General features: G+C 47.7%; 2 protein-coding genes across 2 annotated transcripts in view; both read right to left on the bottom strand.

Moving 5' to 3' along the window:
- The window catches only part of LOC119163227 (putative serine carboxypeptidase CPVL), a 7,017-nt gene extending 2,713 nt beyond the window's left edge, over positions 1 to 4,304 (bottom strand). The window contains exons 1-3 of the mRNA XM_037415182.2: positions 4,066 to 4,304; positions 942 to 1,131; positions 1 to 230 (exon numbers count right to left, since the gene is read on the bottom strand). The exon at positions 1 to 230 is cut by the window's left edge and continues 98 nt beyond it. Coding sequence (XP_037271079.2) covers positions 1 to 230; positions 942 to 1,131; positions 4,066 to 4,211 — 566 coding nt within the window. The 5' untranslated portion in view covers positions 4,212 to 4,304. The remainder of the gene's footprint in view (positions 231 to 941; positions 1,132 to 4,065) is intronic.
- An 18,026-nt stretch (positions 4,305 to 22,330) lies between these two features.
- On the bottom strand, positions 22,331 to 85,826 carry LOC119164757 (venom serine carboxypeptidase). Its single transcript, XM_075874497.1, has 3 exons — positions 85,614 to 85,826; positions 47,502 to 47,829; positions 22,331 to 23,775 (listed from the first exon to the last, which is right to left on the bottom strand). Exons 1-3 carry the CDS (start codon positions 85,824 to 85,826, stop codon positions 22,973 to 22,975), a joined length of 1,344 nt encoding a protein of 447 aa, XP_075730612.1. The 3' UTR covers positions 22,331 to 22,972.
- Between the last annotated feature and the right edge of the window lie 58,199 nt (positions 85,827 to 144,025).

Raw genomic sequence — 144,025 nt, 5'->3', positions numbered from 1 at the left:
TCGCCAAGTGTTGTTGGGTACACTTCACGCTTGTCGAAGCTGAACCCCGAACCCACTGGCTGATCCAAATAGATGACGTGAAACTGTTCGACCAGCGTGTGATGCCGGTAATAAAGTGCTCCGGAGGCGTTGATACCGAGTGGCCCATTCTCAAGGAACTGGCCGAAGAGTGACGATTTTCCTGGCCCACCTTGCAACCACAGCAATAAAGGTTTTGTCCGTGGTTCTTGCTGCAAACACAGGATAAAAATCACACTATCAATAAAAAATTAATATCGTAATGCTTAACATTCTGACAACCTGATGATACTTAATTTACACGGCATCTAAATACATGAGCGGCTTTGGGGACGTCAACGTGCAACTACACATATCATTTCATACACAATATTTCTGAGCTGGAAATTAAAAAAAATGATGGACTGGCTAACCAGAGCAAGCCAGTTAAGTTCCCCGGATTCCACAGGGACAACGCTTCGTGAGCTTAATTTCGCCCCCGGGCCATTATTTAAAACTCGAGATACGTATACAACAGCAACCAATTATCGGCTCATGACACTCAACATACATACAAGGCAAGGACGAGTCTCCTGCTTGCATGGCTTGTGGTGGCTTCCCCGATGAATCTCGCGTTCTGCGGGATTGTTCGGGTGGTCTTGCGGCCATGGGCAAGAGCTTCAAGCACGTACCTACAAACCTAGAATCTGCGACCTTAGAGGAGGGTCTGGTGGACTCCTCTCCGGACATCATGAAGGCACGACTCGAAAGTTTGAAACTTGAAGGCCTGTCTGATGACTAGGCCTTGCTTCTTCTTTATTGGTGGAAGCGGAGTGGGGTTTGTTACTTGTCTCTATGTCAAAAAACTATGTTGCACCATACGCCTATAGTTTGATGTATGCAGAGAAAAACGAATTCAAGTGTGAATGGTAGGAAATCCATACCGTGGCTTTGATGAGCAAGAAGAACAAATACGAAGACCGGTCTTCATCGACAGGAATAAAACCAGAATACGCTTTCAAGTGGCCACACGGCTCTGGCAAGCACACACGACTCGCCATTCTCATTTCAAGGAGTTCTTGTGGGGATATCCGGTTATTGGTTGGATGAAGCAGGAGGTCCTCAAATGGTGCTCTGAAAAATAGCGGCAAAAATAATTGTTAATGAAGCTGCACGCAACAAACCACGCAGAATTTTTGACTGGCCAAGCTCCTTTATATAGGCTTGAATGTCCTATTCGATTGGCTAAACGCCGGAAACACGTGCCCGATATAAATATTCAGCTGCTCCCATTGAGAACGTATTTGGCGCATGAACGCTGTTCTATGCCACCTCATCTTCTAGGCACACGCTGCTTGAAGCTTAGAGTTACTCCGAGGAATCTCAACATACTACGATAAGGATCTCCTCGCTACTTGGAGAGATTTAAGCTATAGCACAGATTTGATTACGTTTGTTATTAGAATATGACGGGTTTCTGTACTGGTTGTATTTCTTTGTCGATGTGGATAGAAGCTTTTAATGTCTGTGCTATATTTGAATTATGACGACATCCTGCACTGCGTTGTTGCTATCCTTCTATGCGATACAATATTTCATAGCAGTTTTTGCCTAGCATAACAGAATTTCATAATCCATGCATGATTCTCGCAAAACCACGCGCACGGTAGGAGTTTGCAACTGATGAGCCTTTGCAAAGATTCGTTATACTACTATATATATATATATATATATATATATATATATATATATATATATATATATATATATATATATATATATATATATATATATATATATATATATATATATATATATTTATTTATTTATTTATTAGGCGAGTGTCTTCCGTGAATTTAGTCATAAATAAAATTTGGCTTGAGCAGACGAGCGAGCGAGAATTTTTTATTAGTGCCTACGTTTCAGCCGGGGTCCTGCCTTCGTCAGGTATTACATTGCAAACGTGAATGTACTGCTTGCTTATATACATTGGGAGCCCCCAACAAGTGTCTATTTAGTACCTAATATCGCACATATATTACCGTGGCACACAAACCTACAGGTGCAACAGCGCGATGTGATATCCGCAGGACTATATCACAAAATGATAACGTACAGCGAAGTCTGCGCGGCAACGAAGGGCATTCTTTCGCAGTCACAGTAAGGTACAACGTGATAACATGGCTGATTATTATACAGCGAAGACACTCAGCAACAGTGCGTCAAAACGAAACGATCAACTAACAATAAACGTAAGTAAACAAGCAGAAACAATGCACTAAAAGAACTAACTAGAAACAGGTGTAAAGCAAGTAAAGAAGCTAGAACAGCAGTATAAAGAAAGCATAAGCGAATCATTTGGCAATAGTGATAATGAAACATAGAATCGAAGCTAATACCTCAGTAAAACTGTACTACATGGCACTCGTGAGAAATGAATAAAAAAAAAGAAACTTTGGTAACAGGCTGAGAACTGATGAAAGTGGCAGACGTGTGATGCGGAATTCAGCCTTGTCCGTGACATAGTGATCTCGTTGCTTAACTTGTGCCAAGGAACGTAGACTTTCCTGAGATTTCGTTAATGCTGGATGTTAATGTCTTAAATTTCTAGATGATTATTGATTGGCGCGCTTTCCATTCGTGGTGAGATTGAAGAGTGGATTCTAATATGCTTGCTGATAGGTCCTCGAGTGAGTGCCCTGTCGCACTCAAGTGATTAGATTAGGGCAAGCCAGGAAAAGTTGTGACATGCGTCTTGTGATTATCGAACCGCAGTCTTAATGATGCCGCTTTCTGGCCCAGGTACTGAAGCTTAGAGGCTGAGTATACTCAAGTATATGCACGCACAGTTACTTGTATACCAATCATATTCACTGTTACTTTAATTCTGAAATAGACAAGAGGGGTCAATACACATGAAGTCAGCATACTGCGCAATATTCTCGGCCGACAATACACTGCATGGAATGATTCCGAAATTATGCTATGAGACGGTCGCTATATATGAGAAGGCTGTGGTGCCTTCTTGGCATATCATTCACATTCGGTGTTGATGCCGAATGACTCAATATTAGGTTTGTAGATGGTCACTGGGCAGCACGCTCGTTGCAGTGAAGCAGCTCATTCCTGTGCATTGCACTAGCACGTTTGATGGCATCGTCAGTTATCTGAGGTGGGTACTTTTGTTTTATTAGAACATCACTGAGTTTCTCACAATTATGTCTGAAGTCATATTATGCGGAGCACAACCTTTTAAATCGGAGTGCCTGACTGTACGGTATGTATGTCTTATTGTGCCTTACGTGACTAAAAACTTTCAAATGCCTGTCAGTCGGTTTTCTCTACAGCTTTGTGGTCAGTTTATCACCTGATATGCATACCGTGACGCCCAGAAAGTTCATCTTTGATGCCGAGTAGGCGGATAAACTCAGTGATGCGCTAATAAGACAAAAGTACCCGCCTCGCATAATTGACGATGCCATTAAACGTGCCAGTGCAATGGACAGGTGTGAGATCTTTTAGTCCAACGAGTGGGCTTCTCAGCGACCATCTACAAACCTGATATTAACGCATTCTGCAGCAGCACCAAATGTTAACCACATGCTACGAAGGCACCGCAACATTCTCATGCAGAGCAACCGTCCCAAGTCGACACGTGTGGTGTATCGTCGGTCGAGAATCTTGCACAATGCGCTGACTTCATCTGTATTTATCCCTCTCGTCTATTCAGGTTGCCATAAGTTGTTGCAAACCACTCTGCAAGGTGTGCGCACACACGATCACCTCTATTTCTTCGAATGGTGAAAGCGCCCTGTGAATCTATTTTGAATAGAGTGTATAAGCCTTCGTAACGGCTACCGGAAACGTCGAAAAAAGGTTGGCTTGCGAGCCTTCTATGCCCGGAAAACTGTTTCTGTTTAGACTTGCTGAATATTTTGGCCCGCTCATCATAATTGTACGCCCTACGTTCGGCCGCACACACTTATGTAATTAGCTAAACTGTTGACCGATTGGCCCCAACGACGCTATGCCACCAATTATTTTCCAATATTCAGAGAGCTTACTTACGCCCGGTTGAGATCTGCACAGGGTGAACTCGTACTCTCGGAATCTGCAAAGAGGCTTTCATAATTTTGCTCGTCAGTGTCGCCTTTACACGCCGAGAAAACAACGAATGTAATAAGAAATCCTTCCAGGAACTGAATCAACGTCATTGTAACCAGCGATTAAACAGGCCGCCGAAAAATTGTGCACAGAACTCGTCTTGTTCTCTCAAGTTCCGTGCGAGTGGTTCCCTCCATTTCGCAACTGGCAGTTATAAAGAGCCGCACATTCGGTGTAATATTTACGCCAAAGCATTCACGCGATGGAACGAAAATGAATGGGAGCCTTCAATCGTTGAAAAGGACGGGTCTTGGCAAATGCCCAGTGAGTGATTAGATTCCCCCACCCGTGCTTGGCACGCTTGGCATGGCATTACAAAAAATATTTTTTTTGTTTATGTTCGCACTTACGTGGTTGCAATAGGCGGATAGGTAAACACACTACGGATGTTACAGCTGGTCATTATCATTCGTGATGCCCTCTCAATGAGGAACGCAAAGTATCGAAATTACATACATATATACATACATACATACATACATACATACATACATACATACATACATACATACATACATACATACATACATACATACATACATACATACATACATACATACATACATTTAGGGAGTTTAATGCCCCAAAACCACCATATGATTATGAGAGACGCCGTAGTGGAGGGCTCCGGAAATTTTGACCACCTGGGGTTCTTTAACGTGCACCCAAATCTGATGATGATGATGTGTGGCGCTTTGTGGCGCAAGGGCCAATTGATGGCCAAAGAGCGCCATTTCGATGAGTAGAGATGAGACAATGATATGTTGCGTGGCTGTATAGGGGCCTTAAAATTCCTCGCGATAATGCGGGTAAAAACATAAGTATTAAGGTCATGACAGAGGCGTGACATGCATATTAAAAGGGGTGACAAAGGTTTTGATAATAAAAACATGTACAAATAATTGGCACTAGCACACGTGCCTCATCAGCGCCCTTGTGTCCAAAGGCTGCGAGGCAAGTGCTTTTAAATGTAATCACTGCAGCAGCAACCTCTCTTGAGAGGTCACGCTACGCAATGCCTGGGTATACTACATAGTAAAAATTGACATCTCTTAAAAAAGCTAACAATGATTTATGGGTGAAAAGTGGTTCCCTACCGACAAGCATTGCGGGGTGTAATGGTATATGTTGTCGGTAGGGTAATGGAAAGTGTTGTCTTCTTAGAGTGTCTAATTGTTTACATTGGATTAAAACGTGAAGAACTGTCAATGCCTCACCACATTTGTCACACAATGGTGGATCGCCACCGGACAAAAGATGTGTGTGTGTCGTGTATGTGTGTCCTATCCTGAGTCTTGTTATTGTTACCTCTGTTAGACGTGATTTTGATACTGGTGGCCAAGGTGTGGCTTGATAACGTGTAGGTTGTTTTGTGTGTGTCTATCCCACTTGCTCTGCCAGTAGTCCCTGAGCTTTCGTTTGAGAGACGGCTTAAGATCAAGGGGTGGGATCGATATGGGTGTAGTGGCACTGATTTCGTGGACGGATGCAGCAAGCTGATCCGCCATCACGTTGCCTTGAATCTCACGGTGCCCTGGCACCCAGCACACTACAACATGTTGGTTGAGTGTGTAGAGTGTGCATAAAATGAAGTAAAGTGAGACGAGGACTGGGTTTTTTTTTTGTTTTTTAAGACTGTGCAGAGCCGTTACCACACTGAGGGAGTCTGTATAAATTACTGCTTTTTGTACTTGTAATTCTTTGATGTGTTTAGCTGCCACAAGTATCGCGTAAGCTTCGGCTGTGAAGATACTTGTGCCTGAATGTAGAGGGCCAGCATCCGAAAATGAAGGGCCAACAGCAGCGTAGGACACAGAGGAGTTGGACTTAGAGGCATCTGTAAAGAACTCAGGACGTGTGTACTTGTGTTGAAGTTCCAGGAAGTATGTTTGGATATGGGCAATAGGCGCATGTTTTGTAACTTCTAGAAAAGACACATCGCAATCTATAGTCTGCCACTGCCACGGTGGCGGTGTGCTACAGGAGCCATTAAACTGTGTTCTAGTGACACTCCAGGGTCCTCAGCTAGACCCTTCAGGCGAACTAAAAAGGGCTGATTCATCGAAGGCCTGTTTTGAAACAGAATGGAGCTCGACAAATCAATAATAGTAGAGTATGAGGGGTGCTTCTTGTCTGCTTTCACCTTAAGAAAATAAACAAAGGACATGTAAGTTCTTTGCAGATGAAGCGACCACTCATTTGACTCAACGTAAAGGCTTTCTATGGGGCTGGTGCGAAAAGCACCCGTAGAAAGGCAAATGCCCAAATGGTGCACGGGGTCCAGCATCTTCAAAGCACTTTGAGTCGCAGACTGATAGACAACGGCCCCATAATCTAAGCGGGTGCAAATGAGGCTTCTATACAAATTCATGAGACATTGCCTGTCACTACCCCAAGTAGTACGTGACAACACTGTTAAAACATTCATGGCTTTTAAACATTTTGTTTTTAAATACTTGATGTGCGGTACGAAGGTCAACTTGTTGTCCAAGATTAATTCTAAGAATTTTTGCTCCGTATTAACAGACAGACGTTGACCGTTAAGTTCAATGTCGGGGTTTGAGTGCATGCCTCTCTTTCGGGAGAACAAGACACACGTGCTTTTTTGTGGGTTCAGTCGGAATCCGTTTTCCTCTGCCCATTCGGAGACCTTGTTTAAACCTAACTGAACCTGCCACTCACACATTGCCAAGTTGCATGACTTGAAGCCAAGCTGAACGTCGTCGACATATGTACAATAGAACATATTGCGGGGGATGGACAGGTGCAAGGAATTCCTTTTGATAATAAAAAGTGTACAACTAAGTACACCACCTTGCGGAACGCCTGTTTCCTGGACAAACGTTTGGGAGAGAACACTGCCCACATGGACACGGAATGTCCGGTTTGACAGGTAACTTTCGATTATATGAAACATTCTTCCGCGCACACCAAGGTGGGACAGATCTCTTAGAATTCCGAAACGCCATGTTGTATCATGAGCCATTTCGATATCGAGAAACACAGAGAGAAAATATTGTTTATGGACGAAAGCGTCTCTGATCTGTGCCTCGATACAAACAAGGTGGTCTGTGGTGGATCTACTCTCTCGAAACCCGCACTAAAATGGGTCTAGCAAATTGTTTGTTTGAAGGAAATGTACAAGTGGGCAGTTTATCATTTTTTCGAAGACTTTGCAGAAGCAGCTTGTAAGTGCAATAGGCCTATAACTCGAAGCTAAAGAAGGGTCCTTGCCCTCTTTCAAAATGGGAATAATAATCACCTCTTTCCAGAAGGTAGGGATAGTGCCAGAAAACCAGATAGCATTATACAAACAAAGTAAGGTTTTTCGAGTTTCGGCTGGTAGGTTTTTTAACATTTCATACACCACACGGTCAGAACCTGGGGCAGAAGTACTGCAGGAGTTTAGAGATGTTCGGAGCTCAGCTAGACTGAAAGCTTGGTTATATGCCTCGTTTCTAGTGCACTTGTGTTCGAGTTTCTGCTTTTCTATTCTTGTTCTGTATTTTTGGAAAGTGTTAGTGTAGTGGGACGGGCTGGACACCCATTCGAAGTGTGCACCGAGAAAGTTTGCCTGATCTTCCAAGGTATCACCCTGAGTGTTTACGAGTGGAAGTGTGTGTACTTGTTTTCCTGCTATCCTGCCAACCATGTTCCAGACTTTAGCCTCCTGTGTGTATGAATTGATCCCTGACAAAAACTTTTGCCAGCTTTCTCTTCTGGCCTGCCGACGCGTTCTCCTGCCTTGAGACTTTATTTTCTTGAAGGTGTCAAGATTTTCGGCTGTCGGTGAGTTCCGAAGCAACCTCCATGCCTTATCCTGCTCCTTTCGCGCATTACGACACTCAGTGTTCCACCATGGGACGTGTCGCTTGCCGGGCTGTCCAGATGTTTGTGGAATGCATTTGGCTGCTGCGTTGATAAGGAGAGCTGTGAAGTACTGCACAGCTTCATCTATGCTTAGCCCACATATGTCAGTCCAAGATAACTGAGCTTTGTTATGAAACTATTCCCAGTCGGCTTTGTGTATAAGCCATTTGGGAACTCGTGGAGGACATTCGTATGATGTTTGTGTACTCAAAACGACAGGAAAATGGTCACTTCCGTAGGGATTATTTAGAACTTTTCATTGGAGTAATGGTACAAGTGAAGGAGATGCGATGCTGAGATCTATGGAAGAGTAGGTTTTGTTGGCAAGGTTATAATATGTTGCCTCTTTCCTATTCAACAGACAGGCACCGGAGGAAAAAAGGAACTGTTCAATGAGACGACCTCGTGCGTCGCAGCGAGAATCACCCCATAGACTGCTATGAGCATTCAGGTCACCAAGGACCAGATAAGGTTCGGGTAGTTGATCTATTAAGGACTTTAATTCTCGTTTTGCAAGACGGTGGTGTGGGGGTATGTACAGAGAGCAGATGGTGACGAGCTTGTTGAAAAGAACAGCTCGAACAGCCACTGCCTATAGTGTTGTTTGCAGTGGTAAATGTGTGCATACTACTTTTTGATTAACAATAATGGCTACTCCGCCGGATGATGCCGCATCATCATCTCTGTTCTTTCGGAAGAGAACATACCGACGCAAAAAATTCATGTTTTTAGATTTTACATGAGTTTCCTGTACACACAACATTTTCGGCAAATGTTTGCAAAAGAGCTCTTGAACATCATCGAGGTTTCTAAGCAGTCCTCTGACGTTCCAATGTATTATTTGTGTTGCCATATTGGAGGTAACGTAGTGCTGTGTGTAAGGAAAAAATGGGTGTGTCTGCTTCTTAAGCTAAATGTTAATACTCAAAGAACAGGGCCGTCGCCAGGCCCCGTTATTGGCTTTTTATTTTTTTTGGCGCGCTCCAGGGAGCTACGCCGATCTTTTGGCACCAGGGGTACCATGGTGCCAAAAGATCGCCGTCCATGTCCATTGCCTCCTCAGAGGCACTGCGTGCCCGCGTTTGCGAGCTTATGTTTTGGGCTTGGGGCCTCGCCTTGTGAGACGAGGCCTTCATATCGGCCGACCCTGTGGTCTCCTTCACCTCGGGGGGCGAAACCTTCGGTCCTCTGGGGCTAGAGGTCGAAGGGGCCTCCTTTGCTGCTGGGATACCCTGGCTGCTGCAAGAGCTTGCAGCGGCCGTGGGTGTCGCCGTGTTGACGAGTGGCGGGGCAGCCTTGGCTGTTCCCACCGTGGGTGGGGGCATTGGCAACCGCCTGGGCACACTGTGCCTGGCATGGGCAGTTGCCGCAGGCCGTTGTAATGCTGCCCCCTGTTGCACTACATCGGCGAACGATGGTTTGTTTGTGGAAAGACCAGATACTTGTTGACGGGCTTCTCGAAAAGTAATGTTTTGTGTGATTTTGATTGTAACAATTTCTTTTACCTTTTTCCATGTTGGACAGGTTCGGGAGTATGCAGGATGGGCACTATCGCTGTTTGCGCAGTGGCCTCGTCTGTGGCGTGTCCTGTGGTGGCACAGTTTCCGCAGGTGAGTTGGCCGCGGCAACTCTGAGAGCCGTGACCAAAACGCTGGCGTTTGAAACAACGTCGTGGGTTGGGAATGTAGGGTCTCACATTCAACTTCAAGTATCCTGTTTCGAGATGTTCAGGCAAGGTACTGGTGCAAAATGTCACAATTATGTGTTTTGTTGGGATTTCCTTCGTAGCACACCTAATTTTGATTCTTTTTACTTGTGTCACCTGCTGGTCCTTCCAGCCCTCAAGAAGCTCACCTTCAGTCAGGCCAAGCAAGTCTTGATCAGATACAACGCCTCGTGAAGTGTTGAGTGAGCGGTGTGGTGTAATTGAGATAGGATTGTTTCCAAACGATTCTAGTTTTGAGAGATTTTCATACTGGTTCTGACTTTTTACCTCGAGGAGGAGATCCCCACTGGCCATTCTTGTAGCCTGGTGACCTGGTCCGAGTGTAGTGGTGAGGCATTTGGAAACAACGAAAGGCGAAATAGTTCTGTCGTTCTTTTCAGCAGTTTCACAGTGGATTAATGGTAGTGGGGAAAGGTTTCTTTCGGTTTGCTGAAATAATTGCAAAAGTTTTCGGTGCGCCCTCTATTCGTAAGAGGACGATCGTGCAATGAAGGAAGAGCAGAAAAAGCCATAAACTAAAAATGAGTTTGGCAGCCATGCCAGCCGCCCACCATGGAGCCCAACACGGGGACGTGACAAGTCCTAAATTTATATAAGGCATGTCAGCGTCAGCTGTACACAGCCGCTATAACCAAATATATTGTGCCCAAGACAGAGCACATACACAAGGTTAACCCTTGCCGCCAGGAAAAATTGGAAGTAAATGGAAGAGAGAAGAAGGCAGGGTAGATTTAAAGATGAGAAAAGACTAAGATGTAGGAAGAGAGAGATAGGAAAAGGCGACTGCCGATTTCCCCTGGGTGGGTCAGCCCAGGGGTGCCGTCTACGTGAAGCCGGGGCCAAAGGGGTGTGTTACCTCTGCCGGGGGGCCTTAAAGGTCCAATCACCCAGCATTGGCTCAACCCCCAGGATTCCCTTTTTCCCGGACACGGCAAAGCCACGCACGGCTAGGCGTGGGAGGGAGCCGAAACTCCCCCGTTAGCTCGGGTCCGTGGTGTCGCTGCACACCAAACGCCTACTGGCGCAGGTGCCCCTGCGGGGCCCAAATCTGAGTACACGGGCCTACAACATATCCGCCTCCATTGGAAATGCAGCCGCCGCAGCCGTGATTTGAACCCGCGACCTGCGGGTCAGCAGCCGAGTACCTAAAAGTATCGAAATCGAAGAGCAGGGACGGAACAGCGGTCGTTAAAAGGCAAAGCATTTCTTCCTGGTTTTCGGGTGTTTCAGTAGCGCCTACTACCTGGTGCAATAATATGTTATGAATGGGCACATCTAACGAAAACGCTATGGCAAAGTAAACAGCGTGGCCTCTTAGGATCACTTATGTGTTTTTTTTTAATTGAGAGCGTAGTTATTCTTTTTTTCAAGTGAGAGAGAGAGAGAGAGCATTGCATGTTCGTCAGCGCACCTGTTTGCTGACGGCATATTGTGACCCCTTGTGGATACCCTACTTTGAGTCGGCATTGTACGTGTCACTTCGTGTGTGTTTCATGCATGGCTTGCATAAATGTAAAAGTGACGTTTTATTGAAAGAAAAAATGGGAAAATGTTTGAGAACATTGTCATAAAAATAATCAGTTTCCCGTGAATTGTGCGACACGGGCGGCGCGTACGTATGCATCGTTACGTCATATCCCTGTTTTGATATTGGATCCACCTCCTACTGCATCCGCTTAATTTTTGCAGCAGTTTATGCTATCGAGTTCAACTTGTCTGGAGAAGGGAAGCAGTGGCCAAATCGTTTTAGGATGTTGACAGGGTTCGTAATTTGAAAAGGCATATATGTTTTCGTAAGCTACAAAAGGGACGCCCCCATAGGGAGGCACAGGGAACAGCGAAGACACGGATCATAGTGCGATACAAGCTTGACCCGACGAGGACGGACTCAGGGATAATAATATCATCCAGTAGCTCATAGGACATTAACAAAAAGCGCAGATCAAGCTATTACAGCTTCGTTCGCAACGCTCAAGTGCTGGAAACACTCAAGGAGTACTACGGAGAAGTCACCGAAAATCTGGTCACTCCTATAACTTTCACGAAGCTTTACACAGCCACGCAAACATTGCATACGGACGTGACACTAAAGTACCAGTCTACGCTAGCAATTCGATTCTGCGCAATTGCAGTCAGGTGGCCATTGAACACATAGCTGTTCAATTAAACAATCAGGTCTGCAGGAAGCACAGTGGGCTGTCAGCGCCGTCGAAGTTCGGCAGCTGCGGCTTGTTTCACTAATGTCGATTATAAATGCGCGATCTTACTTTAAACATTTTAGTGCACCCACAGGGATAATCACTTCAGCGTCAAAACTTTCGTCCGAACATAATGTTCGGCTTTCACGGGGAACCTCTGCACATTTCTTTCTGCTGCTAAAAGACATGCCTAGAGAGAATCATAGCCGCACTATATGCGCTAAAGAGTTTTTACCCCATAAATCACTCAGAGAGACTAAGACACATTTAAATCATGAGGTTAACGAAAACAATATACCCTTATTTTTAGTACTTCTTGTGCGACCACAGAACCAAAATTTCGGTCGGAGCCTCACGTTTACTATCACTATCAATTACCTGGCGCCGCATGTCACATGTTGCAATATTTGCCCTACTCCTATTCGACACTGAAATGGGCAAACCAACCCGTGTTGCGACCGGCTTTTGCAGGCAACGAAGATCCGGGAGGAACATGCATGGGCAGCATGAAGAGAAGGCAGAGAAAGTTTACACAGGTGTGTACATGGCAAGCATTTCGCTACATGGCGAACATCTTGTGATACCAGATGAAAAATTCGCTTCATGATCATGATCTCGTCCCGTCTGAGCCCGCGGAGGTTGAATATAGTCTTTTCCCCAGATACGTAGATGTGGTGGGAGAGGGAGACATCTCCGAATCGCGCTGTCCAATCACAAGGCAGACACAATTTTCAAGGGTGCCACCACCTGCCAACCAGATCCAGGTCCTTAAATGGGACATGGGCACCGCACACTAAACCTGTGGCACCAAAGTGGTCCTTCCTTGACATGTGATTGGTGCAGGGTGATGGGTCCCACACTTTTACAGCCCAGCGCATCAAAAAGTCCACTACATTGAAGTACCTCACTGCTCATTTAGTGAGGCATATTGACATGAGAGATTTCGCCGCTGTCTCTTCACGGATGATGCCACGACTGGAAATCATTGTGGTCGTCTTGTCTACATGACGCCTCACTTCCCGGCTCGGAAGGACAATACGCGAATATCAGTCAGTCAGTAGCCCTTCTGTGACTTGTTCAAAGAGCAGAGGACAACGCTTCGGTTTTGGCGCAAGTCACGATCATAACAGCCGGCATATACCTAAAGATCGAACCTTGGCACACCAATCTGCAGTAATAAAATTGCGCTAGGGGCCACAGCAGGCTTATTAGGGTATAGAGAGCACAGTATTCAACAATCATCCACTGTTGAATCATACAAAAACATGCCGAAATGAAGTCCGAACTCCAAAATGTTGAACCTTCAATAAATCAAAGCAATAAAGCTCTCCTCACATTCTCTCCTTGGCAAGAAAGCGAGCACTTGCGAACGCCCGAAATGCATGAGCAGATACGGAAAGGCATCTTCTTGTCCAAACTGCGCGCTTCTAGGGCCGTGAACTCACAAATCAAGAAGACGCTTCCTCACTGCATGCAGAATACCTGCTGCGCATCGCATAAACACACAAAGTGTCATGCCTTCAGAGCTCGTCTATATGTCGTCATTAAAGATAGAGAAAGGGATAATAATGAAAACTGGCAGTTAGAAACTTGTGCACGCTCTCATTGTAAGCAGAATCATTTACACTGTTCTTTTCTAAGCCATTCAGAAAAGTGAAGTTGACCAAGAAAGTTGGCTAATCCTGGTTACCTGCTGGCAACAGCCAGTTTGGCCCCACACACGAGCACAAAGAACCTCAACGCTCGGAAATTATGAATACACTGCGTTCAGATTTATGGTCGGGTGCGAAATGGCTGTTTAATATGCCTCTGCCGTGATTGCAGCGATAAAAAATAGACCGACTCAGTCTGTTCACAACCTAATGATAGCGCAATTATAACAGTTTCGTTTTATATTGTCTGCGAATGGTCTGCAGTTCTCCCTCTGTGACTGGCGTTGCGTGCGAGCTTGGATTTGAAATTTCTTTGTGATAAGCACTGCATAGTTTTTCAAACCTAATGTAAAACCTGTCCGATGTAATATCGTTAAGTATTCGTGATAATGACGTACGATTCAGCACAGTGCTCCCGGAAAGAAGTGCGACGAAGCACACACACAGACAAACTCAGAAGAAGCTAGCCCTACTGACGTATGCACTTACAAAATGCTCCTGTCATGAAAAATGTGGAAGCGTTGATGATGTGGTAGTTTTCTAGATCGTAGCTACCACCGTTAAAGTGCTTAAAAATATGGTATCTCTATCAACACACATGGCATGAAGGCAATAGGCTTCCGCGAATGCTGATAGCAGTAGTGAAGTAGAAGGAAGAAACTTTTGAGAATTCGGTGGCCCCGGTGGTGCGTATTCTATGCCTAAGTGTCAACCAGGAGCTCTTGGGTCCCGGCAGCGTCCTTGGCCCGTCGAATCGCCTAGAGCTGTTCGTCTGGGTCCGAGCTGGGCAGCACGGTGTTCCGGGTCCCTGCTCATCAGTATCAATTGTGTGACCCTGTCGGAGCGCCCTTGGAAGGCCAACAGGATGTGAGGTTTTTCCGCCCTTTCCTTACATACTTCGCACCAATCGGTGTATTGACTTGGGTTATCGTTGCTATTGGCCACTGGGTTTGGGTGTTTGTTTGAAGGAGGCGCCAGGCCACCGCTTGCTGCTTGCCTCCACCCAATGTCTTCCGCACGATGAGTGACGTCACTGTTGTCCTTAGCTCTAATGCAATAAACATTATGTTTGAAAGTGCGGTTAAAAGTTTATTCACGTGTCTGTTAACGCAAAAAAAAACCATTCCATGAAAATGCCACTAGCATTGATCTTTTGGATCTAACGTGCGGATTACAATGAACTTGTTATTGCACGTCGTAGGTCGTTGCTATACGAAACAAAAAACAGGTGGATTTCTCAACGGTCTTTACGTCTTGATGGATACACATGTTATAGAATTTTCGAAACACGCTTTGTCAAAGAACAACGTAGATTGTGTAATTGATAGCTGCATGCGAAGTAATGTGAAAACATCTCAAAAGGTCTAGTGTAGTTTTACATTGATATTGAGCACATTTGTCATTTGAAAGCTTCCATTAAGATCTTTAGGAATATAAGATCATACTTTCATTTATCACTCATTGTGTTCAATAAAACTTAAACGCTATAATGTCAGAGAAAAAAAAAAGACTGATACCCAGTGAACTCGAGCAATGAAGTTCTCGAAGCTACATTTTAAGAACTCTCGAATTTGGTCATCAAAACAAACAAAAAAAAAACATTCACACGTTCCACAAAGTCACACACAAAAATATTGCACCAAAATTTTTACTTTGTGGATGTAATGCTGTCACTGCTATAGCTCAGCCATGACTCACTGTATGTCTCACAATTTATTTCACAAGGGATGATCACGTCTTTCGTAGTAGCCCACATTGTGCCCCTAAATGTGGTTTACATTTTACTGTCTTCCTCCTTTTGAACAAAATGAGGGCATTGTGTGGATGATACTGCCACAGTTAGCGTTGGGAGGAATGTCAGCCCTGTGCGTAATGAAAAGCCAAGTAAAATTATACAAAATTATGGCTTCAATTCAGGCAGAGAAGGTTGTAAGACAGCAAAGCTTTAAACGACACCCAGAATGGTCACCCATTGCGACGTCACTTGAATTATCATTTAAATCGTGCAAGACCTAGAATGGAGTCTAACCTTCACTAAAATCGATGGCCATAAAATGCGTCTGATTTCGCGCAATCATATGACTCGACGCACTGATAGCCATGAAGCCTTGCTTCGGGTCATCCAAGCACTCGGCATCCATCAGCCTGTCGACTTCGTTTCTTACTTTTTGTTTGGAGACGTTAAAGAGTGTGCGGGTTGAAGCGAGTGCTGTTCAAATTGTCGATAGAGTGGACTCTAGAGAATAAGTGTCTAATAAATTTACATTATTCACTCTCGAAACGGATCATAGCATCGTACCTGCGTTGTTTACACTGCGTGCATATGAGGAGAGGCACTGAGAACTGCTAATACATTTTAAGAGCGAAGCTCTTTTAGTCTAACTTTGTCCTGCGTAAGGCGTAACTGAGAGAACAAGAGACGAGAAAAAAGAAGGAAGGCAGTATCTCCCGAACAGTATAACAGACAGCGCTGACTCATAGAATTACATACAGACTGCAGTTGAGTGAGGATATTCTAGATGGCACTGTACCGCTACTCTCCGATAGGCTGCTGCGTGGATTGTGCCTGGGCAGACCTGGGTGCGTGAGGAAGGAGTGCCTCTCTCAGTCTCCTGGATCATCACCGTACGTGGCGAATCGTTGGTGCAACATGGGCGGCGGCTCGTGCTCGTCGCCTCGTTGGTGGGACATGGACGAAGTGAAGTAGAGGAGACGGACGGACGTATAGATGCAAGCACGGACGGACGGGCACATGGACGGATGGATGTATGCACGCACGGATGGACCGAGAGACACACAAACACTCAGACAGACAGACGCATGGACGGACGGACGGACGGACGGACAGACAGACAGACAGACAGACAGACAGACAGACAGACAGACAGACAGACAGACAGACAGACAGACAGACAGACAGACAGACAGACAGACAGACGGATGGACGGTCGGACGCTTCGCCCCACTCACCATCCTTCACTCCGTGAATATGCTGTGACTTTTTTTTTAATCAGCACCCTTTAAATCGAGCATCAAAGCTTGACTATTTAGGAATGAAGCTCCTTATGCACTCACAATGACCGTCGTCGTCGTAGATCCCCGGTGTGCACACAGGTTTTGCGCAAATAAATATAGACAGTATACAGGGAAGCCGGTGACGTCATAAATATGGAAAAGAGCCAGTACTCGCATGATATTCTCTACCGAGTTTGTCCGATATGCTTGTAAGTTTGTACAACAACTAACCGACCACGGTCCAGGACAAGTGCACTGAGGCAGTGTTCGCTAACTTTCAAATAGACAGGATCAAAACACCATTGTCCTTTCAATTCTGTGATCATAAAGCAGTAATGTTCAAAGCCAAACGCAAACCCCAATTTTCTGTATATAAAGACACACTTTTAAACTCGTAAACATTTCCATAGCCATTTAACAAACATTTCGTAATTTTCCAAAGAGCGTCGTTCCCTCATCAGTATTCGCTTCGTGGGTCCACCGCCATCTTCTTTTTGAAGTGTTTATTGCCCATGCAGACGAACTCTTGTGAAATACATGTATACAACTTTGCCTCAAAGCAATAACTTGCTCGTCATAAGGAATGTGCACAGTGCCTTCTTTGCAGATCACTGTGAAAAGAATGTGTGCCCACGCTCGGATGACAAGGCCTAACTGTGTGTCCTGAGAAAAGTTTCCTTCCTGCTCCTAGGTGGTGAGCTCACTTCATACCTTTAATGCTTGTCTCATCACACTGCTATTCAGGTAACCCCCAGCACAGGGCGATCAAAAGATGGCTAAGGGGTGTTCTTTTATTCACTTGGTAAAGTTGATGAGAATAAGCGATTAATAAGAAATCACGAGCCCGTGGGCAAGTCTCGCGATGTCGGACTACTTGTTTAAAAACATAAATAATGTTAGATTAGAATGTCATTTCAATATACTTTGCGGATGTGGGCTAATTAGAAAGAATATCATGTGGCTGCGATTTTAAAGAGAAATCGTGTTTATTGATATGTACGCATACATATTGGCTTTTAACGCCATTATTCTGTGCGCGTCGGGACTGTTTTTGCTTCACTACCAAATGTTGGGTTAGGCAGGCATGAATGAAATAATTAATGAATGACTGGATTTCTTTAGGGGCGAAGCTTTTTATAGCTGCATTGGTTTGTCCCTCGTAGCCGTTGTAGTAGTGTGTAACAAGTATAACATTTTGACCTCCAAGGGTGTGCTGGTGAGACATTTCTTCTGTGCGTTGTTGAACAATAAAAGATAGTCCTCAATGTACATATCAATGGCTGCATAGGGGGAATGAGAGACAGGAGCATCCGGCTTTTAGTTAACGTGCACGCTGCGATCCCCATTAACAGCCATTGGCATGCACATTGAGCACTATCTGACAAGAAAGGGTTTATCCGTTATACCCGCTGGGTGTAACCTCCTTGGTTTTAGAAAAGTTTAGCGAGCGTTGGGCCGCAGTGCCATGAATACAGTGAACTATTATATACCATGAACTCGAGGTGGTTAAAGGTGGGAAGTAGACACGAAGCGCAACCCGTAAGAATATGTGCGTGTGCTTCCTCTCGTTCAGTCCTTGGAATGTCGGCTGGATGGCGGTGTTTCTATATGGGGAATATATGATGAAAAGGATGAAAAGATGCGAGATGGTTGTACTTGGAGTGTTGAATAGATGGACGAACGGACACACAGGCAGATGCATAGATGGACGCATGAACGGACGCAGGGGCGGATGCATGGACGAAAGGAAGCAAGAACGAATGAACGGACGAATGCTTGGCCCAACTCTCCATCATTCACTCCATGGATATGCTGCCTTTTTTTAATTATTATTGCGATAGCAATTATATGGACACTCTCGGCTGAATTTTGCTGCCGGCGTTGACGGCGGCATCACGGTTATTAACCGTATATGTATACGTATCTATATACATGAAAATGCAAGAAAGAAAAAAAACCTGAAAAATACTCCGGCACGAAATCAAACGTGGGACCTCTGCGTCGTGAAAGCGAGGCTTTAACCACTGATCCACCTCCGAGCATGTCGTTTACGGTTCAAACGGCAAGGTATTGATATTTACCACTTAACGCTGCTCACGGGTATCTGAGGTGGAATTGTGTTTTCAGCATTACCCGCAAGATTGCGCAATAAGCGCACGTCGCCTAAAGTCCCTATAGATCAAACGAGTTTCCAAGGTAGCGTCACTCATTGTTCTCGGCGTGTCATCATGTCGCCTAACCCTCCTTTTTTTTCGACATCCGCGTCTGCAATTGGTGCATTTCTTGCACGTGATCTTGCAAATGGCTGGTAGTGTTATTTATTATTATGCAAAAGGTTCAAAACGAGTACGCGTGCGCATATGGCTGCATCCGGATTCTCGCCGTGACCAAAGACGAAATCGTAGCCAGGACATAAACTGAAGAGGAGGAGCGTTTCAGTTGGCGCCAAGTCGGTCAAGATTGTTTCGCCATGCTTGTCGTTCGATTCAACATGCGAGTTTTTCAACAATGCTGGTTTGGAATAAACCAACAGAAAACGGTTTCGCTCTCTTCAACTTACCTCGCGTAATCTGAAATGAAGCATGCCATGAAGTGCATGGCTATGAAACATTTTACGTGAATGATACCGTGCAACTCTGTCGACGTACGTCGACGCGGATCTGCAAAGCGAGTTTATTTGTCGATTTTTATTGAAACGCCAGGAGCGCGTGTAATGCGCGTCTAGCGCATGCCGGTTGTTACAAATATTTGTGCGTATGCACGTATACAAAGCTGCTGGAGCGTGTAATCAACGCACCATCAGGAACATGTCGTTTGACAAGTTAACCATCGCGACAAAAAGGAGCCCAAACGCGCTGCTTCGGGACACCTCACCAGTAGAACTCTCAATTTTTAGGAAGACCCGCACATCGCACCAGAATCACCTGGCATAACGATTGTCGAAAAGGGCACATTAAAAAAAGTAATCGCAGTGCTGCTAATTAAGCGTTCGTACCAGTCTGGCCATGGTTTTTTCTTGAGTGTGCACAAGCCGGCAGCAACCACTCGTCACAACGTCACGCCCTGTGGCCAGCAAGAAGCGCGTTCACTGTGTCACAGTTGAACAAAACACAGTCGGAGAACTGGACTAGTTATAACTGGACTAACTACGATGTACGACGTGAGAGAGACCACAGAACATCTACCACTTGGGCAAGACACCATGACTAGTGGTGTAAAATCAACGTCTACTAAAAACATTATGCCTGGAACTTGAGCCACAAACGCGCTGCTCTACCCTCTAATTTTACCCTCCTCCTTCGGTACGAAGGTGAGCGTCTACGACGGCCGCCCCTTGCGAACACAGCAATGCTCTTACAGGCTGTGTGTTCCAATACTTACCGTAGACGGCTAACCAAACAGCTAAATGGACGGCGGCCATCTTAAGTCCTATTCGTAATCTCACGTAGCCGGCAAAATAGACAGCTCCGAGAAGACCGCATCGTAGACAAATACGATGCAGGCTACTTCGCTGTCTAAACAAGATGACGGCTCATTGAATCGCTCAGATAGATTGAAAATCATCGGAATGGTCGTCTGCACACAAGTTGACACTTTCTCAGACGCTAAATGTGAGTAACGTTTATTTGTTTTTATTTCAACACGAAATAAGCCAGAAAATACAACTGTTACGTTTGTTTATTTTAGCTTTTTCTTCTCGACGCGAGGTGGCGCATTGTCGCGTCAAAGCAGTCTAAATGTGCTCTGTTTCTCGGACACGTTTCCATGGGCTCGAAGCTGTCTTCTTAGCAGTCTTCGTAGACTGTCTACGTGCTGTCTAAGAATTGGAACACAGCCACAGTTGCCCCCGAGCAGCCGTGATTTCACGTGACAGAGCGGTACGGTTATGCCACGTGACTGAGCGGTACGGAGGTGAGCGGTCTCATGCGGCGGCCGGTCGCAACACAAGGCATGAGGCATGGCCTCCGAGATTGCGTGCTGGCGGAATTCTCCCAATTGAAAAGAGAGCGACGTTCCAGGCATAGTTTTTCTAGGATGCGTTGGTAAAATATAGAACTGCACAACGTTGCTAGTTTTGAAATGCATATCCCGCTTGCTCTTGTGTTTGTACCGTTTATGTTCATGAAGGTAACCGTTTATTCTACGAATCATTTTGTTACATTTTGTTTCATTTACATCTATTCCACGTAGCAACTGAACCCCAACATTCGCTTTTTGATGAAAGTTCTGAACTTTCTAGGGGGTGCTCCTGAACATAGACGAGTAGGGAAGGGAAAGGTGTCGTGACCTTGGAAACTTGTTTCATCTAGGGACCTAAACGTCGCTTGGCAGCGCCTGCTCTAATTTACTACGTACTACGCGTACTACGTTTACTACGTAATTTACGCGTACTTTTCCCGGCTTAGAGAAAGGGAGCGACGCTCCCTCACGCGTCCTTATCTCGTGGTGGCGATGAGGGGGGATCGTACGTTTGACTGCCCTCGGGCTTTCCCTAGAACAATTCTGCTGTAGTAACCGGGTACACAAAGGTCACTGCAATCATTTTAGTCTCCGTTGGCAAAAAGCGCGTGCTTTTCAGACGCAGCGAAGTAACAAATGAGACGCTTATTCGCGTGCATCCGCACCTGTGAGTACGTTTTGTGTGTCATTTGTGCGTGAGAAACGGGGGGCACGTTTTGATCTGCTTTCCATTCTGCGCGTGACCTTTAAATTTGTTGCTATCACGTTCATTGCTTCGCCTTTGCGCCGAAGCTGTGACTTTTTTTATTTGTTTTAAAATTTATTGAGAATATAGCATTTATATTTGTTGTGGTGGGAAATCACGTAAAAAGGTGGCAGATTTCGTAATCTACTTCCGAAAAAATATACCGCTTTCTTCGTTTCAGGGTGGCTTCAAATAATTCTAGATTGGAAACATCCGCGACTTATTAGCTGCAGAGCTAAAGCCAGTATTTGCCTTTACATTTTTTCAAGTACGTAGGATTCTCCCGTGATGAGGCTTGCGAGATATCCCGATTAGACAGCAAGTGTTATAGCTCTACAAGGATAGCTCAACTAAAACATAAAACATTGCTGTAATGCGCCCATGTTAATGCCAGGGAGGTGATGTGTCATAACGCTATCCTATGGTGCGCTTTACGGAAAACCGTAACACAAAGGTGTATGTGGAGTAGTGTCAGTCTGAAACAACTTGCCGGCTCAAACAAGTACGATAAGGGAGAGAAAAACTGCATTTCCTTCGCTGTTATGAAAACTACCATAAACACCTATAGTGGCAGCGTCTTTTCCTTTCCTCAACCTTTTTTTTCTGCAGTAAGATCACGGAAGTCAAGTTATGCATTTAAGGCTTCGCTTCCTCTGAATCATTTGAGAAGCTTTGTTCTCCCAATAAGTTTTTCATTCATAACTCCCTGGTAGACCTAATGTGTTGTCACTATTCGTGCATATGAAATGGGGTTTATTAACTAAGTCTGGTAGCACTTAGACAGCCGGTGCAGCAAGAAACAGTCAAATAGGTCGGGCGTCTACAGTTCACTTCGTTCACCCCAAAAGCTGAAACGTTCTGTACTGCTTTTTTAGAATTTCTAGTTTTGATGTTGTCGACGTTGTTTTATATCGCCATATATCGTAATGCTATGCTGATCGTGCTTCTCAAGCATATTTGTGACAACAGCAAAGGTGAATACATTGAAATAAAGAGAGAAAAATACAATAGAGAATAAACATGTGTATTTGGAGAATGTAGCTTGGAAAAGGCGTCCCTGTAGTACGGAATACCTCGAGCCAAGCCTCTGCCAAGCCGATGACTCCGGTCGTAGGCCAGGAGCAGCCGATGTGTAAGTGAAGTAGAAGGGACCTCCTGGTGAAACTCTGGTCAGGCAGTCGCAAGCATGTGTAACAGCACGTACTATACAAACGCTTACCCTCCCACTGCTTCCGATGCCTGGTCTCATTCCGGCGTGATTCACAAATAAGGGGGAACTCACGTGAGCAATATCCACTTGTATTGGTGTGTTTTCACATAATTATCAATGAAGTGCTGCTTGCGTTCGCTAACAAGCAAATAAAGGAGTGCTCGGTCACTTGTCAATCACTGCATAGATATACTTTCTCTCTTCAGTTCGCTGTGCCAGTAGCCATCCGAAATTAGCGGCTAAAGCAACAAGAATATAGAGAAAACATATGAAGCCCTGTTGATGTATTTTTCCGGAGAAACGAAACAAATACGGGTTTCACAGGTGAGATGAGTATATGGAGTTACATGTGCAGCTGCGTCGTAGAAGATCTTTTTTTTAATTATAATATTTATATTTTTTGTTTCAGTTTTCGTGTTCAATATATACGGTGCCTTAACTTCTTCGACTTTTCAGAAAGCGAGAAAACATTTGGCATACGGCTTCAGATTGATCCATAGATACGTCATGACCACCGCCTAATAATTTAGTATACGTGAACGTTCCAACTTTGAACTCATAACCAAACAGTTCCAGAGATGAGTTGTCATTTCTATACCAAGGTTTTCGCCTCGCTGTTCTCAATGTTTCTTGCCAGCTCCAGGGCAGATCCTTTAAGGACTGTTCAATATTGGCTGCTGGAAAAACTGCGTCCATTTGCGCCGTGTAAAATAGGACCCGGGTGGTTTCGAAGACACGCTTGACTTTTTTTTCTATGTCTTCAAAGAAATTGCCTATTGCTAGCTGCATTGCCACCTCGCGTCTCGCTTTGTCGAGTGCCATATCAGAACCAACGTGAATAATCTTCTTGAACTCATTGCTGCTGGCGTAATCAAAGTACTTTTGAACGTGTAGTGGTTGACGAGTTCTTGCAATACTTCCGTGGTGATCGAAACCGGTAAGCCCCTGAAAGATAGTTTTCTGACCGACAGGTGGCATGTTAAAAACAGTTTTGAACAGTTCGTCAGCTGCCTTCGCTAATTCTTGTCGCTTTACAGAAGCTCTGATGATCTCAAACCAGGATGCTAAAGTCCTTCTGCCGTACTCGTCTAGAAGACCAGACGTATGAAGAAAATTAGCCGAGTCAACGATGTCCATCAATGGAAACACAAGTCCGACACCAAGCATGAGTCCCTTGAACCGGAGGGGGATATCTGTTTTCTTGTCTATGTAAGTGGCCACTGCGATCGCAGCTCTGGCTGAAAAAAATAACAAAAGCACATCTTTACAAGGAAAAAATATATGCCTTCAGACGCAAGCTCTACATCCTGTGACATATATCTTCAGTGTGACACATTTTATGAAATATTCAAATACAGAACAAGGGGATGCAGAAACAAATATTTTTTTTGAGTGACTAACGTTATGTGTCTCCAAAATAACTTTTTGGTGTGGGCGTTCATAAAAAAACGTTTATCAATTAATTATACATTGCGTATGTTTTACCAAGGCTTTTACCGCGACTTAGTAATTCGGTTGCTCTTGCGTAGGTAGACATCGATGAAGTCGACACCCCTGATAATGTTAAGGATTGTTGTACAAACTCTCACAAAACACTTACTAGGAACGAAGCTCCCTAAGACGTCACGCTGTCTGTCCTGCTTCCACCCGTCCGTGCGGTATGCACAGCCAAAACGCTAGTGCTAAAGTATCTGTGTGCAAAACTGTCTACAGAGCGCGCATGCGCTTTAAAAATTTACCTTCCATCCATTTGTCTGTTCGCCCATTCTTTACACTAGTCCCCGACTTCAACGTAGATATCATGAACCATAGGACCTAGTTTCGCTTTGTCATTAGCATCAACTTCGTGGATGTGCACGGATTTTCTTTTAGATGTGAAGCAGCTCTTTGACAAGTCTGTGTAATGCTGTCCCCCCGTGTCTCCGGACAAACGCGCCGTGCCACATTCCCACCCGCCGTATTTGTTGGAAGAATGCCAAGTAGATAAAGTCACAACTGCGCGTTGATGCCATTCTCCCTATCACCCGCAGAAGCTGCCGGATCCTCCCAGCACACCTGGTGGTGTTGCTCTTCCACCCGCTCTAGAGTTATACGATAGCGTAGGTAACAGAGTTGCGCCTCAGACAGAACTCGCCGCTCGCGCCACCATTCGCCAAGCACGCTCACGTGCGCAAAAAGCGTCCGTTTAAGGAAAAGCCAACTTCACAGCTGAGCGGGTGCTGGTGACCGCAGCGCCAGTAGCGCCACCACTGCTACCACTGCACTGTCAAGCCGTCCGTCGGCTCACGCAAGGCGGTTCGGCTCGCGCAGTGCGGATTGTTTGTCAGTGTTGCGGTGGTGTTTCCTGCTATTCGTCTTAGTGAACGTGCTTTCGTGCGACTAGCGAGCCGTTGACAAAAATAGAACGGGACAAAACGGCAAAAGAATGCGTGAGTGAATGTGTGAAAGAGGCGTTGTGCGTGAATATGAACCTTACAGATCTATCTAAACGGCATGATTCATTCCGAGCACTATGTGGCATCAAGGTTTGAAGCTTTAACGAGTGTTTAGTTTCTGCCACATCTACCTAGATAAACAAAAAAAAATTCTTTAGCTTGCCTCGATTGTAAAACACAGAGTGGTCGTTTGAACACTTATTTCGTCAAGCTATTTACAAAAATATTTTAAAGCGCTGCATCAAAAATTACGTGAAACGAATGATTATCCGAATTTAATTTGTCCAGAGTCGTGTCCGTCGAAGTTTTGTTTTCCAGAGTTCGAGATTTAAAACAAAAATATTACTCGTGTAAAGACTGCCTGTCTATCTCGGTTCATTGTCGGTCCGAGCTTTCTGTCTTTTTTTTTTCTTGTAAGGGAGAGTTATTGCGCCAGCAACGGCCCATAGGTAGTATTTTTTTTTTTGCGGGGCTAGGAGGGCGACTTGCTGAAGACATTGAAAAACACTCAATTTTGTGAATCATTTTCAGTAAAATACACGTACCCATCAAGCTTCCGGAAAGAAGGGGCTTCTACCCTGCCTCCTTCCCTTTAGCTATGGGTCAGCGTCAGCGACGTGTTATGAATGACCATACACTGAGAAAGTACACGGAGCCGCTGAGCCGCGTCGGCTCCTACATTCCAGAAGGGTGGCTTTTCTGCTTAACATAGATGCGCTGGCGAGCAAGATGGCAAACCTACTTGCAGCTCTGCTACCTACGGTAGCATATACAGTAACTTTAACTCGCTCGCAACACACTTCTTTCTCGCTTCACCCTCTCCACCACCCGCAACTCTCAACCACACGTCGAAAGGAAACACTCTTTTGGCTCGTTTATCTGCTATGAAACTCACACAAAACCCAACCCGCATCCTGTGCCTTGAGTAAACAATTACTCGAGTAAACGCTACACTGAGTTTCGCTTTAAACCGTTCTTCCAGTACCCGCGTCAACGCCCGTTTCAGCCGGGTCAACGGCGTGCGCACCACTGCTGCTTGGCATCCCATCACGGTTCCTTTCGGCGAAGTGGTCCATAATTTTTCACGTACATTTTCTAGTTACAAAAAACAAAACCATATACATTTCAAAAAGAAACATAGGTAAAAACGTCCAATTATAAATTTTGCTTATTATCGACGTGCATGGCAAACATATGCCCTGTTCAGTATTGCTTGAGCTGCGCTCTAGCTCCTTTCCTTGAGATTATGTAGCCGCAGCTGTGTCGAGGCTTGACAGCTCACGTGTTTGTCCACACACACACAAAAAAAAGGCGCATACCACGCACTTTAGGAATCGACATGTTATGCGAAATATGGGGAGTGAATGTGTCTGTGTTGTACTTTTTCTAGCTTAAGCAGCACTGGCAGAGATTCAGCACTTTTGAGCGGCTTATCGAGAGCCGTGGTGCGCATGCTCGAGGGGCAGTGACGTCAGACGGCGCACAGCTGGCGTGCCGGAGAAGGCCTGAAAGCTTCTGGAGTGACGTGCCACTAGTGGGCTGGTGGCCCCGCCGTGGTGATCTATTGGCTACGGTACTCGGCTGCTGATCCGCAGGTCGCGGGATCGAATCCCGGCTGTGGTGGCTGCATTTTCTATGGAGGCGGGAATGTTGTAAGCCCGTGTGCTCAGATTTGGGTGCACGTTAAAGAACCGCAGGTGGTCGAAATTTCCGGAGCCCTCCACTATGGCGTCTCTCATTATCATATGGTAGTTTGGGGACGTTAAACCCCACATATCAATCAATCACTAGTGGGCTGGTGCTTTACTCACGTGAGCTCACTCGCTGTCCAGCCATCCATTCATTTGTTCGTCAGCCTGTACGTCTGTTCGTCTGCCTGTCCGTCCTTAGCTCACGCTACGTATACCTTGGCTTTCGAGATAAGGCACGGCTAAATTTTTATTGGACAACACGTTACGAAAGTACGTTAAACATATGCACATATGTTGTACCTACACATATCTGTTGAACAGTTGAATATGATTTATATAACCTGTGGGTTACACTACCGTAGTGACGCCAACAACAATATGGATATTAGGAATGGCAGATGTGCTAGGCTGATATGTAGTGCTTGCGCTCGCGAGGACGGTAGCCCTGCTACATAAATGAACTGAATTAAATGGCGTTTAACTACCATTGGTGTTGCCCCAATATAAGGCTGGATAAGGAGCACATATGTAATGTATATAAATAAAATTGGAGTGCCAGCATTGAAACCGCACTTGACGCCTCCCACCTATAACGCCAGTATAGGGTCTCTCCGAGACATGGCGTGGCTGCGTAGTAAAATAATTTATTGCCACGCAGAATGGTGCGGTTACATTTCTGCTTGTCCGTAACATTTATTGAACGCGAAGAATTTCTTAGCGAAATTCGGCGACTATGAGCGTATCTATCTATCTATCTATCTATCTATCTATCTATCTATCTATCTATCTATCTATCTATCTATCTATCTATCTATCTATCTATCTATCTATCTATCTATCTATCTATCTATCTATCTATCTATCTATCTATCTATCTGTCTATCTATCTATCTATCTATCTATCTATCTATCTATCTATCTATCTATCTATCTATCTATCTATCTATCTATCTATCTATCTGTCTGTCTGTCTGTCTGTCTGTCTGTCTGTCTGTCTGTCTGTCTGTCTGTCTGTCTGTCTGTCTGTCTGTCTGTCTGTCTGTCTGTCTATCTATCTATCTATCTATCTATCTATCTATCTATCTATCTATCTGTCTATCTATCTGTCTGTCTGTCTGTCTGTCTGTCTGTCTGTCTGTCTGTCTGTCTGTCTGTCTGTCTGTCTGTCTGTCTGTCTGTCTGTCTGTCTGTCTGTCTATCTATCTATCTATCTATCTATCTATCTATCTATCTATCTATCTATCTATCTATCTATCTATCTATCTATCTATCTATCTATCTATCTATCTATCTATTTAGGCGCCTACGACATTTAGCTCTCCTGGACGTTTCCATAATGGCATCGATACCAAACTTAGTATGGAATAACATGACTGTATGAAGAACGTATTTGACTAGTCATAACATGAAAATCATGGCATGTACGTCATGAATGTCGTGATTTTCATTGCATGGTCCTGCCCCTCTTGCGGTGGTTTCGTTCACATGGCATGTTGCAAAAGTCCTATAGTATGACATGATTGCATGGCGAACACAAGCGACAGACCCTAACATGAAAATTATGACATGCGTGTCATCTAACAGCATGACTACATGCAAGTTCATGATCCGCTCGCGGCCGTTTCGCTAACGTCACATATACCCAATTTGGTATTACAGTACGTGAATGAATGACGAAGGTATGCGACTGGTGCAAACATGATAATAATAATATGCGTGTCATGTAACAACATGACTACATGCTAGGCTCATGATGCGCCGCGGCCATTTCGCTAGCTTCACATATACAAAACTCACTATTACGCTACGCGAACGGACAACATAGGTAAATGACACATCCAAACATGATGATCTAGACATGCGTGTCATATAACAACATGACTATATACCACACTGATGATGCGCTCGCGGCCGTTTCGCTAACTTCCCATATGCCGAATTTCGTACTACATGACGCCAATGGATGATGAAGGTATGTGACTGGTGCCAGCATGATAATCATGAGATGCATCTCATGTGAGATCATGACTACATGCCACAGTCAAGGCGCCATTACATTTCGACGTGACGCGGTGCGCGTGCTCGCCGGCGTTCATTTCTTCGCGTCACACTGGCGTTGCCACGCCAGGCGCTGGTCCTGCCATATACTCGCAGGCGCGCGCCACGATGCGTTTCTTTGACGCATGCGTGTCTCAGCGCATCTGGCGTCCCTCCGACGGGAAAAGAGGGAGACGCAGTGTTGTCTGGGTAACTCATCGGTGCGAAATGCAGCATGTAACATTTCACGCCGCCTGCCGCCGGGCCACGCCAACGGACGCTGGTTGCGCCTGACGTCATGATATAGAGTGCTCACGTTTTGCTAAAGTAGCGTCGCTGGGCCCAGCATGCGCACGCGTCAACGCTTATTTGAGTATATTGGGCCCTTCATGATGCACTCGTGGCCGTTTTGCTAGCTCCACAAATAGCAAATTTGGTGTTGCGTGACGTTAGTGGATGGCAAAGGCATATGACTGGTGCAAACATGATAATCATGACACGCTTGTCATGTAAGAACATGAACACATTCCACGTTTATAGCGCGCTCACGACCGTTTCGCTAGCTGGACATATACTGAATTTGGCGTCACGTGACGTCAATAGATGATGAAAGTACGGCATAATTTACCTCCACCTGGTAAGGTTGTGTTGATTTTAAAGTGACATATCAACCTTCCTCATTCGTGCTTCGAATATCATGGATTCATACTGTACGTGGGAACTGCCAATTTTTCTATCTATCTATCTATCTATCTATCTATCTATCTATCTATCTATCTATCTATCTATCTATCTATCTATCTATCTATCTATCTATCTATCTATCTATCTATCTATCTATCTATCTATCTATCTATCTATCTATCTATCTATCTGTCTGTCTGTCTGTTTATCTATCTATCTATCTATCTATCTATCTATCTATCTATCTATCTATCTATCTATCTATCTATCTATCTATCTATCTATCTATCTATCTATCTATCTATCTATCTATTTATCTGTCTGTCTGTCTGTCTGTCTGTTTATCTATCTATCTATCTATCTATCTATCTATCTATCTATCTATCTATCTATCTATCTATCTATCTATCTATCTAGCCGCCCAAGACTTTTAGCTCTCCTGGCCGTTTGGATAATGGCATTGATAACAAACTTGGAGTGGCATAAATGACTCTATGACGAGCATATTTGACTGGTCATAACATGAAAATCATGACATGTTTGTCATGATTTACATTTAATGGTCTTGATGCCCCTTGCGGTTGTTTCGTTCACGTGACATGTTGCAAAACTGGTATGGTATGACAAGATTGCATGGTGAACACAAGCGACGTACCCTAACATGAAAATTATGAGACGCGTGCTTTGTAAGAACATGACTACATGCCACGTTCATGATGCGCTCGCGGCCATTTCGCTAGTGTCACATGTACAAAATGTGGTATTATGGTGCGAGAATGGATGACGAAGGTATGCGACTGGTGAAACATGATAATAATGAGATGCGTGTCATGTAACAACATGACTACATGCCACGGTCATGATGCGCTGGCGGCCATTTCACTAGCTTCCCTTATACCATATTGGATATCATGGGACGTGAATGAATGGCGAAGGTATGAGATTGGTGGACACAGGATAAACATGGTATGCGTGTCATGTGATAACATTACTACATGCTTGTAGGCCCGTGTACTCAGATTTGGGTGCACGTAAATAACCCCAGGTGGTCAAAATTTCCGGAGCCCTCCACTACGGCGTCTCTCATAATCATACATGGTGGTTTTGGGACGTTAAAACCAACAAATCTAATCTAACATTACTACATGCTACGCTCATGATACGCTCGTTGCCGTTTCACTAGCTTGACATATGTCAAGTTTGGTATTACGTGACGTCGATGGATGACGAAGGTATGTGACTAGTGAAAACATGATAATCATGAGATGCGTGTCATGTGAGGACATGACTAGGTGCCACAGTCAAGGCGCCAATACATTTCGACGTGACATTGAGCGCGTGCGCACTGTTGTTCTTTTCGTCGCGTCATGCCAGCGTGGCCATGCCATGCGCCGGTCCTGTCATACACTCGCAGGCGCGCGCTGCGCTACTTTGACGCATGCGCATCTCAGCGCGTCCGGCATCCCTCCGTCACGAAAAGAGGCAGACACAGTGCTGCCTGGGTAACGCACAGGCGCGAAATGTCGCATTTCGCGCCGGTTGCCATCGGGCCGCGCAGATGGACGCTGGTCGCGCGTGGCGTCAGACTACAGAGTTCCGGCATTTTGCTAACGTATACACTAGATCACAGGCAGCTCAGGGATGGCTGCTAGACTGCGGAAACAACTTCATCGGGTACGTGTTATCCGACTGAAAGAAACGCGAACAGCGTTTACTGCGGCGTGCCTTGGCTGTGACAAGGCAGAATTTGTGCTGTAGCGGCCGGCGTCAACGTAGTGCTAGAATCTGGCTCTAACGTACACTCATGCGCCGCATGTGTATGAGTTGCCAGTCCTGCCGAGCACTCGGAACACACACGTGGTGCGAAAGTGCCATCCAGAACAAGATTGTGAAATGCTACGGTGACACCGGCCGAAAGCACATGTAGATCACATAGTGACAGTCAAGGCATGTCGCAGTTTGACCGAGTCGAAAGGCATGCTTTTCGCACCGTTCACATCTATTTTTATCGCGATAGCAGGCTGTTTCAGTTGTACTAAACATGCGCGGTGCGTGGATCCACGCGTGAGTCGTAATACGTATATCCTATTATTGACATGCGGCCCGCGAAAGAGTAAGGCGATAGTTTTGTGCCGCATACTTAGTAACAGGCATACTGCACGCAAATCTCTGCTGTAAAGTGGAACAGCTGGAGTCGTGTTTGAATAAAGGCAATCAGTACATTTACTCTTACACTTTACTGGGCTCGCAGTTTTTCCTGCTGATTCCGATTATATCCTATAGGGCGGCCGAGCTCAGCGTTTTTCGTTGTGGACGGCAACCTGTGCAATCGCAAAACCCCGCACCGGCACGATTCCCGCGATGCGCTGTGAGCTTCACAGGCAGTGCTCAGCAGTCTCTTCCTCTTGCGCTGGTTGTTGTCGCATCAGACGACAGCGCAGTATTGACCATATGCCATTTTATATGCGGGCGCAGCGTGAAGAGGCGCTTTTTCGCATTTTAAGCTCCGAGAGCCACTGCATGTCATGCTATACAGCGAGGCGTGCCTTGGCAGGTGCCAACAAATTATGGCGTCTCTGGGAGCGAGGGTTTACCGCCAAAGACGCCTGGGTGCGAGATAGGCCCGCTCTCGTCTATAGGGGGGCGCTGCGAGCGCTCGATGGTGACAGACGCACTCCACATCGCCTCCGTAGATTTTATGCTATTTCTGCGGACATCCACCTTGGTACCCCTGAAACTTGGATTTATCGTCACCGCCAAGTTCTCCGCTTCGCCTAGACAACACCTTCGTCCAGGTGGGTCCAGTTTTGACAACTTGAGGGACGTCCTTCACTCCCGGCTACAACGCCGCCTCGCTAAGGGCTCTCAGCCCGGCGATGGCGGCCGCTAACGTGGTTACGGGCTATGATCCTACCTCAAGCCAAATGCTGTCCATGGAGATTTCATCCTCCGAAAACACTATGCCATCAGAAGATGAATACCTCGACGACATGGTGAAACTGTGGCAACGCAAGCAAGCGAAATCGAAGTCTGCGTCTCAACAACAACGAGACGCCACGGCGGGCCACCATTCCCCAGCCTTGCAAGGAACGCCGGCGCGCCATCCCTCCGGCGGTGTGCCTACCTCTGCTCCGTCCTCGCAGCCAGCGAAGCAACGCAAGTGGCGTCCGCGTCAAACTCCTCGCCTCTCTCGCGACGACTACATCGTAGTGCTGAAACCTCACGTTCCCTGCGAGCTACGCACATTTGTCCCGGCCGATCGCGCGGGCGACGCCATCCACAGCTACCTCGGCGACCGGACCACCACGCAAATTCAAGTGTGGCCAATCTGGGAACAGAACATCTTGGTCTGTAGCACCACCATTTTGCCTATGGCAGAGCGACTCCTCGGGGACTTCCAGCTGCAAGTGGGGGATCAGCAGCTGCCCGTTCGAGGCCACGCCAAGGCACCAGGGGATACATGCAAGGGCGTCATCAATGTAAACCCTGCTGAAAGCCCGGAAAAGATAAAGTCTGAACTGTATTGGCCTCAAGGTACTATCCTTGCGGTCCGCAAACTCGGAGATTCCGCGGCGGCGGTGGTGACTTTCGAGGGCACGAAGTTACCCCGCTTCCTCTTCTACCACTGCGTGGCGACGTATATCCGCGCCTATAAGAAAACGGTCCCTGTATGCACCAAGTGCGGTACTATCGGTCATCGACCACCTCAGTGCCCTCACGCCGCTCCAACCCAGTGTGCCAAATGTGGAACCCCCGCACCTGCAGGTCTCAATGCCCACGACTGCCACCCCAAGTGCCTCCTCTGCCACGGCGCCCATGAGACTGGGACCAGTGGCTGCACGGCAAAATACCGAAAATATCGGAAACGCAAGCAGCCCTCAAGATCTCCTCGAGGGACCACCTCATGTTCGTCACAGCCAGACAGCGGCACAAACCTGCATCATTCGGCTCCACCACTCCACGCCGACTCTCAAGCATTCCCACCGCTCGAAGCACCAGCGGCGGTACCTCAGGTGAGCAGTTGGGCAGGGAAAGCTGCTTCTAAGCCTCTCTCACCCCCTTCTGTCGATCCTCCTTCTCCCGAACTTGCGGCCCTTCGCCAGCAAGTTGCGGCACTTCAAAAGCAAAATTCTCTTTTAACTAAACAACTCGAACTCTTAAATAAGCGACTTCAACCCCAACAACAGTGTACTGCAAGGCCATCCGGTATTGCCTCCTCTGTCCAGGCGGCTACGCCAGCTACGTCCAAGCTTAGTCCTTGCGCTAAGTCCACTCCCATTAAACCGCCGGTTCAAGCAGCCATGTGTCCTCCAGCACTCAAAACCGGTGCCACATCTAATCCAGAAGCTCTTGAGGCTCCTGGGGCACCTCAGGTTCTCTTGCCCGCTAACCAAACTCTCCCTAGCGAAGAGCACACCCCGCGCGTAGAGGAACGCCTCACGCGCGTCGAAGCTTCGATTAATCACCTCCTCACCAGCTTCTCGGTCCAACGCATAGTAGTAGAGGTTACCCAGGCTATCCAAGCCTGGGCAATCACCCAGTTTCAACCCAGGGCATCGCGTTCCCGCTCCTGCTCGGTGAGCAGTGAGGGTACAGCTCCACGGCGTCGTCGTAAGGTGGCTACCACCACCCCGCCGTCGGACAATCCGGCCTCCGTGCCCCTCCCTGCCTCTGAGGATTCCGAGCGGGACATGGAGGACCAAATATAAAACCTAGGACAGTCACGATGGCTACCAATCGTACGTCCCGTTCAAACATTGCGTCTAAATTCGAGATCATACAGTGGAACCCTGGAGGCTTCGGGAACAGGCGAAAGCGTTCACATCTTTCCCTTTTCCTCAGCTCACTTGGCTCTCAGCCGGCCGTCTTGGCGCACCAAGAATCTGGCCCTGCTCCATCCCTTTCTGGATACTGCTCCTATGTAGGCGGCACCACCACATGCCTCCTCGTGCATAAAGCTTACACGGCGATACAGATCGACCTCGATCTGGATCTTCCTTACGACTACTGCATGATATCAGTGCTGTCTCAGCGGAGGGGCCAACCATCAATACATATCTTAAACGTGTACTGTCCCCCTCGCCTTGCGAGGGCTTCGTTTGCGCATCTCTTCCATCGGGCACTGCGTATAGCGGCCCGACAACCACTGGTGATTGTCGGGGACTTTAATGCCCCCAGCCCTCACTGGGGTTACCACTACGAGAAGGCCCGGGACAGAGAGCTTAAGGAGCTCATTTCCTCGCTGAGCCTGACGCTTCTTACCGATCCGGCACAACCCACACGTTCCGGCAACTCGGTCACGCGAGACACATGCCCCGACCTCTCCCTCACCCGTCACATCCGCGATGCTACATGGGAAAATTTAGGCGAAATCCTAGGCAGCGATCACTTTTTACTCCGCATTTCGTTCACACCGCGGCAGAAAATGCGCCAACACTGGGGCCAAGCCCGTCTCACCGATTGGGCTCAGTTCAGAATGCAACCATTCCCCGCCGGCCTCTCCTCGACCGAATATACAGCGTGGGCATCATACGCTCTTCATATGAAACAAGTGAACACTCGCACACTTGCAACCTCTAATTTGACTCCTGCGATCGATCCACACCTCCTACATCTTTGGCACGCTCGCCGCGGGCTCATAAGGCGCTGGAAACGCAACAAACTTAATCGGAAACTTCGCGCTCGCATTGAAGCGCTCACTGCAGAGGCGGCCGCATACTCCGCACAACTTTCCGATGCTAACTGGGCAGACACCTGTTCGAAGGCTGCAAACCAGATGAGCTCTAAGAGTGCGTGGCGACTCTTTAGAAGCCTTCTCGATCCCTCCACCACCAGGGGAGAAACGCAACGCCAGCTCCACCGTGTTCTGCATGCATTTCAGGGCACTACGGATGAACTCGCGCGAGAACTTTGTGACCGCTACATCTGCCGCACAATTGATCCCGCAGGCCCAGCATATACGTATTCCGGCGCCCCTAACACCGACCTCGACGCCCCATACACGCTTTCTGATTTACGATTTGCACTCACGAAAATGCGACGGGGCACGGCCCCTGGACGCGACGGAATCACAGTATCGCTCCTGGCAAATCTTCCCGACCAAGCACACCTCTCGCTACTCCAGCTTATAAATTCGATATGGGACGGTTCTCCGCTTCCAACGGAATGGACCACATCGGTCGTGACATTCATTCCCAAATCGGCAAAGTCCATTAGTATTGAGGCACTGAGACCCATCTCACTTACGTCTTGCGCAGGCAAACTCATGGAAACCATGGTTCGCGAACGCCTTTCAGCCTACTTGGAGGCCAGGAGCACCTTTGCCGACACAATGTTTGGCTTTCGCCCGCATCTGTCGGCGCAGGACGTCCTGCTCCAGCTTCAACACGATATCATAGAGCCGACTACTATGCGCCATAACGATAAAGCCATGCTCGCTCTCGATCTCCGCGGGGCTTTCGACAACGTCAAACACAGCACTATACTCACTAACCTGTCTACCACAAACTGCGGGCAGAAGACTTTCAACTACATTCGCGCCTTTCTATCGCATCGCACCGCCTTCATTCGCCTTAATTCTACCGAACATGGCCCGTACTTATTAGGCACGCGGGGTACACCTCAAGGGGCAGTCCTGTCTCCTCTGCTTTTTAACCTGGCGATGATGAACCTCCCCTCTCTTCTAAGCGAGGTCGAGGGAATACAACACGCACTATATGCGGACGATATCACAATCTGGACCAACACCGGCTCCTTAGCGCAAATCGAAGAACGCCTGCAAAAGGCTGCCCTTCTGGTGGACACCTACGCAGGTTCATGCGGCCTGGAGTGCTCTCCAGCTAAATCGGCTCTTCTTTCAGTCTCTCCGCTACCGCCGCCTCAAATTTTTCTTCCGTCCGGGCCCGTCCCGGCAGTGCAAAATATTCGGGTACTTGGCCTTCACCTCACATCGTCCTTGGATCCAAAGGGCACAATAGCAGGCCTCAGACGCACCAGCGAACAGGTGAGCCGCATGATACGGCGAGTTTCTACTAAGCGCGGCGGCCTCCGCGGGTCTCAGTCCCTCCGATTGGCCCACGCGTTTGTGACCAGTCGCGTCCTCTACGCCTTGCCTTACCTTCGCCTGCGTCGTCGACACGAGCACCAGCTGGACGTCCTTCTTCGTTCAGTATACAAACGCGCTCTGGACCTACCTATTGCAACTTCCAACAGCCGATTCACGGCTCTGGGGGTACACAACACCTTTGCAGAGATGCGCGAAGCTCATCGCGTTAACCAAATCAATCGACTGTCGCAGACGCCTTCAGGGCGCCGTCTTCTACACAGACTTGGCCTTAACCCGATATCTGACCAAGACCCTCTGCAGCCGGTACCTAAGCTCTGGCGTCAAAAGCTATGGGTGGAACCTCTACCCCGTAATATGAACCCTGACCTCCATCCTGGCCGTAGACTAGCACGCGCCGCGGCCCTTCATACGCGACACTCCGATCGTCCTGGTGTTTTACGTGGACGTCTCGGGTCCCTCCCCCTCGGGTCACTTCACGGCTGCCGTGATTACAGAGGGCAAACACGTAGATGGCCTCTCCTTTCGAGCAGACACAGTAACGCACGCTGAAGAGGTTGCCATAGCTTTGGCCGCCTCTCACCCTGCCTCACGCACCATCCTGACGGACTCGCGCTCGGCCTGTTCTCAGTACCTTCAGGGTTCCATTGCTCCGCTGGCGGCTAGCCTACTACAGGCAGCCTCTTGGCGCTTTAACCCTCATCCCATTCGTATAGTCTGGACCCCAGGCCACTCGGGCCTGCCCGGCAACGAGGCGGCAAATGCCGCTGCCCGCGCTTCTCCTGTCCGGGCCGTTGCCCCTCCATGTCCCGAGACGGAATCTGGCAATACCAACCTGACGCGCGTTCGCGAAATTTTGGCTTATTACCGGGCTTCGCGCCGCCTCTACCCGGACCCCGCACGCGGTTTGGAGAAAGCGGACGAACGACTGCTACGCCGCCTGCAGACGAACACCTTTATCAGTCCGGCGGTCGCCAGGCACTTTTTGCCGGAAATCAATGGCACCTGCTCGACCTGTCATGTGCTTGCCGACACATATCACGTCGTAGCATCGTGCCCAGTTAATCCCGTCTCTTTCTCATCCCCTTTTCCTATCCCAACTAGAGAGGCTTGGGAGGAGCACCTGCTCGGCTGCTCTACCTTGGCTGCACAACGCTCCTTGGTGGAGCGCGCACGGGCAGCTTCCAGCTCCACTGGCGTCCCGGAATAGGGTCTTGCCACTCTAGCACGCCGATGGGCCACGTCGGCACTCTCTAGTAAACTTTTTCTGAAATAAATGTTTTTTACCACCACCATCGTCTATAGGAGTTGAAACGCACGGCGCTTCAGAGAGCATAAAAACGATGGTAGATGGATATGCCTAGTCTTCGTTTTTTTTTTCGACTCCGTTTGGCTTCGCATGGCCTATAGCCGCTTTGTCACTAAATGACATTCAGCAAATGTTCTCTAGTACCACTTTCACCACCTTAAACTTTTAATGCTATATTATAAGACACCGTATAACGGCAACGAACAGGCATTCGCAGCAAGACGAGCTATACTCCCTTGTTCCTGCCATCATTTCGTATATTAAAGTCACGTTCAAGGTGAGCTATGCGGCAGTGATCAAGCTGTTGCTACAAGGAATGCTCCTTTGAATGCACCGAAATACACACCAACTGACAACGAGGTGAGCGTAGTCACCCAGTGGAAAGACCGGCACTGCGCCTCGCTAATTGTGTGCAGCGCGTTTCAATGCGCTACTGTTTCGCACGCCAGGCTATGCAGGGCGACTGGCCCGCTGCTGACTTATCAATGACAAAAGCCGAGAGTGAATCTTGATGGCACGTTCTGCGACTGTAAGGACCTCTATTCAGAAAACAGAGTGCGAAACATGACCAAAATTTAATTCGTATGTACATAAGCAGTAAGATGTGGCAGTGAAAGTGTCAGCAATACAAAACCCCACTTACGTTTGTAGAACAAATGTAAACCAGTTAAAGTAATTAAAAGGTACACGTTAGCAAGAACCATCAACATATTCGTTTTAATAGTTAAGTCGGCAAGATGAAAATTAAGCACTAAATATTTCAGTAAATTACCCTTCACCTGTAGAACTTTTGCAGGTTCTCATAAAACAGGCGCATGATGTATACTTCAGTTCTCCATGGCATTCAACGACGGCCAACCTCTGATTTGGCTTGGTTAGCCGCCGTTGAATGCGTCAGAAATAAATCAAAAGAAAGAATCGGTCCCCAATGTTTCCGACGCTTGCCGCGAAGTTGTCAAAAGCGACGCGCGCACTTGTCGAAACTCCTCCTCCGAGCGTACTGTCGCAGTGCTGCTGCTACAGCATATTACAAATCCAACTCTCACTAAAGATAATTGCCGATAGAATTGCAATGGAACGGCTTGCGTTTTTTTTTATTTCTTTGACAGTACCGTGCAGGGTACTAAGATGCGCCTGATAAAAGTTACATATTATTGGGTTAATCTGCATCAAGTGTAAAAGGTAAACGACTGAACCAAACATAACCATGACATGGAAGTCGTGTATGGCATAAGTTACCTCCACCTCGTAACGTTGTGGTGATTTTAAAGTCACATATCAACCTTCCTCGTTCGTTATTCGCATATCATCGATTCCCACTGTAATTCGGATCTCTCATTTTTTTTTCATTAGGCTACGCAGTGCACAAAAGTTAGCGTTCGTGGACTACATGCAGAAGCATAGCAAGAAAAAAAATTGGCAGATCCCACGTACCGTGGAAATCACTCATATGCGAAGCACGAATGAGGAAGGGTGATATGTCCCTTTAAAATCCGCACAACAGTACGAGGGTGAGGGAAATTATGCTGTACATGACTTTGAAGTCATGATTATTGCGTTGGACGTGTCATTCACCTTCGTCATCTATTCACGTCAACTGATACCAAATTTGGCTTATATGCAGCTAGCGAAGCGGCCGCGAACACGCTATGAGCGTAACATATATAGAGTCATGTTTTACATGACGCGAATATCATGAATACCATGTTTACACATGTTACATACCTTCATCGTGCATTCACCTCTTGGTATACCAAACTTGGTATATGTGAAGCTAGCGAAACGGCGGCGAGTGCATGTCACGTTGACGCGTGCGCACGCTGGGCGAAGCGGTGCTACGTTAGCAAAACGCGAGCACTCTATAGTCCGACGCTAGGCGCGACCAGCGTCTGTCGGCGAAGCCTGGCAACCAGCGCGAAATGCCACATGCTGCATTTCGCGCCGACGACGATACCTGCCAGCACTGCGTTTGCTTCGCTTCGTGACCTAAAGACGCCGGGCGTGCTATATGCCAGGCAGATCGCTGCCTGGCGTGGCATCGCCGGCGTGACGTGACGAAACGAACGCCGATACGCACGCGCGCCGGGTCACGTTGAACTGTTTTGGTGCCTAGAGTGTGGCACCTAGTTATGTTCTCACATGACACGCATCTCATGATTATCATGTTTGCACCAGTTACATACTTTCGTCATCCATTCACGTACTGTAATACCGAATTCGGTATATGTGACGCTAGCGAAACGGCCGCGAGTACACCATGAGCGTGGCATTTAGTGATGTTGTTAAATGTTATGCATGTCATGTTTTTCATGTTAGCATCTGTCGCTTGTGTTCGCCATGCAATCATGCCATACCACATCAGTTTTACAACATGTCATGTGAACGAAACCACCGCAAGAGCTGCAGGGCCATGAAATGTAAATCATGACATTCATGACATAAATTTCATAATTTTCATGTTATGACTAGTTAAATTTGTTCTTAAATATGACTAGGTAAATAGTCATGTTATGAAATGCCAAGTTTGGTATCGATACTATTATCGAAACGGCCAGGAGAGTTAAAAGCCGTAGGCGGCTAGATAGATAGATAGATAGATAGATAGATAGATAGATAGATAGATAGATAGATAGATACTTCGCATTCAAAAGGGCGTGCTAGGGCTTCGTAGCCTTGGCTGTGCTGCCACAGAAGGTTGTCGCCGAGTACAATTGGAAGGTGACGCGCAGAACGGAAAGCAGATCAAAACGTTCTCTGCATTTCTAACGCACAAGTGACGCACAAAACGTACTCACAGGTACAGATGCACGCGAAAAAGCGTCTCAATAATTTCACTGTGTCTGGAAAGCGCGCGCTTTTCGGAAATGAAGACTGCAATGATTGCAGTGACCTTTGTGCACCCGGTAACTACGACATTATCATTCCAAGTAAAGCCTGAGGCCGCCCAAGACGTACCATTCTCCCCGCGAAATAAGGGCGCGCGAGTGAGTGTCGCCTCCCTGCTCTAAGCGGGGCAAAGTACGCGTGGAAGATCATGGCACGCGCTCACTGCGCCATCTTGCTGGTAATGCTGAAAACACGATAATTTTTTTCCGAGTCCCGTCAGCAGAGGTAAGTGCTAAATATAAATGGCTCGCCGTTTGAACGTTGAGGGAGCATTGAGGGTTGAACGGTGGGGGTCTGATTAAACACAAAAATTGACAGTCGCAAAGCCATAATGGACTTCTTCATCGTGCGCAACGAACGTCAAGCGATACTTGACCTGCAAGCATGTGAACATGTGAGCTCCTGGGTTGCTCACTGGTTACCGCCTCACATTCACGACGCAAAATTCCCTCGTTCGATCCCGCGCGCCAGAGTCTTTTCTCGATCGTTTAGGGGTGAAGGAATATGGTGTGGCTTGTGCATCCCGTTTGTGGGTAACCGCCCCTCGTTAATTCTTGAACCAGTCATTGAGGGCGGTACTTGCACTATACGCTGAAAAATGGAAATGGCACGACACTAGATGGCGTTACTTGTAGACAAGAAGGATGGACGTTGACCCAGTGCGCAAACAAAGCCACGTGGCACGTACTGACAGGCGCAGAGACTACAAGTGTTGTAAATGAGGGCGAACACACGAGCCGCGTAATTGCCCTGCGTTTGGAAAGGCACGCAGAAAGGGCAAAAAAAACAAAAGAACCACTTCGCAGTTTGCTGTAGGGTGAGTGCTAATGTCGACGAACTCGAAGAGTCTGAAGACGAGTTGGACGTCCTCGAGATTTCGGTTAACGAAATCAACGGGGAATTCAATTGGACTGTAGAAGCACGCGTGAACAATGCGTCAGTGCAACTCTAAGTGGACACGGTATCTGAAGCTAACTTGCTGCCTTTTGGACCTTATAAAAAATGCACCCGAAGCCACTACTTCAACCGAGCAGTGTGGTCTTGCGTTCGTACGGTGGGGTCTGATTAAACACTCGGCTGTTATCAGGGCAGAAGTGGAAATTGACAGTCGCAAAGCCATAATGGACTTCTTCATCGTGCGCAACGAACGTCAAGCGATACTTGACCTGCAAGCATGTGAACAAGCAGGACTCCTGTCCCAACAAGTTCACAGGTTATCTGAAAATAGCTCGGAGAAAGTGGTTAAAAACTTCCCACACTTGTTTTCTGGCACAAGCTGCGTCCAGCGACGCTACCGGATGGTGCTCCGCGAGGGAGCAAAACCAGTCGTCCAAACAACTCGCTGGGTGCCCCTGGCCCTACAGGAACTACTCAAGGAAGAACTACAGCTCATGGAGCAAGCCGGGACAGCCGTCAAAGTCAAGGAACCTACAGATTGGATGAGCCCACTTGTTCTTGTACGAAAGAAGGACGGCAAGCTCCGTGCTTGCATTGACCCTCGAAAGATTAACGAAATTCTAAAGCGGGAGCACTACAAAATGCCTCAACGTGAAGATATCGAAGCAGAACTCGCAGACGCCGTAGTCTCTTTACGATTAGATGCGAACTCTGGGTTTCATCAAATCCCATTAGATGACGAAACTTCGAAGATTTGCACATTCTCAACACGGTTTGAACGTTATCGGTTTTTGAGGTTGCCATTTTGCATTTTGTCGGCACCAGAGGTCTTTCAGCAGACGCTCAATGAAATTTTCGAAGCAGTCCTTGGTGTAAAAGTGTATGTTGACGACATACTAATCTGGGGTACATCAAGGAGAGAGCACGATGAGCGCCTGCGACTTGCATTACAGGCTGCAGAACGGGCGGGCTTAACGTTCAACCAAGCAAAGTGCACAGTCGGCATCGAACAGATCGAATTCCTGGGCGACGTTATCGGCCCAGCCCTTCCCTAATAAAAGGCATGATAGAAATGCCGCCACCAGCCGATAAGGTCGCAGTCCAATGAATGCTGGGTGTTGTAAACTGTTTTGCCAAGTTCGTGCCGTCGCTCACTGTGAAAACAACGCTGCTCAGAAGCTTGATCAAGAACGAAGCGGTTTTTGAATGGTCAAAAACACACGCGCACGAATCGAAACAACTATGCGATACTTTGAGCAAGCACCCACTGCTAGCCATATTCGATCCCCAAGAAGAAACTGGTGTCCTGTGACGCATAGCAAAATGGAATGGGCGCCGCGCTTCTGCAATATCTTGGCAGCCATTGGAAACCCGTGGCATATGCGTAAAGGTATTATCGGATACGCTCTGAAAAACGAAGGAAGTGTCAAAGCATTGAAGAGGAAACTTGGGATAGGCAGAAGTCGGATGTACGCACTAAGAGACAAAGAAGGCAAAATAACTACCAATATGGATAGGATAGTTAAAATAACGGAGGAGTTTTACAGAGATCTGTACAGTAGCCGAGACAACCACGACCTTAATACTATAAGAACTAGCAGTAACCCAGATTACATCCCACCAATAATCATAGAAGAAGTCAGAAAAGCTTTGGAGAGCATGCAAAGAGGCAAAGCTGCTGGTGAGGATCAGGTAACATCAGATCTGCTGAAAGATGGAGGACAGATTGTGTTAGAAAAACTAGCCACCCTGTTTACGAGGTGTCTCCTGACGGGAAGAGTACCAGAGTCTTGGAAGAACGCTAACATCATCTTAATACATAAGAAAGGAGATGACAAGGACTTGAAGAATTACAGGCCGATCAGCTTGCTCTCTGTAGTATACAAGCTATTTACAAAGGTAATTGCTAACAGAGTAAAGAAAACATTAGAATTCAATCAACCAAGGGAACAAGCAGGATTTCGAACAGGCCACTCAACAATTGACCACATTCATACTATCAATCAGGTAATAGAGAAATGCTCAGAGTATAACCAACCACTATACATAGCCTTCATAGATTACGAAAGGCGTTTGATTCAGTAGAAATATCAGCCGTCATGCAAACACTGCGGAATCAGGGCGTACATGAAGTATATATAAACATTCTGGAAGAAATCTACAGGGGATCAACTGCTACCATAGTGCTTCATAAAGAAAGCAACAGAATACCAATCCAGAAGGGTGTAAGGCAGGGGGACACAATTTCCCCAATGCTATTTACCGCGTGCTTACAGGAGGTTTTCAGAAGCCTAGAATGGGAACAGTTAGGGATAAGAGTCAATGGAGAATACCTTAGTAACCTGCGCTTCGCCGATGACATTGCATTGCTGAGTAACTCAGAGGACGAATTGCAACTCATGATTACGGAGTTAGACAAGAAGAGCAGAAAGGTGGGTCTTAAAATTAATCTGCAGAAAACGAAAGTAATGTACAACAACCTCGGCAAGGAGCAGCGCTTCAAGATAGGTAATAGTGCACTTGAAGTTGTAAAAGACTATGTCTACTTAGGGCAGGTAATAACCACAGAGCCGAACCACGAGATTGAAGTAACTAGAAGAATAAGAATGGGGTGGAGCACATTCGGCAAGCACTCTCAAATTATGACAGGTAGATTGCTACTATCCCTCAAGAGGAAGGTATATAACAGCTGTATCTTGCCGGTACTTAGCTACGGAGCAGAAACCTGGAGACTTACAAAGATGGTTCAGCTTAAATTGAGGACGACGCAGCGAGCAATGGAAAGAAAAATGGTAGGTGTAACCTTAAGAGACAAGAAGAGAGCAGAATGGATTAAGGAACAAACGGGGGTTAAGGATATCATTGCTGAAATCAAAAAGAATTAAATGGACATGGGCAGGGCATGTAGCGCGTTGACAGGATAACCGCTGGTCATTAAGGGTAACTGACTGGATTTCCAGAGAAGGGAAGCGGGTTAGGGGGAGACAGAAGATTAGGTGAGCAGATGAGATTAAGAAGTTTGCGGGTATAAATTGGCAGCAGCAAGCCCAGGACCGGGTTAACTGGCGGAACATGGGAGAGGCCTTTGTTCTGCAGTGGACGTAGTCAGGCTGATGATGATGATTATTATTATTATCGGATACGGCACAGCGGTATTCCCAAATAGAAAAAAGAGACAATGGCCAGTCTGTACAGCTGTGAACGATTTGACCACTTTGTGTACGGACGCATAGTAATAGTCGAAACTGATCATCGCCCCTTGATTGCCATCTATAAAAAAGCAATAGGCGATATCTCACCCAGGCTGCAGTGGTTTTTCCTACGGTTATTGCGTTACGGCATCGACCTATGCTTCGTTCCATGGAAGCAGCTGGTGCTCGCCGACATGTTATCAAGGGCTTCAATCAAAGACGACAGGGCTGACATTGCGAGTGACGACGCAGACGTGCATGCTGTAAGTTTAGTGTCGTCACTTGTCAGTGACTACACGTGGAACGGGCTTATAACGGAAACCAGCAAAGACCCGTATCTAAGCTTTGTTCGTAACAGCATGTTTGCCGGCCTGCCTACCAAAGGACAGCTCAAGTGATTTGCTGGCGAGCTATCTGAAGTCAAAGGCGTCCTTCCTAAAGGCAGCAAGATTATAATACCAGCAAACATGCGGAAGGAAATCTTGGAAAACATCCACCAAGGACACGTTGGCTTGAATAAGAGTAAATTAAGAGCCTGGCGTTCAGTATTTTGGTCCGGAATGAATTCTGATATAGATGAATTTGATCAGACCTGCGCAGTTTGCAAAAAGTATGCGTACTGCCAGCCACGAGAGCCACTTCAAATGCGTCCTGTGCCATACCAAGCCTCGTGTAGGGTTGGTATAGACCTCTTCCACTACGGCAGAAAATCGTACCCCTGCTCCTACGACGACTATTCAAACTCCCTCGAAGTAGATATGCTCACAGAAACGTCGTCGAGAGCGGTCATCGAATAAATCGGGGCTATCTTTGCCCGATATGGTATCCCCATGGAGTTCTGTACAGACAATGGCCCACAATTTGCAAGCGAAGAATTTGCTGCATTTTCACGAGCGTACGAGTTCCGACATGTTTCCCCCCGTCCAGGATTCCCGCAGTCCAACGGGCTAGCGGAAAAAGGGGTACAAATAATGAAGAGGATCTTAGAAAAAAGCATGGAAGCTAAACAAGATGTTTGGCTGGGGCTTCTGTCGTACAGGACTACACCGCTTGAAGCCGATGGCCGATCGCCTGCGGAGCTGCTGCAGGGTCGGATCTTGCGCTCGTCGTTGCCATGCATCCCAAGGAAGCCCGGAACCCCGGTGTTCAAGCTCCGTTAAATGGAGATCAACAAGCGCCCACTGGCTCCTCTAAGGAAAGGAGATTCGTTCGAGTGGAGATCGGGACGTGGACTACAAAAGCAAAGGTCGTAGAGCCGTTGGCTCAAACACCGTCCTACAGCGTCCTCACAGAGGGAGGTAGGCTACTGCGACGTAACTGGCCACACATTTTACCCACTCAAGAAGCCTTTCATAAAGATCCTCTAGAGCTTGTGGAATGCGATGACGAAAGTGCTTCAACACAAGCGACACCAGTGCCAATGCCCACAGCGCCTACTGTGCCCAGATCTCCAACCTCTGCGTCACCTCTTCCGGCTCTGCGGAGGTCGCTACGGCAGCGTAGACCCCCTCGCCATCTAACTTACAACAAAAACTTTGAGCAAATGCGACGAAGCAGATGTGCAACCTGTGTTAACGACGGGACTGTCGCACAGATGAACCAGCGACGTAATCTACGCAAACTGCACTTTCTTGTGTTCTTTTCCAGTTCCATGTTGTCTCCTCTCAAACAGAGGGGGATGCATCGAGTGTGTTATCTGAAGCGAGCCCTCGCTATGCGCAGATGGTGCTCCGCGCAGGCTGTCACCCTTGCCCCTCACATGTACATAAGCACACTCGATTAAAGGCATTGAGTCGTTCTCCAGCAACCCGAGGCTGGCGTCTTGCTTTATCGCATCGCGCGATACAATACCAACCGCTTCAAGACCTAACAAGAGGCGGCTACATTCACTTATGACGGGACGCACGACCAACAGAGCTTCGCCCCTAAAAGGGCATGTTGAGCGCACCTCAGCATAAAGCCTCTCTGCACTGCATCCCCAAGTTTCGGTGCCCTTCTACACTTGGAAGCCTCACAACGTATTTATTTGATACTGGGAATCCCACGAGCAGTTATGCTTTTAGAAAGTTGTGAAAAAACACCAATCCATGTTACTTTTCATGTAGAGTTCATTAAAAAATATGAGCAAAATTTTATTTGAGTCGAGCTAGGTAGGTGTTAATCAAAAATAAGTGCAACACATAAATAAATGTGTAATGCAGTATAACTTTATTATAACCTGTTAATTATGCTGTAACTACTTTTCTATGAAGCTTTGACAAAGTTACAACCTTTTTTTGCGGTAATAAAATTTATTGTATCGATTGATGTGTGGGGTTTAACGTCCCAAAACCACTATATGATTATGAGAGACGCCGTAGTGGAGGGCTCCGGAAATTTAGACCACCTGCGGTTCTTTAACGTGCACCCAAATCTGAGCACACGGGCCTACAACATTTCCGCCTCCATCAAAAATTTATTGTATCAAAGATGATAAAGTGGACTGTACAGAGTAAAACAAATAAGGCTGATTTTAAGTTGACCATAGCCACTGTCATTAAAGCATGAAGTGTGTCCATTACCTTCAATGGAATAGGGGTCACAATCCTCGCTTTCTTTTAACTATAACTTGATCCCTGGCATTCACATTGTTTACCCATCGCGCAAGACGTTAGAAACAAGCACATTGGACTTGCAAAGTGTGTAAATAGCCATAGAAAGGCTGCCAGAAGTTAACACTGCTCTTACAGACAAAAATTACCACGTTGAGTAATACAGCATAACTATCTTACCTCCATAAGACTCTCCAGCGATGTAAAAGTCACTATACCTGCACTCGGTGAATATTCTCAAGAAGCGCCTAAGAAAGCGTCCAACCTGTAGAGCCACCTCGTCGAGTGTGCCAGGGTATTCTTCTTTTTCACTGAAGCTGTATCCTGCTCCTGCCGGCTGGTCAAGGTAGATGACATTAAAATCTCGTATAAGAGAATAGGTGCGGTGGTACAGCTTTCCATCAGCATCGATTCCCAGGGGCCCATTCGCAAGAAACTGACCAAAGAGCGAGGACACACCGGGACTACCTTGCAGCCACAAAAGCAGAGGTTTTCGGGCAGGGTTTACCTGCAAGTGTTGAACATAAAGAGAAAGAAGACACTATAAGTAAAATCAACTTTTGCGGGAAATGTGTTTTAATTGCAAGGACGGTACCTTACTACATGAAGAAAGCAGATTGGTAAGACTATAGTCGTTCGCGAAATTCCGAAATGATGAGAGGGGGACGCAGGGTTTCATCACAATCCGGTCATCTACCTGGCTAATTGTTGGTCGAGTTTGAATGGCCGCCTGTGGCACATTGAATAAAAATTGGTAATGAAATAATTACGTGCCCTGCATTCAGTCCCAGGTTTTCCGGGAGTAAAGGCGGGAAGTAAGCGTATGATAGAATAGAACATGAGGGGCCTTTCTACCGTCATTTGCCAAAAACCTTAGTTGCCATAACCCTGTACATTAAACAAGTCAAGAGGAGTAACACTATGGCTTGCGCCCCTCTCCACATAAGGGATTAGTCTTTGCGTCGGCTACTCGACTTCTCCGACACACATGGTTGCCCTGAGGAAAAAAAAATCACGGCATATTCACGGAGTGAATGATGATGAGTGGGGCGAAGCTTCGGAGGGTTTATTGGTAAACCGTGAATAGCCCGTCCGTCTGTCTATCCTTTTGTCTGTCTGTCTGTCTGTCTGTCTGTCTGTCTGTCTGTGTGTCTGTCTGTCTGTACATCCTTCCGTCCGTCCGTCTGTATGTCCGTTCGTTCGTCTGTCTGTATTTCTGTCTTTCTGCATGTCTCTCTGTCCGTACGTACGTCTATCTGTACATCCGTCCGACTGCCTGTGTCTGTCCATCCGTCCCCACCTGCTAAGTGAGTCATCGAACTAAGCTGTAGCGTACGAGCTGAGGGACAAACTCACGGCCTTAGGAGCTTATCCCCTCAAAATAAAAACAAACAAACAAACATCAAGCAAGCTGAAAACACAAAAGAAACTAACGTGGGAATGAATAGCTTGGCGGTAGGAGCTTTAAGTACACGCTGAAGAACCTCGAATAATAAAAATTTCTGGTGCCCTCTAATGCAACGTCTCACATATTGATACAGTGGTTTGGGTCGTTAATTACCAACAATTAATATTAATAGTGTACAGTGCAGTGTTACGGTGACACCCAAATTCTGTCTCAGTTGTAACTAAGGTATACTGAGAAGCATATTACTTGATGGATAACGGCACTTGGTCATAATTCACAGCCACGTCTTTCTATACTCTGTTTCTGTAGTTCCATGCAGCATTGTGAAAGCTGCAGTCCTCGACCAATCATGAGCACGAGCACATCTAAAAAAAAATGAAAGCATCTGTCCGAAAGGAACCATGGTGTGATGCGCAGCAAGCATCCCAATTGTGGAGCGCGAGCAGTATATATATATATATATATATATTATGACGACTCGGTTGTAACGAGGTTTATTGGTCGTGAACTCGGGAACGAACAAGCGCAACGGACCCGAAGAAGAAGCGCACGTTCCAAGAAGATGATGATTGTCAAGCCAGAACATATGATGATGATTGACTGCTGTTCGGATGAGGATGAAGCGCACAATAGATGCCTACACTGATTCCCCCCCCCCCCATGGAAGCAGCCAGCTTGGCCGCTGCGGGCGGGTAGTCAAGGTGACGAGGAACGTCGTGTGAAAAGCTTCATGCGGGAAACGTGTACAATTTCGGTGCTGCGGCAACGGCGGTCGGTTGGCACGACAAGAGGCGTCACACGATAGTTCACAGGTGAAGTCTGCTCTAAAACAACATATGGGCCGATGAACCGAGGCTGGAACTTGTCGCAGAGACCAGGTGTGCGAGTCGGTGTCAATAGCAGCACCTCGTCACCCGGTCGGAATGATACCACACGATGAGAGGTGTCGTAGACGGCCTTCCTTGCTTGTTGCGTAGCTTCCGTGTTCATACGAGCGCGCTGGCGGCACTGGGCAAGGCGAGAAATATATTCTTCGCAAGAAGATGGTGATAGAGGGCCATTGGTGTTGAAGAAGGAAACATCGATAAAGAAAGTAGGTGAACGTCCATAAACGAGATAAAATGGTGAGTAGCCGGTTGTGCGCTGAACAGCGGTGTTGTAGGCGAAAGTGAGGAACGGTAGAAGTTTATCCCAGTTTCTGTGATTCGGTTGAATGTATACGGCGACCATGTCGGCAAGAGTTCGATGAAATCTCTCGGTCAGACCGTTTGTTTGAGGATGGTAGCTAGACGCCATCTTGTGTGTGGCACCAGAAATGTGAAGAACTTCACCTAAAAGCTGTGATAAGAACACCTTTCTAAGGTCACTTAGAAGTACACGAGGAGCACCATGACGTAGTAGTATGGCCTGAAGGACGAAGTCAGCAACTTTCGATGCTGAACCAGTAGCTACTGAAGTTGTCTCGGCGTAGCGTGTCATATGGTCTACGGCGGTGACTATTCATCCATTTCCAGCACCAGTAACAGGAAGGGGCCCATAAAGATCGACACAGACGACCTCGAAAGGTGTTGTAGGGCACGTCATTGGCTGTAACTGACCAGCCGGGGGAGATGTCGGAAGTTTGCGAAGTCGGCACGGAGAGCAGGAACCCACGTACATTGCTACGCTGGTAGAAATCCCAGGCCAATAAAAGCGGGTTCAAATGCGGTCATAGGTTTTGTGAAAGCCTCGGTGGCCAGCAGTCAAATCGTCATGAAAAGCGTTAAGTACCTGATGTTGAAGAGCGCGTGGCAGAACAGGTACCCAGCGTTGGCCGTCAGGATGATATATGAGACGATACAGCACACCGTCCTAAAGTTTGAAGTGCTCGAGTTGTCGACGAAGGCGTGCATTGGGTGGACGCGTAGTTCCTGAGAGGTGGTCTATAATGCGCCGACAATACGGGTCAGCCTGCTGGCGAGAACTGAAGGGTTGTTCATCGTCGATTGGCGGTTGGTACAGCGAGGCGATCAAGGCAACAGAAGTGGGAGTCACGTCCGCACTGGTGTCGTTGGAGGTGGCAGCTGGAGTGTCGAACGACGCCGTAGGTAGTGGGCAACGAGAAAGAGCGTCGGCGTCTTGATGTTTTTTGCGCGATTTATAAATAATCTTAAACTGATACTCCTGTAGGCGTTAAATCCAACGACACAAGCGTCCGGACAAGTTCTTCATTGTAGAAAGCCAGCATAAGGCGTGGTGGTCCGTTACGATGGTGAATTGACGGCCGTACAGATAAGGACGGAACATTTGTATGGACCAAACCACAGCGAGGCACTCTTGCTCAGTGATGGTATAGTTTTTTTCGGTAGAAGTAAGCACTCGGCTAGCATATGCGATGACTCTTTCCCGTCCAGAGTTATTGCGTTGGAGGAGAACAGCACCTATACCGCAACCGCTGGCGTCGGTATGCAGGAGTGTTGGGGCGGTGTCATCAAAATGGCAGAGTACAGGCTCTGAAGTCAAAGCTTTTTTCAATAGGTGAAACGCCGACTGACATTCCTCGGACCACACAAAGGGTGCATTAGATGCAAGTAGTTTGTGAAGTGGCGCAGCTATTGAAGCGAAATTTCGCATGAAGCGACGAAAATATGATGCGAGGCCAAAAAAACTTCGCAAATCTTTAAGTCTTGTGGGGCACGGAAAGCGAAGGACGGCAGCGATCTTTTCGGGGTCAGGGCAAATACCGTCCTTGCTGACGACATGACCGAGAACTTTGATGGATTTGGTGGCGAAACGGCACTTCTTAGTGTTGAGCTGCAGACCCGCACCGGTGAGGCATGTTAGGACGTCATCCAAGCGCCTCAGGTGCTGAGAAAACGTTGATGAAAAGATGATAATGTCATCAAGGTAGCAGAGACACGTCTTCCATTTCAGACCACGCAGGACGGTGTCGATCATGCGTTCAAACGTCGCGGGCGCATTGCAGAGCCCGAAAGGCATCACGTTAAATTCGTATAGGCCATCGGGGGTCGCAAATGCTGTTTTTTCTTTGTCGTCATCGTGCATGGGAATTTGCCAATATCCCAAACGCGAATCAAGGCTTGAAAAGTATTCGCCGCCTTGCAGTGTATCAAGGGCGTCATCGATGCGTGGCATGGGATATACGTCCTTGCGTGTGATGTTGTTAAGTGCCCGGTAATCAACGCAAAAGCGTACAGAGCCATCTTTTTTCGTACCAAAACAACAGGGGATGACCAAGGGCTAGTTGATGGACGAATTATTTCTCGTTGGAGCATGTCAGCGACGCTTTCCTCGATGATTTTTCGCTCAGCGAGAGACACGCGGTACGGGCGGCAAATTACAATAGATGTTCCCTCATCTGAATGCGATGCGCTTCAGTGGTAGTGCGGCCCAACGTTGAGGAGCAGGTGTCGAAAGAATCGGCGTGTTTCGTTAATAACGCAAGCAACTGCTGCGCCTGGATAGCTGTTAAGTCATCACTGATAAGAGCTGTGAAGGGAGAGGATGAGCCAGGCTTACTCATAGAACGGTCGTTGGTAGAGGCAGGTTTAAGTGGCGTGACGCTGACAGGCTCTGCATCCACAACACAGGCTACTGCAGTGCCCTCTGGCAGGAGAACTTTCTCTGGCGTTTCATTCGTAGCACTGACGAGCGTGGAGCCATGGTGAAAGCGTACGACACCTGATGCAAGGGCTATGCCTTTTGCGACGCAAGTCGACGAAGGGGACACCAAGACGTCACCGTGGTCGATGTCCTTAGAGATCGGGGTCACAATTCGTTCTTGATGTGGCAGTAGTTCGAGATCTTCGCGAGCGAACAGGCGTAGTGGCTTGTAGACGCCTTCGTCGATCATGGAGTCCGTATTAGTTAAGTGCAGAATCCGTTCACCACAATATATGGCGGCTGAAGAAGAAGATAGGAAGTCCCACCCTAGAATTAGCTGGTGAGAGCACCGGGTAAGCACAGTGAACTCGATGTAATGCAAAATGTCATCAATAAACACACGAGCAGTACAAAAAGCAAAAGGGCGGATAGTGTTCCCCTGGGCTTCGACTAGATTGGGTCCATTATAAGGTGTCATTACTTTTTTCAGGCGTTTGCACAAATCATACCTAATCACAGAAACTGTAGCACCGGTGTCCACCAAAGCGTCCACGAGAATTCCTTCCACCGTAACAGAAACCATGTTGAACGGGCGCGCTGGAGGAATATGAGTCCTACTGTTACATGCAGTTTCTCCTCCGAAAACTGCATCATTTAGTTTTCTGACCAGTTGTCAGTCGTAAATGAGGCTGGCCGAAGAAGAGAGGAGGAGCCGACGGAAGGGCGAAGGTGATCGGCGTCGGCTTGAACGGTAAGTGTTCCGCGTCTCAGTCGACGCGGGCGGAGATGGAGACCGCTGCTGTCCATATGAATAACGCCGAGCGTAAGAATCCCCACTGGAAAAGTCCCGTTCATGCATGTCGTACCCGTGACGCTCGTCCTGCTGGCGCTTGCGGCAGAAGCGCGATATATGGCCACGATATCCAGAGTAAAAGCATGTTGGGCGAGACGGGCGCCAAGGCGGGTAGTAGAGGGCGTTCGGCGCACCAGGAGATAGCGCACTCAAGTGGACAGACGGAGGGTCGGGTGGGATTGGCCGGAAGTGGACCAGTGGTGCAGCAGCAACCGGCGTGAATGATGGCAGCGGCGAAGTAGAGTTTACGTTGCGAGGAGGCGCGGCCGCAACTTGCGCGTACGTTGGAGGGCTAGACGGAGGTGGCCGTACGTAGGCTGGACCGGTGAATGATGTTAGTTCCTCCCTTACGATGTCACGGAGGGCCATGCTTGAAGGCTGTGTGACAGATGGAGAAGGTTGTGAGATGCCCATTGATTGAAGTTCTTCTCGTATGATCTCCCGTATCATGTCACGCAGGTCCCGGTCTGCTTGCTGTACGGTGTTCACTATTGCCCGACTGAAGGCGAACAGAATCAAGTTCATCGAGACGCTGACACGTAGAGACGACGTCAGTGACAGTAGAAGGATTCTGGGCAACAAGGACATTGTAGGCAATGCTTCCGATGCCCTTCAGGATGTGGCGCAGTTTGTCCGACTCGGACATCGAAGAATTGACGCGCCGGCAAAGCGCAAGGACATCCTCAATATAAGATGTGTATGACTCGCCGGGATGTTGTTGGCGAGTATCTAGGGCCCTCCTCGCTAGAGCGGATCGAACGGCTGGCGTGCCGAATACTTGGCGAAGCTGCTGCTTGAAGGCAGGCCAGTCGGTGAGGTCGATCTCATGGTTCAAGAACCATGTCTTGGCAACGCCCGTGAGATAAAGCGATACTCGGCGGAGCTTGTTAGAGTCGTCCCAGTGATTAGTTGCGCTTACTCGCTCATAGTTATCGAGCCAGTCCTCCACATCTTCGCCGCGGAGACCAGCGAAGATCGGAGGGTCACGCTGGTGGTTTACGATGTAAAGAGGAGGGGCTTGCGGCGCAGTGACGGCTTGCGGCGCAGTGACGGCTTGCGGCGCAGTGACGGGAGCAGAAAGGGCATCCACCCACTCACTCTGAGACATGTTGGCGGACTGAGGGTCCAAGCGGCAGCCTGAACGGAGCTCCAGCGAGTAGGCGTTGTAAGGAGAGGTACTAGGAACGTCAATCCACCTCCACCACGTATGACGACTCGGTTGTAACGAGGTTTATTGGTCGTGAACTCGGGAACGAACAAGCGCAACGGACCCGAAGAAGAAGCGCACGTTCCAAGAAGATGATGATTGTCAGCCAGAACATATGATGATGATTGACTGCTGTTCGGATGAGGATGAAGCGCATAATAGATGCCTACAATATATATATATATATATATATATATATATATATATATATATATATATATATATATATATATATATATATATATATAATGAGATATAACAGACAGTAATGCCTTGGCATTACTGTCTGTTATATCTCATTATTATTGTGTTAAAAACACGGAAAAACGAGCCCTTAGGTATACACTTCTTTCCCTTATATATATATATATATATATATATATATATATATATATATATATATATATATATATATATATATATATATATATATATATATATATATTTATATTTATCATAGCTACGGAGCCGAAACCTGGAGACTTACAAAGAGTGTTCAGCTTAAATTGAGGATGACGCAGCGAGCAATAGAAAGAAAAATGGTAGGTGTAACCTTAAGAGACAAGAAGAGAGCAGAGTGGATTAGGGGACGACGGGGTTAAGGATATCATAGTTGAAATAAAGAAGAGGAAATGGACATAGGCCGGGCATGTAGCGCGTAGACAGGATAACCGCTGGTCATTAAGGGTAACAAACTGGATTCCCAGAGAAGGGAAGCGGGTTAGGGGGAGACAGATGGTTAGGTGGGCAGATGAGATTAAGAAATTTGCGGGTATAAATTGGCAGGAGCGAGCACAGGATCCGGTTAACTGGCGGAACATGGGAGAGGCCTTTGTCCTGCAGTGGATGTAGTCAGGCTGATGATATATATATATATATATATATATATATATATATATATATATATATATATATATATATATATATATATATATATATATATATATATATTGATAGTACACCTTTAGTGGTGAGCAGAAGAGACGTTTACTTTGTGGAAAACGTAGCGGTAGAACCGACCAGCTGTCAAGCGGAGCGAGCGCGAGCAGCAACAACACTCTTCCTTCTCTTCTTCAGCTGGCGTTCCGGCCTGTGCCAAATATCAATGCTACAAATCACTCCCCCCTCAGAAAAGGAGCCATCCTGGCGACCTATGGAACGGGTACGACGGGTGGGTCGTAGTGCGGCTTCAATCGATCTACGTGAACAGTCTCGCGGCCTCGATGCCGTCGGTCTGTTGATGGTTGAACCGGCTCAACAATATAGTTAACCGGTGAGGCCTGACGTAGGACTCGGTAGGGGCCTTCGTACTTCGGCAGTAGCTTGGTGGAAAGACCAGGAACAGATGAGGGAACCCGAAGCCATACCAAGGCGCCAGGCGAGTATGACTGCGAAGACAGGTTTTCGTCGTGACGGTTCTTCTGGTACGCTTGATCTTGGGCGGTTAAGGAACGCGCGAGTTGCCTGCATTCTTCTGCATAGGTGGCGACTTCAGATAGAGTTGTGGATTCCGAAGCGTCTGGATGATACAAGAGAATGGTGTCCATGAATGAGGAAGGTTCGCGCCCGTAAAGGAGGAAGAACGGAGAGAATCCTGTCGTAGACTGAGTGGCGCTGTTGTAAGCGTAAGTTACAAAGGGCAGTATGCGGTCCCAGTTGGTGTGATCAGCGGACACGTACATGGATAGCATGTCGCCCAGTGAGCGGTTAAACCGTTCGGTCATTCCATTCGTTTGCGGATGGTATGCGCTGGTTGTCCGATGCACAACGTTGCATTCGCGAAGAAGGGCTTGTACCGCTTCGGAGAGGAACGTACGGCCGCGGTCACTGAGTAGCTCACGAGGCGCGCCATGGCGTAGAATGAGATTGTGAAGGATAAATAAGCCAACTTCACGTGATGTGGCCTCTGGCAGCGCAGCAGTTTCAGCATAGCGTGTCAAGTGATCAATGGCGACAATCACCCAGCGGTTCCCGTTAGGCGTATAGGGAAGGGGACCGTACAAGTCAATTCCGATGCGGTCGAAAGGGCGGGAGGGGCAAGGCAACGGCTGCAGTTGTCCATTGGCTATGTGTGGTGGGCTTTTTCGGCGTTGACATTTGGAGCACGAACGCACGTACTGTCGGACAAAGCGGTACATTCCGCGCCAATAGTACCGCAGCCGGAGACGTGCATACGTTTTTATCACACCGGCGTGGCCGCATTGAGGATCCGCGTGAAAAGAGTCGCAAATGTCGGCACGTAGGTGGCGAGGAATCACAAGCAACCACTTGCGGCCGTCAGAAAGGTAGTTGCGACGGTACAGGAGTCCATCGCGGATGGTAAAGTGTCGAGCTGTGCGCTGCAGTGAACGATTGGGCGTAACTTGGGACGGCTGAGACAGTAACTGTATCATAGAGGCTATCCAAGCGTCTTGGCGCTGTTCATAGGGCATGTCCGCGTACGAAAGTGCCACAGCATCGAGGCTGGATACAGAAGTACTTCCGTGTTCATGGGGAAGTGGAGAGCGGGAGAGAGCGTCGGCATCTGAATGTTTGCGGCCTGACCTGTAGACGACACGGATATCATAGTCTTGGAGGCGTAACGCCCAACGAGCGAGACGGCCAGATGGGTCTTTTAGTGACGATAACCAGCAGAGGGCGTGGTGATCAGTCACGACGTCAAATGGACGGCCATAGACGTAGGGTCGAAATTTTGTGATTGCCCAGACGATGGCTAGACATTCTTTTTCTGTGACTGAATAATTCTGTTCAGCCCTAGTAAGAGTGCGACTGGCATAAGAAACGACGTACTCGTCGTATCCAGACTTGCGTTGAGCAAGAATAGCGCCAAGTCCGACTCCACTTGCGTCGGTGTGTATTTCTGTAGGGGCATCAGGATCAAAGTGACGGAGAATCGGTGGAGATGTCAGCAATTGACGTAGTTTCGCGAATGCCTTATCGCAATTGGAAGACCACGCCGAAATGCCCTCGGTGTCAGAAAGTAGCCGTGTTAAAGGGGCCATGACAGATGCAAAATTACGGACAAATCGGCGAAAGTATGAACATAAGCCGATAAAGCTCCGGAGTTCCTTAAGTGTCGATGGCTTCGGAAACTGGGCGACAGCACGGAGTTTTCCAGGATCAGGTAGAACGCCGTCCTTACTGACAACATGCCCTAAGATGGTGAGCTTCCGGGCGGCAAAATGGCACTTTTTCAAATTTAGTTGGAGCCCAGCATGTGTAAGGCAATGCAGGACACTTGCGAGGCGCAGAAGATGGGTATCGAAGTCTTTTGAAAAAACGACGACGTCGTCCAAATAGCAAAGACACGTCTGCCATTTAAGGCCTCGAAGTATGTTGTCCATCAGACGCTCGAAGGTGGCTGGGGCGTTACAAAGGCCGAACGGCATCACGTTAAACTCGTACAAGCCGTCCGGAGTTACAAACGCAGTCTTGGCGCGGTCAGCTTCATCCATGGGTACCTGCCAGTATCCCGATCGAAGATCCAGCGAAGAAAAGAATTCTGCACCTTGCAAACAGTCGAGAGCGTCGTCAATTCTGGGGAGCGGATAAACATCTTTGCGCGTGATCTTGTTAAGGCGCCTGTAATCCACACAGAATCGGATGCCCCCGTCCTTCTTTTTGACCAGTACCACCGGGGAGGCCCACGGACTGTTAGACGGCTGTATAACGCCACGATTGAGCATATCAGACACTTGATCGTCTATAACTTGGCGTTCGGCGTGGGAAACCCGGTATGGACGCTGACGCAATGGTGCGTGGGTGCCAGTGTCAATACGATGGACAATTGCAGATGTTCGGCCCAGACTGGTTTGTTTGAAGTCGAACGATGAGCGGAAGTGGTCGAGAAGTGTCAAGAGTTGAGTTCGTTGGTCAACAGGAAGGTCAGGGTCAATCGATGGAAGGAAGACGTCGAGGGAAGAGGTGGCGGATGTGAGAGCGGAAGTAACACTGGCGATCTCAAGGCTTTTTGCTTGATAGGGCAGTTGACTGGTGCAAACACAATCGATGTCCTCAAGGCGGCCGATGCATTCGCCACGGAATAGGGTGACTGGTACAGAAAGGAGATTCGTGGCATAAATGTTTGCGCAAGTGGCTTCGACCGTCAGAAGAGCAAAAGGCAGAAGAACGTTTTTTCGAGAAGTGAAGTCTTCTGACGGCGTGAATATGACGTCCGAAAAAGCGGCATGGTCGCACGAGATCGGCACAATAACAGAAGACATAGGTGGAATATCAGTCTCCGCGGCGACGACAACACGAGAAATAGAAGGCTTATTATAATCGTCGTCGGAGAGCGATGACAATTCTAGTTCGGCCCGGGCACAATCAACAACGGCATGATGTGTGGAAAGGAAGTGCCAGCCTAATATGACGTCGTGTGAGCAGTGCGGAAACACGATAAATTCAACCACGTACAGAACGCCCTGGATGATTAACCGAGCCGTGCACGTCATAGAAGGGTTCACGTGATGCGCTGTTGCCGTACGAAGGGAGAGACCAGAAAGCGGAATCGTAACTTTTCTTAACTTGCGACACAATGCTTCACTCAATACAGACACGGCAGCTCCGGTATCTATTAATGCTTGAACGGGGATACCTTCAATCAAGACAGTTATTTCATTATTCGGTAGAGAACGAGGCCTTGTGGAGTTCGACGGTGGCGCAGTTCTTGCCTCCGGAACTGCGATGGTCAGTTTTCCGTTTGGGCAGGTGGTGCACGCCGAAGCATTGGTGAAGGCGAACGTCGGCGCGGGGAAGGCGATCGGCGTGGGTTGAAGGCGCGGCGGCTCGGCGGAGAAGTGTCCGAAGCTGCATGGAACGGCAGCGTCTGTGGTGGTTCTGTGGGGGCGTAGCCGTAGGTGCCATCAATAATGCCTGAGTGAGGGACGCGCCGGCGACAGAACCGCTCAACATGGCCAGGCTGACGACAGTAATAACAGATAGGTCTGTTATCCGATGTACGCCAAGGGTTGTTGGGAAGCGTTGAAGGACGGCGGTAAATGGGAACATGCGAGCCTGCCGGTACGTGTGTTGCGTAGAAGGCGTTCGCTTGGTGGGCAGGGTCGACGACGTTTGACGGCGCATGTACCTGCCTTCGCGCGACGTCAGCGTAAGTCAGGGGAGCGGACACAGGTGGTGGCTGGTACGTGGGGGGAAGTGCCTCGCAGACTTGCTCTTCGATGGTTTGGCGCAGTGACGAGGTCAGCCCATGCGTATTGCTGGGAAGCAAGGGGGCAAGGGACAACTGGCGTGCCACTTCCTCTCGGATAAATTGCTGGATTTGCGGGGTCAATACAGTCTGTTCTGGAGATATTGCACCAACGGTCAATGCTGGCGTGCTGGTCATGTCGAAAGTAGGCCGTCGCGTTGAAATGCGCTGTTTTCGCAACTCATCGAAACTTTGGCAGTGTTGGATGACTTCCGAAACTGTTTGCGGGTCTTTAGCCACCAGCATGTGGAAGGCATCGTCCTCGATGCCCTTCATAATGTGTTTTACCTTGGCGGTTTCCGACATGTCAGGATCAAAGCGACGGCAGAGGCCTACGACGTCCTCAATGTAGGACGTGAAACCCTCTCCCGACAGTTGGGCGCGATCCCGCAAGCGCTGTTCTGCACGGAGCTTGCGCACTGTCGGTCGGCCAAACACGTCCGCGAAGGTGGTCTTGAAAGTGGCCCAGTCGGTAAGCTCGGCTTCGTGGTTGTTGAGCCAGAGCTCTGCTACTCCTCTGAGGTAAAAGTGGACGCGGCCCAGTTTGTCGTTTTCGTCCCACCTGTTGTTGACGCTTACTCGTTCGAACGAAGAGAGCCAGTCCTCGACGTCCTGCTCATCGGTGCCGTTGAAGATGTCTGGATCTCGCTCTCTCGGGACGCCGGGACAGTGGACAGGTGGAGATGTAGGAGCCGTCTGCTGTGCAGCGTCGATGGACATTGTTGATGGCGAAGGTAGAGTTCGGTTGCGGAGTTCCAGGATGGAAAAAGGTACCCAGCACTCTCCACCACTTGATAGTACACCTTTAGTGGTGAGCAGAAGAGACGTTTACTTTGTGGAAAACGTAGCGGTAGAACCGACCAGCTGTCAAGCGGAGCGAGCGCGAGCAGCAACAACACTCTTCCTTCTCTTCTTCAGCTGGCGTTCCGGCCTGTGCCAAATATCAATGCTACAATATATATATATATATATATATATATATATATATATATATATATATATATATATATATATATATATACGAAGCATTTCTTAACGAACTTCGGCGACTTCAAGCGTATCTATCTATCTATCTATCTATCTATCTATCTATCTATCTATCTATCTATCTATCTATCTATCTATCTATCTATCTATCTATCTATCTATCTATCTATCTATCTATCCGCATACGACCTTTAGCTCTCCTGGCCGTTTCGACGATCGTATTGATCATCGAAACGGCCAGGAGAGCTAAAGGTCGTAAGGTCGTAAAGGTCGTAAAAGTGGTATGGCATAACATGACTGTATGACGAGCATAAGTGACTAGTCATAACATGAAAGCCATAACATGTATGCTATGATTTTTATTTCATGGTCTTGCTGCTCTTGCCGCGGCTTCGTTCGCATAACATGTTGCAAAACAGGTATTGTATGACATGATTTTATGGTGAACACAATAGACAGACCCTAAAGTGGAAATCTTGACATGCATATCATAAATTCATGACTACACGCCAAGCTCATGGTGCGCTCGCGGTCGTTTCGCTAGCTTCGCATATACCAAATTTGGAAATACGGGACGCGTACGGACGACGATGATAAATGACACGTACAAACATAATAATAATGAGATGCGTGTCATGTAAGAACATGACTTCATGCTACGCTAATTATGCACTCGCTGTCGTTTTGCTAGCTTGACAGATGCCTAATTTCGTGTTACGTGGCGTGAATGGATGACGAAGGTATATGACTGGTCCAAACACGATAATATAGAGATGCGTGTCATGTAAGAACATGACTTCATGCTACGCTCATAGTGCGCTCACGGTCGTTTCGCTAGCTTGACATATGCCAAATTTCGTGTTACGTGACGTGAATGGATGACGAAGGTATATGACTGGTGCAAACATGATAATAATGAGATGTGTGTCATGTATGAATATCACTTCATGCTACGCTCATAGTGCGCTTAGGGTCGTTTCGCAAGCTTCACATGTACGTAATTTCGTGTTACGTGACGTCAATGGATGACGAAGGTATATGACTGGTGCAAACATGATACTAATGAGGTGCGTGTCATGTAAGAACATGACTTCACGCTACGCTCACGGTCGTTTCGTTAGCTTCACATATACCAAATTTCATGTTACGTGACGTGAATGGATGACGATGTGCTTGTGAATGGATGTTGATGTAAACGTGAATGGATGACGATGTGATGTCAACACGATGTGCCTCTCGCCAGTGTGTTGTCAAATAAGATATTGCGGCTCAGGCTAATCTTACTGACACTGCACTTTTTGAGGGCATGTGTGGTGAGAAAGAGAACGTGCAGCACGGTACCAGGTACTGTGCAAAGGGTGTCTAGTGTAAATATCGTTGTCTGACTGAACGAGACAAGTTCAGCGGGTAATTTTATTAAACTGATGGCTATTACTGTTTTTGTTTCGTTGTGAGGTTCAACTCTGTATTTTATTTATGATTTATTCATTCAATACTGCAGACTCAAGGTCCTAGCAGGGTGGTAATACATATGCAAATATAAATAAAATAATAACGAAATGGTGCAATAAAGGGCGAAGAAGGTTGTCTGGTAGGGTATTTCTTTCATCACCTGTATTAGTAAGTCAGTTCCATTCACACACGGTCCTTGAAAAGTACGAAAACTTCAGTAGGTCTGTGTGAGCAAAATATTGGATCAAGGCCTTTGGGTGGTGGTGTCGGGTGGGCCGGCTACTAAGGGTTGTCAAATACGGGGATGGGTCTAGAGCTAGTTTTTTGTTGAAAAGTTGATTAAGAAATTCTCATCTAGCTTTTTGTCTTCGCATCTGCAATAAGGAATAAGGGAAGAGCAGAGAACTACCCCGAGAATTATCGTACATGTTTTACTTTGCAATTTTCTGCCTAAAAGTTCGGTAGGTCTCAGGTGGTGATTTCGTAAGCGTTCCCATCTTTTACATGTCTCTCTCTGCTTCACTTTTATTCTAAAGCGATGTTCCCTTTTGGCTTGGTATTCTGTTGCTGTCTAAATACTGCTTGACGGTTTTGGAGTTCACTTCCTCCATTTAATATCAACATTCTTCATGTACAAGTAGCTGAAAACTTTCTTAGCCTAACGCTCCTCTCCCACTTTTCTCAATCGATTCTCAAATTCTATCTTGCTGCTAGCTTTCTTGTACTCAAACGATGTCCATCCCATGTCACTCTGTGCCCCCTGATTTGGGGTATTCCCGTGTGCTCCCAAAGCAAGTTTACCTATGCCGCGTTGTTTAATTTCCAATCTTGCTTGAACTTCTGATTTCATGCACAAGACCGCATTGCCGAACGTCAAACCCGGGATCATGACACATTTCCAAATCCCTCTCACAACGTCATACCTATAGTAGTTCCTCAGTGCCCTATTTTAAATTATAGCTGCATTCCTGGTGCCCTTGGTCATTAGGTATCTTTCGTGCTCCCTTAGATACTCAGCCCTGTTGTTTATCCACACGCCCTAATATTTGTATTAAATGCGGAGCATTTCTTAGCCAACTTCGGCGACTTTGAGCGTATCTATCTATCTATCTATCTATCTATCTATCTATCTATCTATCTATCTATCTATCTATCTATCTATCTATCTATCTATCTATCTATCTATCTATCTATCTATCTATCTATCTATCTATCTATCTATCTATCTATCTATCTATCTATCTATCTATCTATCTATCTATCTATCTATCTATCTATCTATCTATCTATCTATCTATCTATCTATCTATCTATCTATCTATCTATCTATTGTCACGATGAGTCACAAGTACTGGGGGATATATTGAACGACCGGGTAGCTAGCTCTAGGACGATGCGTCAGTCGTAGCTGGCTCTCGAGCCGAGAAGAGACACGCAAATCTTCTTTCTTTCCTCCAGATGGTAGAGCCGCTCTTGCAGTCGACCCACTACGTGTGGGTGGCATTGTTACCCCTTTCGAAAAGAAAAAAAAAGTCCCAAGAGGGGGAAAGAAAAGTAAATAGCACCACCACGATGTTACGACGTAGGCACGTGGAAAAAAAGAAATTGGAAATTCGGATAAAGTAAAAATAGAAATGAACGAGCGTGCCAATATAGGAAAAATGAGTTAACGAAGAAGCAAGTTCACAAAAATAAATAAATAACACAAAGAACGCTGTACGGCAAGAAAAAAGTTATGAACAACTCGCAATAAATGGTTTCATGCGCAACACATGAACGACATCCGACCTCGGTCGTGTCCTACTCCGTGCCTGCGATGTTGAGTCCGGAACCACTTCGTAGTTCACGTCACTGACGCGACGTAACACTTTATAAGGGCCAAAGTACCGGCTCAGTAACTTTTCACTAAGGCCACGGCGGCGGACGGGCGTCCACACCCAAACTTGGTCTCCGGGGTTGTAAAATACTTCACTGTGGCGGATGTTATAGCGCCGTGCGTCTGCCTGCTGTTGATGGCCGATGTGTAGTCGCGCGAGCTGCCGGGCTTCCTCAGCACGCTCTGCGAATTCATCGGCGTCAGTTGCCAACTCGTCTTCGTCTTAACACGGTAGCATAGAGTCCAGCATGGTCTGCACTTCGCGGCCGTAGAGAAGCCGAAATGGCGTGAATCGCGTGGTCTCTTGCACGGCGGTATTATACGCGAAGGTCACGTAAGGTAAAATCCGGTCCCATGTTTTGTGCTGTACGTCAATGTACATTGAGACCATGTCTGCGATGGCCTTATTCAGTCGCTCGGTAAGTCCGTTGGTTTGCGGGTGGTACGCAGTTGTCTTTCGCTGTCTGGTGTTGCTCAGTTTAAAACCTCGTCCATAAGCTGCGCCGTGAATGCCGTCCCTCTGTCTGTTATTTACTGGAAGGAGCACTGTGTCGTAACACGATGTGGCGCATGAAAAATTGTGCTACCTCAGAAGCCGTGGCTCGTGGGATCGCCTGCGTCTCAGCGTAGCGTGTCAAATAGTCGGTCGCGACGATCACCCATTTGTTGCTGTCCGCAGATAGGGGGAATGGCCCGAGAATGTCCATGCCGACTTGGTCGAACGGCGTGCAGGGTGCTTCAATGGGCTGAAGCAAACCAGCTGGCTTAACGGATGGTTGCTTTCGACGCTGACATTCCCGACAGCTCTTGACGTACTTCTTGACGCTTGCCGGAAGTACTGGCCAATAGTACCTCTCGCTCACTCTGGCAAGTGTCCGTGAGTAGCCCAGATGACCGGATGTGGGTTCATCATGGCAAGCGAAGAGGACGTCGTCTCGCATGTCTCGAGGAACCACCAGGAGGTAGGTACGGTTGTTCGAACGAGCGTTCTTCTTGTACAGCACACCCTATCGAAGGCAGAACGACGGCAACAAGCGGGATAAATGACGTGGTATGATTGGGCCCTGGCCCTCTAAATGATCGATAATCGGACGAATCTCTGCGTCATCCCGCTGCAGTTTACTCAAGTCTGATGAGCTAATGGCGCCCAGGAAGCCTTCGTCTTCCTCTGCTTCCTGACTGACGACATGAAGGGGTGCGCGTGACAGTTTGTCAGCGTCTTCATGCTTACGGCCGGACTTATGGACGATGGTGACCTCAAATTCCTGCAGCCGCAAGCTCCACCCTGCTAGCCATCCTGAAGGGTCGCGCAGGCTTGCCAACCAGCAAAGGGCATGGTGGTCCGTCACTACCTTGAAGAGCGACCATAAAGTTACGGGCGAAACTTGGTGATTGCCCACACGACTGCGAGGCACTCTCTCTCCGTAGTGGAATAATTCGCCTCGGCACGGGATAGAGAGCGGCTGGCTTAGGCTATCACCCTTTCGATGTCGTCTTGACGCTGAACGAGCACTGCACCAAGCCCAACGTTACTAGCGTCAGTATGGACCTCCGTGTCAGCATCATTGTCGAAATGAGCGAGAACGGGTGCTGATTGCATGCGCTGTCGCAGTTCATCAAAAGCTGCTTGTTGCTCGTTTTCCCAGACAAACGGCGTGTCGTCCCTTGTGAGACGAGTCAGAGGTTCTGCTATCTGTGAAAAGCCATGAATGAACCGGCGATAGTAGGCGCACAAACCAAGGAAGCACTGGACGGCTTTCTTATCGACAGGAGCTGGTAATTCGGCAACAGCGGCAAGCTTGTCTGGATCGGGCCGGACTCCTTCAGCGCTAACTACATGTCCAAGAAATTTCAGTTCTTCATAGCCGAAGTGGCACTTCTGTGGCTTTAGAGTGAGGTCCGCCGATCGGATAGCATCCAGCACGCTGCGCAGGCGCTGTAGGTGCTGCTCGAACGTGGCATAGAAGACCACCACATCATCAAGGTAGACAAGACAAGTCTGCCACTTGGGCCCTGTGAGGACAGTGTCCACCATTCGCTGGAAAGTTGCCGGCGCTGAACACAAGCCGAAAGGGAGTACTCGAAATTGGTATAGGCCGTCTGGAGTCACGAAGGCTGTCTTTTCGCGGTCTCGCTGATCTACCTCGATTTGCCAGTACCCGCTTTTGAGATCGAGAGAAGTGAAATAATGGGCACGACGAAGTCTATCCAGCGAATCGTCGATACGCGGTAGCGGGTACACATCCTTTTTGGTCACGTTGTTGAGCTTTCGGTAATCGACGCAGAAGCGTAGCGATCCGTCCTTCTTTTTGACAAGCACGACTGGAGATGACCACGGGCTGTTGGATGGTTCGATAACGCCATCGTCAAGCATCTCGCGAACTTGCGTACGTATCGCTTCACGTTCTTTAGCCTACACGCGGTAGGGGTGCTGGTGTATTGGGCGTGCGTCCTCGTACGTGATGATCCTGTGCTGAGTGATGGACGTCTGGCGGATCTTTGAGCAACTTGCGAAGCAAGACCTGTACTCGAACAAGAGCGCTCGCAGCGCAGTCTGGTTATCGGTGGACAGATCAGGATTGATGTCAATGTTGCTCATTGATGTGTCTGCGTTATCCACTATTTCTGACGTGGGACAGTTGGTTACGTTTGCTACTTCGTGGGCAAACGCTATCGAAGTGCCACGGAAAAGGTGTCGATGCTCGTTGCTAAAGTTGGTAACGAGCAATTCAGATCGGCCGTCACGAATGTGTATTACACTTCTCGCTACACATATGCCTTGCTGCAGGAGGTGTTCTAAGTTTGTCTCGGCCACCACATCGTCATCGTTCAAACCACAGCATGTTACGTCGACTAGAACACTGCTCGGGGAAGAAGCGTCACGCTCTGTTCAGAAATACGGAGTACGTCGACACGCATTCCGTTATCCTGCACGCTGATTGCTCGCTGGGCTGAGAACGTGACGCGGCGCTCTTGCAGATCAATGATAGCTCCATTTTCCTGTAGAAAATCAACTCCCAGAATGACGTCACGGGAGCATTTACGTAGAACAAGGCAGCTTGCTACGAATGTGTACCCTTGAATCTGTACTCTAGTTGTGCAGGCACCCAGTGGACTTACGACATGGCCACCAGCTGTCCGAATCCGCGAGTTATGCCACGGCGTGATTACTTTCTTCCGCTGCGTTGTCAGTTTCCCGCTCAGTATGGAATAGTCTGCGCTGGTGTCCACTAACGCATTAACTACACAACCATCAATTGTTACTGCTATGTCGAGTGAAAGCCGGCTATCCTTTGCAGCAGCAGGTGATATCGGACCAGTTTCTGTACGGTTTTGCGTCAATAGGAGGTTTCAGCGCTTCGACGTTCAGCGACCCCGCCCCCAGAGGTCGCTTCGGCTAGTTTTCCCGGCGGGGGCTGGGAGATCGTGCGGTAGAATACCGCTGGGGCATTGATGAAAATCGCCCCGGTGATGACGAGCGCGACTGGCGCCCGGCAGACGGTGGTTCATGCTGCTGGGAGAGGTAGTTTTGGATGTCGCGTGGTCTCTGACCGTAACGGGGGGGGGCGGCGAGTACGCAGAGAAGCCGCGAAGCCCAAGACGGCGATAAGGACACTGGTGGTATAAGTGATCAGCTTCTTCGCAATGAAAGCATAGAGGCCGGTGATCGGGTGTGCGCCAGACATCAGACTTCCAAAGATACGAGTGCCGATCGTCGATGTACTGGACTGGTTGCACCGAACGATGGGCAACAGAAGCACCACGGCCAAAGGGCAGGGGCGGTGGCGTGTACGTGCCTTCGTAGTATGGTATGTGCTGCGCTGACTCGAGTGAAACTGCAGGGACAGGATGAACGAACAAAGGCGGGGATGCAGCAGGGCGTTTCAAGGCTTCTGCGTAGGTTGTCTTACGGTGGTATTTAGCAGGAGCTGACGCAGCTGTATCAGGAGGCAAGGTGTCCCGGAGGTCCTGGTGCAGCTCATCTTTGATGACAGTTGCAATAGAGCTAACCGTAGGATGAGGTGTTACACCAGCCTTTTGCAACTCTTCACGTACGATATTACGGATGAGTTCACGTAAGGAGTCATTGCTGGTCCCAGCGGCGGCGAAAATGTCAGCAGTGGACATGCCACTGACTTGCCTGTCGTATTGGTTTGATCGCTGCTGTAGCATTTTTTCCATTGTTACGGCTTCAGACAAGAACTCCGCGACCGTCTTCGGAGGGCTTCGCACGAGGCCGGCGAAAAGCTGGTCCTTGACACCACGCATCAAGTGACGCAACTTCTTGTCCTCCGTCATTCTTGAATCTGCCCGTCGGAAGAGACGCGTCATGTCTTCGACGTACGTGGTCACAGTTTCGTTTGGCGACTGGACGCGGGCAAGAATAGCTCGTTCAGCTCTTTCTTGGCGGTCAGCGCTGGCATATGTCTGCAGAAGTCTACGAGAGAATTCTGGCCACGTCGTCAGCTGCTCCTCTCGATTTTGATACCACGTGCGAGCCCCGTCTTTGAGATAGAAGTAGACACGACCCAGTTTCGCCGCGTTGTCCCACTGATTCAAGTTGGCTACGCGCTCGAAGTCCGCCAACCAGTCCTCAACGTCTTCGCTCTCCGTACCATGGAACGTCGTCGGTGCCCGTGGGCTTTCCAACGTATATCGGTTCGACGACGTGCTTCCCGTGCCAGTTGGCAAGGTTTGTACCGAAGTGCTGGTCATGTTTGTTGACGTGGTGGTAGCAGTATCGTTGACTTCTGGAGGCAATCCCCTGATTCGGCGGCTCGTCCGATGCACGGGAGTATTGACTGGCACTGGACTCGTATTACGGCTTCCTGGGGGGGGGGGTCTGCAGCATCCGTGAGACTACCCGGCACCTTCCACCAGTTTGTCACGATGAGTCACAAGTACTGGGGGATATATTGAACGACCGGGTAGCTAGCTCTAGGACGATGCGTCAGTCGTGGCTGGCTCTCGAGCCGAGAAGAGACACGCAAATCTTTCTTTCCTCCAGATGGTACGTATAGCCGCTCTTGCAGTCGACCCACTACGTGTGGGTGGCACTATCTATCTATCTATCTATCTATCTATCTATCTATCTATCTATCTATCTATCTATCTATCTATCTATCTATCTATCTATCTATCTATCTATCTATCTATCTATCTATCTATCTATCTATCTATCTGTCTGTCTGTCTGTCTGTCTGTCTATCTATCTATCTATCTATCTATCTGTCTGTCTGTCTGTCTGTCTGTCTGTCTGTCTGTCTGTCTGTCTGTCTGTCTGTCTGTCTGTCTGTCTGTCTGTCTGTCTGTCTGTCTGTCTGTCTGTCTGTCTGTCTGTCTGTCTGTCTGTCTGTCTGTCTGTCTGTCTGTCTGTCTGTCTGTCTATCTATCTATCTATCTATCTATCTATCTATCTATCTATCTATCTATCTATCTATCTATCTATCTATCTATCTATCTGTCTGTCTGTCTGTCTGTCTGTCTGTCTGTCTGTCTGTCTGTCTGTCTGTCTGTCTGTCTATCTATCTGTCTATCTATTCATCTATCTATCTATCTATCTATTCATCTATTCATCTATCTATCTATCTATCTATCTATCTATCTATCTATCTATCTATCTATCTATCTATCTATCTATCTATCTATCTATCTATCTATCTATCTATCTATCTATCTATCTATCTATCTATCTATCTATCTATCTATCTATCTATCTATCTATCTATCTATCTAGCCGCCTAAGACTTTTAGCTCTCCGGCCCGCTTGGATAATGGCATCGATAACAAACTTGGAGTGGCATAAATGACTGTATGACGAGCGTTTTTGACTGGTCATAACATGAAAATCATGACATGTTTGTCATGATTTACATTTAATGGCCTTGATGCCCCTTGCGGTGGTTTCATTCACATGACATGCTGCAGAACTGGTATGGTACGACATGATTGCATGGCGAACACAAGCGAGAGACCCTAACATGAAAATTATGGCATGCGTGTCATGTAAGAACATGACTACATGCCAAGCTCACAATGCGCTTGCGGCCATTCCGCTAGTGCAAAATGTACAAAGCTTGGTATTGTGGTACCTGAATGGATGAGAAAGGTATGTGACTGGTGCAAAGATGATAATCATGAGATGCATGTCATGTAACAACATGATTACATGCTACGCTCATGATGTACTCTCGTTCGTTTCGCTAGCTTAACATGTACCAAATTCGGTATTACGTGACACGAACGGATGACACAGGTAAATGACACATCTAAACATGATAATCACGACATGCGTGCCATGTAACAACATGACTACATGCCACACTCACGATGCACTCGTGGCCGTTTCGCTAGCTTCACATATGCCAAATTTGGTATTACGTGACGTCAATGGATGACGAAGTTATGTGACTGGTGCAAACATGATAATCATGAAGTGCGTATCATGTGCCAACGTGACCACATGCCACAGTCAAAACGCCAATACCTTTGGACGTGACGCAGTGCGCGTGCTCGCCGGCGTTCATTTCTTCGTGTCACGCCGGTGTTGCCACGCCAGGCGCCGGTTCTGCCATATACTCGCAGGCGCGCGCCACGCAGCGTTGCTTTGGCGCATGCGCATTTCAGCGTGCCCGGCGTCCCTCCGTCACGAAAGGAGGCTGACGCAGTGCTGTCTGGGTAACGCATCGGCCCGAAATGCAGCATGTCGCATTTGGCGCCAGTTGCCGTCGGGCCACGCCGATGGACGCTGGTCGTGCCTGGCGTGAGATTATAGACTTCTCGCGTTTCGGTAACGCATAGCGTCGCTGTGCCCAGCGTGCGCGCGCGTCAACGCCACGTTGGAGTATAATGGGCCCTTCATGATGCAATCGCGGCCATTTCGCGAGCTCCACGTATAACAAACTAGGTGTTGCGTGACGTCAATGGATGACAAAAGTATATGACTGGTGCAAACATGATAATCATGACACGCGTGTCATGCGAGAACATGGAAACATACCACGTTTATAGCGTGCTCGCAGCCGTTTCTCTATCTTCACATATACTAAACTTGGCATCACGTGAAGTGAATAGAAAACGAAGGTAAACGACACATCCAAATATGATAATCATAACACGGAAGTCGTGAACGCATAATTTACCTCCACCTTGTAATGTTGTGGGGATTTTAAAGTGACATATTAACCCTCTTCATTCGTAGTTCGCATAGCATCGATTTCCACTGTACGTGAGATCTGCCAATTTTTTAAAAATTCCAACTTCGTGAGCGTTCGTTCGACGAAAATTTGTGCCACTCCCTTTCTCTGTCCTTATTTCAAGTTGAGCTCTCATTATTGAACATGTTCATATTACAGTGCCTAGATAACAAATGCAATGGCTTTTAGCCGTGTCAGTATAATTTGGCGAAATGGCTTCAGCTGTATCGTAAAGACGCAGTGAGGAACAGTGGTGATGACAATAATACCCAAGCTGGTTTTATTTGTACTGAATCAATAAACTTCCGCTTTTTAAATGCGAAGCATTTCTTAGCGACCTTTGCGTCTTCGCGCCTATCTATCTATCTATCTATCTATCTATCTATCTATCTATCTATCTATCTATCTATCTATCTATCTATCTATCTATCTATCTATCTATCTATCTATCTATCTATCTATCTATCTATCTATCTATCTATCTATCTATCTATCTATCTATCTATCTAACTAGCCGCCTACAACTTTTAGCTCTCCTGGCAGTTAGAATAATGGTATCAATACCAAACTTGGTATGGCGTAACATGACTCTATGACGAGCATATTTGACTAATCATAACATGAAAATCATCACATTGATCTCATGAATGTCATAATTTACATTTCATGGTCCCGCAGCTCTTGTGGTGCGTTCCTTCACATGACATGTTGCAAAACTGGTATGGTATGACATGATTGCATGGCGAACACAAGCGACAGACTCTAACGTGAAAATCATGACATGCGTGTCATGTAACCACATGACTACATGCCAAGCTCATGATGCACTCATGGGCGTTTCGCTAGCGTCACATATACCAAATTTGGTATTACGGTCCGTAAATGGATGACGAATGTATGATAGCAAACATGATAAACATGAGATGCGTGTCAAGTAACATGACTACATGCTACGCTCATGATGCACTCGCGGGCGTTTCGATATCTTCCCATGTGCCAAACTTGGTATTACGTGACGCGAACAGATGGCATAGGTAAATAACACATACAAACATGATAATCATGACATGCCTGTCATGTAACAACATGACTACATGCCACACCTATGATGCACTGGCGGTCGTTTCGCTAGCTCTACATATGTCAAATTTGGTATTACGGGACGCCAATGGATGACGAAGGTATGTGACTGGTGCAAACATGATAATCATGAGATGCGTGTCATGTGAGAACATGACTACATGCCACAGTCCAGGTGCCAATACATTTCGGCGTGTCGTTGTGGGCGTGCTCACCGGCGTTCATTTCGTCGGGTTATGCCGGCGTTGCCACACAGGCACCGGTCCTACCATATACTCGCAGGCGCACGCCGTGCAGCGTTGCTTTGATGCATGCGTGTTTCAGCGCGTCCGGCATTCCTCCGTCATGGAAAGAGGAAGACGCAGTGTTGTCTGGGTAACGCATCGGCGCGAAATTTGTCACGTCGCAATTCGCGCTGGTTGCCGTCGGGCCGCGCTGACGGATGCTGGTCGCGCTGGTCGCGCCGGTCGCGCCTGGCGTCAGACTATAGAGTGCTCGCGTTTTGCTAACGTAGTGTCACTGTGCCCAGTGTTCGCGTGCGTCAGCGCTACATTGGAGTAAATTGGACCCTTTACGATGCACTCGCAGCCGTTTTGCGAGCGCCACATAGAACAAATTTTGTGTTACATGACGTCAACGGAAGACGAAAGTGTATGACTGGTGCAAACATTGGTAATCCTGACACGCGTGTCATGTAAGAGCATGACAACACACCACGATTATAAACATGCTCGCGGTAGTTTCACTATCTCCACGTATACTAAATGTCGCATCACGTGACGAGAATAGATGAGGAAGGTAAATCACCCATCCAAACATGATAATCTTCACGCGGAAGTTATGCGCGGCATCATTTACCTCCACCTCGTTGCGTTCTGCTGATCCTAAAATACATATCAACTTTTCTCATTCGTGCTTCGCATATCATCGATTCCCACTGTACGAGGGATCTGCCAGTTTTTTATCAACTATTTCGAGCATGACTTCCTGTATCTTATTCTCACTGCCTTTTTTATCAATAAAAATTATGATTGTCGATTTTTTCCTGCTTGATAGATTGATATGTGGAGTTTAACGTCCCAAAACCACCATATGATTATGAGAGACGCCGTAGTCGAGGGCTCCGGAAATTTCGACCACCGATTTTTCCCTGCTGAACCTCAAATCTAACCTATCTCGCTTATTACTACAGATGCCTATCAATCGGCTAATATTATTATATAACCTGCATACATTAATGCTGGTATTGACTGTTCAATGTGCTTTCCTTGCTTGGAAAGAGGGAGGCTGAAGCCGAGTCGACTCCCCTCTAATTTGGCTTATAATTCCTGGAAATACGTCATAAATAACAAAGATGACAAAGGACATCCCTGTCGAAGCCCGCGTTGTATCTCTATAGGTTCAGATACCTGTTCTTCCCATTTGATAACTACCTTTTTACTTTTACAGATATCCTTTAGAAGATTAGTTATTCCGTCTTCCATATCTAGTGTGTCCGGTATTTCCCACAAGTCTTCTTCAATCCCACTATCGTAGGCTCCCTTGATATCTAGTAATGCCAGCCACAGGGGCCTGTGTTCTTTTTCCGCTATTCCGATACACTGTATCAATGAAAGCAGGTTGTCCTCCAACCTCCTTCGTTTACAAAACCCTTCTTGTAGTTCTCTGTGTTCTTCCTCATTCTCCACCCATGTATGTAGTCTTTCTTTTACTATCAGCATCACTAGCCTGTAAACTACTGATGTCACTGTTATAGCACGGTATTTGTTTATATCGACTTTGTCCCCCTTTCATTTATAAATTAAGCTCATCCTGCTTAGTTTCCACCCATTGGGAACTTTACCAGTCATTATTGCGTTGCTCGCTGCCTGTCTTAATGTTCGCTTCGAGTAAGGTCCTATTTTCTTTATTAGCATTATTGGGATGCCGCCAGGGCCTATTGATTTGCAATCAGGAATCTTTTTCTCTGCCGTTTCCCACTCTCGTTGCCCCAGTGGGGCCTCTGATTCGATTGGTTCATCCTCATCTGGTATGGTGCATGCAGTTCTTTTTTGGTGTTTAAATTTTTCTGTTGTCATTGTTGTTATATATTCTATTGCCTCATCCCGTTCTAGTATGACCCCTTGAAATTTAGTTATAAACCTCAGTGTCATCCTTGTCTTGTCTCAGACAAGTGAGATGGTTCAAAACTTTGCAGCTGCCTTTCTATCCTTTTTGTTTACTTCCGCCATCCATTGGACATCCTTTCTTCTAATCTTGTTACTGATCAAATCGGACGCTTCCATTCTGCATCTCAAAAAGTTATCGCAATTTTTCGACACCATCTTCCGCTCCACCCCTCGGTTTAGCATACCTGCGTTTCCTGGAGGCTTCCTGACGTCTTACTATGGCTCTCTTAACTTCCTTATCCCACCAGCTCTTGGGTTTGTGTCTTCTTTTCCAGGTTGATTTGACTCGTACCTTTGGAAGATTTAACCCGAACAATCGAGTTAGATTTGTGTACGTCCACTCTGTTTTAGTATCCTCGGTGATTGTTTTCTCAATCTCTTTAGTTGCTATTTCTATTTGCCTTTCTGAATAAATATTACCATGTGGTTGCTCCTAATGCCACCTTTCCAATTTCATTTCTTTTGTAAACCTCCGCTTGATACGTTTGCTATCACTACCTAAGCTTCTGGACCCATATTCATCTATGTTCAACCCACTTAGCTGTTCATACATACTATGTGACATAAGTGCGTAATATATCGTGGAGTGCAGCCTTCCCACCTCCTGTGTTATCTGCCCTTGGCATTTATTGGGGCTGTTGCAAATAATTAAATCATGCCTTCCACCCATATCCATTAGCATTCTGGCTGTCGGGTCAGTATATGCATCCATATCTTCTATGTGCGCATTCATATCTCCTTATATAATTACCCCGCACTCTTTTCCTACAGTTCGTCAATCTCATTTTCTATGCGATGCAGCATTTGTTGGTTTTCCTCTCTGGCTTTTGCCCCTGTCCACAAGTATACAAGACCCAGGAGCGTCATTTGCCCAGGAGCGTCATGATCATAAATCCCAGGAGCGTCATGAAACCTAGGAGCGTCATGATGATAGTCTGGCAGTGCCATCTCTAGGTCGGGTTAGTTCACAACGCCACCGCTAGCCTTAATTTCGTTGCATTTCAAAGGTACAGTTTCCCTTCTCTCAGTGGTAGTATATAGGTGTTCTGTGACTGCATGGCGTGACTTTCCCCTACATGCACCCGAGCAAGAGATGCTCCGCATCTAAAGGTATCCTTTGCTGCCCTTTCTTGTGCAAGCGGCGAGTGCTGCAAGCGGTGAGTTTGTGGACCGCCGAAATTTCCTCGATTTCTCAGAAATTGTACATGACTTTGCAACACACAGAGGTCGAATTCGTCCAGTAGCGTTACATGATCGCGGCCCCTTTTACCGTGAAACAGCGTCTTGGGTGAGAGCTTCATCGGCAAGCTGCTTCGTACGTTTTCGGCTTCATCCAGTTCGCACCATTCGAGCTGCCTGCTTTCCTATGAATTGCTTCTTGCTCCCCGTTTACCACGCCAGAAGTGCGGATGTTGTCCGATTTGTTGCGAGACATGGTTCCAGCAGTCAATAGAGCATCTTAGTTCGCTCGGTATTTGAAAAATCGTAGCTTAAAACGATGCCATGCCGTGATCGTGACGTCTGAGATATGAGCGGAAGTACTGGCAGCGTACTACAGGGTGTGACTGTCTGATGTCACGCGTTTATTATTGCGATAACAATTATATGGACGCTATCGGCTGAATTTCGCCGCCGGCGTCGGCGTCATGCACCGCTTTGTGTGCGTATATATATATATATATATATATATATATATATATATATATATATATATATATATATATATATATATATATATATATATATATATATATATATATATATATATATATATGAGAGCGCAAGAAAGAAAAAAATGCAGAAAAAAAGAAAGACTGGCCCGCGGAATTGAACGTGCGACATCCGCGTCGTGAATGCGAGGCGTTACCCATGTTTACAGACACTATGTACAGAAACAATGCCATGAAGGTCTCGAAAACGAGTGGTGGCAGTCCTGATGAGTATAAGCAGTCGGGGCTTCCACCCTCGACAACCACTCAGGAACAGACTCGTGTGTTTTCGTAAGTTCCACAAATTTAGTCATGCACTCCCGAAAGTACGTTCTTGCGGGTCGTGCATCTCAATGACAGTGAAATCCTGCCTTACGGGCCCGCCATAAACAGCGGAGGCCAGTTAACATAAAGTATACGGCAAAACTATCCTCATTTTCTATCGGCAGAAGTCTAATACCGAAAGGTTCTAGCGGGAATTCCGTTTTGATTGTCCTCTGCAATGCATTCCAAAAATACACTCCCTTCCAGCAATGCAAAAATAACAAAAACGTGGTCAATAGTTTCTGGCTTCTAACAAATGAGATAGTCTGACCACCAAGGTAGAAAGACACCCCGGTCTTTTAGAAATACCTTTACGTGCAAAGTGCCGGTGTGACGCCTAAAGAAGGTCTTTGCGGCAGGAGCCACTTGCATTATTTTAATTCTTTTTAGCACGGCCTGACCTTGACCTCTATTGTATATGACCCTGTACATTGAAATGGGTAAAGTTGTATCACAAGCATCTATGTAGAGCTTTTTGCGCGACACAGATAATAAGTACTGATTGGAAAATCTGACAGACAAAAAGCGGACACTCAAGATTACTTCCTTGAGATATCTGTGGAGATTGATGTGGTCTGTGCCCACTACATATCCAAGTAAAGGCCTCGTGAGCCTCAGTTGGCACACCGTACGCGGCAATGGATCACTCACGTTACGAAAAAAGAAAGACCTGTTTATGAGTTGACTTATGAATAGGTGTGAAAGCGCCAAACCACCTTTATTTACACGCCTAAATAAATTAGTTCGACTGCGTAGTTCACAATTTGAGGCCCACACGAACAGCGCGAAGAGATGGTGGAATTTCTGTATATTGGCCCGTGAACAATTCAGTACCTGCATCACGTACCACAGTTTCGAGACAAAGAACAAATTACAAACCGTAGCACTCGAGAACATTGATAGGTGATTCCCTTGCGACCTATTTGCCTTCAACTGAGTTTCTCTTGCCTGTTTTTGCCAATAGTCATCATTGTCTTTGTAGTGTTCAATAGTAGTACCCCTAGGTATTTGACAGGTGACGTCACCCACTTCATATTGGCGAAAAATTTCGGTGTGGATGACCACTCTCCGTGCCAAAAACCCGAGCACTTTCCCCAGTTCACCCGACTACCAGTGGCCTTGCTGAAACTCTTCACTTCAGTTAAAACCTCTGCCACACTTTCTTTGTTTCTGCAACAAACTGCGACATCATCCGCATATGCCAGAATTTTAACTTCTGATGTCTGCAACCTAAAACCATGAATGCTGCTGTTTTCACTTACTGCTAAGCATAACGTTTCTATATAGATGCTGAACAAAAGAGAGCTGAGCGGGCATCCCTGATGGACGAAACGCCTAATGCATATGGGGGCCCATAATGTATTATTAACTACTAAAGCTGTCAGGCAATTGCGATATGCCAAAGCCACACCATCTCTTATTATCAAACCAACATTCACATGGTCCAGTATGGCAAGAAGCAGGACATAAGGGACACAGTCAAATGCCTTTTCGAGATCGAGCAGCAAAATCGCCACACGACCTTCTGCAGCGTCGCAGCATTCGATAACGCATCGAATTTTCTGTATATTGGTCACAATGGAATGTTCCATAATAGCACAAGTTTGGTGAGACCCCAGCAATTTTTTGATGACACCCTGGAGTCGCTGCACAAGTACTTTCATCAAGAGTTTGTAGTTGCAATTAGTTAATGATGTATGGCCATATGACAAAACTAGTTTTAACTTCGCTCTCTCTTCGGTCCTTGGTATCGAAATAATATGGGCCTCACTAAAGGACCGAGGCAGGCTATCTAGTTTACTGACTCGTTAAAGACTTCTGTAAGCAGTCTGGATAACTCACGCTGGAATGTTTTATAAAACACAGCACTCAGGCCGTCAAGCCTCGGTGACTTACCAGTATTGAACTTATTTATGACCTTTTCTACTTCTGTTGTGATACAGGCTGTTTTAACACTGCTTTTGTGTCATCAGACAACCGCAGAATTCTATTGGGGAAAGACTCTTTGAACATCTCCTCCTCAACTGATCTAGAAGCGAATAGAGCCTCGTAGTGCTTAAAAAAGCCCGTTCAATGTTATCATTGTCTGCCGCCTCTATACGATTGCATTCGATAGTTTCTACATGGTTCCGCCTTGCGTGACTTTTCTTGAGTCCTAGTGGTCATTTCGTTGAATTTTCATCTACGCTCATTTGCATTGCTCTGGCTCATACTAGGACCCCTCGATAGCGTTCTTCATCATAGATCTCCAGCTTCTTTTTGATATTGCGCAAATCCTCGACATACACACCAGGCTTTTCACATTTCAGTGCTGTCAGTTTCTGTAGCGACAATTTTAGCTCTCTCTCTCTCTTTCTTATTCGATTCGAAGCAAGGACACTTGATCCCTCAATCGCTATCATTTTTATCCGCTGTTTCAAAAGGTGCCACTCTTCTCCTAATTTCTACACATATGAGCTTCTTCAATTAGTTTGATTTCATTCAGTATAGCAAGGTTGAAAGACTCGTCACTTACAAGATTGGAGTTAGTTTTCCCCTGATTCCACGAAAATCTACTGTATTCTTTCTTCGCACCTATCTGGCACACTACTAGGCAATGATCAGAAAAGGCAATCGTAACAACGTTATAGCAACTACATTGTGAAATTATGTCAACTGATATGTACAGTTAGTCTAATCGGACATTGCTTGCACTTTGAAAGTTGGTAAACTTGACTGCCTGGTAACTTTCTAGGCATTCTGCAACATCCACTAACTCACAGTCTCCAATCATCTGCGCCAGCACATCATTGCTTTTGTCTTTGAACTTTGACTGCTTGATCTATCTCTTTCTTTCCGTACACAATTGAAATTCTCTACCAACATAAGCTTCTTTTCACTGCACATGAACTGTCACACATGAACAAAAAAGTTTTGGCATTTATGCAACGTAGTTGGAGCATATACGCCAAAAACTCGTCATTCACTGTCACAATAAACAATGTCGCACAATACTAATCGGCCTGACGGATACTCCAATACATTCTGTACTACTAAACCAGGCAATTTTCTTACAAGAAGAATGCATCCCCCTGATCTACTTACTGCATGGCTCACAATGACAAAATACCGCGCCGTGAACTTTCGCTCCACGCTCTCTGTCCCCTCCTCACCCTCCACGTTCGTCTACTGCACTGCTAATATATCGAAACTTTCGTCCAACAACAACCGATACACTTGGCCTTGTTTATTCCTGGAAGCAAGGCCTCCAACATTCAGAGTTGCAAATCTGAGGAATAAGGCAGGAGCCATTTTAGCGTTGTGGGTGAAGTGGGCCCGGAGCATGGGGCTTACCTAGCACGCCTGACGTAACGCTAGACGCCTCTGGGACCGCCTGGTGGACCAGTCTCGCTACCCACTGAGAACGGATTGTCCACAGCTTTCCTCTCCATAGCACTACCAGGTCTTGCTCTGAGGCTGGCGCGTCTCGCAGTCGGCGTCTTCGCCGGCGGTTCCTGAACGCTCTTCTCGCCTTCTTTGTCTCCTTGCTAGACGCTTCTTCCAGAGACAGAGAGAGAGAGACAGAGAGAGAAAGAACATTAGTTGAACATAACGCGGAGCATTTAAAATGGCCGGGCCCTATTCCAGGGCTCCGCTGGCCCTAGCCATCATCTCTACCCGTTGGACCAGCCAGCGCTGATCAACAATGGCCGAGCTGGACAGCAGTGCCTCCTATTGTTCCTCTGTGTTGTTCATGTTGTGGTGTTCTTCATTGTGATGCGTACACTCCCACGTGATGTGAAACAGAGTTGGTGTGGCCCCACACCACGGACATATATCTCTGTATGCTGGGGGGTAGAATACATGCAGCATGTGTAAGTTCGTGTATGTGTTTGTTTGAATTCTGCGTAATGCCACCGATTCCATTGCTGTGAGTTTCTTATGCGGTGCTGGATACAGTTTTCTATCGTCCCTGTAGTACTGAAGAATTGTACTAAAGTTGGGGTCTAGGGGCGTTGGATCCTCTATTGCAGTGTGCAAGGACGCTCGGTGATTTGTGAAGCCTTGAGCCGCCTCATACGCAAACTGGTTCCTGGTGACGCCCTCGTGCCCTGGCGCGGTGTATTCAATTGGAAAGTTTTTATGAGCTTTGGTCCGAATTTGGAAGGCCTTGAAACATATTCTATCTTTATCGTAATTTCTACATGCAGCCTTCGAATCCGTGATTATTGTCATTGGGGCTTTTCGCTCCCTGCTCTCCTTGATTGCCAGTGCGATCGCTATCTCCTCCGCTTCTATGATAGAGGCTTGGGCTATGGAGGCACAACTTGTGTCGTTTCCTTTTCAGTCTGTGACCATGGCCACCATGTTCTTCGCATTTGTCTGATATGGGGCAGCGTCAGTAAATCTCGCCGTATTCAAATATTTTGTCTTTTTATCTATGTAAGCGGCTCTTGCTTTACGTCTTCCAGCATGTAAAACTGGGTCCATGTCCTTCGGTAGGGGGCATATCTTGTACCAGACTCTGACTGAGCACGACAATTCCTTAGCCCTTCCATGTGCCTGTACTTGTTCGCCGAAGCCGATCCTCTGCAGAAGTTTTCTGCCGGTTGGTGTCTGTAGCAGGCGGTTAATCTGGGTGGTCACTTGCGCCTCAGCCAACTCATCAAATATATTGTGAAGTCCGAGCGCTAATAGCTTCGCAGTTGAAGTGCTTTGTGGCAGTCGCAGAGCCGCTTTATACGCCATCATTGTTATTTTGTCTGCTTTTTCTTTCTCCTCTCTATTCATGCTGTAATAGGGTAGCGAGTATGTTAGTCTGCTGATGACTAAGCTCTTTATTAAACGAAGTACGTCTTGTTCTTTCAGTCCAGCACGATTGTTCGGTATTCGAACTATCATACGAACAGTTTGTTGAGCTGCTCGTTTAAGCATATTCAGTGTGTGGAGACATCGCTTATTGGGCGGTAACCACATCCCCAAGATTCGAACGGTCGTTTTCTATAGAATAATATTGCCGTCTAGCTTGACCTCAAGGCGGAGGCTTGGGCCTGTCCTTTGTTTTTTACTCTTGGAGAACCGAATGAGTTCCGATTTGTCTGCTGAGCACTGAAGCCCCCTTTCTTTAGTGTACTCTTCGATGGTTTTAGCGGCCAGTTGAAGCCGCTCTTCTTTTTCTGCCAAGCTACCCTTGGTTGTCCATATAGTGATGTCATCCGCATAGAAGGAGTGTCACATGTCGGGAATATCTTCAAGTTTTTTGGCTACACCAATCATGGCTATGTTGAAAAGCGTAGGCAAGATCACAGCGCCTTGTCGTGTGCCTTTGCTCGGTGCGTGGAAGACATTGGATTCGTCTTCTCCTAATCTGATAACAGCGGTTTTTTTAGTAAGGAAGTTCTGTACATATTTGTACGTCCTTTGACCACAGTTTGTCGCTGCTAGCCCATCTAATATGACCTTATGGCTTACGTTGTCGAAAGCGCCTTTTATATCGATGGCCATGACAATAGTATCTCCTGTTTTTGGAACATTTGCTAGTACTTCCTCCTTTAAAAGCAGAAGGATGTCCTGTGTCGAAAGGTTCGAGCGGAAACCAAACATGGTGTTTGGCAACAAGGTATTTTGTTCAAGGTGCCCTTGAAGTTTGGTATTTATTATTCTCTCAAACACTTTGCCTAAGCACGAGGTATGAAAGACATGTCGGAGATTTTGTATTGCCAATTTCTTTCCTGGTTTGGGTATCATAACTATTACAGCATGCTTCCATTGCTGAGGTATAGTGCCATTCACCCAGTGTTTGTTAATAAAGTTTAGAAGCGCTGTTATGGCTTCGTCATTCATGTTGCGAATCATGTCATTGGTGATTTGATCCGCCCCAGGCGCTGTGTTGCGTTTCATGCTGACGATTGCCGCTCTGACTCCGGCATGCGTGAAAGGTGCATCCAGTTCTGAGTTTCGGAGCCCAGTGTATTTAGCCTGGTAAGAGGCTGTGATGGCTCGGGTGCCGAAACACTTAATATAGATGTCTTGAAGGAGGTCATCTCGTGTGCCTGGATACGTGTGCAATAATCTTTCTAGAGATTTTTATCCTTCACGTTTAGTTTTCAGAAGGTCAATCATGGCTCTGAGGATATTCCATATCTTTGCTGTTCCTAAAATTCCATTTAGTGAATCGCAAAATTGTTCCCAGTTGGCCGTCGCGAGTTGATTAGCGTACTGTACGGCTTGCTGCGTTATTTCTTTAATTTTCGCTTTAAGTTTCTTATTTCGCTTTTGCCTTTTCCATCTTTTAGTGAGGTTTCTTCTTGCTTCCCACAGATGGAGAAGGTTAGCGTCTACTTCAGGAGTGTCATCTGTTCTGGCGACGGTTTTGGTGTGCATTTGATTTTCATTTCGAATTACTTTGCACCACTCGTCCAAGTCGTATATGGCAGTCACATGCGCTTTTAACGACTTTCTATATGCATGTCAGTCTGTAATTTTAGCTGTGCTGATGTGTTTGCGGATTCGGCCGGTGCGGATCGTGGTGCTTAGTATGTAATAATCACTGCCCAGGTTTTCAAGGGTGTTGTACCAGTCCACGCTGTGGCAGTTTTGTACTATCGTCAAGTCCGGACTTGTGCCCATGGATACGCTGTTGCATATTCTCGTTGGTATTGCAGGGTCAGTTAACAGCGTCATTTCCAGTTTCTCTATTTGTCTCGCGATATTCTTGCCTTTGGTGTCTTGCATCTTATATCCCCAGCTTGCATGCCTGGTGATAAAGTCTCCAACTATGACTAATGGATTCCCTTTCGCTAGTTTTGCTGTCTCTTGAAAGAGCTTGCCGAACGTTGCTTTCTTTTGTCTTCGGGTACTATAGATATTAAGTACGAAGGCGCTCTTTGCACGGCTCCATTCGCAGGTTATTTCTGTAGTCATATGCGGGATATCCGCCTCTTCAATGGGCTGATGACATATTGTTGTAATTAGTAATGTAGCAACTTTCCATTCTGCGTCTCCGGTACTGTAAGTTTCGTAGCCCCGTAATTTTGGTTGTGTTCCGGCTTCCTGCACTGCTATGACAGCAGGTTGCTTTTGTTGCGACGCCACCAGTTGCAACAGTTGCTCTCTTTTTCGCCGGAAACCACGGCAGTTCTACTGCCATATTTCGCACTTTTCTGACCGCTGCGTTTGATATCTAGCCATTATGCGTCTCCTGGTTCATGACCGACAATCCAGGCCTGTTGTAATTTTTCCCAGCTTTTTCTCTGATGTTGATGCCTGTGGCGTGCTTTCGCAAGGCTTTCGTGAATTTGATGCGTTGTCTGGATTTTCTTGTCCAGAATCTCTACCTTTCTATCTACCTTTATCATTATTTGCTCTATAACTGTGGGTATAAGTTACTTTAATGTTTCTTTCAGCATCGACGACGTAATCAGTGATTCGCCTCCTGCATTCAGTTGCGTCTGCAATTTCGGGCCACTCTGGGTGGGTGTAGGGTTTTGTTGCGGGTGCTGCGTTTGTTGCTTTTTTAGTTCCCTATTTTCGCGTTCTAGGTCACCTATTCTCACCCGCATTATCTCTAATTCGCGTTTTAAGCACGTGAGTTGTGGTGTTTGGTGTGAGTATAGGGAGGATTTTGCTGCCCAGCTCACCTGGTTCTTTGCTTTCTTTTTCTGCGCCTTCTTGCCCTTGTGCTGTTGTTGCTTTGCTTAGGCCTGCTTGTGGTCACCATTCCTGGAGTCGGAGCAGTCTCGAGAGCCGGACCTGGATCGGGATGTGGATCGAGACCTGGATCGGGAACTGTAACGGGCCCCGCGTGGCGGTGCAGAGTCCTCGCGGTCCGTGCTGAACCAGCGTCTCTTGAGTATGCCAGTGGTTTGTGGTGTGCTGTGTTGGTGCGACAGCAGCGACCGGCCCTTTTGAGGGACGCGTTTGAGTTTTTTGGTGCACTCCGATGCCGCCGTGGGATGGCGTCAGCCACACAGGGCACATTCTGGATCGCAAGTGTGGTCCTCAGGTGGGTCTCTTAGGCGACAGTTGCTGCACGCCTTTGTCATTGGTGTGGGACAAACATCCGTCCTATGTCCCTGGCTCTTGCAGAGTTTACAGTACTGCCGTGTGGGTTGATAAGGCACGCACTGCATTTCAACACCGTATTAATACACGAAGCGCGGCAGTATTGGTACATCGAACGGGATCACTGCAGTTTGTGACTGTCCGAGCATGCGGGCTTGAACAATTGTCACTCCTTGAGTGTGCATTCGGAGATGGCTCAGGAGTTCAGCTTCTGGCGTTTCGCGTTCTAATCCGTGTACCACTCCTTTCAAGTATCCAGCAGGAGTGGATATGTAGGTGTTTACGGCAGCACATATTTTGTGTCTGCCCAGCATACGCACGTGAACGACAAACACTGATTTCTTCTACTGAACTATATCGCAGTAGGTCATTAACTGATGAGACCATGTTGGGCCCTTGGCCAGACACCAACAGTGCAACTGCGGTCACAAGAGCAGTTATAACCTTTTTGGAAACAACTGGACTATGTGCGCGGCTATGAAATGTGTCTCAGCTAGAAGGAACACTACATACTCACCGCTCTATCTCACCATCGTCATTCATTAATCTTTCTTTTCCCCTTTCCCTTCCCCCAGTGTTGAGTAGCAGGCTAGAGCAAGCTATTGCTCAGGCCGACCTCTCTGCCTTTCTGTAAATAAAGTTACCTTACTTACCTGTTTACGGGATAGTTGGTGCCATTGAGCTCCAGTGTCTTTATCTTCAAAATCTTTTCTGCTACATCTTCGTATGGAGTGCTTGCAATAATTATGTTTGATCCGTTGTGAAGGCGAAGCAGAAATTTGTGGCTGTTACAGGCCTCCGGGTCACCGCTCGCATGTTCTACTGCTCGCGCAACCTGGTATGCTTTTAGTTCCTTCACAACTAACCCTGGTCTGGGCCGCATGGTAACCTTCATATTGTTTTTGGGCAGCGGCGCCGCGCGCGTTCGTCGTCGGAACCTTTCGGATGCTCTTCCGCGTCGCTCTTCTGCAAGCGTTCTAGCGCCGGAGTAGTTGCTCTCAGTTACACCTCGAGCAACGCTGTCATCACTCGCTGCGCGTTCTTGTTTCCTGATGAGTTTTCGCTGTCGCAATGACATTGCTACCTGCCACTGACCATTCTTGGCTTCGTCGTCGCGTTCCTACCCACAGTCAATTTCCTCGTTATCGGCATCGCTAGTAGATTCCCCTTGTAGCACCTCGTCAGGTGAAAGGCAATCTTCGTTGGCGTCCACTGCAGAGGTCACTTGGGTTTCGAAGTCTTGGTCATCCGCGTCCATAAGTGTCTGGGCTAGTTCCGGGTCGCTGTCCGTTGGGATTCGGGCAGGTGCAGCGTGGCGCTTGGGCCGAGAGCTGGCTGCCAGGACTTCGCGTTCCGCTATGCCGCGAGGCTTAGCGTGGTGGGTGGGCATGCTCTGCCGAAGGTCTTCACTTCTCAGAGGAAACCGGGTTGGCTTGTCCAAAAGCTGGTGTCAGCTAGTACCTGACGTCTTCCTGCACAATTCCCGTAGTTTCACTGGTAGTCACATGATTTTAACCGCTGCTAGGCACAATGATTGATGGAGCCGATGTGAACGCGTGTGCACTCCTCGGCGCCGCCTGGCGGTCCTCCTTCTTCCAGAGGTCTTTTAAATGTTGTACCGATAACGTTGTTTCCCGAGGCGCCAATGGCGTTCCGTGACCCTTTCTCCGAATGCAAGTCCGTGCTCACACGCGACGAGACACCTTTGGCAGGCCGGCCCTGTTTAGACGCCAGTTTAGACGCTCCACTAACCTGCCCGCTCAAATGCATTGTAACGCCCCGCCACGGTGGTCTAGTGGCTAAGGTACTCGGCTGCTGACCCGCAGGTCACGGGATCAAATCCCGGCTGTGGCGGCTGCATTTCCGATGGAGGCGGAAATGTTGTGGGCTCGTGTGCTCAGATTTGGGTGCACGTTAAAGAACCACAAGAGGTCAAAATTTTCGGGGCCCTCCACTACGGCGTCTCTCATAATCGAATGGTGGTTTTGGGACGTTAAACTCCACAAATCAATCAAATGCATTCTCACATCCCCCGAGGCCTTGGCTAGTGCGGCTGCACTATCTATTGATTCGTCCGTCGGTTCTGGTGGAGCGTCCACAGTAGACGTTGATGCATGGTAGTCTAGTGCAGACACACCCCCATCACCACTGCATGCCTTAGGCAGCGTCGTCTGCCTTGGTTACGTTCATAACATGCTGTGCTACATCCGTTGTGTCCACTGATCTTGTCACTGAGGCGTAGGAACGAACGCACTGTGCGTTGACAAGTCCGAAACGCCGGCAATGGGAACACCGAGGTACCTTGCACTCACGACGCACATGCCCCGTTCCATTGCAGCGAAGGCACTTCATAGGCCGACCGGTGGCGACCACTAGGGCTAATTCACCCGCAATCTGGATCTCGTGTGGCAGATCATCCACCATGATACCAGGGTTGAGCTCAATTAGCACGGTGCGTATTCTCGAACTTCTTCTCGTTAACACCTTCAACGCGCAAACGCTCCCGAATCACTTCCGTCACACGACCAAACGCTGCCAGCGCTGCACGCACATTGTTGATAGGTACGCCATAAAACACTCCATTAAGTCGCAGCCTCACTTGCTGCTCCTGCTGCTCCTGGGGGTTGATGACAAGGCAGCGTCTTCATTTGACCTGGAGTTTCTTTAGTTGAAGTAATCTCTCCATGCAAAAACACTGTGTTAAAAACAACACATCCTGTTGGCAGATTCGGCAAGATGATCTCAAATTCCTTGTAACTTCCATCTGTAAACCTGTTTCCGCGGCCACCAAGAACCGCTTTCACAGCTCCGCGGGAGCCCATGATTCTAGCGTCCGACGCGTGTGAGTGCTGGCGAAAGAATGAGCCACCGAGGGATATACTTCCTTCAACATTCAAACGGGAAGCTATTTATATCTACCACTTACCACTTTTGCCGGCATCACAGGGGAAGGGGGGGGGGGGGTAGACTATCGTGTTTTAGAGGCGAAGCTTCTTAAAGCGGCACCCGTTCGTCCCTCATCGTAGTCGTAGTGCGTAACCAGTCTTACGTTTTGACCTCGAAGGTGGTGCCGGTGGGGGATTTCGCCTGTGCGTTGTTGAACAATAAAAAATTCGCAGCGTGAGCGTTAACCAAAAGCCGAATTCTCCTGTCTTTCATTCCAAAATAGCAGCCATTGGCATGTAAATTCAGCGCCATCTGACAAGAAAGGGTTGCTAGGTTATACTCGCTGGGCGTAACCTCCTAGGTTTTAGAAAAGTTTAGTGAGCGTTGGGCCGCAGTGCCATGAATACAGTGAACTAGTGTATACCATGAACTCGAGGTGGTTAAAGGTGGGAAGTAGACACGAAGCGCAGGCCGTAAGACAGTGTGCGTGTGCCTCCTCTCGTTCAGTCCTTGGAATGTCCGCTGGATGGCAGTGCTTTTATATGAGGAATATATGATGAAAAGATGCGAGATGGTGGTACTTGGAGTGTTGAATAGGTGGGCGAATGGACACACAGACAGATGCATGGATGGACGCATGAGCGGACACAGGGGTGGCTGCATGGACGAACGTAGGGACGGACGCACGAACAGACGCACGCACGGACGGGCGGATGAATGGTCACACAGACGGACGCATGGACGGAAGCAAGGACGAATAGACGGATGAATGCTTCGCCCCACTCTCCATCATTCACTCCGCGGATATGCTGCCATTTTTTTAACTTGGGGCGCTGATTATGATCGCAAAGAAGTGAGAACCTAGGCTTACTTCCTATAACAATTTTAATATGCTGCTATCATATTCATTCCTTCACCTTTGCGGTGAAACTGTGACTTTCTTTTCAAACTTCCATCTTTTGTGTTGCTACCTAGGATTCAATCCCAACTCGAAGCTAATGAGGCAGCGTCTCCATGTGTCATACAAAATCTGCTGGCATTGGGAATTTTCCTGGTGCCCCATTTTACGACTGTAAAACCATCTATCCGCGAGGAAGTGGTAAGAATATCTCACTTTTGCTCTCCGGAGACGCAGATAAGTCGGAATAAATGGCAATTAAGTGCCTGCCAGGCACGCAGACAAAGTTTTGATGTAGTACGTGATTGCGCAATCACTATTTTTAGGGCGAAAATACAGAGTATTTCACGCACTACCTTTCCGTTTTAAACAAAAGGCAGAACCAGTGTATATTGCATGCAGCTTCAAAATATAATTAAAGGGCAAACGGCAAGCAGTGCCGTATGCATTGCATTGAAGCCTGCCACTAGAGCCCAAGAATTGCGTCTCATGTGAGACCGGACGTTGCTGACCAACATCAAGTAGTTTAGAGACGGCTTTCTGCCCCCCCCCCCCTCCCCCCCCCACAAAGTAGTACCGAGTGCTCTAAATCGTTAAAAACTTTTTCTAAACCCATCGGTATATGAACTAACTATTGGAAGAACGTTCTTGCTATATTGTCATCATCAGAGAGTGCAAATGGCTTGCCTTTGATTTGATGTGCAAGAAGAACAGGAAAGCTGTGTTGTCTGCGTTCACAGGTATAAATCCAGAATAAGCATCCAGATCTTTGCAGGGCTCTGGCAAACATACTTTGCTGCGCTTTCGATAGTTCCTAAAGTTCTCAATGTTAATATCATCGTTTGTGGCGTAGAGAATATTCTCCTGCAACACATCTCTGCAAAACAGACAAATCTCTCACTTTTTAGAAAGTAAGACAATTTGTTTTTGAATAAAGAAAACACCACCTTCTTACAATAGGCTCACAAAACACAGATCAATTAAGTCAAGTGGTAGGACTTAAAAGAAAAATCTGTACTCAAGCACTCCGTACAAGTGGTTAACGAGCAAAGCTCAAACGTGCGGCCACAAGGGGTTGCAGACGTCGAAGCTGAAGTCAAAGTGCCGCTCTAGAAGCTCCCACCGAAAGCGTTTCCACCATTGACACACCGACGTTGCTCTGCCAGCAACGCCGCTTCTTCGGCTCACCGCGGTCACTTGATTCCGGATCGAATGGCTGCTGGATCCGCAGTGCGCAGCTGCCGCCACCCGGGCCTGTCTTTTGAATTCTTCCACAGATCAGCCGTCGGCGTTGTTCTTGGAAAGTTGTGTGCTCTTCGGGAATTCGTTGTATCCCTTTTATGAAAAGATGTATAGCGAGCGCTTGCTATCACGGTTGCCATGTTTGCCCAATTTGTGCCCCTTCGGCTACTGTTTTTAGGCCGGATGTGCTGGAAGTATTGCCTTGGTTATTGGGCTGCTTTGTGGCTATTTTCTTTTTGTTTGAATTTAAGCAAACTTATCAATGTCTAGTGACGCTGGAGCCTCTGGTGCTCGAGTATATGGTGTCATAACAAAAGAGTCAAAGCATGCTTCTAACTCTGAATATTGAATTTGATGATTATATACAGTGCTTATTAGAGCAAGGAACATTTGATGGTCAAAGAGCACTAGTATCTGAGACAAAATATGCGGGCAGTGGGTATGGTGAATGTGTATATAGGAACCTAAAATTCCTCGCACTAAAGGCGAGTAAAACATATAGTGAATAAAATTGTGAAAGTGACATGGAATATTTTGAGCGAAAATAAGCGACAAACGATTTGATCCTAAAGGTACGGAGAGTTAGAGTCAGAATGTCTCTTGAACGCCCTTGCGTCCAACGGCTACGAGACAAGTGCTTTGTGATGTACCGCAGCAGCGAACTCTCTTGGTAGGTAGTGCTGCAGATTACCAGGGTATATTACGCAAAACTATGAATATCTTTAAAATTGCGAACAATGACTAACATTTGAAGAGTATATCCCTACCAATAAACGTAGATGGATGAAGTGGCATTTGCTCTCGGGATAAGGTTATGGGTAGTGCTTTTTTATAAAGATGTTTGTCTCTGCACTGGATTAATATGTGAAGCAGAGAGAGTGATTCACCACACTTCTCGCACATAGGTAGATCACGACTGGACAGACGGTATAAGTGCGCACTGCGTGTGTGTCCTGTTCTAAACATTTTATTACTTCAGTGTGGCGTGACCTGAATACTGCCGGCCAATTGACAAGTGGCGGCTTGATAAATGCGGACGTTCATCAGCACGTACCTAACCTCAACGAGCTTGCCCATGACCGTGCGCGAGATCTAACGTGCCGCGGCGGCATGGAGGCCTTATGGGATCAGGATGAAATGCAGCATAACGATCCACTCCTTACGTTTAATGAAATCACATCTCACTATCGGCTAAGTAGGAGAGCCTATCCCCTTCCTCACCCGAAGTTAGATAGGTCTCAGTCAATTACACTTAGAATGCTCCAGACGGGCTCGCTCCCCTCGCGGGGCCTTCGCAGTCGTATCTCCACAGACGTGGACTCAAGTTGTCCTGAATGTAATGAAATTTATTCTTCCTTAGCGCACATGCTTTGGAAATGCCCCGCGTTACCTAACGGCCCTCTATCCAGCGAAGCCGACTGGGAAGCAGCACTCCGGATCCCATCGCTTCAAGCACAAATCCAGGCACGCCAGAAGGCCCAAGAAGGGGCGGAACATCGCGGTGTCCCAGCCCCGACTTGGAAAGCGGCCAGCGGCTTCTGCGGGTCCCCGATAGGGGTTCCCGCGAAAGCTCCTCAGGATCACATAAAGTTCATTGTCTGTCTGTCTGAAAATTGCCCGGTAGTTTGTTTTTTGTGTGTGGCTATGATATGTGCTCTGCAAATCAGCTCTGAGCTGTCGTTTGAGGAACGGTATGAGGTGGAGCGCAGGAACGGCTATGGATGTATTGATAGTGCTTTCGTGAACGAATCCAGATAGCTGGTCCTCGACCACGTTACCCTTAATATCGCGGTGTTCAGGCACCCAGAATACTACGACACGCTGTTTCAGTTTGTCGGCGTCGTATAGCAGGGAATAAAGCGAGACAAAAATTGATTGATTGATTGTTATGTGGGGTTTAACGCCCCAAAACCACCATATGGTTTTCAGAGGCGCTGTAGTGGAGGGCTTCGGAAATTTAGACCACCTGGGGTTCTTTAACGTGCACCCAAATCTGAGCACACGGTCGTACAACATTTCCGCCTCCAATGCAGCCGCCTCAAATGCAGCCGCCGCAGCCGGGATAGCGAGACAAAAAACGACGCCGTTTTTTGTGTTTCTACACGAACGTATTTCTGCCGTGGTCCACCACGGCTCTGCTGACGTACTTGCGTCACTGATACGGAGATATAAAATATAAGTGAACAGATTGGAAAACGTAAACTGGAAGGACGAGTTCTGTTACCGGGCGTGGAACCTACAACCCCTCGCTCTGCAACACGTGGTGCGAAAGTACAAGGTCCCTAAACGTATACGCTCCTCAGCTCATTAACGGAAAGGTATTTATGTGCACCACACACACACACAGTATATATATATATATATATATATATATATATATATATATATATATATATATATATATATATATATATATATATATATATATATATATATATATATATATATATATATTGTCACGTGCGTCCCGGGAAAAAGACAAAGGCGACAGCGCATACGCGCTGCACGCTTTTATGCAAAACGCAACAACGAGAAAGACAAGGAACTCTCTCGCGCGCGCTGTTAATAAAAAGACCGACCCGCTGCTGTTTTCTCAGCGTCTTCAAATACGACCTCTGCCTTCACGTCGCGACACTGGTGGAGGTGCTGGGGCCTGCAACCTGATGCAAGAAAGCGTTGTTCGGGACCGTAAGCCCAGTTCGGAGCCTCAACATCTTGTTACAACTCCAGTACACCGATTCAGCCGGCGCCTACTCGGCCTAAGTCCAGAACACTTGACAGCATCTCCTGTTACCAAAATGGCGGCCCCTTCCACGTCTGCGAATCTTCCTCAGGCCCAGACAACTCATTCTTACCAAGTAACTTTTGAGACTCCTCGTGTTCCCGAAGTCTTCCGTGGAGAATCGTAAGAAGATGTCGAGGACTGGCTCGACCAGTTCAAGTGGACCGCTGTGGTGAATCGTTGGAGCGTGCTAGAAAAACTTGGCCGTGCCTACTTCGCAATGAAAAATAGCGCTTGCACATGGTACGAGAACAGGGAGCCTACTTTCCAAACCTGGGTCCATTTCCGCCAAAAACTTCTCGGGACGTTCCCGAGTGCGGACCGATGGGATCTCGCACAACAGATGATTGAAGCCCGCATGCAAAAGCCGAACGAAAGCGTCACCATGTTCGCTGAGGATATGGCCCGTCTATTTTGCCGCGCCGACCCTGACATGTCCGAGGCAAGGAAAGTTCGTCACCTGATGCGGGGAGTTAAGGAACCGCTTTTCGCCGGCCTGGTACGAAATCCGCCAACAACAGTGAATGAATTCATCAAAGAGGTGACTGTCATTGAGCGGGCGCTCCGGCAACGGTGCTGCCACTTTGACCGCCTGCCCGACCAAACGCCTGTTGGTGCCGCCGCTCAAAACGCTGCCGTTTCCGAAAACTCTTTACGGCAAATGATTGGACAAATCCTGCGGGAAGAGCTGCGGGCCCTCTGCCTTCCATCTACCGAGCCCCCAGTTGCTTTTGTTGCAGAAATCATGCGCCAGGAACTACGGCAAGCCTTTCCATCACTGGCGCAACCACCTGAACCACGTTCACTGACCTATGCTGATGCCGTACGCCGTCATCCGCTTGCCCCAGAAGAAGCACCCTTTCGGCCACGGCCCGTTACCTTGCCGTGGTGGCAGCGGGAAGCTGTGCGGCGACCACCAGTACGTCGGAAAGACTTGTGGCGCACTGCTGACTGTCGACCCCTTTGTTTCCACTGCAGCGAACCAGTCCACATCTCGCGCCACTGCCGTCATCGAGAAGCCCAGTTTGGAAACTTTTCTCGGCCCGCTTCCTTTTATTTTGAAGACCCTCGTGACCATGGTGCTGATCACCTGCCGACCAACCAAGCGTCTTCACCTAGTCGTCGCTGGCAGTCTCCCTCACCTGCACGAGGTCAGAATTCCCCGAATCGCCGAAGATACGCTGACGCCGTCAGAAACCGCTCCCCAAGCCCATGCCAGGGATACTAAATGCCGCGACCTCCGGGGGCAAGGTTGCCAATCGCCGAGACGCCAAAAAGACCCCCTTGCCTTTACACAAAAACGACGTGACGACGGTGATGACGAAGACGACGACAACCACGAGTACTAATGCCAATGAATTTGTACGTGCCGATGGCAGCGTTATTATAGACGGACACCACGTAACCGCACTGGTTGACACTTGTGGTGCTGACTTCTCTATTATGAGACAAGAGCTCGCCGACTGCTTTAAGAAGGTCAAGACGCCGTGGAGTGGGCCTAGCATAAGGAGTGCTGATGGGCAGCTAATGACGCCAACCGGTAAACGCACCGCTCGGTTCGTAATCAATGATTCGAACTTCGTCGCCACTTTTGTCATTTTACCGGACTGTTGTAACGAGTTGATTCTGGTATGGATTTTCTGCGAGAGTGCAGTGCTGTCATCAACATTCAAGAACGTATCGTCACCTTTTCCACCCATCCTTACGTCGACGCCACCACTGAAGATTAACTGCAACGTTTACGTGTAGCCGATTATGTGATGCTCCTGCCGAGATCTTGCTGCCCACTGTCGGTGTTATGTGAACGGCCGTGCCGTAATGAGGTGATAGCGGAGCGAATAGACACGCTATTGCTTACGCAAGGTGTTTCAATAGCGAGAGGCATTCTGGCACTAATTGATGGCGGGCATAAGTGCTCATCACCAACTTCAGCAACGAGCGTCGTCACATCCAGAAGGGTACCGCGATTGCCTACTACGACGACGTGGACGAAGCCAGAGATTGCTTCGCTCTGCAACCGGACGAGGCGACCATCCCAGCCTCGACACCTTTGTCTGTCAACATTTGCTCAACCCTGTCAGCCTCGGATAAACAGCGCCTACTAGAGCTGATACACCAGTTCAAAAATTGTTTTTCGTGCACGTCGAAAGTCAAGCAAACACCACTGACCCGGCACCGAATCATCGTTGAAAAAAATACGAGACCAATCCGTCAAAACCCATACCGTGTGGCTCTGAAAGAACGTGAGGAGATCCAAAAGCAAGTTTAGAAGATGCTCCAAGATGACGTAATACAGCCTTCCAAGAGTCCCTGGGCATCCCCCGTGGTATTGGTTAAAAAGAAAGACGGCAGCTTGCGTTTATGAATAGATTAACGCAATTTAAATCAAGTAACGAAGACTCACGTCTACCCACTGCCACGCATAGATGACTCTCTTGATCGGCTGTGGCATGCACGCTATTTCTCATCGATGGACCTGCGAAGTGGCTATTGGCAAATAGAGGTCGATGAGAGCGACCGTGAGAAAACTGCTTTCGTGACGCCCGATGGTCTTTATGAATTTTAAGTGCTTCCATTCGGGTTATGCTCAGCGCCAGCCACTTTTCAGAGTTTAATGGACTCTGTGCTATCAGGACTGAAGTGGCAGACATGCTTGGTCTATCTAGACGATGTTGTCGTCTTCTCAACTACATTCGAGGAACACCTAAGTCGATTATTCGCAGTTCTACAAGCTATGTGTTCGGCTGGCCCGACTTTAAAACCAGAAAAGTGCCATTTCGGTTTCAGCGAACTTTGCTTTTTAGGCCACGTGGTCAGCCACGAAGGTGTTCGACCTGACCCGGGCAAAATCGACGCTGTCGCAAAGTTTCCCGCACCGCATGACAAAAGAGCAGTGAGACACTTCTTAGGCCTCTGCGCTTATTACCGACGATTCATCGCCAGCTTTTCGTCTATTGCGGCGCCTCTGACGCGGCTCACACGAGAGGATGTCCCCTTTCTTTGGAGCAAAAAGGAACAAACAGTGTTCAACCAATTACGCCAACGCCTCCAAACACCTCCGGTTCTTGCGCACTTTGACCAGGAAGCGCCAAAAGCACTTCACACCGACGCAAGCAATGTAGGCCTGGGCGCCGTACTAATACAATGGCAAGATAACTCCGAGAAAGTGATAGCCTATGCCAGCAGAGCTCTCTCTCGCACGGAAGAGAACTACTCGACTACCGAGAAAGAGTGCCTCGCCGTGGTTTGGGCGGTTCTGAAATTTCGACCCTATCTGTACGGCCGCTCATTCAAGGTCGTCAGTGATCACCACTCGCTTTGCTGGCTCACTAACTTGAAAGACCCATCCGGCCGTTTAGCACGCTGGAGCCTTCGGCTTCAGGAGTTTAATATGACCATTATTTATAAATCAGGGAAGAAGCAATCCGACGCAGACTGTCTCTCGCGGTCACCCGTCGAGCCTGCCGCTAATAATGACGAGTCTATGGACGCTGCATTCTTGGGAGTCATCAACGCGGCCACTATTTCACAAGGGCAGCGCAGTGACCCTCACCTGCTTTCGCTTATCGACTTCTTAGAAGGACGACATGAAGACGTGCCGCGAGTTATTGCGAGAGGAGTGCCATCTTTTTGTTCAAGAAACGACGTCCTATACAAGAAAAACTGTTCTCCCACCGGCAACTCATACTTGCTCGTCTTCCCTGCATCACTGCGAAAAAAAATTCTGGAAGCCTGCCATGATGAAGTCACCTCCGGTCATCTCGGTTACACTCGAACATTGTCCCGTCTGCAAAGCAGTTACTACGGGCCGAACCTACCTGCTACTGTGAAACATCACGTCCAAACATGTGCCAACTGTCAAAGACGCAAAGCGCCACCCGACAGGCCGGCAGGCTTATTACATTCCGTTCAAGTACCAGCAAAGCCGTTCACCCGAATCGGAATGAATTTCCTGGGCCTATTCCCAACTTTTACCACCGGGAACAGATGGATCATTGTCGCCACCGATTACTTGCCTCGCTACGCAGAAACTAAAGCCATGCCGAGGGCCACAGCTGCAGAAGCGGCTCATTTCTTCATAGAAAACGTCGTCCTTCGGCAAGGTGCTCCAACAGTCCTCATCACGGATAGAGGAACTGCGTTCGTGGCAGAACTTTTGGAGTCGGTTCTCAGGCTCAGCGGTACAGCTCACCGGAGAACAACGGCGTACCACCCACAAACAAACGGACTAACAGAGCGGCTTAATAAGACCCTCGCAGACATGCTCTGCATGTATGTCGACACAGAACACAAGAACTGGGACGAAATCTTGCCTTATGTGACCTTCGCCTATAATACTGTCCGGCAGGAAACTACCGGAATGACGACATTTAGTTTAATACACGGGCGCGAAGTCACTACAACGTTGGACGCTATGCTGCCGCACGAGTATGAAGACACTCACGCTGACGCCGAAGAATTTGGTCAGCGTGCCGAAGAAGCCCGACAGCTAGCCCGCGTGCGTATTTGTCACCAGTAACACAAAGATGCGAAACGGCACGACCTACGACATAAATTGGGAACCTACAAACCAGACGACAAGGTATGGGTCTGGATCCCAATACGTCGACGCGGACTTTCAGAAAAGCTATTACGATGATACTTCGGCCCATATCGATGATGATGTTGATGTTTGAAGTTTTATGGCGCAAGGGCCATTTCACGGCCAAAGAGCGCCAGTTCATCTTACTAAAAACATGGACAATGATTGTGATAAGCGGCTGTATAAGGGCCAGAAAATTCCTCGCGGTAAGGCGGGTAAAAACATACAAGTAATAAAATCATGACCATGTCGTGAAAGGTGTGTGCGGTGTGAATAGATGACAAAAGTTGGTGATAATAAAAGACGATAGTGGATATGTATGGCATTAGCACAAGTGCCTCACTCGTTCATACCCTTGCGTCCAAGGGCCGTGAGGCAAGTGCTTTCTTGTGTAACCACCGCAGCAAAAACCTCTCTGGAGAGGTCATGCTACGGGATGCCCGGGTATATGATGTGAAAACTATGAATTTCTTTAAAAAACGCTAACAATGATTTGTGACTAAAAAGCGGTTCCCTACCGACGAACATTGCAGGGTGTAAAGGTATATGTTGTCGGTAGGGTAATGGAAAGTGTTGTTTTCTTACAGTGTCCAATTGTTTGCACTCAATTAAAATGTGAAGAACTGTCAATACTTCACCACATCTGTCACACAATGGTGGATCGCCACCGGACAAAAGGTGCGTGTGTGTCGTGTATGTGTGTCCTATCCTGAGTCTCGTTAGTATTACCTCTGTATGACGCGATTTCGATACGGGCAGCCAATGACCAAGGTGTGGCTTAATAACGTGTAGTTTGTTTTGTGTGTGTGTATCCCACTTGCTCTGCCAGTATACTCTGAGGTTTCGTTTGAGAGACGGCTTAAGATCAACGGCCGGGATCGATATGGGTGTAGGGGCAGTGCTTTTGTGAACGGATGCAGCGAGCTGATCCGCCCTCACGTTGCCCTGGCACCCAGCACGCTACAACATGTTGTTTGAGTGTGTATAGTGTGCATAAAATGGAGTAAAGTGAGACAAGGACTGGGTTTTTGTGTTTTTTAAGAGTGTGCAGAGCCGTTACTACACTGAGGGAGTCTGTAAAATTACTGCTTTTTCTATTTGTAATTGCTTGATGTGTTTAGCCGCCACAAGTATCGCGTAGGCTTCCGCTGTGAAGATACTTGTGCCTGGATGTAGAGGGCCAGCATCCGAAAAGGATGGGCCGACAGCAGCGTAGGATACAGAGGAGTTAGACTTGGAGGCATCTGTAAAGAACTCTGGACGTGTGTATTTGTGTTGAAGTTCCAGGAAGTATGTTCGGATATGGGCAATAGGCGCATGTTTTGTAACTTCAAGAAAGGACACATCACAGTCTATAGTCTGCCATTGCCACGGTGGCAGATATGCTACAGGAGCCATTAAACTATGTTCAAGTGAGACTCCAGTTTCCTCAGCTAGACTTTTCAGGCGAACTGAGAAGGGCTGCCTCATCGAAGGCCTGTTTTGAAACAGAATGGAGCTCTACAAATCAATAATAGTGGAGTATGAGGGGTGCTGCTTATCTGCTTTCACCTTAAGGAAATAAACAAAGGACATGTAAGTTCTCTGCAGATGAAGCGACCACTCATTTGACTAAACATAAAGGCTTTCTACGGGGCTGGTGCGAAAAGCACCCGTAGAAAGGCGGATGCCCAAATGGTGCACGGGGTCCAGCATCTTCAAAGCACTTTGTGTTGCAGACTGATAAACAATGGCCCCATAATCTAAGCGGGTGCGAATGAGGCTTTGATACAGATTCATGAGACATTGCCTGTCACTACCCCACGTAGTACGTGACAACACTTTTAAAACATTCATGGCTTTTAAACATTTTGTTTTTAGATACTTGATGTGCGGTACGAAGGTCAACTTGTTGTCCAAGATTAATCCTAAGAATTTATGCTCCACATTGACAGACAGACGTTGACCGTTCAATTCAATGTCAGGTTCTGAGTGCATGCCTCTCTTTCGGGAGAACAAGACACACGTGCTCTTTAGTCGGTTCAGTCGGAATCCGTTTTCCTCTGCCCATTCGGAGACCTTGTTTAAACCTAACTGAACCTGTCGCTCACACATTACCAGGTTGCAAGATCTAAAGCCAAGCTGGACGTCGTCGACATATGTACAATAAAACATATTGCGAGGGATGGACAAGTGCAAGGAATTCATTTTTATGAGAAAAAGTGTGCAGCTAAGTACACCACCTTGTGGCACGCCTGTTTCCTGAACAAATGTTTGGGAAAGAACCGTGCCCACTCGGACACGGAATGTCCGGTTTGACAGGTAACTTTTGATTATGTGAAACATTCTTCCGCGCACGCCAAGGTGGGAAAGGTCTCTTAGAATTCCGAAACGCCATGTTGTATCATAAGCCTTTTCAGTATCGAGGAACACAGAGAGAAAATATTGTTTATGGACGAAGGCATCTCTGATCTGTGCCTCAATACTGTCACGAGCGGTTGCAATCGTTTTCGCTTACGTGACGGCGCCCTATATAAGACGAACTTCTCGGCTACCGGTGCGCGCTACCTTTTGGTTGTCCCCAAGAGCCTTCGCAGTCACGTATTATCTGCCATGCACGACGAACCAACTTCCGGACATCTTGGATGCACAAGAACACTCTACCGTGCTCAGGAACGCTTTTATTGGCCCCGGATGCGCAATGATACCGAACGGTACGTCGCCAGCTGCACCCAATGTCAGCGTTACAAGCGACCAACTGACGCGCCGTCTGGTCGCCTTCAGCCTGTTTCGCCTCCTAGCACCCCCTTTGAGCAAGTTGGTATAGATCTTCTGGGCCCTTTTCCGCGATCCACAGACGGCAATCGTTGGGTCATCGTTTGCGTAGACCACTTAACCCGTTATTGTGAGACGGCAGCACTGCCGTCGGCCACAGCAAAAGACGTTTCCATCTTCTTGCTGTTTCAAGTTATCCTCAGACACGGACCTCCTCGCATCGTAATCAGCGACCGTGGGCGGCAATTTACCGCGGATGTTGTCGAAGAGACCCTTCGTCTGTGCTCATCAAGCTTCCGCCATTCCACTCCATACCATCCACAGACTAATGGTCTAGTGGAACGCACGAACCGAACGCTTGCCAACATGCTGTCCATGTACATCGACTCCGCGCACAAAAACTGGGACACAATTTTGCCTTTCATCACCTATGCTTTCAACACCGCAAGACATGAGACCACTGGTTACTCACCTTTCTTTCTCCTTTATGCTCGTCCACCACGCTATAATCTTGACACTATGCTTCCCTACTCTGCTCATCACAGTGAGCCGATCAACGAGATTCTCTGTAGAGCAGAAGAAGCGCGACGCCTCGCTCGGCTACGCACCGTCACCTCACAAGACCGGTCAAAGATCCGCTATGACGACCGTCACCGACATGTTCACTTCAATCCTGGAGATCAGGTGTGGCTCTGGACGCCTTTACGGAAACGTGGCCTGTACCAGAAATTTCTCGCTCACTATGTCGGGCCCTACGTTATCCTCGAACGCCTCAGTGAGGTCAACTACCGCATAGCACGGCTCACAAGCACTGGACGGCGCTCGGCTAAAACAGAAGTGGCGCACGTCGCTCGCATGAAGCTATGCAATGCACGAACCACTGAGTGACTCGCCCGGCGGGCTTCGTCTGCCAACGGGGAAATGTCACGAGCGGTTGCAATGCACGGCGCATACAGCGCGAATGAACATTCAGACAAAAGGTGAAGAAGGAAGACGACGTTGGGTGTGCTGTCTCGAGACCCCTGGTGGAAGTAAACGCGAACCATCCAGGCTCGCCTGTTTTTCAACCTTTTCGTGTACTTCTTGCGTGTAACAATACGAACAAGGTGGTCTGTGGTGGATCTACCTTCTCGAAACCCGTACTGAAATGGGTCGAGCAAATTATTTGTTTCAAGGAAATGTACAAGTCGGCAGTTTATCATTTTTTCGAAGACTTTGCACAAGCAGCTTGTAAGTGCTATAGGCCTATAACTCGAGGGTAATGAAGGGTCTTTGCCCTCTTTCAAAATGGGAATAATAATAGCCTCTTTCCAGGAGGTAGGGATAGCGCCAGAAAACCAGATAGCATTGTACAAACAAAGTAAGGTTTTTCGTGTTTCGGCTGGTAGGTTTTTAACATTTCATACACCACACGGTCAGAACCTGGGGCAGAAGTACTGCAGGAGTTTAGAGATGTTCGGAGCTCAGCTAGACTGAAAGCTTGGTTATATGCCTCGTTTCTAGTGCACTTGTGTTCGAGTTTCTGCTTTTCTATTCTTGTTCTGTATTTTTGGAAAGTGTCAGTATAGTGGGACGGGCTGGACACCCGTTCGAAGTGTGTACCGAGGAAGTTTGCCTGATCTTCCAAGGTTTCACCCTGAGTGTTTACGAGTGGAAGTGTGTGTACTTGTTTTCCTGCTATCCTACCAACCATGTTCCAGACTTTAGCCTCCTGTGGTTATGAATTGATCCCTGACAAAAGCTTTTGCCAGCTTTCTTTTCTGGCCTGCCGACGCGTTCTCCTGCCTTGAGACTTTATTTTCTTGAAGGTGTCAAGATTTTCGGCTGTCGGTGAGTTCCGAAGCACCCTCCAAGCTCTGTTTTGCTGTTTGCGCGCGTTTCGGCATTCAGAGTTCCACCATGGCACACGCCGTTTTCCTGGGTGCCCATTTGTTTGTGAGATGCATTTTGTTGCAGCATCAATCAAAAAAGCTGTGAAGTAGTCGACAGCAACATCAATGCTTAAAGTACTTATGTCCCTCCAATCTATACGAGCGATGGTATGAAACCGTTCCCGGTCGGCTCTGTTTATGAGCCATTTGGGAACACGGGGTGTACACTCAGTTGCTGTAGTTGTGCTCAAAACTATGGGAAAGCGGTCACTTCCGTACAGATTACTGACGACTTTCCACTGGAGTAGAGGCACAAGAGATGGAGACACTATGCTTAGGTCTATGGAGGAGTAGGTGTTATGTGCGTGATTATAATAGGTTGGTTCTTTTCTATTTAGGAGACATGCGTTCGACGAGAGAAGGAATTGTTCAATCAGTCGACCTCGCGCGTCGCAACGAGAGTCTCCCCATAGCCTGCTATGCGCATTGAAGTCTCCAAGGAGAACATAAGGCTCCGGAAGTTCATCAATTAAAGAGTGTAAATCACGTTTTTGCAGTTGATAGCTAGGAGGGATGTAAATAGTGCAGATTGTGATTAGTTTATCAAAAAGAACCGCTCGAACAGCCACTGCCTCAAGGGATGTTTGGAGTTGTTAAGTGTGTGCATGCAATTCCTTGATTCACAATGATGGCAACACCTCCGGATGATGTCATGGCATCATCACGGTCCTTTCGAAAAATAACGTATTTGCGAAGAAAATTTGTGTGTTTTGAATTAAGGTGTGTTTCTTGTACACACAGCACTTTTGGTGAGTGTTCGTGTAGGAGTTCTTGGATGTCGTCAAGGTTTCTGAGAATGCCCCTGACGTTCCATTGTATAATTTGAGTGTTCATGGTGAATGTAAAATAATGCTGTGTGTACGAAAAGCGAGTGGCTGTTTATACGGGGAGTTTGAGTTCACTTAACAGGGCCGTCACCAGGCCCTGTTATTTGCTGTTTTGTTTTCTTGGCGCGCTCCAAGGAGCCACGCTGCTCTTTCGGCACCAAGGGTGCCGACGTATCCATTGCCTCCTCGGAGGCACTGGATGCCCGCACGTGCGGGCTGTTAGTTTGGATTTTGGGCCTCGCCTGGTGAGGGGAGGCCTTGAGACCCGAAGACTCTGGAGTCTCCGGTCTCTGTTTGGGAGTAGGCGGTGTAGCCTGGGCTACAGCCGCCTTGGGGGCAGGTGCCACAGCCGACGACTCGCTCTGCGCAGGCCGAAGCGGTGGCGAGGGCTGGTGCGGCGTTACCCCCTGACGCGCCGCATCAGCATATGTTGCGCCGTAAAATGGCGACACTCTTCGTCTTGCTTGGGGAGACGCAGGGGGCGCCGACCAGTGCGGACGCGAGAAGATCGGCTCCCGTTTCTGTTAATGTTTTTGTTAGGATTTTTGTGGTGCCTGTGCTCGAGCTGCGTTTCATTCGACGCAGTTTCTTCTGAGGATCACGTCGACACCAGACTTTTTTCGGTGAGTGGTCCTTTTGCTGAATTATTGAAACTTTTCTTGTGGAACGCGCCGCGGCTCGGCTAACCCTACCGGGCTTAGCCTAGCGTCGACGGCGAGAGGCGGGAGAAAAGGGGCAACATGCCCGAAGTAGCGATGGTGGAAGGAGAGGAAATCTCTCACGAAGAAGCCAATCGCCCGGGTTGGACGACAGCGCTGGGCAGGAACAAGAAAGCTCGTGTAGAAACGCCAGTTTCCGCGGGCAACGCATCACATGTGGGCTCGAAGGGAGGCCGCCGCACGGCAGCCCCGCAAGGTGCAATGAAGCGCCTCGCAGCTGCATCGAGGCTCCCTCGGCTGCCGAGGGACCACATACGAATTATCGTCAGGCCGAGGGACGGACTTGACGTCAGAAAAGTAAGCCAAATTAGGCTCGCACAGGCTATTGCCATGGCGGCTGCTCTTGCCCCGGCAGAGACGGAAGGGGACATCGTTTGCCCAAACATCGCCCAGAACATTCTCGTAGTCTCCACACCGGAGCAGAAGAACGCAAGCGCCTACGCCGCGATCCAACAGATTCGGATAAGCGAAGGAATGTACCATTTGGCGGCATATGTCGCGGCCCCCGATAACACCTGTAAAGGAGTCATACGAGGAGTGGACACTGACATCAGCGAGGCCCAGCTCCAAACGATGATCGTCAACCAGCGAAATCCGAAGGCCCTAGAAGCCAAAAGGATCAAGAACACCACTACTGTGGTAGTGCTTTTCGATGGCATGAAGGTACCAAACTATGTCATATGCGGCGTCAGCATGCTGCGCTGCACGCTCTACAAGCGCCAAACCGACGTGTGCTACGCGTGTGGAGGACTTGGTCACAGGGCCGATGTTTGCCCCAACCCCAACAAGAGGGTGTACAGGGGCTGTGGGCTCGTGTCTCCACCCGACGATCACCAGTGCTCGCCGAAATGTGCCCTTTGCGGAGGCCCACATCCGACGGCGGACAGAACGTGCAGAGAACGCTTTCAAGTTCCTTACGTCGTGCGACGGAGAAGACGACGGCGCCGAAAGCGCGTCAAAAAGTCTCAGCAACAGCTGGTCGAAGAGGAACGGTCAAGGGATTCCAGCGTGGCAAGCGCTCCCAGGCAGGGGCGTTCCGTCACGCCGGCTGGCCGCCGGCGCTACCGCTCCAGGGGCCGCGCTCGCACCAAAGGGCGCTCTTGCTCCCGGGCACGAATCCAGGAAGTACCTACCTGGGCGGATCGAGCCAAGCCGAAGCCAGCGGCGCCGCCACCAGAGGTAACGCGGGTACCATTGCCAGAGCATAGGGAAGACCCCAGGGTAGCTAAGTTGATCCAAGAGAATGCTTGCCTTAAGGCAGAGATTCAACAGCTGAGGGCTGACCTTGAGTCGTTCCGCAAACATTACTCCTCGCAGGATGAGAGACAACAGATTCCCCCACCAGAGGACGTGCAGGCGCGCTCGGGAAAACGTAGGGCCTCACCCCCCCAAGGGGAGTGGGATGCTATGGAGACAGAATCCAACAGCAAGGCTCTCGAAAGCATGCAGCAATCGATTAAACAACTGGCTGATAGCATGACTACCCTACTGAAAAGGGTGTCGTCTCTTGAAGGTACACAGGCAGCGCTAGCTACGGGTAGCTCGCCTCCGATAGGCCCGAACAGGGCACAGTCGCCTGCAGGCGCGGTGACAGTCAACCCGACAGGAGATTGGCTGTCTCAGAACAGTAATTATGGCGGGCAACACTAATGATCTGGTCGTGTGGCAGTGGAACTGTGCAAGTTTCAAAAGGCGCAGGGCTCCACTGCTGCACTTTATTGCTTCTCAGGCGGTCAAACCGCACGTAATTATGTTACAGGAAGCTCTCGGTGATGCGCTAACTTTCCCGGGCTATCGAGTCGTCTCGGTGCGCGAGCAAGGGAAGCGCGGTTTGGCAACCTTGGTCGCAAAAAAGTGCTCCTTTCAAGAACACAAACTACAGCTTGGCAACAGCAAGGCTGAGGTCATTATCCTCGAAATAATCCCCAACAGCTGGCTCAAGAACAGCGTATTCCTCCTGAATGTGTACAGCTCGCCGTCGGACAAGCGGCAGGGGTTCGCTTCGATCATGGCAAAAGTGGTGGCTCTGGCCAGGGGGGCCCCCATCGTGGTAGCGGGAGACTTTAATGCTCCGCACGACGCTTGGGGATACGCCAGGCAGTCCCCCAAAGGCAACAACCTCCTAAAGGCCGTATCTAGCTGTTCTCTTGAATTGATTATGGACCCGCAATACCCGACAAGAATTGGCACATCGGTGGTCCGAGACACAACTCCAGACTTGGCGTTCGTCAAGAACGTCGCCGGAGCTGGGTGGCAAAATTTGCAAGAGAGTCTAGGTAGTGACCATTTCATAGTGGCTATTACCCTAGCAGTCAATGCAGCTCCCCCCAGGGAATTTAAAGTAACGGACTGGGATGCCTTTCGTAAATTGCGGAAGGAGGACCGGGATGAATACGACAGCTTAGACAGCCTCTTTGCAAGGCTCAAGGCGGATGCTAATGCTGCGACCAAGGTTGTCAAAACGAACCTGAAGGTTGATCGGATGGATGCACACCTCGCGCATCTCTTAGAGGCTAAGAATTCCATCCTGTCCCGGTGGAGGACGCAAAGGCTCAATCGCCGACTTCGAAAGAAAATTGCGCAACTCAATCGCGAGATCGAAGCCTACTCTATTCAACTCTCCAAACAGCAGTGGAATGAAGTATCTTCTTCGGCTGACGGACAGATGAGAGTGGGGGCCAAACGGAACCTCCTCAAACAATTACTCGATGTGTCACAGTCGAAGGGAAATCAGCGATTGGCTATTGACAGAATCGTTCACAACCAAAAAGCGAAGGGAGTGTCCGAGAAGGCCCTCCTGAAGAGGTTAGCGGACAGCTATCTTCCGCTGGGTCCTTCCGACGATGCGGACTATCCGCATTACAGGGGTGGAATGGTGGCGGAGCTGGACGCACCTTTCACTGAACCAGAAATCTGTAAAGTCCTCCACGAGCTCAACGGACGCTCTGCACCGGGCCCGGATGGAATCTCAAATAAGCTCTTACGTAACTTGGATGGCAAATCCATCGAGAAGCTTACCGAGGAAATCAACAAGATCTGGGAGACGGGGCACGTCCCCGAATCCTGGAAGACAGCTTCGGTAGCGCTTATCCCAAAGCCAGGCAAACCTCTGGCTTTGGAGAACATGCGACCCATCTCGCTTACGTCCTGCGTAGGCAAGGTGGCCGAACATGCGATTCACCATCGGGTATCCGAGTACATAGAAAGCAGAGAGCTATTTCCACACAATATGGTAGGATTCAGATCTGCACTATCCACACAGGACGTGATGCTCCTTATCAAAAGACAAATCATTGACAACACCACCAGGGATACTAGAGGCATACTAGCTCTAGACCTAGCTAAAGCTTTTGATAATATCTCGCACAAGTTTGTGCTTGAGGCAATTTCGGTTATGGGTCTAGGGCAACGGTTCCACGCATACGTTAGGTCTTTTCTCAGGGGTCGCAGGGCTACCATTAGGATCGGTCAAATCCAATCCACGGAATTTACCTTGGGAGCGAGAGGCACCCCACAGGGGGCAGTTATCTCTCCTCTACTCTTCAATATTGCCATGAAGGGCCTCTCGGAGCGACTCGCTACGGTGCGCGGGGTTAACCATGCTCTCTACGCGGATGATATCACCGTGTGGTGCATGGGAGGGTCCGACGCCGGGGTAGAGCGGGCGCTCCAAGAGGCATTAGACATCACGGAGAACTTTCTAGTCGGTTCGGGCCTGAGCCTGTCATCGGCAAAGTCTGAGTTACTACTGTACAGACCCACCCGACAAGGACTGAGGAACCTCACTCCTTTAGAACAGATTCCCATAGCTTTATACACACGGGATGGGCAGAGAATACCCAGGGTGGACTCCATCAGGGTCCTCGGACTCCTGCTAGAGTCCAAGGGGGGCAACTCACGAACTATAGCCCGCATCACCTCCAAGACGGAGAACATGCTTAGGCTCATACTCAGGGTCTCGAACCGCAGGGGTGGGCTGAGCGAGAGCAATCTCCTTCGGCTCTATCATGCATTTCTCATGAGCCACATTAATTATGTCGCTTCCGCATTGCGCTGGTCCAAAAGAGAAGAGTCAAGAATTGATACACTACTGCGCAAAAGCATAAAGCGAGTTCTAGGCTTGCCTATCCACACTAGCACCGAGAAGCTCCTACAATTGGGCATGCATAACTCCCTCTCGGAGGTGATAGAGGCCCAGCAGATGGCTCAGGTCGTGCGACTATCGTCCTCGAGGGCTGGTAGGCGCATCCTGGAATCCATAGGCTGCGGTCCTACGGCGACTAACCAGCGTAATGTAACACTACCACCCTCTATCAGAGGCACGTTTTCGGTAGCTCCACTTCCAAGAAATGTCCACCCACAATACAGTGTAGGGCGCCGCTTAGCTCGGGCCCGTTCCTTATTAAAATCAGTTGCAAACAGACCGCATCTCGCGACCTTTGTCGATGCAGCCCAGTACGGGCGTTCAGATCGCTTCGCCGTGGTTTCGGTCGATCATAGTGGCACACTCCTATGCTCTGCCTCGGTTAGAAAGGTTTCGGCAATGGTGGCTGAGCAAATCGCCATCGCCATAGCAATGAAGGACCCATCGCGTCCTAATGTATTTACAGATTCGCGTTCCGCAGCTAGGGCTTTCGCCTCGGGCTCGATCTCGCGTGAGGCAGCGGCCATCCTCGGCTGTGAGGGGGCTGCCGGGTTTCACACCATAACATGGTTCCAGGCCCACATGGGGGCCAACGTACATCCTGATGTCCCCAACGCCAATGAGTTTGCCCATGACCGTGCGCGAGGTATCGCTCACCGCGGCGGTCCCGGCGGATTCGCAGGCGGGGACGCCGGAAGATACAGGGACTCGCTACTCACTTTCCACGAGATCATGACTCATTATCATCTATCTCGAAGGACTTTTCCACTTCCTCATTCTAAACTTACGCGACCGCAATCATCGGCCTACAGGATGCTCCAAACGGGGTCTTTCCCTTCGCGTGGCCGGTTCAGCCATTTTTCGCCCAACATCGAGCCGCATTGTCCAGACTGCGGTGAGGCGTACTGCTCATTACCTCATATGCTCTGGCAATGTCCTGCGTTACGTGACGCAGAGTTCAACAAAGAAGAGGACTGGGAGGAAGCCCTTCACAGCGGCGACCTCCTGGTTCAACTTCGGGCTGTCCAGAGGGCCTGCGGGAGGGCGGAGGGCCACGGTCTTCCGGTCCCTACGTGGGAGCGGCCCGCGACTGCTACGGATTCCCACTAAACGGGGCCGTTACTACGCAGTTCCTTAGGACCTGAATAAAGTTCTTTGTCTGTCTGTCTGTCTTCGTCTTGCTTCTTTAAATGTGATGTTTTCTTTGACTTCAAGAGTGATTATTTCTTTTTCTTTCTTCCAGTTAGGACACGAACGCGAATACGCGGCGTGTTCCCCGTCACAATTCACGCAGTGAGGCGTAGTAACACAGTTATCAGATGGGTGGCCGTGGCTACCACATCTTGCACAAGTTTCCTGACCCAGGCAGTTCTGCGAGCCATGACTAAATCGTTGACATTTATAACACCGTCTTGGATTGGGAATGTAGGGACGGACAGAGAGTTTGATGTATCCTGTGTCTATAGATGAAGGCAGTGTGCTAGATGCGAAGGTGAGTATTAATTGTTTGGTAGGTATTTCTTTGTTGTCTCGTCTGATGACGATTCGTTTCACATCTGTGACATTTTGCTCTTTCCACCCTTCAAGCAGTTCCTGTTCAGACATTTCAAGAAGGTCTGCTTCTGAAACAACTCCGCGTGAGGTGTTCATTGATCTATGAGGTGAAATAGATACTGGGATATTACCAAATGCTACGAGACTGCCAAGTTTTTCATAGTGGTGTTTTTCAGGCAGCTCAAGGAGAAGGTCTCCGCTAGCCATCTTTGTAACCTTGTATCCTGGGCCCAAGACCTCTGTCAGGGATTTAGCAACAAGAAATGGAGATATTGCTCTGGCTTGTTTTGTTGGGTTTTCGCTGTGCACAACATGGAATTTGGGAAAGCATTGTCTGGGTTGGCTGAAAATTGATATGTCATCGGTGCGTCCCCTCTTAGGCGGGAGACGATCTAGGAGACGGGGAAATGCAGGTGTTCCCATAGTAGTGTACTTTTTGTTCGGCAGCAATGGCGACCACCCACCATGGAGTCCAACCAGGGGACGCTGAAGCACTTAATAGCATAAGGCTGCAGACGCCAGCCGTACATTGCCACTATAACCAAATATAACTACTCAAGGTTGAGTAATTACACAAGGTTAACCCTTGCCGCCATGAAAAATCGGAAGTAAATGGAAGAGAGAAGAAGACAGGACAGATTTAAAGACGAGAAAAGACTAAGATGTAGGAAGAGAGAGATAGGAAAAGGCGACTGCCGATTTCCCCTGGGTGGGTCAGCCCAGGGGTGCCGTCTACGTGAAGCCGGGGCCAAAGAGGTGTGTTGCCTCTGCCGGTGGGCCTTCAAGGTCCAATCACCCAGCTTTGGCTCAACCCCCAGGATCCCCTTTTCCCCGGACACGGCAAAGCCACGCACGGCTAGGCGTGGGAGGGAGCCAAAACTCCCCCGTTAGCTCGGGTCCGTGGTGTCGCTACACACCAAACGCCTACTTGCGCAGGCGCCCCTGCGGGGGCGGCCCATATCGAGTCACCCGACGATTGAACGATATGAACTACGAAGTTATTCCCGACGGCGGTTGCAGTTCTAGTCGCCGAAACTGCTCACCCGAGATCGTGCATGTCATCCGGATGAAACCCTACTTGTCCAGCTAACTCTCGTTTGTCCTGTGGGTGCCGGTGCGTATGAGCGTTTTTATAAGTAGAGTGCTGGCTGCGCATCGGGACGATGCCATTTTTGGAGGGAGGCAAATGTCGCGTGCGTCCCGCGAAAAAGACGAAGGTGGCAGTGCATACGCGCATCTGCACGCTTTCACGCAGAACGCATCAACGAGAAATACGAAGAACTCTCTCGCGCGTGCTGTTAATAAAAGACCGACCCGCTGCTGTTTTCGCAGCGTCTTCAAATAGGACCTCTGTCTTCACGTCGCGACAATATATATATATATATATATATATATATATATATATATATATATATATATATATATATATATATATATATATATATATATATATATATATATATTGACGCAAGGTAGGCTGGCAACTATAGTGGCCAACCTCTGAGGAGGATAACGAAGTAGTTCTGTAGGCGCGTGCTCTGGTGTTCGTGTTTTCTGGTGGAGGCGCTGGGTACGGCAGATGATACGGTCCCCAGAGAGCACCCCTGACGCAAGCCCATCCAGTAGCTCAGCCGAGTTTACAGGTGTGCACGTACGTTCCAGCCGTTGTCTCCAGGGTCTCGAGCCACAGCACGGTTTGCTGCCTGAAAGTCAGAGTACTATGAACCAAACACCACCTAACGTCACCGCGCCAGCACCAGTGCACCTGGTTGTCAACCAGCCGAAGACGCTGAAGACATTTCACGGAGCTGCTTTTGAAGATGCCGACGACTGGCTCGAGCATTTCGACCGGGTCGCCGTTATCAACGATTGGACCACAGAGCGTAAGCTACGCCATGTGTACTGCTTTCCCGAGGACTCCATGAAAACGTGGTTTGAGAACAACGAAGCAACGCTTACGTCATGGAATGAGTTCACCGGCAGTTCCTCAAGGTCTTTGCTCGAGAGGACAGGAAAGAGACAGCGGAGCGTGCTATAGTGGCAAGGGTTCAAGGCCCTAACGAAAGGGTGACGACTTACGTAGAGGACATAGATCGGCTTTTCAGGCGTGCGGAGCCCTCTATGATCGAATCCAAGAATGTCCGTCACTCAATGCGTGGTGTTAAAGAAGAAATTTTTACGGGCCTGATTCGAAACCCACCTGCGACACTTGCGGAGCTCCATGAGGAAGCCATTGCCATGGAGAGGGCCCTTCAACAGCGTGCCAGGCAGCATAACCGGGGTGTACATCCAAGTGTGGTCACTTCTGTCACCCTCGGTAATGACATCAGCGCGTTGCGACAGCTCATCAGAGCTCTCATTAAGGAGGAGTCACAAAAGATGCAGGTGACTTCTTCACCTGTAGAGCAGCTCTTCGTTGCGGAGATGGTACGCGCCGAGCTACAGCAAGCCGTTCACGCTCCCCCACAGTCCGAGGCGCCACAACAGAGGCAATGCGTCGAAATGAGCTACGCGGAAGTGGTGCGACGTCCTCCATTCTGCAGTTCACCCAGCGTGTTTTACCCCAATGAGCGACGCGCTCAGCAATTAGAGGTAGGCTTCCGTCCTCGCAGCCCGCCGTTAATCACCGAAGCACGACCGAGGAAGAGTGACATCTGGCAAACACCCGACCACAGGCCCCTTTGTTTCCACTGCGGGGAAGCCGGACACGTCTACCGAACATGTTCATACCGCCATGTGGGTCTCCGTGGATTTTCGCCCTATGCGCCTCGTCCACGACCTGGTGAGCGACCACTGTAAATAGGGAGCTTCATCTCGAATTGACGCATTATCGAACATCAGTCGCATGAGCCCCGCTCGTCGTCGCCATCTCGCTACAGGTCACCGAGCACAGCATATTCATGCGGCGCTCCGAGACGCTGTTCACCCAGTCCTGCAAGTCAGGAAAACTGAGTTCAGCGACTTCTGGAGGTGAGGCCGCTGGCGCCGACTCTATGGAAGATCCTCCACAACGGCGACAGCAACGGCAGCAAAAAGATGTACAGACGCAGTCAAACGTGGTACGAAGAGTAGTGACATCAAACATTGCGGTAACCGTGGATGACGCAGAAGTAATGGCACTAACTGACACTGGAGCAGACACGTCCGTTATAAGCATGGGTCTTGCCTGCAGGCTGAAGAAGGTTTCTCCCCAGTGGGCTGGGTCACAGATACCTATGGGAGGAGGCCATCTTCTCACTCCGGTGGGACGGTGCACAGCGCGAGTCAGTATTCACGTATTTACGTATCTCGGAGAATTTGTAATAATGCCCCGTTGATCGAGGGACCTGATTCTCGGACTGGACTTTTTGCACGATAAAGGAGCCGTGATTGACTTGCAAGAGTCGCAGGTGACGTTTTCTAAAGCACACGCTTTAGCGCGCAACCCTCACGACAGTTACGTCGATGCTTTCAGAATTGTCGACGATTATCTTACGTTACCGCTGGAGAGTAGTGTGTTGACCTTGGTAACCTGCGACGTTTTAGATCAATTGAGTGACTATGAAGGTATTGCAGAGGCAAATATCCCGCTGATGCTCAAACGAAACATCTGCATAGCCCGATGCCTTGTTCAGTTAGAGAATAAACGCTCTCGAGTCCTGCTGACCAACTTCAGCAATGAGTTTCAGAACGTCCCTAGAGGCACCACTGTCGCTTTCCTCAGTGAAATCGCCGACTTTTCCGATGTCAACGCATTTGATACGACTTCACCGCCTGCAAAATATTATGTTGTCCTGGGAAGCCGCATTCACGTTAATCCAGATTTGCCGAATTCACGAAAAGAGCGGCTGCTGAACCTCGTGATGAAATTCTTGGACTGCTTCTCCCCAGCATCTAAAGTTCAATGTACTACCGTTACAAAACACCACATTGTTACCGAGGAGTCGGCGCGGCCTCTTCGCCAACATCCATACCGTGTGTCCCCGAAGGAAAGAGAGGTGATTAAGCGTCAACTACAAGAAATGCTGAATGATGACGTCATTCAACCCTCGACCAGTCCGTGGGCGTCACCAGTTGTCCTAGTAAAGAAAAAAGACAACACATTACGCTTCTGCGTCGACTACCGATGGCTTAACAAAGTCACAAAACGCGACTTTTACCCCCTGCCACGGATTGATGACGCCTTAGACCGTCTACGCCATGCCCAGTCCTTTACATCATTAGATCTCCAGTCAAGGTACTGGAAAATTGAAGTTGACGCGGGTGACCGTGAAAAAAAAACGCATTCCTGACTCCCAACGGGCTCTACGAATTTAAAGTGCTGCCTTTCGGTCTCTGCTCCGCTCCCACCACATTTCAACGCTTGATGGACACTGTACATGCTGTAATAAAGTGGCAGACGTGTCTTGTACACTTTGATGATGTCGTTGTGTTTTCAAGCACATTTGACGAACATCTTTCAAGGCTAAAAAGTGTCCTCACTGCAATAAGGAAAGCAAACCTTACTATTAAGCCCGAAAAGTGCTACTTTTGCTATCAGGAACTCAAGTTTCTCGGCCACGTGGTGAGCCCGGGGGGGGGGGGTTCGACCAGATCTGGAGAAGTTGGCTGCCGTTGTCGATTTCGCTCGTCCTGGAGACAAGAAGGCTCTTCAGCGATTCCTCGGACTCTGTGCCGACTACCGCCGTTTTGTCAAAGGATTTTCGAAAATTGCGGAACCTCTTACAAGATTGACACGTGTGACACGGCCAGATGTACCCTTCGCGTGGACAGAAGAACAACAACAAGCATTCGTAGAGCTACGCAATCGACTGCAGACAGCTCCAGTGCTGGCTCATTTTGACGATAATACCGACACTGAGATTCACACGGATGCCAGCAACGTAGAAATCGGAGGCATTCTTGTTCAATGGCAGGACGGCGCAGAGCGTGTGATCGCTTACGCGAGGCGCAGTCTCACAAAAGCAGAGGCTAACTACTCTACCACCGAATAAGAGTGCCTTGCAGTCGTTTGGGCCATTAGCAAGTTTCGACCCTACCTATACGGCCAGCTATTTCAAGCTGTCAGTGACTACCATTCGCTCTGCTGTCTTGCCAATCTACGGGGCCCAGCAGGCCGCCTCGCTCGCTGGAGCATCCGCCTTCAAGAGTACGACATAACGGTGGTCTACCGAACAGGACATAAGCATACAGATGCTGACTGCCTGTCTCGTGCTCCCATTTCCCCGACGTCATCTGACACTGAACGTGATTTACCGTTTCTTGGCATCGTCGATTTGGTCCGAATGGCTGAGCTTCAACGTGAGAACACTGAGCTACTACCTGTCATCCAGCATCTTCAAAGAGAAGACGTTATCGTCCCACGCCGGCTCTCACGTGGATTAACATCGTATTGCCTGCGGAACAATGTTCTCTACAAGAGAAATCTTGAAAGCAGCCAGGAAACTTTTCTCCTCGCCGTTCCAACGGCACTGCGTGAGGAAGTTTTGCAGGCGTGCCACGACGATCCTTCTTCCGGTCACTTAGGCTTTGCTAGGAAATTAGCACTCATCCGAAAAAGGTACTACTGGCCACAGCTGTATTCGTACGTTCAGCGCTATGTACGCACCTGCCGTCACTGTCAGAGGCGTAAAGTTCCACAGCAAAGCCCACCGGCTTCCTCCAACCTTTAGATCCACCTCGAGCACCGTTTCAACAAGTGGGGATGGATCTTATTGGTCCATTCCCTACGTCATCCTCGGAAAATAAGTGTATTATCGTCGCAACCGACTATCTGACTCGCTATGCAGAAACCAAAACTGTGCCTAGTGGAACTGCAGTTGAAGTTGCCAGATTATTCGCCCACGACATTGTGTTGTGTCATGGTGCACCTGCTGTTCTCATAACCGATCGCGTAGCAGCATTTACGGCAGAGTTATTACGACAAGTCACCAAGCTGACGCACAATAACCACCGGAAAACAACAGCTTATCATCCCCAAACGAACGGCTTGACGGAGTGGTTAAACAAAACAATGACTGACATGCTATCTATGTATGTTGATATAGAGCACAAAACGTGGGATGAAATTTCGCCGTACGTCACGTTTGCTTGTAACGCCGCTGTGCAAGAGACCACAGACCTAAAACCATTCGAGCTTGTTTATGGCCGTCGTATCACAACACCGTTAGACGCTATGCTCCCCGTAGACCAGGACACCAGCGGAAATGACAGCGTTGACGACTTCGTTGAGAAAGCTGAGGAAGCCCACCAGCTTGCACGAAACCGCATTCGCATGCAGCAAGATATCGACGCTCGCAGTTAAAACCAAGTCCGAAGGAACGTCCACTATCAACCAGGTGACTACGTATGGGTGTGGACACCAATTCAACATCCTGGGCTATCGGAGAAGCTATTGCGACGCTACTTTGGCCCTTGCGAAGTTGTGCGCTGCCTAGTGACGTGAATTACGAGGTAGTTCCTCAAAGCTCGGATACCAGCCTAAACAGAAGACTTCCACGTCCAGAAGTAGTCTATGTAGTAAGGATGGAACCGTAATACGCCCGCGAGTTATGAACACTTCGAACTTTTTGTTATTATCCACAACAGCGTGGGCTTATGTTATTTTTTTTCTTGACGTGACCATATTTTTATGGCCCTCTCTAGCATCTTAGTTAATTTACCGGGACGGTCGCTCTTGAAAGGGGTGAATTGACGCAAGGTGGGCTGGCAACTGTAGTGGCTATCCTCTGAGGAGGATAACGAACTAGTTATGTGGGCGCGTGCTCTGGTGTTCATGCCTTTCGCCTTTGGTCACGAAAGTAAACACCCTGCTTTTGTGCCTGCGTCCCTGTGCCTTTGTGACAAGATATTCAGGACATTCTTAAAAACCAGAACAATTGCCGAGAAAGAAATCCGCTCGAAACTGCATGTGACTGCACTTACGACGTACCTCAATGCTTCTGTAGTACCGAAAGGCTTACAGCTAAGACTGACGCCGGCTACCTGCAATCCTTTCAAGTCAAACTCCATTAGTAAAGGGTACTAAACAACGCCTCTTTTGAATTCCTACGTATAGTTGTTGATCATTACAAGTCATGTACGATGCGTTGAGATAACGAAGAAAGCCACTTTGTGTCACAGTTAACCACAATTAGGTGAGTTAAAATGCCTTACGGCATGGAAAGAAAACAAGGAGAAGAATTTACGCATGCTCAAAAACAATAGGTTCATTCACCATGGCGTAGATCCTTCAAAATGTATATCTAACATAGATACTGTTCCGGTTGACCCAAAATTAAGAAAAAGACCAGTTCAACCAATCGACAATGTTGTTAATCTATCAGCGATTGCACTTTCTGGTGCTCACATATCGGCCTGATCGAAAGGCCTTACCGCCCAGCCTGTGATGGATTCAATGAATTTCAGTTTTTAAAATACCTAGACAGTTTTGCTCGAACTATGCGCCCAAAAGAGTAGTTCAATAAACGTGAGAATCCTAGTATTGCTAAACTACCTATGCCGTCATCCAAGCTCTGGACCCCACCGCCACAACGCGATAAATGTGTATATTTCTATATAAGTGCAGTGCAACGAGAAATACTCGAGGCGTACAAGATCCGCGTTCGTTACTGACAGAATATGACGAAGGACGAAAAAACAGCGCTTGAAGAGAGAGAGAGAGATAAAGATGCAAGGAAAGGCAGGGAGGTTAACCAGACGCACATCCGGTTTGCTACCCTGCACTGGGGAAGGGATGAAGGGGAGAAAAAAGGTTGCAGAGAGATGAGAAGGTACACACAATCACGAACACACTCGGGGAGCACTCATAGTCTACAAGCGGTCGCTCAGGTTTGCTGACTTTAAGTAAAGTAGCAGTGCTTTAGTCGCTTTCTGCGCAACTGAGGCAGATGCCCAAGGTCCTAGTATCTTCTGCACACAAAATGGTCCGGGGTCAAGTTGATTCAAAACCATCCGGAGCTGGCATCGCTGTGTGCCGTAGCAAGCGCAGCTGCACAGGACGTGTTCGATGGTCTCTTCAGCTCCGCAGTAGTCGCATGTAGGAGTGTCTGCCATACCAATGCGAAAGGAGTACACGTTTGTAAATGCAACACCCAACCAAAGGTAACATAACAGTGTCACATCAGAGCGAGAAAGTTGTGATGGTAGCTTTAGCTTGAGCGAAGGATCCAGTTCATAAAATTGACACCTTTGGAAGCTGGTGGACGACCAGAACGTGCGTGTGAGATCTCGATCCAGCAGGTAAAGTTGTCTTGCTGCATCATTCCTTGATAGAGGAATCGGGACTACACGGGTTCCTTCATGGGCTGAGCGGGCTGCATCATCGGCTAATTGATTTCCGGTAACACCAATATGTCCAGGCAGCCATTGATATATAATATCATGCCCTCGTGCTAGAGCTTCATGATGGCAATGTCTTATTTCTTGTACCAATTGTTCATGACTCCTCCTACGCATGGCAGACTGCAAGCTCTGAAGCGCTGCCTTCGAATCACAGAATATGACCCATTTTCCTGGACGTTCTTGAACGAGATACTGTAAAGTAGCCCTTATAGCAGCAAGCTCTGATGCCGTAGATGTAGTCATATGCGACAACTTAAACTTGTCATTGCTGCAGCCGGAGTTACAGCGGCACCTGATGAGCTGCTGGACCAGACGGACCCATTAGTGTATATCTGCGTTCGGTCTAAGTACAACTCATGTAATATTAGCAGAGTTGCTTGCTTCAATGCTACTCGGGAGTGATTGCTTTTCTTTTTGATTCCGGGAATTTCTAGACGTACTTGCGGCTGGTCGAGGCACCACAAAGGACATGCCATTCTCGCAGCTGGCGTATATCCTGATGGAATGCGGTTTAGGTGCTTGGCTATGACGTCTGAAGACGTAGCACGTGGTGTTCTGGAGGGTAGAAGGGCCAAGTGGTGGTCGGGGATACGGCTAGCATGTCGAATGTGTGATCTGAGGCAATCCACAACTCTATAAGTCCTGACCGGGTGGTCTTTGGCAAGCATAATTGTGGCTAAAGTAGAAGCGCATCGGGGCAATCCTAGGCAGATACGCAGTACCTGACCCTGCAAACTCTCCAATGAATGAGTATTGGATTTGCAAGTGTTAGTCAGTACCGGCAAGCTGTAGCGCAATAGACCCAGAAATAGGGCCCTGTACAGCTGTAGCATGGAGGCCACAGAAGTTCCCCATGCTTTCCCGCACATGAATTTCATTATATGCACAATAGATAGCAGTCTCTTCTTCAAGTACGCACAATGCGGGCCCCACGAAAGACTACCGTTGATTATTATGCCAGGGAAACTATGCGTCCGTGCATATTTGACAATCTGCCCATTGATGTAAACAGGGTATGGCGTCATTGGTTTGCGTGTAAACGCCATCAACGCGCACTTCACAGTTGATATAGTTAGGCCTTGTTTCTGAAGGTAGGCTGTTGTGAGGGTTGCTGCCCGCTGTATTCGTGCACGCACCTGAGGGCGAGTAACTGCAGCACTCCAGAGGCAAAAATCATCGGCGTATATGGATAGGCACACCGACTTTGGCAGAACCTTCACCAGACCAATGAGGGCAACATTGAACAATGTGGGGCTTAAAACACCTCCCTGAGGTACTCCGCAGTAGGTGTAATGTTCAGCAGTTGTACCCTCATATGTTTGCACAAAGAAACCCCTGCCAGTTATATAATCTTTTATCCATTGAAACATTCGTCCACTAACGCCCATTACTGCGAGAGAAGTGAGGATGGCATCGTGAGCTACATTATCATATGCACCCTTCACGTCAAGAAAGAGTGCCACTGATATGCGCTTGCGACTTTTTTCTGGCTGAACAAATGTCGATAAGTCAAGGACACAGTCGATGGAGGAGCGGCCCCGACGAAAGCCTGCCATGCAAGAAGGGTATTTGGTGTATCGTTCCAAGTACCACTCGAGACGAAATAGAACCATTATTTCCATCACTTTTCCGAGGCAGCTTGCGAGGGCAATAGGGCGATACGCTCTCAAGTCCAATGGTGATTTTCCTGATTTCAAAAGTGGTATTAATCGACTTATTTTCCATTCTCGGGGAACACTGCCACTGAGCCAGGAGTTGTTGAAGCATGTTAAAAGTTATTTTCTGGCTTTCTGTCCAAGGTGTCCCAACGCACTATAAGGAATACCATCAGGACCTGGCAATGCCATGCGCTTGGAAGCGACTAACGCACCTTTCAGTTCTTCCATGGTGAATGCAATGTCCATTTCTGGTAATCGCGTCTCAGGAACGATTATGGCGTCGATGCTTTTGTTCATAATATTCCCGGCAACTCTCGTGCAAAATTCTTCAGCCACCTCGAGTTCTGATTTTCTATGATGGAGTGCCAAAGCTTTAAAAGGGGGCCGTTGTTGCTGAGAGGAGTGAAGACCACGAACTGTTCTCCAGATATATGACAGCGGTTTATTAGGGTCTAGAGATTCGCAGAATGCTTTCCAGCGTTCACTCGCCAGCTTGTAAATGCGTCGTTGAATCTTTTTCTGGAGCCGTCTTGCTTCCCTCAGATCGTAAATTGATCTTGTGCGTCTGTATAGTCATTCAACATGCCTTCTTATAGCTCGTAATATTTACAGTTCGATGTCAAACTGTTATTTTAGACGAAAATGGTAATTTACATTTGGGCGCTTGCATAGCTTCCGCTATGGTATTTTCCAGGCTGCAGGTGAGGCCTTCTTGGCAAGCGTCCTCAACACGCGATGTAAACATCGACCAGTCAGTTCCAATTACAACACCGGAAGAGAACTTTTTTATGATGCCATCAATTGTCACGTAGGTGGGTATGTGATCACTCCCATGAGTCTCAATATGGCAAAACCATTTAACTTTGTGAGAGAAGCACCGTGAAACCAATGTCAGGTCAAGGCAACTGCCATACGTGAGACCCCGCAGATATGTTGGGGTACCATCGTTCATGATGGAAAGGTCGTAATCGGAAGCGAATGTAACAATGTTCCGGCCCCTGGCATTCATCCTAATGCTCCTCCAAAGCATGTGATGGGCGTTGAAGTCACCAGTGATGATCCAAGGCCCATCGGTTCTCATTAGGATGTCTTTTAATCTGTCGAAGTTAAATCGCGATGACGGAGATATATATCTACCAATAAGCGTGAACGAAACTGCATTCTTCTTTACACGAAGACACACGTATTGATTGTCGTCATTTGAACTTATTGGGTGCGAAAGATAAGTCAAGTCTGTGCGAATGTAGACAATTACTTTGCTTCGTTCTTCGCTAGCGGCTGAACAAAAAGCTTCATAACCGGACAATCTATAAGGCGTTGATACGTTTGGTTCACATATGACAAGTATAGGGAATTGATTGACCCGAACAAATTGGCGAAAGTCCGAGACACGGGACTTCATGCCTCTGGCATTCCACTGAAAAATCGACGCACTTTTAACTTCATTCATTTCATTTCACTTCATTTTATTATACTGTCAGCCCTATTTGGGCTATAACAGGGGTGGAAAAACCAATATACATACAGAAAAATAGGTACTTCCTATACAACTTCTATTATACGTGACAATAAATGACAAGAAATATCCAAAGCACTCTTCTCTTGAGGACATAGAATAAGCAAAATATAAACTATACGTCTTTATACACGACATCCCTTAGGCGCTTCAAGAAAGAAGGTACACATTCTGATAAGACAGTGGAATTCGGCAGCCTGTTCCACTCACTGATCGCCCGTGGAAAGAAACTGAACTTAAAACAATCGTTGTGTGATCTGGGAGGGGGGATGTACATGTTATGCCGGTGCCTTGAGTGCGGAAGATGAGATTTTCAGTGCGGAAGACGAGATTTTGCTGAGCCATTGTGCTTATACGACGTTAGCAAGAACTGGATTCAGTGCATCCAGTATTTGCAGTGCACTCTTAGCAGACGGAGATTGTATGCTGCTCAGTAGCGTGCGAATCATGGCAATTAAAGATTGCACGATTGCAGTCACTTGCCTGTCTTGGTTGGAAAGATCTGAAACCGGGATCGCGGACTGGCCGTCATGAAACTCCTTCGGTTCGCTTGATGCTGCTTCCCTTTGAAGTGCAGGCCACTCTGTCGCAGTTAGGGTATGCTCACAGGCTTTGTCCTTTACAGCCTTTCCCACGGCGTGTGGTCTGGGAGGCAAAGGAGGTGGCACTGATGAGGGATCTGGCAAACGTGTCGAGGAGGTAGCAGGCGTCCTCTAAGACCGACGTCGACGTGAACGACGCCTTCTGACTTTAGCTGCGGCTTCTCGATGAGATGAGTAATCGCGCACCATCTCCTCCAAGATGGCAATTTCCTTATGAATCCGCTGGCAGTCATTCCATGTGGCTTCATGGGATCCATTGCAATTAGAGCATTTCTTGACAGTTGCGACGCACTTAGCCGCTTCGTGGGGCTCGGCACAGTGGTGGCATACCACCGAATTCTCGCAGACGCTGCTCACATGTCCAAGTTTCATGCATTTACGGCACTGGAGAGGCTTTGGAATGAAAGGCCGCACAGCATGTCTGAAGTGCCCCACCTTCACATGAGAGGGGAGTGATGTGCTCTTAAACGCAATCTTCACACAGCGAGACTTGCCTAGCCGGGTGACATCAACAATTAAAGTATCAGTTGTTGACTTGACGAGAAATTGTAAGTCATTATTGGAAATAGCCACATCTATGTCGTAGCTCACGCCGGTTACTACACACATCCCAAGGGAACATGAGAGCGCACCTGGCTGCCGTCCAAGTCAGTTACACTGTGCAGAACGGCCAACGCACTTGCGTGCAAAACGTCAACAACCAGAATATTTTTTCTGGCGTTAACTCTTATGTCCGTGATCTCATTTGGCATGAGCGTTTCCAGAGACCTCGACACAGACTGTCTGTTAAGGCGTTTCATGCTGACGGTAGGAAGTGCAGGCAGAAACAGGATGGTATAAGCGTTCGATTTTGGCGCTTCACTTACAGTTTGAATAGTTGAGGATGAGGATGTCCTCATGTTCCTCCTCTTCGCTTTGCGGCTCAGCACAGGTTGGAAACCGCCATCTGAAAAGTCCTCACTGCTGAGATAGTAAGCGTGAGTATCTTCACTGTCGCTGTCACTCGCTTGTCCCATCCGTTTCCTAGAGGCGGCCGCCACTGACGCCGCTGGTGCCGGCAGGCGCCCGGGGTGGTCTACATCCATCCCCTCCAACGGAGCAGCGAAAACCGATCAACAGACTTAAATTACCGCTGAAATACGCCAGAGTTAGCAGAAGTAGCTCCTATTCAAAACACACTTCTCCATCTTCTTCAGCGCTTGAAGAACTTTATAACAATCAAGATGTCGTCATAAAACCCGAGGACAAGGGAGGAGCGATTGTTTTAATGAGAGTGATTACATCATGGAAGCTACCAGACAACTCTCGGATATATATAAAACTTTTTATAAACCCCTTTCTAGTGATCCAACTGATAACTTTAGGACCATTTGGATCGAACAGCTCATAAGCCTACTAAAGCAGAAAAAGATAAACGAAAAAATGGTTAGGTCTCTCATACCGCTCAGTACTGTAGCGGGTAGGTTTTACTTGCTACGAAAGATTCACAAAGTAACCCGGGCCACTCAATTATTTTCGGTGTGAACATTACAATGTAAAACCTTTCACGCTATGTACACTCCCTTATCAACCAAATTCCTGGAACATTTCCGTCATTCGTAAAGGATACCAATAGTTTTCTCCAAGATATACTAAACCTAGACATTCCAGATAATTCAATCCTCGTATTCCTTGACGTCACCTCACTTTACACTAACATACCGCCTGTCGATGGGATTTCAGCAGTCCTTAAAGCTTACAAAGATGGTCGTTCTAAAAATTTGCAGATTAGGAAACCCTAGGATTGCTACTGAAGCTTATTCTTGAACCTAATAACTTCGAATTCAATAACAGCCACTACGTTCAGGTTAGCGGTACTTCTATGAAAACTCAAATAGGCCCGAATATCCTAATATATTTATGGGTATTTTGGAGGACGAGTTCTTATTTAGCACTGATATTATGCCTTTCTTGACATAAGCGATTCATTGATGATATCTTCTTGACTTGGACCGATGGAGAGAAAAGCCTTTTGAAATTTATGGATGCGTTTAATAAGTTCCATCCTTCAATGAAGCTGTTGCATAATTACTCGTCGCTCTCGGTAAACATTCTAGGCGTCACTGTGTCGATATGCCAAGAAAAACTGCTTACTAAACTATACCACAAACCTACTGATAAAAACTCGCTTCTACATTTCAAGAGCAGTCATGTACGACATTGCAAAACCGCGATTCCTCACAGTAAGGCCCACCGCTTTAAACGACTGTGCTCCAACCACGAAGATTTCGTTGCTAATTGCGAACAGCTTCAAACTTCTCTCACAAAGCGACAATATTCATCGGCTTTAATTGATGACGCTATAGATAGAGCTGATAAATTAGATTGAGTGAAAATTCGGAGTGGAAACGTTTGGCCGAAAAACATAATAGCACCAATTCTATACTAACGCACTCAGCCTCGGCACCAAATGTACATTCCATATTGAAACGCCATTAAAATCCCGGCTGCGGCGACTGCATTTCCGATGGAGGCGGAAATGTTGTAGGCCCATGTTCTCAGATTTGGGTGTACGTGAAACAACCCCAGGTGGTTGAAATTCCCGGAGCCCTCCACTACGGCGTCTCTCATAATCACATGGTGGTTTTGGGACGTTTAACTCCACATATCAATCAAATCAATCAAATCAAAACGCCATTCTAATGTTCTTGCGCAAAGCGAACGTCTAAAGAGTATTTTCTTTTAACCACCTCGCATGGTACACGGACAATCTAAGAATCTCCGGGATTTATTATCCTCATCAAAAGTAAATGAGCACAAAATAACTGGCTGTGCACCTTGCAACAAAGCACGTTGGAAAGTATGCGCACATATGCAAACGGCACGGAAAGCCATTAGCATGTTTTCAGACTTCACCCTTTACTATACGAGGTTCGTTTGATTGTGATAGTTCTAACGTTATATATATGCTTGAATGTACCATCTGCAAACAACAGTACATTGGACACACGGAAACTGCATTTCGAGTGCGCTTCAATAACCTTAGCTCGCATGCCATTAAGCTTTCTAGCCTACCATTATCAAAACAACTTTCGGTAACCGGGACATTCTCTTCAAAATATTCGGGCCAATATACTTGGCTTTCGTTCGCATCACGATCGGGAGGCCCGCGAGTCTTACCTAATCTTCAAGTTTAACACATTCCTATTTGATATTAACGAAAACCCAGGCACACTTACGAGCATTCCCACTAAGCACAATCAGTCAAAATCTTGTCTTCCTTAGGATAGACAGCTTCGGTTCTAGTATCGTGCATGCTTTCTATAAGTTTACTTTGATAATCGGCCATCACCTGCCATATCCATTGTACGAGACTACGTGCTGATGTACTGCATTGTATCAGGATCATTGTCCGTGTTGTGCATTTCCTATCCTTCATCCGACCTCTTGTTTAGCGTCTTGCTGCATTAACCGTAACGTGTTTGAAGTTCGGTTGAGGGGAAGCTAAATAGAAAAAGAATAATTAATCTTAATATAATATCTCAGTGTTGTGTCCGATTTACTGTTCGCGTTCTCAAACTGTTTGCAGTAGAGCGCTCGCATGCGACTACGTTACTACAAAAAGTTACGTTAAGCGTGTATGTTACGTCATCTCCCCCCCCCCCTTTTTTTTGCCTCAATGTGACGTGCAATTTAATATTACTGCCACATCACTACTGTGTAATGCCATATCAACTGTGTGTGTAATCTATCTTACTTTGTAATCTGACTTTACCGCCACGAGTAACCATTGTGCGCGCATGAATCTATGTTGAAAGGGAGTTACCGTGTTTTTATTTGTCAAACTTGATATCGATGACCCTTGCGAACATATCTTGTTTAGGCGTGCCTATAAGGAAGCCTACCTCATTCTGCTTGTTACTTTGACAAAGTCTTGTCCACTAGACGAAACGTTAGTGAAAATATACAGTGTTAAACCAACGAAAGTCTTTATTCCCTATTTCCTATTCCTTATTCTAACGGGGTCCGCGTGATTTTTACCGCAATATATATATATATATAAGTATATATATATATATATATATATATATATATATATATATATATATATATATTGTCACGAGGTTGTCATACACGCAGCACTTGAGAGGAAGCACGCAGGAGTCAGGGCGGTGTCAGGCGAACTGTTTATTGGGCGAACTTGTGCCCAGCAAAACAGGGCTAAACACAACTCACAGCAACAGCGGCGTGCACAGTCGTCGGCCGACGGAAAAAAAAGACCCCCAGTGGCGCACTGCGCCGGCTTTTTATACACGCGTCGTAACGCGTTCGAAAGTGGCATACAAGATAAACGCGGCCTGCGTTGCGCTTAACAGAAAGTGATAGCGTCTTCCTTCGCAAACGAAAAGAACCGCACGTGTCAGTTTTTTATACACGCGTCGTAACGCGTTCCAGAGTGGCATACAAGATAAACGCGGCCTGCGTTGCGCTTAACAGAAAGTGATAGCGTCTTCCTTCGCAAACGAAAAGAACCGCACGTGTCAGTTTTTTATACACGCGTCGTAACGCGTTCCAGAGTGGCATACAAGATAAACGCGGCCTGCGTTGCGCTTAACAGAAAGTGATAGCGTCTTCCTTCGCAAACGAAAAGAACCGCACGTGTCAGTTTTTTACACACGCGTCGTAACGCGTTCCAGAGTGGCATACAAGATAAACGCGGCCTGCGTTGCGCTTAACAGAAAGTGATAGCGTCTTCCTTCGCAAACGAAAAGAACCGCACGTGTCAGTTTTTTATACACGCGTCGTAACGCGTTCCAGAGTGGCATACAAGATAAACGCGGCCTGCGTTGCGCTTAACAGAAAGTGATAGCGTCTTCCTTCGCAAACGAAAAGAACCGCACGTGTCAGTTTTTTATACACGCGTCGTAACGCGTTCCAAAGTGGCATACAAGATAAACGCGGCCTGCGTTGCGCTTAACAGAAAGTGATAGCGTCTTCCTTCGCAAACGAAAAGAACCGCACGTGTCAGTTTTTTATACACGCGTCGTAACGCGTTCCAGAGTGGCATACAAGATAAACGCGGCCTGCGTTGCGCTTAACAGAAAGTGATAGCGTCTTCCTTCGCAAACGAAAAGAACCGCACGTGTCAGTTTTTTATACACGCGTCGTAACGCGTTCCAAAGTGGCATACAAGATAAACGCGGCCTGCGTTGCGCTTAACAGAAAGTGATAGCGTCTTCCTTCGCAAACGAAAAGAACCGCACGTGTCAGTTTTTTATACACGCGTCGTAACGCGTTCCAGAGTGGCATACAAGATAAACGCGGCCTGCGTTGCGCTTAACAGAAAGTGATAGCGTGTTCCTTCGCAAACGAAAAGAACCGCACGTGTCAGTTTTTTATACACGCGTCGTAACGCGTTCTAAAGTGGCATACAAGATAAACGCGGCCTGCCTTGCGCTTAACAGAAAGTGATAGCGTCTTCCTTCGCAAACGAAAAGAACCGCACGTGTCAGTTTTTTATACACGCGTCGTAACGCGTTCCAAAGTGGCATACAAGATAAACGCGGCCTGCGTTGCGCTTAACAGAAAGTGATAGCGTCTTCCTTCGCAAACGAAAAGAACCGCACGTGTCAGTTTTTTATACACGCGTCGAAACGCGTTCCAGAGTGGCATACAAGATAAACGCGGCCTGCGTTGCGCTTAACAGAAAGTGATAGCGTCTTCCTTCGCAAACGAAAAGAACCGCACGTGTCAGTTTTTTATACACGCGTCGTAACGCGTTCCAGAGTGGCATACAAGATAAACGCGGCCTGCGTTGCGCTTAACAGAAAGTCATAGCGTCTTCCTTCGCAAACGAAAAGAACCGCACGTGTCAGTTTTTTATACACGCGTCGTAACGCGTTCTAAAGTGGCATACAAGATAAACGCGGCCTGCGTTGCGCTTAACAGAAAACGATAGCGTCTTCCTTCGCAAACGAAAAGAACCGCACGTGTCAGTTTTTTATACACGCGTCGTAACGCGTTCCAAAGTGGCATACAAGATAAACGCGGCCTGCGTTGCGCTTAACAGAAAGTGATAGCGTCTTCCTTCGCAAACGAAAAGAACCGCACGTGTCAGTTTTTTATACACGCGTCGTAACGCGTTCCAGAGTGGCATACAAGATAAACGCGGCCTGCGTTGCGCTTAACAGAAAGTGATAGCGTCTTCCTTCGCAAACGAAAAGAACCGCATGTGTCAGTTTTTTATACACACGTCGTAACGCGTTCCAAAGTGGCATACAAGATAAACGCGGCCTGCGTTGCGCTTAACAGAAAGTGATAGCGTCTTCCTTCGCAAACGAAAAGAACCGCACGTGTCAGTTTTTTATACACGCGTCGTAACGCGTTCTAAAGTGGCATACAAGATAAACGCGGCCTGCGTTGCGCTTAACAGAAAGTGATAGCGTCTTCCTTCGCAAACGAAAAGAACCGCACGTGTCAGTTTTTTATACACGCGTCGTAACGCGTTCCAAAGTGGCATACAAGATAAACGCGGCCTGCGTTGCGCTTAACAGAAAGTGATAGCGTCTTCCTTCGCAAACGAAAAGAACCGCACGTGTCAGTTTTTTATACACGCGTCATAACGCGTTCCAGAGTGGCATACAAGATAAACGCGGCCTGCGTTGCGCTTAACAGAAAGTGATAGCGTCTTCCTTCGCAAACGAAAAGAACCGCACGTGTCAGTTTTTTATACACGCGTCGTAACGCGTTCCAGAGTGGCATACAAGATAAACGCGGCCTGCGTTGCGCTTAACAGAAAGTGATAGCGTCTTTCTTCGCAAACGAAAAGAACCGCACGTGTCAGTTTTTTATACACGCGTCGTAACGCGTTCCAGAGTGGCATACAAGATAAACGCGGCCTGCGTTGCGCTTAACAGAAAGTGATAGCGTCTTCCTTCGCAAACGAAAAGAACCGCACGTGTCAGTTTTTTATACACGCGTCGTAACGCGTTCCAGAGTGGCATACAAGATAAACGCGGCCTGCGTTGCGCTTAACAGAAAGTGATAGCGTCTTCCTTCGCAAACGAAAAGAACCGCACGTGTCAGTTTTTTATACACGCGTCGTGACGCGTTCCAAAGTGGCATACAAGATAAACACGGCCTGCGTTGCGCTTAACAGAAAGTGATAGCGTCTTCCTTCGCAAACGAAAAGAACCGCACGTGTCAGTTTTTTATACACGCGTCGTAACGCGTTCCAAAGTGGCATACAAGATAAACGCGGCCTGCGTTGCGCTTAACAGAAAGTGATAGCGTCTTCCTTCGCAAACGAAAAGAACCGCACGTGTCAGTTTTTTATACACGCGTCGTAACGCGTTCCAGAGTGGCATACAAGATAAACGCGGCCTGCGTTGCGCTTAACAGAAAGTGATAGCGTCTTCCTTCGCAAACGAAAAGAACCGCACGTGTCAGTTTTTTATACACGCGTCGTAACGCGTTCCAAAGTGGCATACAAGATAAACGCGGCCTGCGTTGCGCTTAACAGAAAGTGATAGCGTCTTCCTTCGCAAACGAAAAGAACCGCACGTGTCAGTTTTTTATACACGCGTCGTAACGCGTTCCAGAGTGGCATACAAGATAAACGCGGCCTGCGTTGCGCTTAACAGAAAGTGATAGCGTCTTCCTTCGCAAACGAAAAGAACCGCACGTGTCAGTTTTTTATACACGCGTCGTAACGCGTTCCAAAGTGGCATACAAGATAAACGCGGCCTGCGTTGCGCTTAACAGAAAGTGATAGCGTCTTCCTTCGCAAACGAAAAGAACCGCACGTGTCAGTTTTTTATACACGCGTCGTAACGCGTTCCAGAGTGGCATACAAGATAAACGCGGCCTGCGTTGCGCTTAACAGAAAGTGATAGCGTCTTCCTTCGCAAACGAAAAGAACCGCACGTGTCAGTTTTTTATACACGCGTCGTAACGCGTTCCAGAGTGGCATACAAGATAAACGCGGCCTGCGTTGCGCTTAACAGAAAGTGATAGCGTCTTCCTTCGCAAACGAAAAGAACCGCACTTGTCAGTTTTTTATACACGCGTCGTAACGCGTTCCAGAGTGGCATACAAGATAAACGCGGCCTGCGTTGCGCTTAACAGAAAGTGATAGCGTCTTCCTTCGCAAACGAAAAGAACCGCACGTGTCAGTTTTTTATACACGCGTCGTAACGCGTTCCAGAGTGGCATACAAGATAAACGCGGCCTGCGTTGCGCTTAACAGAAAGTGATAGCGTCTTCCTTCGCAAACGAAAAGAACCGCACGTGTCAGTTTTTTATACACGCGTCGTAACGCGTTCCAAAGTGGCATACAAGATAAACGCGGCCTGCGTTGCGCTTAACAGAAAGTGATAGCGTCTTCCTTCGCAAACGAAAAGAACCGCACGTGTCAGTTTTTTATACACGCGTCGTAACGCGTTCCAGAGTGGCATACAAGATAAACGCGGCCTGCGTTGCGCTTAACAGAAAGTGATAGCGTCTTCCTTCGTAAACCAAAAGAACCGTACGTGTCACTACCCCCCTCTGAAAAAGCATCGTCCCGATGCTAAAGACAGAACATAAGAGAGAGTACATGCAATAAATTACATTAACAATGCGTCACAGCTAATCAGCGCGCGTAAGAAGGTTTAAGTCGCACCACGTGTACGACTTCGGGTCGTGCACGGCGTCGTTGGGATGACGTTAAGCCACCGGGCACGACCTCATAGTCCAGTTCACCATGACGTCGGACTACCTTGTAGGGTCCAAAGTAGCGTCGCAGGAGCTTCTCAGACAATCCCCGTCGTCGTATCGGCGTCCAGACCCAGACAAGGTCACCTGGTTGGTATTCGGTGTGGTAGTCCTTGTTGTCTTCGGCTCACTCGAACGACCGGGTCGGCGTCGTCCTCTTGGCGGCTTGGGCTTGGCTCACGGCTGGACGGGGGCGTATGGTACATGGACAGATAAGCACCTCCACCAGATGTCACGAGGTTGTGATACACGCAGCACTTGAGAGGAAGCACGCAGGAGTCAGGGCAGTGTCAGGCGAACTGTTTATTGGGCGAACTTGTGCCCAGCAAAACAGGGCTAAACACAACTCACAGCAACAGCGGCGTGAACAGTCGTAGGCCGACGGAAAAAAAAAGACCCCCAGTGGCGCACTGCGCCGGCTTTTTATACACGCGTCGTAACGCGTTCCAAAGTGGCATACAAGAGAAACGCGGCCTGCGTTGCGCTTAACAGAAAGTGATAGCGTCTTCCTTCGCAAACGAAAAGAACCGCACGTGTCAGTTTTTTATACACGCGTCGTAACACGTTCCAGAGTGGCATACATGATAAACGCGGCCTGCGTTGCGCTTAACAGAAAGTGATAGCGTCTTCCTTCGTAAACCAAAAGAACCGCACGTGTCAATATATATATATATATATATATATATATATATATATATATATATATATATATATATATATATATATATATATATGATACTTTTTCACTCTATACGCTTCTGCCGTGGCCTGGCCTTCGTCAGGATGAACAGAAATACGAGTATGTGGCCGCTTTTATGGTTTATGGGCAGGCATGAGCACGTGAGTACAAAAGGCGTGCGATCAGCATATATATATATATATATATATATATATATATATATATATATATATATATATATATATTTAAAGGGAAAGAAGTGTATCAAGTGTATACCTAAGGGCTCGTTTTGACACTCTATTACTGAGATCTAACAGTCAATAATTACAAGGAGTGTATAGGGGAAGTTATTAGAATCAATGTAATCTAAATAAGAAGAAAGAAAAGTGGGTGAAAAAATAAATTATGTTACAGACTTTGCCCTGACGTGTATATGAATCGATGCCTGATGAAAACTTCCGTCAACTTCTTCTCCTGGTCTGCTTTTGTGTTCTCCTGCCTTCGGACTTTACGTTCTCAATATTAGCTAGATTTCCTGCTGACGGAGTGTCCTGTAGCTGCTTCCATGCTTTGTTTTGTTTTGCTGTGCGCATTTGGCGCTCATTGTTTTATCATTGAAGTCGTCATTTTACATACAGTTCATTTGTTTGTAGCGTACACTGGTTTGCAACATCAATCATAAATATTGTAAAGTAATCTACAGCTGCATCTAACCTTAAGTCACACATGTCAGTCCAATTTAAAAGTGCAACTTCCTTAAACTGTTCCCAATCGGCATTCTCAATCTGTCATTTGGGAACCTGTGGAGGACATTCACTTCTTTTTGGTTCACACTTACCTATTGGAAAGTGATTCGTTCCGCAGGGGTTCCCAGTAACCTTCTAATAAACCTTATGCAATATTGCTACCATCTGTTGGAGGTTCGACGAAGATATCGATTCGGTGCCGTATTGATTGTGTCCTTACCGTACTGCTGTCACTGCTATGACTTCTTGCTTGTATCTACTTTGACAGTAAGCAGTGGAGTCATACAAACGTCAGACGAGTGTGTAAGAGCCTGTACAGGTTACAGGCATGTCCTAGTTATTACGCCGACATTTATTACATGTACAGAACTGTCTCACACTGCAGAGGTAGAACTTTGTTATCATGTCGCACGTAAACCTGCCGGGGTTGAGAATGAAGCTTTGCGCTAAAACACAAGTTTTGTCGGTCTCCGTTCTAGATAAGGTTGTTATCTATGCTATATTGAGGTCGCTCGAGATTCACATGATTTTGATGCTTTTTCCCACCACGCAGAAGGCAATCCTGCCCCACGCTGGGAAAGTCGAGTGGCACACATCTACAGGGTATGTGCTCTTCAGTCGTCCAGTCGGTGTCTAGTCGGTGTTGTGGTACGGCACGGGTAACGTACGTGTCTGCGCATGCGCACGTCGATCCCGCTATCTTGGTTCGCCCGGTATCTCGGTAAGCCCGATATACTGTAACTGTCTAAAACGGCTCTTGGCAGTGAACTGCAAAGCAGTGGCTCGCGTTCTTTGCTGGCGTCGATAGTGGTCATGGTGTAAAATGTACACTATAATTTTGCTCTAGCCCTTTCGTTCCTTCACTCTTGTGACATAAGCTTACAAGAGCAAAAGCGCTCCCACAACACCACACCACCACAAGCCACGGGGTAAAGCACTACGCTGTGCGCTTCTTTTTTTCTGGCTGAGTGGCCACCAGTGGCTACGAGTGGCCTGGCGTTACAACCCAAAACTCAAAAACCAGCGTTGTGTCTAATCTCACCGGAGGTACAACGCGAACGCAGCACAGAAAATCATGCCGACTTGTTATCTTTAGGAAACACGAACAGCTTTTCTGTTAAGGCACTTGTTCGTGAAAATCATGGACAAAAAGACACAATATAAGGAAAATAAAAAACACAATCGCCACCACGGTTTCGAACTGGTTAGCACTCCAACATTTGCACGTACACAAATACCCAATAAGCACACGTGGGAGTATCCGCCGCCCAGTTGGCAGGATAGCAGGAGCGCAGAGCGAAGGTTGTGGGTTTGGTGTCGAATGGTGTCAAGCTGCCTTTTAACGCGATAACGCTAAAGGGCTAGTTTTGCTGAAATTCCGGCATTGGTATCGACATTGGCGTCGTTAGTTGAGAGCGAAAAGTCGTCTTGTTCGGGACCAAAAAATTGAGAAAGACGCAAATAAAATAACGAAAATTTCCAGATACGGGTAAGGATCGATCCCAAGCCGTAGGCGTGGTAAATAGATGTTGCACCCTTGAGCCACAATGTTTGTTGAAACTGCCTTGGAAAAAACGCTGTATCAATACCATATGTAGTAGAAGGAGTATCCGTAACGCATAATATATTGCTTGGCAGAAGCAGATATCCGCGCCAGGCATCGGAACATGTGAATTGAGCAACGAGTGGGTTTCTGGAGGCCCACCCATTACAAAGCACTCGGGCATATGTATTAAGCAGCAGCAGAAGCTTGAACAAAAGAAAAAGCTAGGTTTGTTCGCGTGTTGCCCAAAAGACGGTTAGTGGACCCTTCGCTGATTCTTAAGATCCACAAATGTGGCGTATATTGTGGACATTTGACAACTGTGCTTGCAGTAGGCATTCAATGAGAGTTTGAAACGGCCAGTGTTACGCGCACAGTCATTTGTTTCTGTACGGCACGGTTGGCATGTACAGAGAACCGAACAGCTAGCAGTTCTAAATGCACACGAGGCCCGATTACGCAATCGTGTCTCTTCTTCTAGGCAAAGGTCGAGCGTACCACGATTTTTCTATTCACTTCCATTTCAAGTTTTCTCGTAGTGCCTACGTTTCAACTGCAGCTGCATATGAAGCAATTTATGCATTTTTTTGCTTCAATAATGGTTAGTGGGTATTGTCTGCCGAAAACAAATAAAAAAACTATCCCCTATATTCTTTCTTCTCGCGTCGTGCGCATTATTCAAGGCACAATATAGGAAATCATAAATATGTTGGTAGCACTCATATATTCCAGACATATACGGAACAGCATTGACGCATTGCAAGTTCAAGTCAACAAGTGTGTAACTTACGGAGGTGATTCAAGGTAAAGGCAAGGGTCCACAACTATCTCATCACCAGCGCATTTCCAGCCAGTGAGAGCGCTTGAAAACAGCAGAGTCATGATTACGGTTCCCGAAGAAGTCATCTATTAGCACCAGGATATAACCATTCCGAAGATTAGTGAGTTCGTCGTGAAGGAATGACTTAATTGTGGGCCAGGCGTCGTGATAAGAGGTCTACCTGCTTCATGGAAGCTGAAAGCATCAGTATGCTGCTCACTTTTCTTACACGACTGTTTGTGGCATACCTGCCATATATACAGCGGGGCGCAATAGTTTACAGCTTTGGAAAAAAATTTTCCTGGCTTGGTTTTTCTAGGTAAATATCAGTGGCCTCTCTCAGTGCAGTGAACTAAAATCAGTCGTACAGAGCGCGTTGATTGATTACTTTGTCGCATCCCGAGAACGCACATAACAGAACTTTGTCTTGGTGTTATTTATAGATTGCTATCGTAGACGGCTACAAATTTGCATTTCTCAAATCACTAAAACTTAATTAGAAAAATTAGACTCGTGAGTTTTAGTGCTCGCATGCATTTCGTTTTTTTCGTTCATCGGATGAATCATCTGTGCGTGAACAAAACGTCAGTGTGGTTGAGAAGTGTCCCAAGAGGAGTAACGAGGAACTTTCTCCTCAAGCATTTTTCGCTATGTCAGATATAGATTATTAGACTGGAGCTCACAGTAAAATGTCATTGATTCCATGCACAGTGAATCACATTTGCCTGAGTACTCCAGTTACGGGGAACGACCAAGGCATGTGTCCACGGCTTCAACCTTGTGACAGCTTCGCTAACGACTACACATGAGTGTTTACTGATGAGTGTTTACGAGCACCGTGAACTGTTGAGAGGGCTCTATCTAACTCTCACTTATAAGCCCAGAAATCGGCTAGTAGGGCTGCAAGAATAGATGTCGCGATAATAAATTACAACCAAAAACGATCTTTCTAATTCGTCGATCATCTCATGAAGCGCATGCTCACTCGGAAACATCAAGATAACGAGCACTCTCGTATCCTGATAAGAAACAAAATGCCGAAGACAATGCGAATGCGTCTGCTCTGTTTGCTACTTTTTCTCACAACGCTATGCGTTCTGGCGTTGCTATGACAGAAGGAAGATTGAGTTCATGGTGCCTATACACCGGAGTCAAAGGGCATCCATCCGGGACAACGCACATGGAAGAGAGACAGCCGCCGAGCTTCGTCGCATGAGAGCGTGGCGGTGACCAGGCTGCGACGTTACAAGCGCAAGGAACCGCCCGGTGGGCACACTCAAGCTGTAAAGTCGGAGCTCATTATAATTGCCTAGGACTCGAATGTAAGTAGATGCGCAGAAGCAGTCAGGGAGAGGGTAAGAGGTGACGAAGAGGGTTTTAACAGGGACATTCCCAAAACATTAGCTAGGATGAGTGATGAGGCAAGCGAGTGCGAAACTCGCCAGTAAAGTTAATGGACGAAACCTTGCGATAATTGCCGGAGGACTAAACGATGTCTTGAACGAAGAATCGGTAGGACTAGTGACCAAATTGGCTAAAGGGGTCAATGAAATGTGTGCCATTTCCCCTGAAGTACAGGTGCCCCCGGGAGTATTGTGCATACCGGTAAGTGCGGTATGCACGATACCGGAGGTACCGGTGCATCACGGCAACCTGCAAAGAGTGGTTGTCGATGCAAACAAAGAGATGTGGCAGATGAGTCGAGAGAAAGACTTTGAGGTAGTAGAAATAAACAGAGAGGTGCATAGGGAAGTTGGTTTTCAACAAGACAGAATTCAATTCGATGGAGGCTTCGTCACCATGACTCATGAGCTGAGTTGGCCACTTGCAGGGCGCAGTAGCTTTTTTGGGGGGAAGGGGAAGGTGTGGGGAGGGGGTGTGCAGGCCCTTTGGTGTCCAGGGTAGCTTATAACAAAGACAACTACCAGGGGGACTCTTTAACAGCTGCTATGCCGAAAAACCAAAGAAGAAAAAAACTAATAGAGGAAGCGCGAATTGCAATTATTTACATTGAAATGACGGCAGGGTGGCAGAAAAAAGGCAGAATGGTTAGAGATTAGGGAACAGTTGAACAAGGAACAGATAGGTCTTTATGCGGTTACAGAAACACACCATAGAGACTTGGAAGAGCCACCGCCAATTGGCAATTTTATTTGGGAAGGACACAACATGATCATATCACAAAGTTAAAGAAAAGATGTTGGAATGCTAATCCATAGCAAAGAGAAATGGTATAGAGTGAAGTAAACGTGTTTAGAGCATCACTGTATTTCGGACACAGTATAGGTGGAAAGAAAACGTGGTTAGGAGTAGCTTATGTGTGGACGGGGAATAACTGCACAGTAAAGAATGTGAAAATAGTGAATTGCGTGGACGCCGATAATAAGAAATTTGGTCATGGGGCCAAACTAATTCTTCTAGGAGACATGGATGCTCACATACATGACCTTGATGGATATTTAGACACCAATGAAAAGTTATCGTTAGACTTAAGTGAGCAACATAGTCGAGGCAGTTAACACCGGGCCTAAGTGTGAGGGGCAGATCACGTGGAAAGTCGGACAGAGGCAATTCAGCATAACCGATGGTAAACTTAGAGAGATGAGAATAGACGAGGAAAGCATTAACAACTTCTTGGGCAGTGATCATAAAGGCATAACTTCAAAAATGGGATATAATACCAAGTATAAAAGCATAGAACCAAACTTTGGCAGCTCGTATTTAAATGTAACACAAATAACAAATACAAAACCGCAAAAGTCGAAGATGAAGTTAGAAAACTACCAAACAAAGAGTGGGAGTATAGTGAGCTGTTACATGTATTGATGAGGTAGATGGAAAAGAGAAGAAAACTATTTGCTGGAAAGGAAATAGAAAGCCAAAAAGTTCGTGAAACAAAGGAATCCGGGAAGTGATCAAAAAGTGACGTGATGCTTCACCGGAGCACTGACAGGCGAAAAGAAGAAGCGGCCACAGGATGACTAGAACCAATAATGAGAAATATTTAAAGAAAAAAACGATTCTGAAGAAATTGGTCAAGAAAATATTTAGAAGGTAAAGTGGATGCTGGGTGACCAAGATTCGTGAAAAGAAGGCCGCGCCTAGAATCTTTTGGAGAGACCTAAAAGTGCTAAGTAGGAAGTCTGTCACAATGCAATGAAATATGGTATGTGAAAGAGGAAGTAAATTGGAAAGGTGTGAAGCACTCTAGGTTACACAGGAAGGGTAACAGCAGATTCGTTTAAATAGGTCGATGTGATTTTCCCGATGAGTAAAAGTATGACAAAGATTGCAACTGAGGAAGAGATAGTACTTGAGAATTTGAATTGCGAGAAGGCTGAAGGAATATTTACCAAGGTACTACTCTAGGCTTAGATGACGCTTCCATGAGCCTAATTAACAAAGTAGGATATAGCACTAGCAAAGCACTGGTGAAATTCGTAGAAAGATTCTTAAAGGCGAAGGAAATACCAGACAGTTGGCGGAAAAGTAGAACGAATTCAATCTATAAAGTCAAGGAAGAAAAGTATAACATTCGCTCGTATAGACAGCTTACCATTACATCGGTGCTACGAGTATACAGGTTTATATATATGAAGTTTATCAGCACTACATTTGTTTTGCCATGACGCAGCTTGGCTATGCGTCTTCCGACACGAATCTGATAGTTTGAGAGCAGGTAATGATCGCCCTCGACGACGCTTTCAACGTTATCGGCTTTTCCTGTGCCAATGGACATGATGAGGGCGAAGACGGCATGGTGACCAGCTCTTCTATACATTCTTTGGGTGGTTTTCCGATGTCGTGTAGTGTGGCAGCTCTTCGTCTAAAGTTAGTGTAATGGATTCAAACCTCAGGCCGATGACAGCGTCACGGTGACTTAGGGAGTCTATGCAAGGTATCACGTCCCTGGAGCACAGCTCTACAATAACAAAGCTCGCCAGATAAGTTCGGTTGTTGATTGTGATTCTGGCTGTGCAAACCCTTATCGTGTTATCAGGCGGCCTCTAGCAGTCCGGACTGTGGGTTCCTTTTAAGCAGATCTTACTTTATTCAGCTTGGCGGTGAACGGCCCACACATGATGAAATAGTTGGTGCCAGTGTCGACGAGAGCGGTGACGTTGTGACCACTGTTATGACCGGCGTCAGCAGGCGCCATGCTGTCGCTGAGAAGCGTAGCCGGGCCGCGTTCCCACGCCTGGAACTCCAGTTTTCTCGGAACCAGCGTCCAGAGATGACGGGGGAGCGGCGCTCTTTTAATCCCCAAACAAGTAGCCGACTCGCCGAATGTCTATGCTCGCCAGCTATTGTCCCTGCTAGCCGGCGGATGAGACGTCCTGTCGCCACGAAGCTGTAAGCCGTTCCGGAGGGGACAACAAAGAGCGTATTCCTTTGAAGAAACGGCGACCGCCGCCACAAAGTGCCCGGCTAATTGAGCGGACCGTTTGGCGGACCGTTTGATGTCTGCTGTCCGAAGCTTGGGACCCCTCGACCAGTGACACACACGACGAGCAAGAGCCCCTCTGGCGCCACCTGTAAGTGCAGTGATCTTGACTCGAAATTGGCTGTTCACGTGCGCCGTGCCTGCTCGTACCCCTCACCTGTTGTGTGTGTATGTGATTGGTGTTCCACTGAAGAAGGAGGAGCCCGAGAGGACTTATAACGGCGCCGCAGAGTGCAGGACGTCGCTCTGGACCAAGAAAAGGTTCAACCACCACGTTCGTAGTTTGTGATGGCTCTGAACCAACTAAAGGTTTAACCACCACGCTCGTGGTTTGTGAACTCTTAAACCTCATGCTGTAAATATTTGTAAATAGTGCCATAAACCTTGTTTGTTTTTCGTATCCCCATCTTGTAAGCGGTCGTTTCCTCAACCCGAAGCTACACCACGCTACCACAGCACCCCGGGATCACAACAACTGGTTGGCATCGCTGGGATTCCCGACAACTGGTTACCAACGGTGGGATACGACTCAGCACCCCGAGCCGCAACAACTGGTTGGCAGCGGTGGGATACGACTCAGCACCCCGAGTTACGACAACTGGTGGCATTGAATGGAAACGCTGGCGTGCTCCGTCGCTCTTTCTAAACCATTCTGGAGTGCTCTTGGTGTATCAAAATTGATATTTTAGTTTTTTTTTGTCGTGCATCTTATTATGTAAATTAAATTTGTAAGGTAGCACGTCTGGTTTTTCAGCTCAAGTGAGTCCTGAGAGTTCTGAGAGTGAGCTTTTGTTAAAGCTAGTAATTAAAATTGGTTTGTCATCCCTCTTTTGGCTTGGTTTGTTCGAAGGGGGCCGAGTGCTTGCTTGTGCATGTGGTCCAGTTGCAGAAACGGTGTCGAAGATTCGGCCTTTACTCAGACCATGCCACAAGCGAAGACGAGTTCTTGGGATTCGACTACGGACCCTTTCGTCGTCCCTGCGAGCAGCAGTGTTGACCGCTGCCCTCCGTGACTCATCTGGCGAGGGGGAAGCTGTTATGACCGGCGTCAGCAGGCGCCATGCTGTCGCTGAGAAGCGTAGCCGGGCCGCGTTCCCACGCCTGGAACTCCAGTTTTCTCGGAACCAGCGTCCAGAGATGACGGGGGAGCGGCGCTCTTTTAATCCCCAAACAAGTAGCCGACTCGCCGAATGTCTATGCTCGCCAGCTATTGTCCCTGCTAGCCGGCGGATGAGACGTCCTGTCGCCACGAAGCTGTAAGCCGTTCCGGAGGGGACAACAAAGAGCGTATTCCTTTGAAGAAACGGCGACCGCCGCCACAAAGTGCCCGGCTAATTGAGCGGACCGTTTGGCGGACCGTTTGATGTCTGCTGTCCGAAGCTTGGGACCCCTCGACCAGTGACACACACGACGAGCAAGAGCCCCTCTGGCGCCACCTGTAAGTGCAGTGATCTTGACTCGAAATTGGCTGTTCACGTGCGCCGTGCCTGCTCGTACCCCTCACCTGTTGTGTGTGTATGTGATTGGTGTTCCACTGAAGAAGGAGGAGCCCGAGAGGACTTATAACGGCGCCGCAGAGTGCAGGACGTCGCTCTGGACCAAGAAAAGGTTCAACCACCACGTTCGTAGTTTGTGATGGCTCTGAACCAACTAAAGGTTTAACCACCACGCTCGTGGTTTGTGAACTCTTAAACCTCATGCTGTAAATATTTGTAAATAGTGCCATAAACCTTGTTTGTTTTTCGTATCCCCATCTTGTAAGCGGTCGTTTCCTCAACCCGAAGCTACACCACGCTACCACAGCACCCCGGGATCACAACAACTGGTTGGCATCGCTGGGATTCCCGACAACTGGTTACCAACGGTGGGATACGACTCAGCACCCCGAGCCGCAACAACTGGTTGGCAGCGGTGGGATACGACTCAGCACCCCGAGTTACGACACCACAGATGAGAACGTCGAGGCCACTTGTTCGTCGTCTTGCATAGCGGTTGGGTCGCGGCGTGATATTATGGCTACGTCGGCTTGCTGAACTGCTTCCACGTTGCGTCATCAGGTCTTCTTTTAGCCGCGAAGTTTCGACGTCGGAGCTGCGTTCGGGGTGGGGCAAGTTGTTGAGTTTTCGTCGCGTAGTCGTCGTCATGGACGGCGGATGATCTTCGCTAGTTCGTTGTACAGCAACCACGCCTCCATACGTTGCTACTCTAAGTTTTCCGAGTAAGGGCTCGGAGATCCGCCTCGAACAGGACTGACAAACTGCCTGCGATGCGGCCGCGCGTAGCGGTCAGGTGACAGCGTACGGTGAGAACGTCGGTGTGTTGACAGCGGTTCTGCCAGGTAGTTAGTGATGTTGAGTGGGCGTTTACCCCGTTGTGGACACGGTAAATGGACGTCTAAACAACGCAGTCTCATCTGGTGGTACTGGCAGCAGCGATAAGTGTGTCCAACTCTTCCGCAGTGGTAGCAGAGACGTCGGTGGCGATGGTCGGGGGCACGCCACTCGTCGGTATGCCTCGGAGCGTTGCGCTAGCCGGCGGGTGAAAGGTTTTCACAGCTATTCCTGTTCGATCGCTCTAATCATTTCATGCAGGTCGGTGGAGCACAGCCCTTGGTCATCGGCGAACTGCGGCGTCGAACGGTGATTGAACGGTGGTTGCGCATGTCCAGGTTCTTCTCGATGGTGGTCGCTTGTGAGACGAATTCTTGTACACCGTTTGGTGGGTTCAGCATCAGTAGAGTGAAAAGCTGCTGTTTAACTGCTAGCATGATGAAAGGATATGTGCGGAGGCGCACTTCCTTGTCTTCCGACATTTCGGTGTCTGTGTGGCAGAACAGTCTAGTCGTTTCCTTCCGGAAAAGCATGACGCTTTGGTTTTCATTTCATTTCATTTCATTTATTGCATCCTTAAAGGCCCGAGGGCATTGCTTAAGGGGGGGCAAAAAATACGCTGTGAGTGTGTATAATTCAAGTTGAACAAATTATTGTAAACAATACAGTTCTAATATGGTAGTTTGGTCAAAAATGACGACAAAAATGAATCAAATAACACACAAAAGAAACGCTTTGGCTGCGAATTAGAGTACAAACAATTAGGCACAAGCAAATTTACATACAGTACGTTGGTAGAATATATTTACAGCCTCGGGTTAATGGGTGGAATCAAAGTGAGATTCCAATTTTGCGCGGAATGATGTGCGGTCAGGTGTGGCAACAATGGTGTCGGGAAGGCGATTCCAAAGTGTTATTGCTTGGGGGAAAAAGGAGTCGTTCATTGCGGATGTACGGCCGTTGATTCGTGCAATGGGGTTTGAATGGTTAATGCGAGAAGAAGTTCTGTTTGGGGGCTGTAAAAGTTCCTGTCTTGATTGGGGTCGGAAAAAGAAACTGTGGAGGAGGCATAGGTGCGAGATGAGGCGGCGCGACGCGAGTGATGGCAGTTCAATTGATTGTTTTAGGGCAGTGACGCTGATTTCTCTGGAGAACTGTGTAGTTATAAAGCGGGCAGCGTGGTTTTGAACTGCTTCTAGTTCGCTAACGAGGTATGCCTGGGATGGATTCCATATGAACGATGCGTATTCGAGCTTTGGCCATACGTATATTAAGTATGCTTGTTTTTTAACGTCGGGAGATGCTCATTTGAGGTTACGGCGCAGAAAACCAAGCGTACGCAGAGCGTCTGAGCAGATGGACTGTACGTGCGGTGCAAATGAAAGAGATGGGTACATGTGCACTCCGAGATACTTGTATGACGAAGCCGAATCGAGAGGAAGCGAATTGATAAAGTAGGTATGATGAACAGTGATGCGTTTACGAGAAAATGACATCGATTTGCATTTGGTTAGATTTGACGGCATTGATGAGCCTTGGCACCATAGCGCAACTGTGTCGAGGTCTTGCTGTAGTTTAGTAGTGTTTTCAAAGTTGTGAATGGGGGAGTATATGACACAGTCATCTGCAAATAGTCGAAGTTTTGTTTGAATGTTTGTTGGCAGGTAGTTTATGAATATTAAAAATAGAAGAGGTGATAAGCCCGCACCCTGAGGGACGCCTGATGATACGTGAGTTTTAGAGATGATTATTAGCAGAGGTGAATTGTTTACGGTTGGAGAGGAAGTGTTTAACCAAAGAGACAATATTCTGTGCAATGCCAAGGGAATTATTTTGCTAAGTAATAAGTTGGGTGGTACGCGATCAAAAGCTTTGGAAAAGTCTAGGAATATGGCATCAATCTGCAGGTTATCATCCATGCTTTTTAGTAGGTCGTGGGTAAACTCGGCTAATTGGGTCTCGCATGAGAAGTGCTTTCGGAAACCGTGCAGGTGATTATAGAATTTATTGATTCAAGGTGAGTCGCGATGTGAGAAGATATAATGTGTTCTAGTAATTTAGAGGGAATGCTTGTCAGGGAAATAGGGCGGTAGTTTGCTGGATTCGTTCGCTCTCCTGTTTTGAAGACGGCTACTATTCGGCCTATCTTCCAATCGTCTGGAATTTCACTTGTTTCAAGGGACTGCATGAAGATGAGGCAAAGAATCTGACTAACCACTGTGACGGTGTTAACTAAAAGTTTGGGGGCTATTTGGTCAGAACCTGGCGATGAAGATATCTTAAGACCGGTGATTAGTTTAACGATTCCTTCAGGGTTAAATGCTATTTCGGGGGATACAGCGCCGGGGGAACGGGTAGGTATTCGTGTTGACTGTGTAATGTTAGGGGTAGAAAATACTGATGAAAAGTAATCATTTAAAGCGGAGGCAACGTGTTTTGCGTCTATTGGTTCCCCGTCTGGGTCTAGAAGATCTATGTTGGTACTTTGATTTTTGTGAGAGAGCATGCGCAAGAATTTAGTGGGATTTGAGCGGAGGATAGATAGTAGGTCACATGAAAAATATTTATCTTTGGCTTTTTGTTGTTCCGTAAGATACTTTTTGGCGCACAGGTGATATTTTTCCCATGTTAAAGGGTTATTGCATTGACTGGTGGTCCTATAAAGACGTTTCTTTTTATTTAAAAGACTTTTCAGTTGTTTGTTGAACCAATGATTTGTGGAATCTGATTTTACGCGAATGGTTGGAATATACTGTTTTTCTAAGTTAAGTATCATGTTTTGAATATCTGCCAGTTGGCGTTTACTGAGCGGGTTTGATATGATCCGCGAAAACTGTCAAGAAAAGAACCAAGTTTGTCGTTGATAGCGTCATAATTTCCTCGTTTGTAATCAGTTATGAATTTTTCAGTCGGCGACCTTCTGATCAGAGGTAGAGATATGCAGTTGTGGATAAGGTTATGGTCGCTAAACCCGGGTAGTACTATTGTGCGCTTTATGTCGTCCCGGCTTGATCACTCATCATGTGTCGTCATGAGTGATATCACTCATGTGTCGTCATGAGTGATAAGAGAAGATGTCAGATTGTTTTTAATAGCTATGAGCACGCCTCCACCCCGGCGATTAGTGCGATGATGGCGACATAAAGTGTAGTCTATGTTAGACGGGAAGATTTCGTTGTCGATTACGCCTTCGTGTAACCATGTTTCTGCTAGCACAACAATGTCGGCTTCTACATCTTGGATGAAACTGTGTAGTCTGTCTAGTTTAGGCAGTATGCTTCGTATATTAGTGAAGGCAACATTTAGATTTAGCGTTCATGATCGGCTTGGTCGAGGGTTAGAGGTACAGTAGACAGAGGGGCGTCATTCGGTGGTTTTGCTGCTCATACCTAATGACTCACCAGCTATGGCACGCACAGTCTTTTTTGCTGATTTCAACAATTATGTCGGAAGTCTGGTCATACATGTAACACTTTTTGTCCACGTGAAGTCTGTCGAGACTCAGTTTAAATGCGCATTTTTGGGGGCGGATGAACTGCAACAGCTTTGACCGCGCAATGCGGGTGGCAGCTGCGAAGTCCTCCCTAATGGCGAAGCCTGTGTCTTTAAGCATGCGACCGCAGCTCAGAATGCGTTCCTTCGTTTTGTAGTGGGCTAGTTTAACAATGATGGGTCGAGTTTTGTTTTCTGAAAAGGTCCCGATTCGGTGTGCGCGTTCCATCGCACCCGGTTTCAGAGTAAGTTTAAGCTTGTCGGCACAAAACGTGGATATCTTTTGCTCCGACTCTTCCCATGTTTCCTTTATGTTGTCTTTTATGCCAAGGAAGAGAAGACTGTTCCGTCGTAGGCATTTGCTGGCGTCAATAGTTGCGGCTTT

This window comes from Rhipicephalus microplus, chromosome 9, assembly GCF_043290135.1.
Source record: "Rhipicephalus microplus isolate Deutch F79 chromosome 9, USDA_Rmic, whole genome shotgun sequence".
NCBI lineage: Eukaryota > Metazoa > Arthropoda > Arachnida > Ixodida > Ixodidae > Rhipicephalus > Rhipicephalus microplus.
This window is presented reverse-complemented; position numbering and strand designations above follow the sequence as displayed.

Coding starts and splice junctions, on each gene's coding strand:
- LOC119164757 (XM_075874497.1), bottom strand. CDS start 85,826: ATGCCCACCCACCACGCTAAGCCTCGCGGCATAGCGGAACGCGAAGTC. Junction 47,830..85,613: donor ATTGCCTTTCACCTGACGAG/GTGCTACAAGGG, acceptor CAACACTTGCAG/GTAAACCCTGCCCGAAAACC. Junction 23,776..47,501: donor CGCTGGAGAGTCTTATGGAG/GTAAGATAGTTA, acceptor TATTTTTTTCAG/CCAGAGCTGCGATCGCAGTG.